This window comes from Canis lupus, chromosome 1, assembly GCF_003254725.2.
Source record: "Canis lupus dingo isolate Sandy chromosome 1, ASM325472v2, whole genome shotgun sequence".
Lineage (NCBI taxonomy): Eukaryota > Metazoa > Chordata > Mammalia > Carnivora > Canidae > Canis > Canis lupus.
In genome coordinates this window covers 72761430-72905608 of record NC_064243.1, presented here as the reverse complement: position 1 = coordinate 72905608, position 144179 = coordinate 72761430, and the positions used below count along the sequence as shown (strand labels likewise).

At 40.6% G+C, this 144179-nt stretch overlaps 1 protein-coding gene and 2 long non-coding RNA genes across 4 annotated transcripts; 2 read left to right on the top strand and 1 right to left on the bottom strand.

Moving 5' to 3' along the window:
- Positions 1-43782: 43782 nt before the first annotated feature.
- LOC112644616 (uncharacterized) lies at positions 43783-114518 on the bottom strand. 2 transcript variants are annotated; one of them, XR_003126578.3, is made up of 5 exons: positions 114082-114518; positions 58918-59000; positions 47778-47865; positions 46948-47003; positions 43783-44673 (listed from the first exon to the last, which is right to left on the bottom strand). It is a non-coding gene; the product is annotated as an uncharacterized LOC112644616 (long non-coding RNA). The 2 variants fall into 2 exon arrangements; XR_003126577.3 differs by lacking the exons at positions 43783-44673; positions 46948-47003 and having other exon boundaries at positions 47012-47865; positions 114082-114516.
- LOC112644615 (uncharacterized) lies at positions 114508-128957 on the top strand. Its single transcript, XR_003126576.3, has 4 exons — positions 114508-114872; positions 124082-124191; positions 127796-127903; positions 128795-128957. It is a non-coding gene; the product is annotated as an uncharacterized LOC112644615 (long non-coding RNA).
- Positions 121152-123092, top strand: LOC112644614 (complement component 1 Q subcomponent-binding protein, mitochondrial-like). Its single transcript, XM_025423150.3, has one exon. It carries the CDS (start codon positions 122469-122471, stop codon positions 122940-122942), a length of 474 nt encoding a protein of 157 aa, XP_025278935.1. The 5' UTR covers positions 121152-122468; the 3' UTR covers positions 122943-123092.
- Positions 128958-144179: the final 15222 nt, after the last annotated feature.

Here is a 144179-nt window from a genome sequence, read left to right as displayed (position 1 = left end):
TTATTTTTAAAATAAAAATTGAGGAGGCGAGTTGGCAATTTAATTTTGATAAATAATGTAACATATACAGTGGAATAATATTCAGTGAGAATGACAATGTAGATATTTATTTACTAACATGACAATTATTGAATGCATATTATATGAAAATAACCTACTTTAAACCAATAATGGATTTATTATTAACATACTCACATATTCATTCATATTGAATATTTTCAAATACCTTTGCCTACTGTTAATACCTAACAGTATTAATTCAGGTGGTGAGACTGTGGACATTGTACATTTTCTTTCTCTTTCGTTTTTAAATTTATGATGTTGAACTTTGCTGTAATTGTTTATGAAGAAAAATATTTGTATTTAAAGGTTAAAAGGAGCACTTACCTGGATTAACTTTGTATTTTGGTATCTAGGAAAATAGGAAAATAATGGTGATGAGGTAGTGAACTCTCTCTGTTCTATCTTTGAATCACAATATGTACAGGAAAAATCTGAAAGACTCACATGCTCAGTATTCATATTACCACCTACATGTTGAGCTGGTCTTGAAGTGCGGTATTGTAGCAGATAACCAAAGATGTGCAGCATAATTTTCTTCCTATGTAGTTGTCTGTTTGGGAATTAATAAATTTATAATCATTTCCTGAGAAGTGAATGGAGATGGTAAAAAAAAAAAATCTAACCCCCAGAGCTGTGATAATGATTAAACATGAGAATATTTTATAATGCGCTCTGTAAACAAATGTTTTTTCCATTGCAAAAGCTTTTTCCATTGCTTACATGCAGGTTGAGAAGGAAGTAATGCATTAAATCAGCCCTCCACACTTACGTCAGAACAAAAAAAAAAAGAAGTGTAAATCAGTGTATTAATTAGTCTTAAGAGAAAAGCAACCCTAAGAAATGGACAAGAGAACAGACAAGTGTACACAGAATTATCAGGCTAGAAGCTAAAGCCTGGGTCAGAGGGAATTAAACATAGACTCCAATGTCTCTGTCTCTCCAAATTCCTATGTTTTTTTTTTTTTCATAATTCCTTTTGCTCTTTTAAGCTGACAAAATATTGAAGTTTAAAGAGAATCATAGTCAAAATTTAAAGGCAAAAACAAAGCAAACAGAAAACCCCTCTAGGCATAAGAATATATATTCATATCCTTCTACCTGTCCCTAAGCAGACGGGTACAGAGACAGAGAAGGGAAGTAGGTAGAGACATAGAGTGAAGTCTGATTCCTTTGGCTTCATCTGCTTTGTGACCTCTAGACTGTGGATGAATTTCCAAGATTTTAAAGAATGTTACTTTGAGCTACTGCTATGAGGATTTTCATCTGAGTAAAGAAATTGCATTCTTTTATATTTCGCTTCTTCATTGAAACTTTTTTAATCCCCTGAAACTTTTACCCATGATGAGAGCGTAAACCTTGATGTGAACCACTTGATGTCTGCTTCCAGTTTCCAGGGATCCCATATGTACACCACTGTTGGAAAGCTACCATAAGCTACAGGAATTCATGAACAAGTACAGTTACATGCAGAAAGATTGGCTGAGCTAATAACCAGAGAAGGTACTCAAGGTATTCTAAAGATGTAAATGGCCAATTCTCTTGATTTAGAGTTTAGGGTAGTAAAATATTACAGTATTTTACATTCAGTCTCTATCTGACAATTGAGCACTTTAGTTCTACCTTTCTCTTTTTCATAAAGCCTATTATTTTTATTTTTAATTTAAATTGAATTAGTCAACATACAGAACATCATTAATTTCAGAGAAACAGCAGCAAGAAATGAGAGAAAAGGTAGAAAGTACATTATAGACTGTCTTTTTCAAAAGTAGACATAAATCCTAAAAATGTTTCATTCTGTTTTGCAATAGGACAATCACAGATATTCTTCCCAGTTGACTTTTTTATTTGAGTGTTTGCAGGTCATTCACAAAGTACAGTGTGTGTGTGTGTGTGTGTGTGTGTGTGTGTGTGTGTCCTTTACAACCTTGATTCAATTAGAAGTAAGTGGGGTCAGCAGTCTCCCCAGGCAGCCTGAGACACTGGAATCAGAGCTGGTGATTAGTGGTAAGAGCTGCTGTCAAAGGAACCTGACCAGGTCATTGTCCTCGAGAATTATAGCCACTTCAGTGAAGATAAAGTGTAAGGCTTTCTGTGGCCTTTGATATTTCTATTGTGTTAGGTTATTATTTTTAATCCAGAGGATATTTAGGATTTACAGTTACTATTGTCAGAAACTTCTCCCCAAATTTCACCTTTTAGAGAATTTGCAAAATGAAACATAAAGTTATACAGCAGCATGTCCCTCCCTTGGGGTTTTGGTCCTTTGCTCTTCCATCCTCTTGGAATCTGCTTTCCACAGATACCTGCAGGGCTTGTGGTTGAGGTCTTCAGTGACTATCTTTCCCCAAGTATTTCCCATCTTCTCTCTTGGTTTATTTTTCTTCAGAGCATTATCACTGCTTAATACACTCGACATTAAATGTGTTTGTTTAATGCTAGCAATTGATCCAGAAAACAACGTTTACAAACTTTGAGGGTATCCAAATGGAAGAGCAGCAGCTTCCTATTTGGGTGGGAAGACACTGCCAGGGGAAAGAGAGACAGAGAAAAACATTGAGGGAGAGAGAGAGAGAGAGAGAGAGGAGGAGAAGTGAGGGGGGAGAGAGAAAGAGAGACAGGGACAGGGACAAAAAACGAAGTTGAGAAGAAACATAAAGGGAGAAAATACTTTCCTGCACAAGCCTTGTTCAGATACTCCTAAATCACATCCTGGAGGCCACGCTGGTCCCAAGATGACATCATGAATATTCTTAGAAGAAGGACAGAAAACATTTCCTTAAAAGCTGCTCTTTGCTTCTCAGGTTCTCAAAAGGTAGCACTTTTCCTGCTCTGGACACCTTAAAATGTAATTAAACCAAAGAGTTTAGCATGGAAGGTGAGTGGCGGTCACTGCAAAAGAATGTGCTCAGGCTGTGTGACTTTGGAGTGGGCATGGCGGATGGAGAGAAGAACACAATTTTCACAGATCCGCTAAGAACAACTGAGGTTAAGAGATTGTTTGAAGAGTTGTATTTGAGAACATACTTACATATAGAAAGGAATGAACATCTGGGTGCACACAGCAACACACCAAAATCTCATGTGCAATATGCTGATGAAAGAAACCAAATACAAAAACTATAGACTGTATGACCCCATTTATCTGAAATTTGGACCAAGTAAAACTGTAAGGGCAAAGACCAGTGGTTACTGGGGGTTGGGGAGGGGTGGGTACAAAGGAGCATGAGGAATTATACACTAGGAAGAGTGTATTTTACTAACTATACATCATATCTCTACAAATCTGACTTTAAAAAAGAATTAATGGCAGAAACAACAGAAAAAAATGTATGCTTGGTACAAGAAACTGATAGAATTGACTGCCTCAGGGGAGGTGGAGGGAACAAAAGGGCAAAGGAGGACTACAGTGTTCATAGCCTTCAGGACTTCTTGGATTTTGTGCCATACATACATTCCTCTCATTCAAAAATACTGAGATAACCAAAAAAAAAAAAAAAAAAACTATGTATGCATGTACTATGGACCATTTTCACATTTTAGTATTTTTGAACCCTGAGTGCATCTGAATGCACGTCATGAGTTTTCACTTATAAGACACATCACAAAATACCAATGTGTCTTAAAAATGGCGTCCTACATTCGACAAAGAATACTTTCCAGAACTGATTGGTAGTTCTCTCTTCAAAGCTGAGTTGTTAGAACTGTAACAAATCAACTAGAAATTCAATTCAAAAACTCCCTAAACAAATAATAGTATAAAATATCCAAATGAACAACAACAAGAAGAAAGTAGAGAGCTGCTATTCTTGCTAGTCTGGGAAAAAAAAAAAAAAAACTTTAAATTTACATGTCCAACAATACTAAGGGAGTCACGTGGTCTAATATACCCAAATTAATGGGAATCAGACTTGTCCTGTCATTGGAGAGCAATACTGAGCCAAAGTCCTTTGTGGGCCAGAAGGAGAACAGAAAGTGAGATAACTGGCATAAACACATCATTCTGATTTATCAATGGGAAAAGATTGGAATAAAGGCAACTCTTCGAGAGACCTGAAGCCAAGATGCATCAAAGTCAGAAGCAAGACCTTCCTGGGGGTTTTCATGCAGCTTTAGTTTTAGAGAAGTTTCTGGATAAGTTTACCTCCACCAGTACTTTGTCATGAAAGACAGACTAGAATATGAATTAATCACCAAACACAGTAAATGACATGAAATGAGTGAGCTTGGGGTATTCAACAAGTGATAGGCAGGATAATGGTGCCTGTTGGAATATTATGGGAGAGAGGTGGGGATGCTGTGGCAGTGGCCTTTGTGTATCCTTTATAATGAAAATCAAGAATTTGGGTAATTAAAAAATTACTGAGGGGGCCAGCAGAATGTGTTTTTCTGACTGTGCCACTGATTTGAGGCTTCATGTAAGAAGCATGGCTACAAATGAGATTATACCAAGAGCTAATCTCTAGACTTGCATTAAATTGCCCTAGACCTAAGTTGAGAGCGTATGTTCTCCAAAGCAGACAAACTGTGGAAACAACGGTACAACAGAGAAGGGTCAATGAGGCCCAATCTCTGATGGTTATTAGAATAATCCTGAAGGACTAGAGAGATGTCATGAAAATAACAGCTTTAGGAATTAACAGTAATGTAGGAAAGATGGACCTTTGCAATTCTATGTTAGTTTCATACGACAATGCTATTTGAGACCCCTTTTGAGGACTGGTGAACTAAAATTAGTTTTTAAAAAAAGTGAAGTATAGTTGATACACAATGCTACATTAGTTTCAGGCGTACAATACAGTGATTTGACAAGTCTATATGTTATGCTGTGTTCATCACAAGTGTAGCTCCCATCTGTCATCATTCAATACTATTACAACACTACTGTCTACATTCCCTATGCTGTATCTTTCACCCCCATGATTTACTTATTCTGTAACTGGAAACCAAACTAAAATTAGTTTTACCCAACATTTTGTTATGACCAGGTTCTTAAAATATTGAGGTTCTTTGATGTCAAGAGAAGATGAGTGCTGGTATTACTCAGGCTAGTTGAAAATTATGGCCTTATTTTATCAGATGATGTGGCCGTGGCTGTGGGATTCAATTCCAAATTAAAGAATTAAGGAATTCCAAATTAAGCAAACTTTAGAATCCCTGGTCCTCATTACCAGAAACTTACAAAACCTATGATAGATATGTGACAAACTAGAGAACAAGAAAGAATATGGTTAACACCTGCCCTAGAGTTGGCACTGGGTGGCAAGGCTTGGAACCAGACAAAGGCTGCCATTTGTGTGAGTGTGTTGGGCCTCACCCTAAGGTTGCTTCTGGATTTAAAATTGTGGCTTTGAATTTGTGAAAGCCCAGCGAGAGAGTGTAACCCTGTGGCTTCTTGATGACCTGGGGTGAATCAGTCAGTATGTGGATTAAGGTGCTGAGGTACCTCTAATTAAAGCGTGTTCTGCTGCTGTCTAGTGAACATGTATCCTCAACTGCAGTCAGTCTGTCCTAGATAATAGGCAGTGGCGATATTTTTGGTCTGAACCATAAAGCAGAATATCTATGCCAGTATCCCATCTGCTCCCAAACCCCAGAGCAGGGGAGAAGAGAATCTGAAGCAATTTCCTCTGCAGTTGGGGAGATCAGAGAAGATCTTACCAAGGTCTAACTTTTGAGCTAAAACTTGAAGAAGATTCTGAGAGGTAGAATATATAGAGAGAAGTATCCCAGGTATAGGAGAAGTTATACTCTAAAACATGAATATAAATAAATAAATAAATAAATAAATAAATAAATAAATAAATAAACAAACCATGAATATGTCAACGGTGTATGTTAAATTGGAAGTACCTTGAGACATCATGTACATGCGTGTGCCTGTTGTGTGTGTGATGTCATTTTTTTAGAAAATAAAAATGGCGGAATGAAGGACAAGGCAATGAGAAGGCCCTGGAGGATTCAATTACCATCCAAAGATTGCAGCTCTTTTCTCCCCTTCTCTGATGTTTCTCTCTTGGCAGCCAAGTAGCATAGTCAAAATTTTGCTGGTGCTGCCTGAGATAAAACATCACCTGACTGCTTGTTCAAGGTGATTTAACTGATAATCTAATGCTGAAAAGTAAAAACTTGTTTGTGTCTATGATTGTAATGGCCAAGACTCAGACACACAAGGTAAAAAATATGTTAAGACAGTGTCATTATTTATGGCCACATTCTAAATTCCTCTGTTTCTCTCTCCCACGTTAATTGAAATTAAGTGACTCACCGACCATCAAAGGGATTCACAGGCTTTAAAAAGTTGAGCCATTTATTAAGGCTTCTCTGTATTAACTTTAAATTGATTTTTTAAGTCTTGGTGGACTCTTAGGCTTTCAAGTACGAAGCATAGCGGATCAACATTTCCCTTAAAAGAGAAGCCTCAAAATCAGAACTGGTTTCATTCCAACATAATTTGACAAATAAGCAGAGCTAGCAACAAAGAATGAATATCAGTTTTAGTGGATGTGGGAAAGAAAAAATTAACAGCTTGGTTTGATTTGAGGCTATTCCAAATTGGCTTATTTAATTTAATTAATTAATTTAAATTTTATTTTTTTTAAGTAATCTACATGCAACATGGAGCTTGAACTCACAACCTTGAGACTAAGAGTCTCATACTATACTGACTGAGCTAGCCAGGTGCCCCCAAATGGCTTACTTTAATCTTGTATCCCAACCAAGGCAACAAGTCCATAGGAAACCAGTTCTTAGTACTAAACTCTTCCATTTGAGGTTGTTCTAGTTTTCTGGGGTTGTCCTGTGATGTCTGGATGAGATGTGTTCTGTATACTGCATGATACAAAATAGCAACTCAATAAAGGCCCATATCATCAAAATTTGAAAAACATACATAATGCTCATCATAAAGATTTAAGGCTCACCATCTGAGCATTACCATAGACCTATAAATAGAATCATTCCTTTTTTACTGGTGAAGAAACTGAGTCTTGGGCTTAAGTTAATTCCCGATTATCATAAGAAGGTTTAGGTGCCAAATTGTATTAACTGCTGCTTTGTTTGCTTGTTTTGACATATATGTCCCCATAGGGTGTTTCCTAAAAAAAAGTCTGTTTACTATCTCTCCCAGTAACCTGAGTGCCCCAGAGGGAAGGGACGGTGTCTGCCTTGTTCATGGCTCCATGCCCAAAGCCTAGGACAGCAGAGGGTTCTCGGTATCTGTCAAATAAGTGAGTCACAAAATATCCTTTTAAGTCAGTGTGTTCTTTCTCCAGATACCCCAGATTTTCCTACTATTTGGAGGTTTAATATTAATCAAATGGGCCTTTCACCCAGGTACCCATTAACAGGGTTTATCTCTAAAGGGAAGCAACAAGACTGAAGGTTTGGATAGCTTTGTTTGTTTCCCACACACCAGAAATGAGCAAATTTTAAAGTCACCATGAGACCTGAGCTTGCATGGAGATGTATTTGTGATTGTAATACTGGGCTTATATTTACAGCTACAGCCAGGCTTGTGGGAGGAGTCAATCCAAAAGGGTCAGTTCCATTCCACTTGTCTGAGGATTGCTGGATGGCCTTTGCCATGCTCTTTAACCCTCTTTGGGGCTGACCCTTGAAGGATGAAAACTAAGCAAGGAGTAAGAGTTTCCTGTAGTTGAATATGAGAAAGATTGCAAGGCAACTGTAGATTTAGAAATTGTAGAAAGAGACTCTATCTCATGCATACATTTGAGAAAACAGAAGCCTGGAATAATTTCCCAAAAAAAAAAAAATATCTGGAGTCCTTTTATTTTCAGTGAAATCTCTGATCACAGTTGGGGATGAATTTAGCAAAAAATAACATAAAGATTTTCTTTTTTGATCTCAGCTGTACTTTCTGAAACGTCTTTCAAAAGGCCAGAAAACAGCTTTTATTTTTCAAAGACACACACCAAAAAGAAACACAGAAGGACTTGTGTTTTGATATCCAGGGGCAAGTCTAGTGTCCTACGGCTGAACCTTATGAAACACAGAGAAGCAACTAATGATGGGCTTAAAAATCACACTGACCCTGTGCCTTTATTCAAGTTGGGTTGATATATTTAACTTATTTTTTAGCCTTACGGCAAGGGAATTTAATCTCTTGATGTTCTCACAGACAGATGTGCCATGACCTATATGTAAGAGGAGTAATTCACCAATTAATCTATGTCTGAATGCATTGCTCACTCTTCCTTCCAGAGGTCACCTGCCTTCACTAGTACAAGATAACCCACATTATACCCTTACCACATGCCATGGACTCCGTACCACCTCACAACGACCTTCTAAGTTTTCTCTTTTTATTATATCAATTTCACATATGAGAAACTGAAGCTAAGAGAGATTAAGTAATTTCCCCTGAAGTCCACCCACCTAAAAAGTGGCAGAACAGGAATTCTAGTATTTAGTTCTGGAACTAAGGTGTATAATCATGATTCTCCATTGCCCTATCTCTCTAAGCACATGCTCCTCAGAAATGGGGCCTTATTTCTAGTGGTTGCCCCAAAAGGACTTTGGAGAGCAAAGTCCGTAGCTAATGATGTCATTTTTTAAAAAATGCCTTTTTGATGACAGCAGTGAAAAGGACCTCCTTAAAGCGTTACTTCTGTTGGCCAGCCATCATTTTTACTTTATGAAACATGATCACCTCACATGTGTTTTGTCTGTCCTGGCTCACCAAAGGGACAAGACATAAGGACAAAATACATTAAGTGAAAACTTACAAGATAACAGCAAGTTTGCCTTGTAAGAAAAGTAGGCTGTCTGCAGAACCAGCCTAGATCAACCTGACAGTGGAATTTTGCTGTGTTCACTTGAGAGGCAAGAAAATCCTACCCTTGGGCTCAGGAAACCTATGTTCTGATTCCAGTCCTATAACTTTGGGCAAGGCACTTAAACCTTGTGAGTTTCAGTTTCCACATATGTACAATGAAGAACAATACTTGTTCTGCTTACTTTCCATAGTTATCATGGGGGGAAAGAAATTGGGGCAAGGGCACACATCAAAACTCTAGATCAATGTATTCTTTCATTCAGTAATTCATTCAACAGACATATGTCGGGCATGTACCTTGTGCTTGTGCCCATGGTAGGTCTTGGGGCTACAAAGTCTTTACTCCAGGGGAAGAAGATTCTGGACTAAAATTCAATTTGGCCTGTTGGTGCTTTATAGCATGAACTTCGTCAGATTACTGTTTAGGACAGAGCAAGTACAAACAGAACTGAATATTTGAAGAGGTTCTGGATCTGTCATCTTACATTTAGCCACAGAATGTGTGGAAACAAAACAAAAACCAAAACAACAAAAAGGGATCAATGGAGCCCAGCCTGGATATAACACATCAAGGGAAATCCTGGTTGTCTGGAGGGTGGCAGTTCCCATGACAGTGGTATCACTTCCTTGTGTGCAGCAGAAGGAAAACACTCCCTGTGTGAGCTATGTCCCACGTGACCCAGCCAACTCTGTCTCCATGCACGACTTATTCAGATCTGCGATGAGCCAACTGGCAGCATGCCTGGTGTTAGCCAAATAGTGGAGGCTTGGAAGGCTCCATGTAGGAGGAGGCTTCTGATACCCTCAGTGCTTCTTGAACTCTTTTATTTCCTCCCATTTGGCTACAGGCCTTTTCATGTGTGAAATGTTTTAAGATTTCTGTGCAGTCCTTAGGAGAGCCCTTCACTTAAGAAAATAACCATTGCCATTGCACACCTATTGGTCACCTTAACTGAGAACGGAGTGGGCCTCAGGGCCCTGTGGCCACCCAGTTGCACAGAGCCCTGCCTTCAGGAGGGGCAGTCTTAGAATTCAGTATTCTGTGCTTGCCATCTTGTCATTCTTAATAATCTGATCTTGACTGTGTGTGGTGTAAATGAAACCCAATGGACAACAAATAGAGCACGTTCTGGGTCTTGGAACCTTGGTTCATACATGGTTTAGCCTCCCACTGCTCCTCTGTGACATGTTCTTGGCTTTCCCCTCTCCATCCTCTGGAGATCTAGGTCCTGCCCAACTCCCTCCTCCTGATCTCAGCCAGCAAGTACCCCCAGGGCCTGGACACAAGCATGGGGTTGGCTGGGTGTTGCAGGATGGCCTGGACAGAGGGCTCAAAAGAAGACTAGCAGAGTCCTGCAGTCTAGGGGCTTAGTGGGCTCAGGTAGCCCAAGTTGCATGGTATTAACTAGGAAATAGGAAACATCATGGCAGTTGGGGAAAGACCATGGAAGGAAGGGAAAGCTGTTTCACTATCTTCCCTGGCATTGTTCTCTGCTTTGTGAACAGGACCTCACAATTTCGTTTTGTATTAGGCCTACACACTATGAAGCGGCCCTGACTGGAAAGCTCAAGATTACCAGATTGTAGAGACTTGACTCACTTTTTAACACTCAGATTAAAAGAGAAAACAAAATAAAACAAAATGCTAAGAAAAAGGACCCATCTCCCCAGTGAAGGAGGGGGGAAAACAGAGGGGAAGTTACATTTACTGAGTGCCCTTTCCCAGCCAGGCAGAGGCTGGGCCATTACCAACACCATCCATCAAATCTCCATCGAGAATCTGTTTTGTTGGGGCAGGGGCTGGGATGGAGGAGTTACCAGCTTTATTTTAAAGGTAAGAGAACAAAGGGTCAGAAAAGTAGAAACTGACATAAGTGCAGGATACAAATTTGGGCTGGTGGTCACTAAAGTTCACGGCCTCCATGTTTCTCCAACTTTGATCCTGAGTCTTTAGAAAAGGAGAAAAATGCTATGGATCAACTAAAACAACTTTACTGTAATGTCACTTAAATATGTAAGAACCTAAACTAAGCATTACCGCTTTAGTTTTGTAGCTCTTATGCAATTGTAAAATCGAAGTAAATTCTCAGGTTAAATACAAATGAAACTACAAAGCCAATTAAATTCAAGTGAACAATAATGCAATAGACGGTGTTTTGCTCAAATTAAATCAAATTAATTCAACTAATTCAAATTTAAGTAATATTGAATTTAATTGTACAAAAACATAGGTCATAGCTTGTTCCATATTTATGGTCTCTGAATTTTGATTTTAATATGTGTAGGTGGGGAGTTCTTGAACACATGAGCACATACTATAAAATGATGCTAATAATTTTGAGATACTTTTATTATTTTTATTTTATATTATTTTATTATTATAATTACTATATTTCCAGTTGAGGGTTATCTGACCTCATGCTTAACACCATTTTTGGTGGTGAGTTGCTGGGTCACTTTATGAAATTGTGATATTTACTTGAAGATTAATTTTAGGGGGGAGGAGCAAGATGGCGGAAGAGTAGGGTCCCCAAGTCACCTGTCTCCACCAAATTACCTAGAAAACCTTCCAATCATCCTGAAAATCTATGAATTCGGCCTGAGAATTAAAGAGAGAACACCTGGAATGCGACAGTGAGAAGAGTTCGCGCTTCTATCAAGGTAGGAAGACGGGGAAAAAGAAGTAAAGAAACAAAGGCCTCCAAGGGGGAGGGGCCCCGCGAGGAGCCGGGCTGAGGCCGGGGCGAGTGTCCCCAGGACAGGAGAGCCCCGTCCCGGAGGAGCAGGAGCTGCACCGACCTTCCCGGGGGAAAGGGGCTCGCAGGGAGGTGGAGCAGGACCCAGGAGGGCGGGGATGCCCTCGGGCTCCCGGGGACAGTAACAGCAACTGCGCACCCAGGAGAGTGCGCCGAGCTCCCCAAGGGCTGCAGCGCGCACGGCGGGACCCGGAGCAGCTCGGAGGGGCTCGGGCGGCGGCTCCGCAAAGGGGGCTGCACGGCCCCGGGAGCAGCTCGGAGGGGCTTGGGCAGAGGAAGAGGCTCCGTGGGGAGGGGGCTGCGCGGTTCCAGGAGCAGCTCGGCGGGGCTCGGGCGGCGGCTCCGCGGAGGGGGCTGCGCGGCCCGGGAGCGCGAATCCACCAGCGCAGGCCCCGGAGCACAGGGCGCCGGGACACAGCCCAGGATCCGGCCTCCCCCGGGACAGGCAGAGGCCGGGAGGGCCCAGGACAGCGAGGACGCTCCTGCCCCAGCTGAGCAGATCAGCGGCCCCGCCCGGGAGCCTCCAGGCCCTGCAGACGGAGTTCCTGCCGGAGCTGAATCCAGGTTTCCAGAGCTGCCCCGCCACTGGGGCTGTTCCTCCTGCGGCCTCACGGGGTAAACAACCCCCACTGAGCCCTGCACCAGGCAGGGGCACAGCAGCTCCCCCAACTGCTAACACCTGAGAATCAGCACAACAGGCCCCTCCCCCAGAACACCAGCTAGACGGACAACTTCCAGGAGAAGCCAAGGGACATAAAGTACACAGAATCAGAAGATACTCCCCTGTGGTTCTTTTTTTTTGTTGTTTTTTTTTGTTTTGTTTTGATTTTTGATTTGTTTCCTTCCCCCACCCCCCTTTTTTTTCTCCTTTCTTTTTCTTTCTCTTTTTCTTCTCTTTTTTTTTTCGTTTTTTTTTCTTCCCTTTTTTTTCTCTTTCTCTTTTCTTTCCTTCTTTCTTTCCTCTCTTTTTCTCTTATTCTCAATACAACTTGCTTTTGGCCACTCTGCACTGAGCAAAATGACTAGAAGGAAAACCTCACCTCAAAAGAAAGAATCAGAAACAGTCCTCTCTCCCACAGAGTTACAAAATCTGGATTACAATTCAGTGTCAGAAAGCCAATTCAGAAGCACTATTATACAGCTACTGGTGGCTCTAGAAAAAAAGTATAAAGGACTCAAGAGACTTCATGACTGCAGAATTTAGAGCTAATCAGGCAGAAATTAAAAATCAATTGAATGAGATGCAATCCAAACTAGAAGTCCTAACGACGAGGGTTAACGAGGTGGAAGAACGAGTGAGTGACATAGAAGACAAGTTGATAGCAAAGAGGGAAACTGAGGAAAAAAGAGACAAACAATTAAAAGACCATGAGGATAGATTAAGGGAAATAAACGACAGCCTGAGAAAGAAAAACCTACGTTTAATTGGGGTTCCCGAGGGCGCCGAAAGGGACAGAGGGCCAGAATATGTATTTGAACAAATTCTAGCTGAAAACTTTCCTAACCTGGGAAGGGAAACAGGCATTCAGATCCAGGAAATAGAGAGATCCCCCCCTAAAATCAATAAAAACCGTTCAACACCTCGACATTTAATAGTGAAGCTTGCAAATTCCAAAGATAAAGAGAAGATCCTTAAAGCAGCAAGAGACAAGAAATCCCTGACTTTTATGGGGAGGAGTATTAGGGTAACAGCAGACCTCTCCACAGAGACCTGGCAGACCAGAAAGGGCTGGCAGGATATATTCAGGGTCCTAAATGAGAAGAACATGCAACCAAGAATACTTTATCCAGCAAGGCTCTCATTCAAAATGGAAGGAGACATAAAGAGCTTCCAAGACAGGCAGCAACTAAAAGAATATGTGACCTCCAAACCAGCTCTGCAAGAAATTTTAAGGGGGACTCTTAAAATTCCCCTTTAAGAAGAAGTTCAGTGGAACAGTCCACAAAAACAAGGACTGAATAGATATCATGATGACACTAAACTCATATCTCTCAATAGTAACTCTGAATGTGAACGGGCTTAATGACCCCATCAAACGGCGCAGGGTTTCAGACTGGATAAAAAAGCAGGACCCATCATTTGCTGTCTACAAGAGACTCATTTTAGACAGAAGGACACCTACAGCCTGAAAATAAAAGGTTGGAGAACCATTTACCATTCGAATGGTCCTCAAAAGAAAGCAGGGGTAGCCATCCTTATATCAGATAAACTAAAATTTACCCCAAAGACTGTAGTGAGAGATGAAGAGGGACAGTATATCCTACTTAAAGGATCTATTCAACAAGAGGACTTAACAATCCTCAATATATATGCCCCGAATGTGGGAGCTGCCAAATATATCAATCAATTATTAACCAAAGTGAAGAAATACTTAGATAATAATACACTTATACTTGGTGACTTCAATCTAGCTCTTTCTATACTCGATAGGTCTTCTAAGCACAACATCTCCAAAGAAACGAGAGCTTTAAATGATACACTGGACCAGATGGATTTCACAGATATCTACAGAACTTTACATCCAAACTCAACTGAATACACATTCTTCTCAAGCGCACATGGAACTTTCTCCAGAATAGACCACATATTGGGTCACAAATCGGGTCTGAACCGATACCAAAAGATTGGGATTGTCCCCTGCATATTCTCAGACCATAATGCCTTGAAATTAGAACTAAATCACAACAAGAAGTTTGGAAGGACCTCAAACACGGGGAGGTTAAGGACCATCCTGCTAAAAGATAAAAGGGTCAACCAGGAAATTAAGGAAGAATTAAAAAGATTCATGGAAACTAATGAGAATGAAGATACAACCATTCAAAATCTTTGGGATGCAGCAAAAGCAGTCCTGAGGGGGAAATACATCGCAATACAAGCATCCATTCAAAAACTGGAAAGAACTCAAATACAAAAGCTAACCTTACACATAAAGGAGCTAGAGAAAAAACAGCAAATAGATCCTACACCCAAGAGAAGAAGGGAGTTAATAAAGATTCGAGCAGAACTCAACGAAATCGAGACCAGAAGAACTGTGGAACAGATCAACAAATCCAGGAGTTGGTTCTTTGAAAGAATTAACAAGATAGATAAACCATTAGCCAGCCTTATTAAAAAGAAGAGAGAGAAGACTCAAATTAATAAAATCATGAATGAGAAAGGAGAGATCACTACCAACACCAAGGAAATACAAACGATTTTAAAAACATATTATGAACAGCTATACGCCAATAAATTAGGCAATCTAGAAGAAATGGACGCATTCCTGGAAAGCCACAAACTACCAAAACTGGAACAGGAAGAAATAGAAAACCTGAACAGGCCAATAACCAGGGAGGAAATTGAAGCAGTCATCAAAAACCTCCCAAGACACAAGAGTCCAGGGCCAGATGGCTTCGCAGGGGAATTCTATCAAATGTTTAAAGAAGAAACCATACCTATTCTACTAAAGCTGTCTGGAAAGATAGAAAGAGATGGAGTACTTCCAAATTCGTTCTATGAGGCCAGCATCACCTTAATTCCAAAACCAGACAAAGACCCCCCCAAAAAGGAGAATTACAGACCAATATCCCTGATGAACATGGATGCAAAAATTCTCAACAAGATACTGGCCAATAGGATCCAACAGTACATTAAAAAAATTATTCACCATGACCAAGTAGGATTTATCCCTGGGACACAAGGCTGGTTCAACACCCGTAAAACAATCAATGTGATTCATCATATCAGCAAGAGAAAAACCAAGAAACATATGATCCTCTCATTGGATGCAGAGAAAGCATTTGACAAAATACAGCCTCCATTCCTGATCAAAACTCTTCAGAGTGTAGGGATAGAGGGAACATTCCTCGACATCTTAAAAGCCATCTATGAAAAGCCCACAGCAAATATCATTCTCAATGGGGAAGCACTGGGAGCCTTTCCCCTAAGATCAAGAACAAGACAGGGATGTCCACTCTCACCACTGCTGTTCAACATAGTACTGGAAGTCCTAGCCTCAGCAATCAGACAACAAAAAGACATTAAAGGCATTCAAATTGGCAAGGAAGAAGTCAAACTCTCCCTCTTCGCCGATGACATGATACTCTACATAGAAAACCCAAAAGTCTCCACCCCAAGATTGCTAGAACTCATACAGCAATTCGGTAGCGTGGCAGGATACAAAATCAATGCCCAGAAGTCAGTGGCATTTCTATACACTAACAATGAGACTGAAGAAAGAGAAATTAAGGAGTCAATCCCATTTACAATTGCACCCAAAAGCATAAGATACCTAGGAATAAACGTAACCAAAGATGTAAAGGATCTATACCCTGAAAACTATAGAACACTTCTGAAAGAAATTGAGGAAGACACAAAGAGATGGAAAAATATTCCATGCTCATGGATTGGCAGAATTAATATTGTGAAAATGTCAATGTTACCCAGGGCAATATACACGTTTAATGCAATCCCTATCAAAATACCATGGACTTTCTTCAGAGAGTTAGAACAAATTATTTTAAGATTTGTGTGGAATCAGAAAAGACCCCGAATAGCCAGGGGAATTTTAAAAAAGAAAACCATATCTGGGGGCATCACAATGCCAGATTTCAGGTTGTACTACAAAGCTGTGGTCATCAAGACAGTGTGGTACTGGCACAAAAACAGGCACATAGATCAGTGGAACAGAATAGAGAATCCAGAAGTGGACCCTGAACTTTATGGTCAACTAATATTCGATAAAGGAGGAAAGACTATCCATTGGAAGAAAGACAGTCTCTTCAATAAATGGTGCTGGGAAATTTGGACATCCACATGCAGAAGAATGAAACTAGACCACTCTCTTGCACCATACACAAAGATAAACTCAAAATGGATGAAAGATCTAAATGTAAGACAAGATTCCATCAAAATCCTAGAGAAGAACACAGGCAACACCCTTTTTGAACTCGGCCATAGTAACTTCTTGCAAGATACATCCACGAAGGCAAAAGAAACAAAAGCAAAAATGAACTATTGGGACTTCATCAAGATAAGAAGCTTTTGCACAGCAAAGGATACAGTCAACAAAACTCAAAGACAACCTACAGAATGGGAGAAGATATTTGCAAATGACATATCAGATAAAGGGCTAGTTTCCAAGATCTATAAAGAACTTCTTAAACTCAACACCAAAGAAACAAACAATCCAATCATGAAATGGGCAAAAGACATGAACAGAAATCTCACAGAGGAAGACATAGACATGGCCAACATGCACATGAGAAAATGCTCTGCATCACTTGCCATCAGGGAAATACAAATCAAAACCACAATGAGATACCACCTCACACCAGTCAGAATGGGGAAAATTAACAAGGCAGGAAACAACAAATGTTGGAGAGGATGTGGAGAAAAGGGAACCCTCCTACACTGTTGGTGGGAATGTGAACTGGTGCAGCCACTCTGGAAAACTGTGTGGAGGTTCCTCAATCGGTTAAAAATATACCTGCCCTACGACTCAGCAATTGCACTGTTGGGGATTTACCCCAAAGATACAAATGCAATGAAACGCCGGGACACCTGCACCCCGATGTTTATAGCAGCAATGGCCACAATAGCCAAACTGTGGAAGGAGCCTCGGTGTCCATCGAAAGATGAATGGATAAAGAAGATGTGGTATATGTATACAATGGAATATTACTCAGCTATTAGAAATGACAAATACCCACCATTTGCTTCAACGTGGATGGATCTGGAGGGTATTATGCTGAGTGAAGTAAGCCAGTTGGAGAAGGACAAACATTATATGTTCTCATTCATTTGGGGAATATAAATAATAGTGAAAGGGAATATAAGGGAAGGGGGAAGAAATGTGTGGGAAATATCAGAAAGGGAGACAGAACGTAAAGACTGCTAACTCTGGGAAACGAACTAGGGGTGGTGGAAGGGGAGGAGGGCGGGGGGTGGGAGTGAATGGGTGACGGGCACTGGGGGTTATTCTGTATGTTAGTAAATTGAACACCAATAAAAAATAAATTAAAAAAAAAAAGAAGATTAATTTTAGCATGGCAACATTAGCAAATCCACTCTTAATGGGTATGTAAGCCGGTTATTTCTGGACTCAGGATTAGAACATGTATTTATTGTACATTTACTACTACTTTCTGTTAATGAAATGTTGTAAATAGTGGGATACGAAGGGCAGTGGCTACTGAGTCACTAGTATGGAGGTATTTCAGTATTTTAACTCCATACCGTGCCAACTCAATATCAACCTGCCTGTTGCAGACACTTATCTTGCCATTGACCATGACCTTTCTTATCATTGCTTACCAATGAAGGCACGTAAATATGTATGTGCTTATATGCCCGTAGTATGTGTGTGTTGAGAGCATATACAGATAGATCTATACCTGCATATATGTGTGTTGGTGTATATGCCCAAGACATTTCTGGGTCTGGAGGAAAAATATTAAGACTCATCTTCTATCTTTGCTAGTTAAAATGTTGTGCACATAATAGGTACTCAAAAATGGTACTAAGTCATCTATCGCCAGATGCTTTCAAGTATTATTATTATTATTAATTGTTATTATCATTTGGTCTTGAATTCCCTACTCTAAGCCAGTAAAGCATACCATCCCCCTACTTGGATTATCTCAGGCTGGTAAGATAACTTACATATTTATCATTTTTCTTTTCTTTTTTAAAGATTTTATTTATTTATTTGAGAGAAAGATAGAGTATGAGAGCATGAGTAGCAGGGTGGGAGTGGGGTGGGCAGAGGGAGAAGCAAACTCCCCCACTGAGCAGGGAACCTGACTGGGGCTTGATCCCAGGACCCTGGGATCATGACCTGAGCCAAAGGAGCCATGACCTGAGCCATACTTAACCAACTGAGCCACCCAGGTGCCCCATATTATTTTCCTCCTTTAACCAATACTTATCTAGTTCTTCCCATGACTGAAAAATAGTTCTAAGCATCTTACAATACGAACACTTAATAGCTGTTTTAGGTTGTGGTTTCCCTGTGATTAGGATTTGGAGGAAGTAATTTGTTCCCCAAATAACAAAGTGATAGTAGATGCACAGTGGTTTAATGAATGAATTGAGCCCAACTACTGTGGGCAGTTGGGCTCAATTCTGCTGGGGTCCTCTGAGATAGGATGCAGGACAGGTACCTCAGGCTATCCCTCTCTCCCCATAGGGGCAAGGAAGAAGGATCATTTATTACCCACTCTTCCTTCATTGGTTAGGGGGACTGCACCCAGGGGTCCTTAACTCCATGGCACTTCTGGCCTGCCTCACACTATATGTATATCGCTTGGTGCCAGAAAACCCCTGCACAGGAGATTGCAATAAGAAGACATTGGCATTCACAAAAAAAGGAGTGCCAAGGGGGCTTATGGGGACAGCCAGTATCTGCTACAATACTTCCAGCAGCAGTGTCACAGCAACACATCTGACAGGTGAGGAAACAGAGGCCCAGTGAGATGACCTTGCCCAAGGTCAGAGGGATAGAGTACAGGAGCTGGATTCCAGCTTTCTGGTCACAGAGTCTGTACATGTAATCACTGTGATGATCATCAAAATGAGTTTTATTCCTCTGTGTATTTTTTTTCCCTAAACTATTCTCTTCAAAATATAAGCAGGTCTTACCTATGCATACTTTCTAATTCAATGAAGGAAAAATTCTTTGGTAATAATAATATGTCCTTTCCTTCTCTAGCACCTCTGAACAAATATTTCTGAATGTGTTCTTTTTCTTGCATGACCCTCTGGGATAAAGTCTGAAACTTTTTATATTAAGATTGAATTGGTACAGCCACTGTGAAAAACATTATGGACTTTCCTCATAAAATTAAAAATAGAATTACTAATTCCACTACTGGGCATCTATGCAAAGACAACAAAAACAATAATTTGAAAAAATATATGCACCCTTATGTTTATTGCAGCATTATTTACAATAGCCAAGATACAGAAGCAACCCAAGTGTCCATTTGACAGATGAATGGATAAAAAAGGTGTGGAATATTACTTAACCATAAAAAATAATGAAATCTTGCCATTTGCAACAACTTGGATGGATCTAGAGGGTATTATACTAAGTGAAATAAGTCTGTCAGAGAAAGACAAAAATCATATGATTTCACTCATATATGGAATTTAAGAAACAAAGCAAATGAGCAAAGGAAAATGAGAGAGAGAGAGGGAGAAAGAGAGACAAACCAAGAAACAGACTCTTAACTATAGAGAACAAACTGGTGGGTACCAGAGAGGAGTTGGGTGGGAGGATGGGGGAATAATGAAAGAGATCAAGACTATAGTTATCATGCTGAGCACTGAGTAACATAGAATTGCTGAATTCTATACACCTGAAACTAACATAACACTGTATGTTAATTATACTTGAATTTAAAAATACAAAAGAAGTAAAAAAAAAAAAAAGATTGAACAAAAATTACTCAAAAAGAAAAATAAGGATAGAAACTGTTATATTTGAAAGAGTTAGGAACTTTGTTATAGTCAGGAGTGGAATTTTGTGTCCCAGATGGTATCTCTCAAAATATGAGTCATGCTACTTATTGACAACATTTGCATGAAAGTAAATGGTAGAAAGTCTCAGAGTCCAATCAATGGGACCTTGTTATTGGATGAAGTAATCCTCTTGGCCTTCCTAATAACTGTTCCTACATGAGCAAGACCCAAGGAAGACATTCCTTTCATGGAATGCCATCTGGAGTGATAAGACAGGAGACTCCCTGTTTATGACTATGAGTTTATGACTCATAGATGATGTCGTGGAGGTAAGCCACGTCCATTTCAACCATTTTGGCCTACTCAAGTGCACACAGAATAGGTTTGCGCATCCAAACGGGTTCTCTGTATTCAGTGCTGTTTGTCAGGTGAATTGTATATCGAAAGGCATAGGACATGGACTCAACTGCAAAGAATAACCTGAAGTTGCAGGAAATGTACTGAGATATTTGTTTGAATTTGTTGGCACTATAGTTACCCTTCCAAGGCCCTCTGTTTCCAGAGGGGGTCCTTCCTACCTTCAGCGCCTTTGCCTCAAGGGAGGCAGGGCAGGAGCTGAAGTTTCTAGAAGTAAGTAGTCCTGCTCTTCTTGCTTCCGTAAAAGCCTGGATTGATGAACACATTTTTCCAGGTGTCTTTGATATAAAGGACTGAAAGCGGTCTATTTTCAGGGCAACAAAAGAGAAGCAGAGCTTTCCCCCACACCAGGAAGTGGGTGGAGGTTCAGAGTTTTTGGAGAAATAGGAACGTAGAGGGCTTGTCTCCTGGATGCACCCTGTTGAGTTCACAGGGCCTCTGAGGGAATGGTGGTGATGGCATTGAACCCCTAGGGAGGCTCATGTGTGGCCCCAAACCAGGGAGCCACCACAATGATGGCTATAAAAGGGACACGAGGGAAACTTCCTTCCCCATCACTTCCAAACTTTCAGATTCTTAAGAAATCTAGAGAGAGAGAGATCAGTAGTGACCAAAAATGACTTTCTAGCCTGCACAGTGGGATGGGGTTTTAGGCAGTTTTAAAGATATTTCTGACCACTCAAATTTGTAGAGTGTTTCATACTCCACATCGAATAAAAAGCTAACACTTACTGTGTGTTTTCCGCATGCCACACCCAGGGCTATTTTGCATGAGTATCTTGCATGAGTATTTTGCATGAGTATCTCATCTAATCCTCAGAGCAACTCTGTGGATTTGGTAGCTCTGTTTTCCCCATTCCACCGATGAGGAAAATGGGGCTGAGAAGTGTAAGTCGTTGCTCAAACTGAGGCCCTGTCAGCTGGGATTTGACTCAGGCCTGACCCCAGACCCTGTGCATTTAACTCAATGCCATGAAGTCCAGCTTGTGAAAAACAGGTCACTGCACATGGAGTACAGGTGCAAGAATTAAAGTCAGTGTCTCAGCCTCTAAATGTTGAAGCACGTGAAATGAAAGAGAGGCTGGTTATGGGCCGCAGGGAGGAAGGTAAGCATCCTAGGGGCTGACAACTTTTGTTGACTTTGTTCACCAGTGCATCTCAAGTGCCTAGGACATTGCCTGGCCCTTAGTCTGAGCTTGATGAATATTTGATGAAGGAATGACTGATGGAATGAATGAATGAATGAATGACAGGAGCCTGGAACTCTGCCATATATGATGAGAGGGCTATTGAGAACCCAAAGGGGAAGGAAAGCCTTTCTAAGTGGGGTAAACACCACTTTTCCAAATCGCCTTGCAAAATGGTTATAAATTTGTATGAATAAACACTACTTGAAACATTTCCAAAATGGGCTCATTTTCCCTGCTTTTCTCCGCTTCCAAGCTCTGATCACTTCAGTGAAGGAGAAAGAATTCTTTCTCTCTGATTCTAGAATGCAGGTAGACTCCATTAACGCAAGTAGTATTTTGGGTAAAATAAAAAAGAGATCAGCCTGGTAAATACTTAGATTAACGACAACACATCCATATGTTTAGCGTAGACTTGATTTTGGTTGTCCCTACGCATACAACTGCTCATTATGTCTTCCTTAAAGAGTTTCAAGGAATCCCCAGATGAATTATCATGATTAAAAATAATGCAAAGCAAAAAGCTTTTGGATGTACCTCTCCTAACAAAAACATTCTTCTTCGGAATGTTGGCTCTCCTCTAAAATTCCCATAAAATGGTCTAAGACAAGGGGAAATTGATTACAGGGAATTTTTATAGGAGAAATATATGTCTTGTGAATTCGTAAGGATTTATCTTTAAATAAAACTGTAAGACAAGGTAGCAATGTGTTTCACAGATCCTGACAAAGAAAGGGCTTTACGTGGGTTTTACTACCAGGCCAGTCAGATACAGATCACTTAAGGAATTTTGTCCTAGGATAGCAGGTTCAAGCCTCCTAATGCCATCCTCAGATTTACATAAAAGTACTCCAGCGACCAAAGGGAAAAAGTTGAAGGAGAAAGTGCCCATTAACGTTTCAGGACAGTTCAAGGTGGAAGGAAAAAATACATAAACTGCTCATCTCCTACATGAACTCGAGTGACCTGCTAGCTTCTCAAAATGAGAAGTCTGACATTTCCCCTGGCGGTATTGCTGGGCAGATAAGATAAATTGGAATTCTTGAGGTGATCTGGGAGACTTATCAGTAGGAGCAGCTTCAAGGGAAATGTCTGCTTTCTGTCTCTTCAAAATTAAGGGATTGCTGACAGGAAGCAATGTTGGTATTTGATCAGAAGAAGGCAGCAGGTATCCTAGTATTCTAGGGATGTTCAGCATAAACACAGACCTATCTGTGTGGTGAGAGTGGTAGATGCCGCGGCCGCCCGCCCTGCTCAGGGCCCCCTGCATGGCCTTCTTGTCTTCCCCACAGTCTCCTGTTAGGTTAAAAGCCTGCTCGTCCTGTTTGTGTGCACTGAGGCTGTCCATACTTTCATTTAAACACTGACACTTTCCTGATCGAAGCTCAAACACCAAGTATTCTTTCCAGCTAGCAAGGAGAAAGAATGCTGAATATCAGTGTCTAGGGAAATAGGTTACAGTGACAGTGGGGTTTTTCCCACTTTCTGGACTTTAGGGGTAACGTCCACCACTGTCCCATGGGCCCACCTATGCCAGTAGCACTAGCAATGCCCCAAGGAGACTATGTAAACTTTGGGGTTCTCTCCCAGCATCAGTTTCATCCCCAAAGGTAAACATTCATTTCACTCAATCTCTTCCCTAAGACCCAGTGCTAAAATCCTAGCACATTTTTCTGCTGCAAGACCTTAAACATTTATTGGTCCTGGAGGGGCCAGAAAAGCTACAGAACAGCCCTGGTTTTCAGTGCCGGCCTCAAAATCTCTGAGCTGAAAGCAAGAAGCTCAGGAACCTCAATGGTAGTCTCATAAAAGCTATTGTGTTTTACACAGATCTTTCACATTTGCATTCAAATGTGAGTTCTGATGGCAAAAGAACACTAATTATGTAGAGAAAAATCTACACAGAGGTGAGATGACTCTGTCTACTTTCAGGGACAATACATGGGATATGCTGCAGAGAGCTTGGGTCCGCACTCTGGCCTCTCTCAAACACAAATCTGTGCCACTCTCCTGCTTTAAGCCTTTCACTAGCTCCCTGTGACAATAATGCCTATTTAGCAGGATTTTGTTGGTAGCAAAGATATATATATATATATATATACACACACACACATATATATGTATTATATATATTATGAGACTAAAAATTCCAAGGCATGGATCTGGTTCCGAATGGATCCAGGAGTTCAAACAATACTGCCAAGAATTTGTCTTTCTCTGAGGCAGACTAGATGCCTTTGGTGTAGGCTTTGAGGCCACAGAGTTGTGGTACTGCTGACTCTGCCCTCCTTGCTAGAACCTATTTGCAGGGCTTTGCCTTCTTGCGTTGAGCCTTAGGCACCTTTCCAGGCCTAGCGTACCCCCATCTCTCTGCTGTCATTTTGTGTTGACTTCTTTCTCAGCTAAGTTCTTCCATTTGAGGACCAGAAGCTCCAGATATAGTTCTACCACTTTAGTAGCCTTTCTCTTCTCCCACAAAGCCTGTTTCCTAGTAATTTTAGGAAAAACAATTTCAGGGCTTGTGCTCATTGGCTCTGATCAGCTCAGCCTGGGTGTGGCAGGATCACTTACTACTACGCACTGGCACTCGCAGAACTATTCTCTTTCCCTCCCAGGCATGCACTTAACTCCATTTCACAGGTCCCTTGCTTCTGGGTCACACCATGTGACCAGTCCCTACCAATGAAATGGAAGTGGGAGTGAAGCTCCTTCCCCCAGGCCTGGATGCTCAACCTTAAGGCTTCACTCCCTGGCTGGCTCATACAGAGGTGTCAGCAAGTGTTCCCAGGGCCTCAGGGGACTCTGAGGTCTCAGGGTATGACACAGCTATTAGATGAAAATAATCTGGATCCTAAGTCACCATCTGGAGGAAGACATCCTCAAGAGCCACTTCGTTAAGAATACATGTGTTGGGCTTTTTCATGCAAGAGAAATTACACACTGAGATTTAGACGTGTTTGTTACAACATTAGGGTTACTTGTCCTGTACAATCTACTGGGTTTGTGCCTGTTCCAGAAATGATGGGATGTGTGCTTGGCTAACCATGGTCATGCACTCGTCTTTGGAGCTCCAAATTTGATAGACCCCTGTCCCAAACCACAAAGATACAGAGCGGGGAAGTAGCAGCTTCCCAAAGGAAAATCAAGGATTTACCAAAATAAGGAGAGGCCCCATTGGACAGACAGACAAATAAGCCGAACCAGATGTCCACTGCAGACCTGCACAACGTGGTGCTTTAAGAACGTGCACCAGTTGGAAGTTTCCTTTCCATGTTACACTGCTCCTCCCATGTTGTTCTACTTACCTGGCTCTCTGTCTTTCCTTCTGCTCATCCTCTCTGCCCCCATGTTCCCATGTTCCTTTCACCTTCATGCGGAAAATGCCTGCTCTTTCTTAGAACTTAGTTCAGATGTCCCTTCCTTCAGGCCAAGGGAACTTCTACGCCCTCTTTCTCTCACGAGGCCCTGTGATTTCTTTCATTGTCTTTTCCCCATTAATTATGAATTATCTCACTGTGAATTCCTCAAGGCAGAGATAGGCCTGGTGATCTTTTTCTTTTTTTTTTTTTTTAAGGAATAATTGCAGGAGCTTTATTCATAATAACCAAATAACAAACAACTCACTTTGTGTATTCACACCATAGACTTGCTGAACAAGAATTAAAAAGACCTATCGCTACACACAACATGAAGGAAGATCACTGACAATAATGAATAAAAGAAGCCAGGGACAAAAGAATACATATTCTGTCACTCTAATTATATGAAGTTTAAGAATAGATAAAACCAATCAAATGTGCCAGAAGTCAAAATAACAGTTATGTGTGGAAAGGAAATGTTAATTAAAGGTACTAGAATCCTTGGCCCTGAAAATATTCTGTATATTGGTTGAGTGGCAGTTTCATATGTAAACATTCAACAAGCTGTATACCTAAAACTTTTTTGCCTTTAACTGCTATATACTTTAGTGGAAAAATAAAAAATGTGAGTAAGACATTTTGAGAGAGGGTGGAGAGATGAGCCGATGAACACCATTTGGTGCTTAGTTTGGAAGCTGCCCAGGCAATCAAGATTTTAGCCCAAGGGTCAAGATTAATGAGTACAAGGCCTTCCACAGGCACTGGATGATTGAATGCAAATCTGCTGAGGATATAAGCTTCAGCTCCAACTCCGATCCCAATGATGCTTTTCAGACTTAAGTGGGTAAGAACAGGAGGCAGCATTTCAGCCAGCTCATTCACTGCAGAGTACTGGGACCCTGTTGGGAAAAAAAGTACACCTTCCTGCTGGCCTAGGGCATCCACATGACAGACAACAAAGTGCTGGGTGATCTCTTGCAGATCCTCAAAGTTAAAGAACACATTGAAACAGGATTTTTTTTTAAAGATTTATTTATTTATTCATGAGAGACACACAGAGAGAGGCAGAGACACAGGCAGAGGGAGAAGCAGGCTCCCCATGAAGAGCCCAGTGTGGTCTCGATCCCGGGACCAAGGGATCACAACCTGAGCCAAAGGCAGACGTTCAACCACTGAGCTAAGGCATCCCAGGAAACAGGATTGTTGATTGGGACAATGTCTTGTTGTCAGAATAACTTGTCTGTTTCCCTTTGGTAGGACTCTTACGGTGGCATGGATCAAACTCTGAGTTGTTTCTGTGTCATGTTCCTGGTAGGCAAAAGTCCTAAAGTTTTGTGTACCAGTGTTACCATTTAGAAGTGGTTTGATCTCTGTGAGTTGAACATCCTGAAGTTCACCCATGAGGATAGATGACAGTAGAGGATTCTCAAGAATAAATCAGTGACTCTGAAGCTTGGGCACACCAGCAAGGGTGGGGAAGCTTTGTTTTTGTTATTGTTTTTGTTTTTAGGAAAACTCCACACTCAACATAGGCTGGAACTCACTACCCCAAGATCAAGAGTCACATGCTCTACCAACTGAGCCAGCCAGGCACCTCCATCATTTTGTCCTCAACACCTAGCATAGGCCTTTCCTGGTGGAAATGCTCAGATGAGTGATGAAAGGAATATAGTTCAATTATCCAACTATGAGATTACACTAGTTTTCAGAGGATAGCCACAAGATGTTTAAATCCACTTTTCCATGAATATCACTAACAAAGTAAGAAATTTACTGATCAAAAATATTCAGTAACATGGATGTTTTTGAAACTATTTATCTACTTTACAAATCTTATTGTATTAATGAACTTGGGGGATAACTTTCATAGGTGCTTATAATTTATTTTAAAAAGAAAGTATTATGATAACTTAGTTATATCAAAAATTTACTTGCATTATTCATGTGCACGTGTGTGTGTATCACAAAAAAACAAGTTAAAGAAAATATTTCAAAGTAGAAACTACTCTGTGGAAGTAGAATTTTATTTTTCACTTTATTTTCCCTCTTCTTTTTTATTGTTTTGTTCTTTTAGAAGATAAGTATGTAACATATGGCTGATATAAGGATAAAACTATAAGTAATGTTTCAGATTTTATTGTGATCTTTTTCTGTCTCTCTCTCTTAAATAATATCCTCATTGTCTGAGACAGAAACTCCCCACTTCCTTATTAAACAACAACAACAACCACCATAACGACAATGAAAGCCAACCCTGACCAGGAGGTTTCTGAAGCCCCTATTGATAACACATAATGGCCTATTCTTACAGGAGATTGCTTGACCCTTAAGTAAATCACTGTTGGCTAAAGTCCCCTGTTGGATGAAATAGTGATAGATGGGTAAAGAGAACCTAAGGGTTCATCAGCCTAACCCAGTCCTGCCAGGGAACTCTGGGTATAAGCAGGAATCCATAAATAGCAGGTAGGGCTAAGAGATGCCAAATTTGTATCTTAATAATGAGGAAAAGATACACCTTCAAAGCAAATGTTTCCTGGAAAATTATAGCTAAGGGGAGAGAGGGGAAGGGAAGGAAAAGGGGAAAACATGAATGAACAGTGTCTGAGCCAAATTCATTCTCGAGGGCTTTCTCATGCCATATCTCACTGCCCCCCCCCCCCCCAACAGATGAGACCATTCTCCCACCTCAGAGAGGTGAAGTGGCCCATGTAGATGTGTGGTGCTGAGCGGTGTTTACCAAAATGTTTACCTAGAAAAGTAAGATTGTGACTTCCTGTTGGCTGGACCTGGTGCTCATCCACCATGAATATCCTTACCCTAGTTCCTAGGGATTATATGACAGGGTTCTCCAGAGAAACAGAGCTCTGAGGGTATATATAGATTTATATATGAAGAGACTTATTATAGGGATTGGTTATGGAAGGTGAGAAGTCTTACAGTCTTCTATCTGCCAGCTAGAGAATTAGGAAAGCCAGAAGTATAATTCAGTCCCAGTCCAAAGGCCTGAGAACCAGGAGTACCAAGTCTGAAGGCAAGAGGAGATGGAACGCCCAACTCAAAAAGAGAGAGGGAAATTGTTTTTCCTCTGCCTCTTTGTTCTATATAAGCCCACAACAAATTATATGTTGGTAAGGGTGGATCTTCCTCACTCAGCCTGATTCAAATGTTAATCTCCTCCCCCACACACCCTCACAGACATGCCTAGAAATAATGTTTTATCAGCTATCTGGGCATCCCTTAGCCCAGCCAATTTGACATGTAAAATTAGCCATCCCACCTGGGAATGTGTTACCTCGCATGGGACAAGGGATGCTGCTGTCAAGCAATAAACCCTGTCCTTAAGCACTAAAGGAAGTGCAGCCCTCCTAGCACCTTGGTTTCAGACTGCTGGTCTCTAGAATTGTGAGAGAGTACACTTCTGTTCTTCCAAGCGGATCAGTTTGTGGTAGTTTGGCAGGGCAGCTCTGGGACACTACCCCTGCAAGGTTATGGACTATGCCACGAAATGTAAGTATTAGCAGAAATGATGGTATATCCACTTATCAGTGTCAGGTTTAATCTGATTGGTAATGAGATGAAATAGAGAGGCCAGGCAAAAGTTGGTCGAAACGGGCTTTTAATGGAAGCGCTCTCAGGCGAGGTACTGGGGACCCGCAAGGGAGTGAAGGGGAAGTCGCAGGGCCCGGGAAGTGGCGCCCAGGGGACGACAAGGGGGCTTTTTTAAGTGGGGAGGGAGTATGGGGTCGTGTGTGTATGGGGGGATAGGTGTCAGGGCATATTACTGGTGGAATCGGCCTGGGGCGATAGCTGCTGATGCCCTTATATGGGGTCTGGGTGAGGTACGGCTCAAGTTTCCTGCATAGGTCCTGTCTCCCTGATGACGTGTCCTTGGGCGGTCCGCTAGGGTCGGGAAAGCCCCGAGGCGAGGGTGACAAGATGGAGGGCCCGCCGCCATTTTGTTGGTGCCTCCTGAAACCCCCTTGATCCCGCAGGCCCAACAATCAGCATTAAGTTGTCCAGAGACATTCCCATATCACAGAACGAGCATGTCATTAGCATGTGAGCCCCTAATCTGATTTTAAATGTATGATTAGGTGGTGAAAGCCTTGCAAATCTTTATCATCTCCTGAGGCACCACCCCCTCCACTGTACTAGGTGCTACATAGGTGCCCAACAAATATTTTCTGATTTATAGAGCACAGCAGGAAGTAATTCAGTCAATGAGGAGCTCCTTATGAATGCAGGCATGTAGGAGTGCCTGGACCAAGAGGTGTGACCCTATGGGACCCTAGCTCACACTTTCTCTTGGTAGCATCTGAATTTTCAGGAAAGACCTAAACCTGGTCCAACAAACATGTGTGATGCACAGCAGACCCTCCACAAATATTTTCCCTGTAGCCGTTATACAAGAGGAGTTTCTGATGTCCTAGAGATGAGCTGGAGGCCAAAGCCAAACCGGCCAGATGAACCCACATGATGCAAAAGGACAGGATCAAGTTTCCAAGGTGATGAGATCTGAAGCTACTCTACCTCAGGAGCATGCCCATCAGTTTGTATTCTCATTGGCCTCCACTCAAACCTGAGTCCTCCTGCACTGTGAACTTGAGGAGACTTCTGGTCCTTGGGGTTCTAGCTCCTTTGTTTCTAGAAATTTCTAGAACGCTACATTTCCTTACAACATTTCTAGAGATAGTTGTTTTGTATGGAAACATCCCAGCATCCTTTTTTTGGCTAGCTCTGGCACGTGCCCTTCCCCTGTCACAACACCTCCCTTCCAATCAGCATGACAACCATCTGCCCTTGAAGCAGAGAGGCCAAAACAAATATGATTAGTGCGCTATCTTCAGAGTGCTGACAGCACCCTTAGTGTTGGACTAACAGGCAGCCTAAGCCACTGTGCCAAGTTCAGTTCAGAAGAGATTGTGCAAAGATTGCAAAAGGAGAGAGATGCATTTGGATGAGAAATACATTTCCATCAGCCCCCTTTTCCCTGCTCCAATTCACCAATACAAGGAGCCATTAAAGAAGAGTGCATTTTCAATGGTGATTTTGGTAGTTGTTCCTTTATCATTGTATTGTCTCATTCCACCCAAATACCCAAGAGTCAAACTCCCAAATCATATGACCCAATGAGATTTTCTATGCTGTGTGGTATGGCCACTGCTGGCCAGGATCTTAACTCAAGAGGATGGCTCTGTTATCTTCTCTTCTTGGTTGGAGCCAAGTTACATTGCTTTCATACAGCAGCAGCCTCCACATTTTCTGAGTTTATAGTTCAGGAAGTCTGTTAATTCTTTTGATGGTACCACATCCTTCCTTCAACTTCAATGCATCTAGTCTGGTAGTGTTGTCAGGATTGCTATGATCACTTCTTGTCATGGTCATTGGGTTATATTCCATTTTATTTTAAATGTGGATGTTCATGTTTCATTGAAGCAGGCAGTAGCAATTCCTGCTTTGAGCCCGGGCACACTATAAAACCAATTTGATTTTCCGTGATTCTATTTTTTGAGCTGAAGTTGGAAGAAACAAGTAATTATCTGGCCCTAACTCACCATTTTCAAGAGGAAATCAAAGACTCTTCCAAAGTCAAAAGTAGTGTGTGACAAAGTAGGGTTTACAGTGAAATCTCAAACTCGATATTCAAAGCTCATGCTGTTGCCTCAGGCCATCCCCCAGGAGATGGCTGCCTAAGAACACAGGGCTATTCTGTATCTCTTTAACAGTAATCCCACACCCCATATTCCTCCCTGAAAATGATTCTGATATCCATTTATTTGGATAGAAGTGTCCTTGACATTATCTAGCATGAGCTGTAGGACAGCTTGCACCCATTTGTGGAGTATACTTCTTGATGTATTGCTGCTTAGACCCCCAGACTCCCAATGTTAGAGAGGGAAATGATGCCATCCTAGGTGCTTGGCTCTTGTTTGCTCATGCCATTCACTCTTACTGCTGAGACACATATGGTAGCGCAGTGGCCCCTGATGAGGTGAGGTGAATGTACTGTTGGCTCTCTCTGCACCGTGTCAGGTGACAGCTGTGTACCCAGTCCACACAGTTCAGCAGACCACAGAAACACATCAGTAGGCAAGATAAACTCTTTTTTGAGATTAGAGCACTATTCAAAGCATCGCTCAGATATGAGTTCCTGGCAAAATGCATAATGCCATTTTACATTCCAACCAGAGTTGTGGTGAGTATGAAATAGTAAGATGACATATGTAAAAGCACATAGAAACTTATTTATCAGTAAAAGTCAGTGTGGACCCTGTTGTAAGTAACTTAATTTTATGCCCCCTCCCTTTATTTTACTTAAAAATGTGGACAAATTGCCATATAGAATGTAATGTAATATAACTAATTTGGGAAGCATTTGCTAATCCTTCTATTTCAGTCAAATGATTCCCCCAGATGGATGTGGAACCAAAGGCAGAGCCAATATTGGCTGTGCCAAATGAAGAAATGGAAATAGATTTGCAAGGTGGGAGCTTTGAATGGAAAATTGTTCCCTTTCCTTGCTTCTCAACCTGGGCTCTGCTCAGAAGTGTTAGACATTCTCAGATTCCACAGTGGGAGAGCTTAGTTTCAAATGGAAAATTTCATTTTAAGTGCCAAAAAGCCTTCTTTCTCTAGGATAACATTTTGTTTCTCTTTCTTGAATTCTCTTCCTTCTCCTTTCCTTTGTTAAATAATTTCCAAACCAGTTTATTCATATTTATATGTTGTAGTGGACACGTCTTGGTTTGTGTTTTTTTGTATGTATCTGTGGTCATGTGAAATAAGGCTAAGTCTTGTATCCTGTAAGATTTTTTCAATACATTCCACAAGAAGAAGGTAAGGAGAGAGAGGGCGGTTGCATGGTTAGTCTTAACCATTCAGGCCATTCTCGTCTTTGGGGCATTAGGCCTTAGTAAATACCAGGTCCATCCTTGGACATTAAACTTTTCAACTAGGTTTGATTTTCAGGTTGTTTTTGTCTCCTGAATTCAGCATTTACCCTTAAATTGTCACAATTGTGTTAAACCCGTTAAACCCTTCACTTCACTTTGGAGTTGTTGGACTTATAGCTATCTCATTTGTGTTGATGGTTCTTTGATGTGCTTTTGGGATAATTAATGCAGTTTATTATTATTATTTTTTCTAATGCAGTTTATTATTATATACACATTTGATTTCAGATTGGCTGGCCCCAAACAAAAGGGCACTGTTGGGTAAATGTGAGAGAAATAGGAAATCTTTAGTCTTAAATTGGCATTCGTGTCCAACCCACAAGGTTCATACGCTGAGAATAAAATCCATGCCATGCTAATCCCTGGATCCCTGGGAGAAGGCCCTCTTCCTCTCTTGGGCTCTGGTAAATGACACGTTGTAGCTTCTTATGGGAAATTACCTGGATATAATCTATCCAAATAGATCACCAGGCAGCTATTTCAGGGCTCAGAAAAAGGAAAGGCTCAAAAATCAAATTAACATATTTGAATCACATAATTTATTAAATCAATTTAAAACATATAGCCAGAGGTGCCTGGGTGGCTCAGTCGGTTAAGTGTCTGCCTTCAGCTCAGATCATGATCCCAGGGTCCTAGGACTGAGCCTTGTACTGGGCTTCCTACTCCGCAGGGAGTCTGCTTTTCTCTCTCTCTCTCTCCCTCTGTCTCTCCCCACCACTCATTCTCTCTCTTTCCCTCCCTCTCTCTTTCTCAAATAAATAAATAAAATCTTCAGAAAAAAAATAAAAAATAAAACATACAGCCAGAAGCAAGGAGAAAAAGACAGGGTAAGAAATTAACATACTTGTAGCTCGGGGTGGAAGGATCACACTCCCAGAATCTTCTGTTATGCAATGTTCCTGCATCCTGTCTCTCTTCCCCTTTGCTGCATCAGCCTTCCCATGACAGCCATGCTACAAAGACCAGCACTTGAGGATTCTACAAGGGGGCCCAAAGAATAAAAGGAGCCTAGACCCAATGATACATGTTCACTCTATTGAAGCTATGGCTTGCCAGTTAGCCTAACAAATAGCTTGGAAGGTGGTTCTGTGGCGCAATGGATAACGCATTGGGCTTCTAGTGACAAATAGCTTTGAATTTTGTCTATCTTTCTTGGGGAAAGGACATGTGGCACCATAATAGATGTCACTAATGGGTGGCTGATGTAAAACCTCATGAATATGTGTACATTAATGCATTGTGAATATTCAGAGCCTCATATATCTCATGAATATTTAGTGTCTATTGGTTTTATCCTCCATTTCTATCTTTGTTTGGTACATATATGCTTTTCTCACTTTGTCTAAATATGTCTCTCAGGTTACTAACTTATCATTTAATACATTTAATCCATCTCATGAATTCCATATATTCCTCATAAGCTACTTGCCCATACATCTATCCCATTGATTTTTTTTTTTACTTCTATTGCATAATTGAATAACCTTTAATACAGAAAACACAAATTATAGCAACATTCATAATAGGCTGGGTGGTATAGTGGGAAAAAACAGAATTAGTATACATTGAACAAAATAATTCTTTATTTTGGGGAAGGTATTAACTAACCTTTCTAATGGCCACAGCAACAGAGGGACTCCAGAAATCTTAGAAATCAAATTTCTCATGTCAATTAACAGCATAATAATTTCACTAGTGGCTTATGTCCCAAACTTAGGCATGTTTATTTCTCTCTTGCCCTCATTACCTCATATTTCATCCATCAATAAATCCATTGATTCTGCTTCCCATACACATTCTTAATCCATCCACTCTTCTCCACCCTTACTAGTACCACTTCTCCTATTTCAAGTGACCATTATCTCTTGCTTTGACAAGACTGTAGCCTCTTTGACATCATCCCTGTTGCCACTCCTGTCTTTCTGGAGCCCATTTTCCATGCAGCATCAGAGTGGTCTTTTCAACATGAAAATTGGTGTGGGTAGCTTCCAACTGCTTCTTGACCAGTGTCTATCAAAGTATAGACAATGGAAATGAGAACAAGCCAAATATCCATAAACAGACAGATTGGTAAGTAAAATGTGGCTTATCCATGCAATGGAATCTTATTTGGCTATCAAAAGGAAAAAAGTTCTGATAGATGCTACAACATGGATGAATCTTGACGATGTAATGTTAAGTGAAAGAAAGCAGTCACAAGAGACCACATATTGTATGATTCCAGTTATATAAATATCCAGAATAGGCAGGTCTATAGAGACAGAAATCACATTGGTGATTGCATAGAGCTGGGAAGAGATGATTGCACATATCTGTTAATATTAACACCAAAAATGAATTCTACACTTTAAATGGTGAATTGTATGGCATGTAAGTTATGTATCAAAACAAAATTTTTTTTTAAATTTGGTGAATGGGGGAGGCAACATTTGAGTCATTTGGGATCTTAAAGAAATACAGGTTCTTTTTTTTTTTTTTTTTTTTTTTTTTAGAAATACAGGTGCTTGAGCCCCAATGCTAGATGCACTAGAGAATTTCTGAAGATGGGTCTTAGCAATCTGTGTTTTAACAAACATTCCAGATGATTCTTATACACATTAAAGTTTGAGAAATACTAAAATAAATTAAAATTCCATTTCAGGGTTATGGACTCTACAAGATATTTTTTCTTCATTGCCAACTCCTTATCCTAGCATGCTGCCCTTCCCTTTGTGTCATTGACAGGTCAATGGGTTCTCCTGTTAGGGCCTTTGAACTATCAATTTCCTCAACCTGGAATACTTTTCTCTGTAAACTTTGTATGTCTGCCTTCTTTTGCCATTCAGTTTTCAGCTTAAATATAGCAGGATCACATCATCCTTTATGTTTGCTTCACCATACTTTATAACTATTTAGTATTTTCTACTTGATTTAGTTGAAGATTGTCTGTCTGCTCTCTGGGAATATAAGCAGGCCCTTCTATCTAGTAGGTAATCAATAAATATTTGTTGAATTGGTGAGGAAAGACATTGAACTCAGGGGTCCTGGGATACATCCCCTACCATTCATTAAGCTCTGTGCTTAGTTTCTGAGCTCTCTGCATCTTGCCAACAGATTATATTGGAAACAGAACCACCAAAATCAGCCACATTTCCTGGTAACACAAAAAGGCACCCTAATAACTGATGTTATAAGCTAAGCTAAGCTAAAAAGGCACCCTAATAACTGATGCTAGGAGGTAAACCAATGGATAAGGCAGCAATTTTTCTTCTTCACCAGACTAAAAGTTCCTGAAGCATGGCCTCAGTGCCTGTTACAAATTAGATGCCCCCCAAAATGTTTGCTTAACTCTTGGGCTAAATGTTTAGGAAATTAAAAGTGATTTATTGTTGCCTTGTAAGAAACCAGGGCCCCAGAAGATTCCTGCACCACTAAACTCCTCCAAACCCTTGGAGAGTTACCTAGACATTATCCTCTGGCCTCCCCTTGTCCTTTCTGTTAAATGAGATATTTGTGTTTTAAATGAAAGCCATTGTTGACCTCTCACTGGTGGAAAAGAATCAATGTGCATGCATTCCTCATGTAATAAGAAATAAATCCCTTAAGCCTCTAATTTGCTCCCACTGGCATAGAATTTTGAAGTCTAAGAATGCATCTGCCATCAGAGAAGTTAATTCTGGGGCTGCTGGCTCTGCAGCTATGTATGTGGCTATTGTTCATGATCCAGGAATGGTCCAGAGGAGATCAGTGCTCTGTTCTCATAATGAACCTTATGTTTCTAAACACAGGTGCATTTGGATTGTAGACATCTGTGTCATTAACTGGAGAGAGAAAGAGCACAAAAGCAGCTCAGAAATGAGCCCCTCAGAAATGCAGGGTGGTATTGTTGCAGTAGCTCTTATCACTATCATCATTATTTCTTTGATGATGTATCATGGCACAGAGATGGTGATGAACGAATTCAGTTGTCTCACCGCCATGTTTTCACCATGCAGCCTTTCACTGGGGAGGAGGGAGACTTGACAGAATTTACCCCATTGTCATTCTATTGAAAAGAGTTGTCAGAGAGCCCCTGGTCCATCCTACAATCATTTCAATCTACTTTTCACTCTAACTTTGTATTTCATCTCTGCTCTTTGATGCAGAAGAATGAAAGAGCTCTTGGGAAATACTTGTTCCTGATGGCTCTGATGAAAAAGATGTCTTAAAAAACTGTCAGAAATTTGCAGGACAAAGAAAGAATGGCTATCAGGTAACTCCTGGACATTCTTCCGCTAACCCCACTGAATAACCATTGATGTGTTCCAGACCCCAGGCCCAGGTTCCTGCAATTCTCACATTAACAGGTATTCAGGATAACCCAAACCTTATGACAATCAATACTCTTGGCCATTTTACAAGCACATATTCACTGGGAATTTTTGTAGTTTGTCACGTGGAACACTATAATTTGCATTTGCTCCATATTAACGAATGTTTTAAAGCATTATAGCAAAAGCATATGCCAATATCAGTAGACAAAATTAATTTTTAAAAGGGATCTTAGATACAGAGCCTGAATTGACTAAAGCAATTGCCTTGCTTTTTACAAATTCTAAAACTCTGAGTGAAAATCACGTCTCAGCAAGTTGTAAATGAGGTGGTGGTATTTTACTAACCGCCTCAGACTTTGAGTTGGAGCGGCCACTGGTATTCATCTTATCTAACGAAACAGAGATTCAGAGAAGCCAAGTGGTATGCCAACACACAACTAGGCAGCGGTAGAGCTGGGGTTAGAATCCAATCTCTTAACTTCACATTCATTCTTTCCATGAGATCTGTGAATCAGCCAGAGTGTAATCAGGGAGGCAGAGCCACTCTGAGTGATATGGAATAAGGGATTTATCATATGGATGGTGGGAGCTGGTGGAGAAGTCTTTAAAAAGATGTTGCTCTGGTTCTGTGGTAGGCCTAAAAGGGATGCAAGTCAGCAGGACCTGAACTTGGGAAGAAAAGCTGAATGTCAAGAAGAACAAACAAGTGCACACTGGAATCCATAGGACAAACTCCACACTGCTTCTCTCTCCCCACCTCCAACCTCAACGATGTGGTTGACTTGCAAGAAGAAGCTGGCAGCCATCTCCACCAAGTCACATGCACACCTGGCCCAGGCCACAGAAAGGTAGAATGAGGGTCAGCCGAAGGCTGGGGCACATGAGGCCCAGCTGCTGCTGCTAGGCATCATGGGAGCCAACCGATCAGCATCCACAGGTGTAGCTGCACTTGCGGCCCTGCACCCATCTTGTGGGTGTAATGTCCGTTGCTTCACTGCCACCTTCCAAATCACACGCAGATTCTCTTGTTGCAGCCCCAACCCAGAACTCAACTGCTGGCGAAGGGGATTCTGGGAAGTCAACTCCAGCTTAGCTAAATAAAAAAACCTCTGCACCATGCTAGAGCTTGTCAACGTATTTGCAGATGTCTTTGATTTTTCTCTTCACACAAAACACAGAATAATTCAAATATGGAAGAGAACATAGAGACCCTCTCTGCAGTTCCCTTTATGGAATTACTGCTTTTCTGTCACCCTGAGAACTCAGTTGCCTTGAATCCTTTTCTTGCTCTGTTGTGCTTCTTGGGATGATTAAAACTACAGCTTATTTGTGTATCACTTATATATAAAATATTGAAATATTTGTGTTTCACTTATATATGAAATACTGCAGTAAAAACAGGTCCTCTAATATTATGTATGTCATGTAAATAAGGATTGTAAAAACTTCAGGATCCATTTGACATAATTACCTATGGAACCATATGCTTATGTATTTATGTAGCTAAGTAAATATGTTTGTATCTTTGTTCATTCTATTATCTATCTATCTATCTATCTATCTATCTATCTATCTATCATCTATCATAGTGTTATAAAGATTTAAGGAAGAACACTTTTCAAGACTAAAAAGTCAGGGGACCCCTGAATGGCTCAGCGGTTGAGCTTCTGTCTTTGGCTCAGGGCGTGATCCCAGAGTTCTGGGATCAAGTCCCACATCGGGCTTCCTGCATGGAGCCTGCTTCTCCCTCTGCCTGTGTCTCTGCACATCCCCTCTCTCTGCGTCTCTCATGAATAAATAAATAAATAAAATATTTGTCTAAAAAAAGAATAAACAGATATCTAGACACGGTGAGCTGACAGACCGAGAAATTGATATTGTAACTTTTCAGTAATTATGTCAACTACTGAACACCTGTCACTAGTCCAAAAGACAAAAGAACTGACAGTTATGTAAACTGTTCCTTCACCTTGGCTTCTTGAGATTATTGAGATAGTTAGAGATAGGAAATGCAGAGTTAAAGAAGAGGGAGTAGGGTACGTTTCTTACCACATAGGAGTATTAGGAATTTGTTTAGCTTCTGCCTCTCTAAGCACATCTTAGGTTCTTTAACCCTGTAGTTTATTTTCCTCCTCAGATCCAAGCCCAGAAATTCTCCTTTCCTTTGGTCTTCCTAGGGGAAAAAAGTTAAGACTGTAGGCAAATAAATCAACAAATAGATACAGCTTTGTGAAGACATCAAGATCCTACACTGAGATTGAATCTACCTTCCAGTTTCAATCACCAACCAGAGGGAAAGGTGAGACAAGTGATTTCCAAAAACTGATAAAACACAGAGGATGTTTAGGGGGTAGAAAAAGCCCTGGACTTGGATGTAGAAATAGGTCCAATCCATTTACCCATTTGTGTCCTTTTTAACATTATTTAATTTGTCAGAATTTATGTTTTCTCTTCTGCAAAATAGCTGTAATCTCACCTGCTTGCTGAGAAGTTCTAGGCTTGAATGAGAGAGCCTGTATGTCTACCTCCTTCCTACCTTCGTTCTAATAACCCCTCCCCTGAAATTATTCCAATTTTATCATCATTTCCTGAAGAAGTCATCGTATGACCAATTATACAAATAGGAATGCAATGAATGGGATCATTTATTTTAACAGGCTAGAAGATTGTTAGCAAGCAAGTGGAAATTTTAAGAGAATTTGTTTCGTAATCTGATAGCCACTGCTTATTTTGTTTAATTGAAATAACTTCTTTTTTCTGTGTCAAAAAAATCATGAAAGATTTTGAAATGGGCAAAAACACTACTGGGTGTCCTGCCTGGACAGGATAACACTTCTGAGTTATCTGTTCTTTTATTGTCTTTGAGCTACTTTAAAACTCTGTAAATCATAGATACCTGATGCTAATAAAACTGATTCTTATCCAAGAACAAATACAGTTAAGTCTTATTATTCACAGTAGTTATTTCTATAAAGTTGCCATGAACACTGAATTAGTGAATAATGAAACATTGCTTTTACGGGAAACACGGTATTAGGTTCCTGTGAGCCTCTGGTTACATTGTTATCAACCAATTAATACATAGCCTTGTTTTATGTGTATTTCTGTTTAGACACACCTTCTTTCATAGGCAGTGTTGATTCATTAGCCTTTAATTAATGGCCAACAGCACTATAACTCACACCCAAATGAAGCTTTTTGAACCCATGTATTTTAGCAAGTAGGTGGATTCGCAAATATTGAATCAGCAAATAATGAGAACTCACTGTATTGTGTCTAATGGATACACCAATGATTTATCCCCCCACTTTCCCGATCATAGAAGAAGCCAGTTTTGCAACTATTAAGCGTATTTATTTTGGCCATTCCTGACCACCTATGAACTGTTAAAAGATATACTGAGGCATGTTAAAATTTACAAGAGTTTATTTGAGCAAACAACCATTCTAACCAAAAGTGGTCGGGGGTGCTCCATTGTCAGGAGCTGGGAAAGACTTTTACAGATCAGGCTCAGAAGCAAAGCAAAGCAGATTATTTGATGGCTACAGCTTAAGTGGTTGCCTTATTTAGGAGAGCCTCATTGGCTGTTTGATTGTTCTTAAATTTTGATTTCTTAACTTTGAGGCATTTCTAGGAATTGACTCCAGCTTAAGTTCTGGTTTGATTATATAGCTGCCAAGACATTAGTGCCCACCTCAGGCTAACATCCGCCCTGGTTAATTACTTAATGCCATATGTGTCCACACTTTAGATTTCCTTTAAAATTGTTGTAATATCTGTCTGGTTCCTAACTAATTAATAGTTATATGGAAATATTTGCTATGTATTCATTTTATACTTAGGTGAAAGCTATGTCTTTACTACCTTTAAAAAGAATTTTATCCTCTACCATTTGAAAAATTGTTCAGGGTGAATTATCATCTTCAACTTGGGCAGTTTTATGCAATTCTATGAGCCCACGTCTGAAAACATTCCAGAACATGACTTTCAATGAGTCATAATTCCTCTTCTTGTCTTTGCCATCCCGTGGATTTACCATCTGAGAAAGTGCTTCTACATTGTAAAGCATCCTGCAAATTAGCGTCAAATTCAATGTTCACAGTCTGTGAGGGGTGGTTGTTTTCTATATTTAAGGCTGAGGAAACTCACACTCAAGGAGATGATGTGACTTTTTAAAGATCACACACATAAGAAAATTTTAGTTTGACTGTTGTTAAGAGTTAGAGACCAAAGTTTAGCAGATAACAGAGCCAGTGCTGTTCATGTGAATGGCACAGAAATCAACTCCTATTATTGTAAGGGATTAAAAGCCTTTCTCACTTTTCTGCACCTAAGACTTGTTATGTAGATCAGGGAAATGGGTGGGTTAGTGGGGGGAATATTGAAAAGTGTCTGTCTTGACTTGTGTGATAATGGTGCAAGGGAAGGAAGTTATTGGAAGATAAGCAAACAAGAGATTCTTAGACCTAGGAAGGGGGATGAGGGAGAGAACCAGACAGCCTAGATTGAGTGCCAATGCTTGATGGGGAGTAGAAGGGAGGGAGGGGTGGGGGGCAATTTGCCATTGTGATGGAGTTCTGAGGAGACAGGAGAGGAGGGGGCTTTATATTCTAGAGTCTGAGAGACTTCTGTGAAGCTCCAAAATACATTTGGGGGGATGTTGCACTTTTTTTAAGTGTAGGATCCCTAGAGGAGACATGAAGGAATTCCTGTGAGATTCAAAGTTAGCATAAGTGACAGTACTGTCTCTGAGCTTTGACTCTATTTGATCAGCTGATTATTAATATTTTTAAGCACTTTATTTGTCAAGAGTCCTAGAATAAAATCAACCAGAAAATAAAGGAGGAAAAGGTAAACTCTATTGGCTGCTAAGGCAGAAGCGTTCATCGGAAAGTGAGCAGCCCTGCTTCGTGGCAGTTACCAGAAACATGTTATAGGCACGTAGATTGGTCTTGAGAAAAAGGAACAAGAAAAAAAGAACTTAACCTGTGGAGTAAAACTTGTGTTCTGTGACCAGTTGTTAAAAGGCTTAGGGAGAAGCAAGTATGGGAAAGTAACTTTCTCAAAGTTTCTGGCAATAAAAATGGCTGCTTTAGTCATGTGACAGTCGCAAAAGATATTAACCTTTGTTCTTTGAAATACATGTATGCCCTTCCCCCTTCCTGCTTTTCAAATATAGAACCTTCTTATCTTTGTGATATGAAAATACATGATAGGTCAGTCAGTTACTATGGACTCACTCATCCATCACAAGTGATGCACACTTTACATAATTTGTTCTAACTCAAAATGTATACATTTACATTTATTTGTTAACATTTAATATAAGACCAAAGATTACTCTTTGAGTTCGACAGCTGCTTTGAGCTTTGCATTGTCTTTCATAGATGAGCCACAGCAATAATACATATCATCTCATTTCCAGTTTTAATTTTTTTTCTTAACGGAAGCAAGTCTTAAATGAAAACCAGTGAAATAATCAGCACACGGACTCCCTCCAGATTGTTACGATTTTTCTTTTCCTTTCTTTTCTTTTCTTTTCTTTTCTTTTCTTTTCTTTTCTCTTCTTTTCTTTTTGCCCCTCCCCTTGTTACGATTTTTCTTTTCCCCTTAATTTTACAGGTCTCCTAAGACAGGTCAAAACATTTGACTTAATTTTGACAGAGAAAATTCTCTTTCCAAATTCATTTTCCACTGATTTATGTTATATTTAATTGAATTAGATAGTTGTAATAACAAAGACAACAACATAAACAGTTCTGGGAACAATTCAACCAACTCTGCTCAAGCATCCAACACACGTGGCAAGAAAATAATTCACAGGATGCTCGAGTAAGATTTAGGAGAGCAAATATGTAGCATGCTGTGGGCAGTGGTTGCTTAGGGAAGGAACTGATAGCAGGTGGATCATGGGAAGTTAGTTCAGCCTAAAAACGCCCCAAATGAGTTGAGCTCCCAGGTAGGATGAAGAGCAGATGTTCTGGCTGGGACTTGTAGGGCAGGCGATCAAAGATGCTCACAGATAGGACCGAGGCCTCCAGAGTGCCCACACTCTCGCCCTGCCCAAACCCCCTTGGAGGGCCTGTGGAGCAACTGGGGAGGATAGAGAGAGTCGAGGGCCCTCACGAAGAACGTGTTTGATCCCAGGCGGTGACGAGGCTCGGAAAAGTTACCCAGCCCCTTGGTAATGTGGCATTTCCAGCTGTGAAAAGTGACGTTTGAACTAAAATAAAACCATGTGGATCAATTTCATCTCAAAGTCAATGATCTCTTTATTTGTTTTTGCGGTTGTTTGTTTTATTTTGCTTTGTAGAATACCTAAAATTAAAACATTGTTTATATATAGCAGCAATAACAGTGTTGAAATCAAGCAGATGCTTTGGAATTCATTTTGTGGCCTCTAGGTTGGCAGTGGGAGTGGAAACCAGTGCCCAAGGCCTCGGACAAGAGCTTTGATCGATTGCTTCTGGATCCTGTGGTGATGGGCTGGCAAAGTCTGACAACAGGGACACGAGGGGACAACTGGCAGCTCTCAGCATCAGCCCTGAGCCCGGCTACTGAGCCTGCGGATGGGAGAAGAAAACCTGCACTGAGAGGCCTACCCCCATGGCTTTGTGTCCTTAGCTCTGAGTGCCTGAGTAGTCATCCTCCCTGAGGAGGCCTCTTTCCAAGGCCAGGGATCATGACACCTTCCTTCTCATGCTCTTCCCTGGGCAAATGCAGCCAGGAGATCAGATTGGTGTTTCAATTCTACGATTCTACAGTTCTAGCTTTTTGTGGAAGTGGCTGCAACTGGAGACCATCAGACATGCTGAGGGAAAGCCAATCCCATCCTGCAGCTATTCCTTCTCACCCAGCAGCACCCTAGTTCCCGACTGGAAAAGCCCATTGTATGCTCTAGGGAGGGAATCTTTGGTCATCCCCGGAGAGTGGCTATACCACAAAGGAGAAATCCAGAGGACACTCGGGTGCGTCCCTTGTATGTAATTTGGGGTAATTCAGCTGAATAACCATGATTAGCATGGATAATCGGCACATGGCCCAAGAAGGTATTTGTGTTCTAGGCATACCTTTCTCTTTCAGGATTCTTAGGAGTATGAGCATGAAATTAATACTCTGAGGGAAGGACGAGTTTCTTCCACCCCAGTGGCCTGCCTCCCTCTCCTGCCATTTTGTGTTCCTACTTCTCCTCGGCCATCACATGAATTGAAGTGGATTTTGAGTCTTTACTCAACAACAACAACAAAAAGACATTTATGATCTCTGTTCTTAATTTTAAAATTGGTTTAGCATGACATTTTAGATACCTTTGTCTTTCAAAAACAAAACATAAAACTGAATTAAGTGTCTTTCATATTCCCACATGGTTGTGATTTTCTTTTAAAACAGGTCAGTTGCTCTGAATAGAAATCTTGCCCAATTCCTGGTTTAAAAAAATAGAGAGAGAGAGGAGAGAGAGAGAGAGAGAGAGAGAGAATAAGCCCTATATCACAACCTGAAGTAGTGCTGAAAACTAGATAATAGTACAAACTACATATATATAACTTTATATTTTCTGGTAGCCACATTTAAAAAAGGAAAAAGACACATGTGAAATTAATGGGTGAAATTTCATTTAATGATATTGATTTAACCCAAGATATCAAAAATACTATCATTTCAACATGTCATAGATATTGAAAATTATTAATGAGGTATTTTTCCTTTTTGTGTGTGTGTGGAGTTGTGTCTGTGAAACCCAGTGTGGTTTTACACTTACCGCACACCTCAGTTTGGGTGAGCCACATTTCAAGTGCTCAATAGTTACACATGGCTATTAGCTACTATATTGGGCCACATTGGCCTGTGTATCTTTTATGCTGACACTTCACTTTTATTTCCATTTTCTTGCCCAGTCTTAAAAGAGAGAAAGCATTTAGACTCCAAGTCTTACTGGAAAATAAGTCCGAGTATTGGAACATGTTCATAGCAGTTCTGTGAGGTATAGGACTTGTCAAGTAGTACTATTTCTATTATAATACTTCTTCCTTCCTCAGCAAAACATCAATTGGTATAGAGTAAGCAGTGAATTGAAGAAGAACTGCTTGATTTTATTAATTCCAACCTAAATCCTCTCCCCCTCCCATCAAATTATTCCAATGAAAGCTATCACCATATATTACCCAATAGTGAAACGTTTTGTGATGTGTTTTATACAGTATTTCTTAATGTGCACAGGGCATTTTATAGCAACTTTGCAAATTGTTAGAAGTCCAGCTATTGGATAGAGTTTTCTAGATGAAGAAAACTGCACATCGCATTAGTTCTTTCCATGTGGATGCTGAAGACAATACTGTCAATAATTTTCCTCACCTTCACTGTGACTAGGGACAAGGCTTCCTCCTTGTATTTCCCAGGGGGCATTCGTCTCTGGAGAAAGAGAATTTCAACTCTTGGTTACAAAGTCTAGTACCTGCATGTCTCCATCTCATTTATTACAACTTTGTGGTATCTCTATTGTAGAATTTGGACAAGTTAAACAACAACACTACAACTCATTATGCTGTCTTTCCACTAGTCTATGAGAATTCAGGACACAGAACATCTCTTATTCTTCAGTAGGTCTAGCTGAACGCAAGCAGCAGTGCCTGGTGTATTACTCATGCTCAGTACCTAGTCACTGAAGCCAGGACATTCTGTCCCATTCATTTGTCTTTTTCCCCTTTGTCATACACTTCCATCAAGATCCAGGACTGCACTGATATGTCCACACTGAATTTTATTCATTCAACAAACGTTCATTGAGGGCCTACTTTACATTAGGCACTTTGCTGGGGGAGTGTGGTGAAAAACCCAGAACCCCTCCTGAAATTTAAGGGTAAGAGAAAGGACATGGAAAAAATAAGTGCAATGGGTACTGTGGTTTTGAAATACCTTCCACTGACTCTTTGTTCCAAGTGGTCTACTTTGTTTTGTTTATTCATTTGCCTCCCCTGCAATCCTTTCTGTCATTCAGCCTAGAGTCTCAGAGCCTCAGGAAAGAGATCCGGGTACTGCTTTTGCAGACTGATCAGAGGGAGGGAGGAGGCAAAAGATGAAAGCAGAAACTCTCTTGGTGGGGTCAGTGTTGAGGGACCACAGAGCTGAGAGAAGGAGATGCAGGAAGAGAGGGAGGGAGAGAACGACAGGGAAAGGGAGAAAGAAGAGGGGGACAGAGAAAGACAGAGACATAGAAGCCTTTTTCTGCCACAAGCTGATTTCAAGTCTTGTTGGTGCTAATTGAAGGAAACTCTGAGTTTCAGAATTTAAACTGGACTGGACTCAGTTTTAAAATATAAATGACTGAATGGTGCCTAGATACCTGTGAGCTATCTATCTTTCTGGCTATCCTGTCGATGGTGACTCAATAAAGGAAAGCGAGTAATAGTAACTGGAAACCTTGAAACTGATTCCAACAGCTCTGAGTTGGGCCTTCTCGTCCAACCGGTGATAGCAAGAAATGAACTACCCAGCCAAGTCCTTCTCGGGTGGCGATATGCTTTTGAAGTTCTGTTTCTTTCAGAAATGACTACTTCTGTTTCAAATACTTTGTCGAAGGTTCAATTCAGAGTTTTTCAGATGCAAGATAATAAACAATCAATTGTTAAGAGAATATGTGTCCAATAAATACTTGTGTAGTGGGTGAATTTATAAGTGGTCCGGAAAAGAAGAGAAAATATATTTTAAACTTTACTTGTTGCAGTAAGTCCTCAAAAACTATTGTAATTCATTACCCAGAAGTTCAAATGCAGAAATGCAAGTGATTTGTGTTTTCATAAACAATCCTTTGAGAATTCCTCTCTTTCTATTTTAGAAAAGCCTCTGCTGAGATGGCCATCTTCTTAAAAGCATTTTCCAGGCATATATATATATATATATATATATATATATATATATATATATAATTTTTTTTTAAAGCTACAAAACTTTATATCTTTCAAGGAGTACAAGAGAGAATGGATTTTGGAATCAGACAAATCTGGGCTCAAATCACAGTTTTGTTGTAGTGTAGCTGTGACCTTGATCAAATAACCTAACTTCTCAGCAGCTTGGTGATCTCTGCTGTAAAGGAAGGAAGGAAGAAAGAAAGGAAGGAAAGAAAAGAAGGAAGGAAGGCATGCAGGCTGACTGGCCGGAGAAGAAGGAGGATGAGGGGGAGGAAAGGAGGAGGAGAATAGGAAGAAGGAGGAAGGAAGGAGAGAGAGAGAGAGGAGGAGGGGAGGGAGGGTAGGAGGGAGGCGAGACTCTTCTTTCAGTGTTGGTGTTGGGAGACACATGGGTTAGAGACAACATAAGAAAATACCTAGTATGGTTCCTGGCACAAAGTGGATATTCAAAAATGGCAACAACTGCTGATTGATTTGCTATCCCTGAAATAACCACATTTTTTTTTTCCTGAAAAGATGCAGTTGCTTTTCGTCTCTGGTCAATGCCTATGGTACCTTCTTGTGGCACTCATTGCAAGGATGACTGGCATCAGCAATTGGGAAATTAGTCTCTGCCTCTCAGGGGTAGGTTTTCTCCTGGCTGCTTCATCCCATCTTTCACTTGGTTTTGAGCAATGGTTCAGGGAGTCTTCAGTGCCCTCAGCAAGAACCTCACCTTCCTAGAGATGGCTTTGGGAGGGGTGGTGAGTGGGTTGCCCATCAAGTGGGCTGTGGGTACCTGCAGCTGGTAACATCAATAACTGCCACCAGGAGTGATGAGAGTTGTTGCAGATCCTGAAACAAGGAATGAAAAACCCCAGAGCAGGGTAAGAACATGTGAGACACTCCGAAGAGGAAGGCAGCACAGCATAAAACAAGAGGCATAGTAATCCACACATTCTCGTGGCAGGTGCAAAGGTGGCTCACTCAGCCTCATGGCTCTTCTCACCAACTCCTTAGTGAAAAGAAATTCTCATTTTGACCTCCCTGCTTCACAAAATCATATTCTTGTCCATGTGTTTATGCTCAAGCTAAATTCTAGTATCTAGATCAGCTTATGCTCAGAAAGCCAGGTTACTGTTATTTGTGAAGATGATGTGGAACTATGTCAGCTGTTGTCAGACAAGAGACCCTGGGCAGCATGGCCCTTACATGCTTGTTCGTACCAACATTTCAGTGCCCAGAATACATGTGTTTTACTCTGAGTCTCTCTGGCAGCTGGTGCTGGGACAAAGGTTCAAGTGCAAGCAATTAGTTTAGGTGGTGAGAGATTACAGTGAAATACATTGACACAGGGAGGAGTGTTATTAAATCATCTTCCAATAGGGAAACTCTGGGAGCTGGTGCAAAAGCCCTGCCTGAGGGACAGGGGAGCTGGGGAAAGAAATAGTTTCTTCCCATCATCTATTTCTTCAACTGTTCTGATTTTTTAAATTTTCCTTGAGATCTTTGGATATTTCAATCATGAGGTATTGCTAGAGGAAACTAATTTCATCCACTCCTTGCTCCTGCAAAAGCATGTACACATGTCTTTCTTTCTGTGTCATAGTCCACTCTGCATTTTCAGACCTGGTGCACACATTCCAAAAGTTCTCAGAGCTCCGCTGAAATGACATTTTTTTCATCACAGGAAATCAGCTTCCATAATAGCAGGAATCTGAAAAATTTTGACACAGCACTGTCAGACATTTCCTTTTAATTTTCTGAATTTAAATCTAAATTATAGCATTTAAGGAGAGTAAAGCATATAAATCCTCAAAAAATATGCTAAGCATGTATGTACTTGTAAACACACCACTCCTTTCTTATCACAGGATGGAGCAAAGATCTCGCCCATAGAAGTCAAATACCTCAAATTCAGACTCTTTCCCAGAAAAGCATTCTTTCTGTTCCTCCCTCACATGCTCTGACCCTGCGTGACTCAGTCTCCCCAGATGCACAGTCATCTAGTTCTCTCAGTTTGTCCTTGCCCCAACTTCCACCCTTGGGAGCTGTCCATCACTTGGAAGCTGTGCCTTTGGCTACTGTCCAGGAAACAATCATTTCCTAAAGAGTACTTGTGGCACCAAAGAGTTCACGGGAGCCTCCCAAAATATGTCCTTCTCCTACCAGGTCCAGCTTTTGTCTGGAAGACCTGAAACACATGCAAATGTAAAATTCCTTTCCCCCTTGAGAAGGGCAAAGGAATGATTTATTGAAATGAGAGGCATTGTCTTGCTGCCTGGCCTGGGAGAACCAGGTAAAACCTCTCTCTAGCACTGGCCTGGGACTGTGGCTTCCCACTGGGTTTGCAATAAGGAAGAATTCCCAGCTCACATAAGGGTTCTTTCTTCTCTGATTTGTACTACCTATCTCTTGTGTGGAGAAATTCAATAGGACCAAGAAGAGGCAAGGACTCAAGTAGACCATTGTCATTGATGGGGAGTTTGGACTAAGCCCAAGGCAGATGGATCCTCTTTGTTCAAGTGATGTGCTGAGCCCCAGTACAGGTCTTACCAAAATGGCAAGATTGCTGTCCAAAATAGTGTCACTTAATCATAAGGAGAGTACCACTGACCCGTCTTTGATGGCAACACACGCACACACACACACACACACACACACTCACACAAACACACTCACGTACACAAGCACACATACACTCATGCACAAAGAGAGGGACAGGGAGACAATGATCTTTTTAAGCCTGGAATTCTTCGGGTTCGGTTTCAAGCTAGAAGAAAAACCTTTGTTAGGGAGAAAGCTTGTAGATAAATCATCAAACTGTTTGGAAATTTCAGCACTTTGAAAAATGAGACTGTGTGGAGGAAATTTTTTTCTTTGCTGTGTTTCAGGGTTTTTTAAAATTCTTTTTCCTCATCCATAACTCAAAAGAGATTGGCCTTTACAAGGTCAAACGTTTTATGCATTTAGTTTTCATGTCAGATTATTAAGGAGAAATATAAAATTCTGGATTTGGTGTATGTCCCATGTTTTAAAGAAACACAGATCAAATCCCATATGCTTTTGAAACTGACCTTGCTTAAAAAAAAAAAAAAAAGAGTTATCATGACTTAGGTCATAAGGCCTCAGGTTGAGAAAAAAGATTTCCCCTGTGAACATGAAGTTCATTACTGACCAAAGATCCCCACATAAGTAGTTTAAAACTTTCCCACTGTTGCTGAAATAGTAAGTCGTGCAAAGATGCACAGAAGACTGGATATTTGTTTTTTATCCTAAAATATCTTCTCTTTGCCACTTTTGACCTTAAATGGGGTTTCTGCCCTCTCTGATTCTTTGTTTCTGTTGTGTTCACTCCAGCAACATGCTGGATGGCTCAGATGTGACTGTCACACTGTTTTAAACATGTGTGCCTGAAGAGTTATTGCATTGAGCTTTCATATACTCCATACCCTTTCTTCCAGTACCCGTGTCTTAAATACACATTTCTTAAAATACATTTTTTTTTATCCAAAGACCAAGAAAGTGATGAGAAATGCATGGAGAGAGGCAAACAGCTAAAAGGTCATTTTGGTTATTCCATTGAAAGGCTACATGGAAAATCTTTTACTTGCTGCTTGGTCTCTTACATTATGGAGTCAACTCTCAATTATTCTAGAGAGTTCTATGAAGAAAGGGGATATTGCAAAAGGGGAGGCAGAAAACAAGACATGATTGGGTTTCAAGGTTGGTAGTGTTGACAAAAATTGGCTGTCTCAATCCCTGAATCCAAATTTGCATTTACCTACAGCATTCTTGGCTTTGTCTAGATTCTGATATTTAAGCTCCGAGGACCAACTGCATTGCCAGGTGGTTCAGACTGCAACAAAATCATTTCTCTAAGATTCTACCTCAGATTCATAGAGAATACGTTGAACCCCATCAGACATCACAACTGTACCTGCAGGTGAGATTATTGTCACTTCTGTCTCTGAGGCCTTAAGCTAAACATGAACAGAGTGGCTCATATCTGTTCATTGATCTAGTTCATCATCTACGTAAGTACTTGACACATATTTAATAAAACACCTGTGGAAGGGTCTCTAGAGGTGCCTCAGCTCACTTCAGAGGGATGCAGCTGTTTGGGGATGGCTGCTTGTGTTCTGTGTACTTTTCCTTCCTCTTGGCCTAACCATCAGAAGGGCCTCTGACAGATCTTCTGTGACCTGGTTTAGGGTCCCCTCTCTACCTGGTTAGTTACGTTCTGGTGACTGCTTCCTCTATTTCTTCTTCTTCTTCTTCTTCTTCTTCTTCTTCTTCTTCTTCTTCTTCTTCTTCTTCACCTCCCCTCCCCTGTCCCTTCCCTTTTTTCCACTTATCTTCTTTGTTCTTCTATTGAAAAAAAAAGAAGTCAATAGATAGATGACAGATAGATTGATAGATCATTCTTCACAATTAGCTTTGCACTGATCTAGTTAATGTGAGCACTAGATGTGATGTGATTTATCAAATATAATCCTGGCTCTTCATCTGCATCACAGAAGGATTGCCCGCTGCAAGGCTTCATGTAGGCTCTGTTTTTGCAAACTAAAGGTGCCTAATGATACAGGATGCCTTTGATCAGAGCAGATTAAACAATCTGAAAAAATAAGGCTAAAAATCTAGCTTGGAACGACATTTCCTCAGATCTGGGGCCACACACTTAATAATTGCCTGAAAGGGCTGGGCAGCTCCCATGGACAAGAGGAGCTGGGTGGGTGAAGGTACAGATGACATGAAGACTCTTGGCCCCTCACCAATGGGACAGCCACCATTCATCAACTGATGTGGGGCAGGAGTATGGGCCCTCCTTCTTGCTAAACCTTCTTGATTTTAAAGAAGAAGAAATCCAAGTGTTTATATGAAGCTCCCCCAGCTCTCTGATGTTGGCAGTTAATGCGGTTAAAACAAAAATAAACCTGATGTGTTTTTGGATTCAGCCTGCAGCCTGATGATTTGCTACCTTTGGCTTAGGTTGCCTGTACTAATAAGTGTCCTGGACATTATACTTCTTTACTTTAGTTGTAAACTTTTATCAAGCATTATATCAGTTAGGATGAAGTTCAGCTACTAGTAATATAAACCTAACGTGACAATGACTTAAAAATGATAAAGGCTTAAAAATTATAAATGTGTGTTTTTTCTCTCACATTAAAAAAATCCAAGGGTAAGGGTGCTTGGGTGGCTCAGTCGGTTAGGCGTCCGACTCTTGGTTTTGCCTCAGGTCATGATCTCAGGGTCCTGGGATTGAACCCCACATCAGGCTCTATGCTCAGTGGAGAGTCTGCTTGAAGATTTCTCTTCCTCTCCCTCTTTCCTTTCCCCAACTCACACATGTATTCTCTCTCTCTTTCAAATAAATATATCTTTTTTTAAAAAAACCATAGATAGACAGCCTGGCAGTATAATAATGTCCATATGATTATCCTTCCTTTCTGTATTTTTGCTCTCTTTCTGCTCGCCACCCTTAGCACATGCCTTATATCTTCAAAGTTGACTCATGGTCACAAGGTGGCTGCTAGAACTTCAACCAGAAAGATAAAAGAAGGGAAGAGGAGAAGAGGGGCACTTTCCTCCCAGTTGAATAAGCCCCTTTTTAAAAAGAATTTTTCTGGATGTCCTATCCAAAAATATTCACTTGCACATTGACCACTATTATATGGAAGGGATGATGGGAAACAATTTTTTAACTAAGCATAATGACATTTCCAACACAAGTCTGTTGTTGAGGATGAAGAAATTAGATAGGCAATCAGCATTCTCTCCCATAAGTCTCTTTTATGATCCAGAAGACTGATACTCAAAAGCAAATAATTGGCAGTTCTTATCCTCAAGAAACAGTATAAGAGAAATCATGCCATGTTATAGTTGTTTATATACAGCTAAGTATTATACTGTTGTCTAGACAGAGCTTTATAGCAACACAAAAAAAGGGAACAATGAACTTGCTTGGAGTTGACATCCAGGAAGTCTAACTCTTAAGCAATGACATTGTAGCTAGGGAGAAGTTATCCCAGTCACTAACTTTGCCATGGACCTCATTTCCTGTTACTCCTTATAAAGATGTCCTAAGGGACTTAGGAAAAAGCATTAAAGCTTTCCTAATGAAAAAGAAGTGAAAGGGTTTCAAAGCAGAGGGAATGAATAAAGAGTTCTGTTAGTATTTGCCTTATTGAGGTAGCTTGATGTTGGGTATAAAAATACTTGTGGTAACCAGAAGCAAAGAATGGTTTTGAAGGAAATGGATGAAGGCGATCAAAAGGAACAAATCTTAAGCTAGAAGATAAATAAATAGTGGGGATGTAAGTACAATATGATGACCATGGCTAATATACTCCATGGTATATTTGAAAGTTACCAAAGAGGGCAGCCCAGGCGGCTCAGCGGTTTAGCACCACCTTCAGCCCAGGGTGTGATCCTGGAGACCTGGGATCGAGTCCCACGTCGGGCTCCCTGCATGGAACCTGCTTCTCCCTCTGCCTGTGTCTCTGCCTCTCTCTCTCTCTCTCTCTCTGCCTCTCATGAATAAATAAATAAAATCTTTTAGAAAAAAAAAAAATGGAAGTTACCAAGAGAGGACATCTTAAGGGTTCTCATCACGAGGAAAACAAGAATATTTTTTAACTATATGAAGTGATGTTTGTTAACTAAATTTGCTGTGGTAATCAGTTTTGCAATATTCATATGTCAAGTCATCATGCTGGACACCTTAAACCTGTGCAGTGCTGTATGTCAATTATATCTCAATAAAACTGGGAAGAAGATGTGAACATCTCATGTTCATGGACAAGGAGACCATGTAAAGTACAATGGGTGCCAGTTCTATACATACCACCATTTGCAGAATATGAGGATTTAAAAAAAAAAAAAAAACTTGATGCAGGAAGAAAAACAAATAATTTGTGGATGTCTAGGGCAATGACTGAGCTTTTCCAGTAGGGACTCATGTCTAAGTCATTTCTGTGTCATGAATCCTTGGCAAAGAATAAAAGCTCTTTTAGTGTTTTATGAAGGAATGTTTTACCAACTTGGAGGCAAAGATAGTCTCTGTTTGGAATGAAGAAGGCTTATGAATTCCAGAAAATGCTATCTTGCAATCAGGAAGGGCATTTTAAGGAGCTACCAAAATCCAGAGTAAGGCAGAACAAAGTCAAAAATGAAACAATTCTTGGCCATATTACTAAGCAGCAGAATTGAGATTATCCTAAAGTCAGATGTATCTGTAGCCAGTAAATTCCCTTTATCATTTTTTTTTTTTTGTCGTTCACTCTAACTTCATTAGAAAAGAGTGAAAAATTATATAGCAAATATCAGGGTATCTGCAACCCAGCATCTTAAAAAAGGCCTATTTCTTTTTTTTTTTTTTAAGTTTTATTTATTTATGATAGTCACAGAGAGAGAAAGAGAGGCAGAGACATAGGCAGAGGGAAAAGCAGGCTCCATGCACCGGGAGCCCGACGTGGGATTCGATCCCGGGTCTCCAGGATCACACCCTGGGCCAAAGGCAGGCGCCAAACCGCTGCGCCACCCGGGGATCCCGGCCTATTTCTTTTTGCATATTTCTTAAGACATCAGACGCTGTTGAAGCTTATTTGCAACACCATTTAGTCCAATGTCCTCAACTGCCACAATGACAGGTATTTGTTATTTCACGGTGTGGGTATGGCAGGGCTGCTGTAACAAAGAGACACAAAGCTTCAGCAGTTTCAAGAATTCACAGCTTTATTTCTTTGTCACTTACCCCTACACCAGCAGCCCAGGCAGGGGTAGCACTGTTCCACAAGGTCCTTCTGCCTACTCCCCTCCTTCCTGTAACTTCTTCATCCCTAGGACTGTCCCCACCTGCATGCTTGAAGCTATATCATGCATGCCACTTCCAACTGCCAGCTAGTGGAGAGGAAAGAGAGTTTGGAACAGATATGCTCATGTCTTCAAATGCAGACCCCTATGTAGTACACATGCCTTCTTCTTACATTCCACTTGTGAGAACCTAGGCATACAGCCACACAGCACTTCACAGGAAGTGAGGAACCACAGGCTGGCTACACTGCCACATGCCTACCTAAGACTCTCCAACTATGGAGAAAGAGGTGCATGGATTTTGTAGAAAACCGGCAGCCTACTCTAGGCCATGCTACTATACTATTACCACCCACATATGCAAACCTAACACTATTTAAAAAATGGCAAATTAGTATAAACCACCAAACCTGAACATGCCAAAAAAAATAAAAATAAAAATAACAGTGAATACAGGCAAACCTTCTTCTTGATCTAGCAGGTAAACTTCAAAAATCTCATTAGTAAATATAATGCTTATTATCAGTGTTTGATGGATACCATTTATCAAGTTAAGGAGGCTTCCTTCCAGTCCTACTTTGCTAAGTGTTTTTAGTTTCTTAATTATGAATTAATTATGAATGTGGAACCTTAGGCTACCTTAGGCTTTCTGTTGAGATGATCATATGATTTTTCTTCTTTAAACTGTTAATGATATGTATTGCATCAAGAGATTTTCTTTTTCTTTCTTTCTTTTTTTCTTAGAGAGAGAGAGAGAGCACATGTGCATGAGCAAGGGGAAGGAGAGTCTCTTAAGCAGGCTCCAGGCCCAGCATGGAGCCCTACATGGGGTTCAATCTCATGACCCTGAGATCACGACCTCAGCTGACATCCAGAGTTGTATGCTTAATCGACTAAGCCATCCAGCCACCCTCAGAGATTTTCTAGTATTGAGCTAACCTTATAATTACTGGAATAAACCTTACTTTGTCCCTATATATTTTTAAATCATTATTGAATTCAGTTTACTGTATTTTTTTTTCTTTATTTTTTTTTTTAGTTTACTGTATTTTAGTTAGGATTTTTGCATTCATTGATTATAAGTAATATTGGTCTATAATTGTACTGTTCTGTCTCAATTCCACATCAGAGTTTTATTAGCCTGATAAAATTATGTGGGTAGCTGACTTTTTGGATTTGGACTCATAAATGGTTTGTATAACATAGGGAATATTTCTCCCTTGAAGTTTGCAAAAACGTGCCAATAAAACTAGGTTGCTTGGGGCGGGGGGGCGGGGGGGCCTACTGTTTTGATTCCTGATTCAATGTCTTGCATTGAATCAAATAGTTTATTTTAAATGTTCTTTTTTTTTAATGTATTTGCATTTCAGGCTACAAATTTACCTCTAGGTATGATTTTTGCTGCATTTTACAAGGCTTGATATATGTGACTTGCATTGCCTTTCAGTTGTCACTGTGATTTCTCTCATTCACTCATGTGGTAGGCTGAGTAATACTCACCCCACCCCTCTTCATAATATACCCATGTATAATGTCTAGAACCTGGGAATATTACTTTATTGCATACTTTGCAAGTATGACTAACTTAAGGATCTTGATATGGAGACATTATTCTGGATATTTGGGTGGGTCCAAAATGCAATCACATGTATCCTTATAGGATAGGGGCAGAGAGAGATTCCATTACAGACAGAGGAGGAGAAGGAGGCATATGACCACAGAGGTAGAAATTAGAGGGATGGAGCCATAAGCCTTACAAATTCTGGAGACACCAGAAACCGGAAGATGTGAGGAATGAATTCTCCCCTAGAGTTTTCAAAAGGAGCATGGCCCTGGAAACACTGATTTCAGCCTGTAATACTGATTTCAGACTTCTGGTCTTCAGAACTGTAAGAAAATGTATTTCTATAGTGTTAAGCTACCAAGTTTGTGGCAATTTGTTATAGCAGTCATAGGAAACTAATATACCATGGATTATTTGGAAGTACATTTCTAGTTTCCCAATGTATGTTTGTTCATTTTTATTCTCTTTTTTTTATGTCTCTTTTAATTCCCTTTCATTGGAAAACCATGGTAGATATGATGATGGTTATTTGAAATCTGGAGATAATATTTTTGTGACCTATACATAGTAAACTTCTATAATCACCCTATGTGTACTTAGAAATAAGATATATTTGCATTTGAGAGTTGTAGAATTGTCTTTATATTTGTTAGAACAAAGCTTTATCTTCTCTTCCTATTTTCTTTATTCTTACTGACTAGGGGTCAGTTCAACCAATCATTTCTGACATATTAGAATATCTCAGGGTTTTAAACAATTAATCAGTTTTTCCTTATAATTCTTTTTTTAAAAGATTTTATTTACTTATTCATAAGAAACACAGAGTGAGAGAGAGAGAGAGGGAGAGAGAGAGGCAGAGACACACAGGCAGAGGGAGGAGGAGGCTCCATGCAGGGAGCCTGATGCGGGACTCGATCCCAGGTCTCCAGGATCATGCCGTGGACTGAAGGTGGTGCTAAACCACTGGGCCACTGGGGCTTCCCAATTTTCCTTATAATTCTATCATCTTTTGCTTTTTGTATTTTGAGGCTACATTGGTAGATGCATACCATTTCACACTTCTGTATTTCCTCTCCCTAGCACCATAGGCCCTAATTCACTGTCATATATTATGGATTTAACCACGAAGTGAGGGTGAATTGATTGAAATCCTGGTCAAGAGGCTGCACTTTCATCCTTTCTCCTCTGTCATAAATATGTGTAGCCTCAAGTCTCACCCAGGTCCAAGTGCCAGGCTATGAACTGATCTCTAGATCCTTTTTTCTATTCTTTTTTTTTTTCTTTTCCATGTAATAACGTTTCCTAGGACAGACTTCTAGCCAAGGCTGCATCCCTCAGGACATGAGACACATTGTATTATTTTTCCATTGTACATTTATTTGTGTTCTGAGCCCCAACTATGTCTTCTTATCCATTATTATGCTACGTATTTGGAGGAGTGCCAGGAGCCATTTTGCCTGGAAATGCCCTGTATTATTTAAATTAAGTTGAGTAGAGTTTTCCGTTATTTGCTATTAAGGGACATAATATTATTCTCTCCATTTTACAGACTAGTAAACTGGGGCTGAGAAGCTAACTATCCCAAGGCCCCCATAGCTCATAAGCCAGGGGGATCCAGAAATTGAGTTTAAGTCACTGGCTACAAAGCCTGTGGTCTTTTTCTTCTACTATGAACTTTAGAAATGAACATTTCTAGATTCTTAAAAAGTAAAAATCTTGTCCTACCCTTCACCAGCCCCTCTACCTCCTCCCCTCTCTACATCTATGGTTCTAACTTGTTTCACTGATGGCAATATGAAAGCCAGATTGAACTAAAACTGTCAGCTCTGAGTTTCCTGATAATTCTTACTTTGTTGGCTTTGTTGGGAGCATATGCTTCCTGCGTGCCTGCCATGGAGAGGATGTGGGCTTGCTGAGATTCATGGTTCCTCCACGCCAATTAAACAGACTTCTGCAAGCAGAGCAGGTATCTTGAAAACCAGCTTCTCTGCAATGTCTGAATCCTTTCTTGAAAATGTGACCATATATCCCTCATCACCAAGAACAATTAATATTCTCTTCTGCCATATTCTCCTTCACTACTCTCCTTTCAACATCAGTCAATTACAATCACTGCAAAGGAATACATTTTCTTTTTTTCTTTTTAAGATGTTACTTATTTATTTTTCAGAGAGAAGGCAGAGGCAGAAGGAGAGGGAGAAAAAGAATCTCAAGCAGACTCCATGTCAAGCATGGAGTCCAATACAGGCTCAATCTCATAACTCTGAGATCATGGCCTGAGCTGAAATCAAGAGTTGGATACTTAACTGACTGAGCCACCCAGGTGTTCCAGGAATACATTTTCATTTACTGATTCTTCTGTTTAATGTAACTGTCCCCAAATTTGGACCAGACAATGCTCTTTCTTTTCCTCTTTTTCTCTCCCACTCAGTAGATAAGAGACTGCTGTGTATTATTGTTCCCTTCTCTGTTGGGAAGATAGTATTTACTGCATCATCCAGATGAACAGGAATAGAAGTATTTCCTACCCTAAGTAACTTTCCCATTTCCATAGCATACAGTCTGAAGATATTAATACAAATGAAGTTAAATCAGCACCAAGAATATAATGTTATTACCAATATGTATAAGTAGTTCTCCCAAGAATGAACTTTCTCCTGAGTTAAAATTTTAAAAGGCCTAGTAACATATGTCAAGTTAGACTAATGAGATTGTCTCTGAAGTATAGAATTGAGTGAGTATACGGTGATACCAGAATGCATAAATTGGATTAATGCAAGTTTGTTAATGAAATAACATTTCATAGTAATTTAATAATGAGTTGGTTTCTCAAAGAGTCTTTCATGGAGCACTTGTTTCATGGGATGTTCCCTGAACTAATGGGCCCAGGCGCATTTCATATACTCCTTGAGCACAGCTTCAGATTCAGAGGGTCTCAGGTGTCTCCTAATCCAGTGACTGTGGTAGGACTACTTTTGGGTGGGTTCTGACCTGCTTCCTGCAGGTGCTCATGCTGTTCTTACTCAAAGGCAGGTAAGGATCTGCTAGGTAGGTGCTTAGACCTAGGTATAGAGACTGCATGTGTGGGGAAAGTGAACTAATTATGGAGGGAACCAGAGGATGACTACTGTCTCCTTCCTTCCCCTAGTAGAGAGCCCCCAGACACATTTCACCCAGCTTTTTGAGCTGCTCTGTGGGATCAGGCTGCTAACAGCCTGGGAAGCAGCCAGACTCTTGGCTGCCTCTCCCTTGGTCTTTGATGTGTCCTACCCATCACTCTTGACTCCCTGAGTAAAGTCCCCAGTAGAAAGCTTGCACTTAAAATTTGTCTTAAATCCTGCTTTCTGGGAAACCCAAACAAAATATAATCATTCCAAACATACTCACCTGGGAAATGCCATGCTCTGAATCCCATTTCTGAAAAGCCATGATGCCCATCAGTTGCTTAAAGGTTCTAAAGAGTCCTTTTCCTAAGCAAACAAGGAAACAAAACAAAATAGAAAAACCTTCTTACTGTTTAAGTTTGTTATACCAAATTAGCAAATTGCCAGAATCATTCCACCATGAGACTCATTTGGAAAATAACTCCTCAAAACTGGGTACAATACACACACCCTGGGAAATGCAAATATGGAGTTTACTATATCTACACTGAGGATATGTGGTGTTTCTGAGAGCTTATTTATATGAATGCTGCAGTGTGTTGAATGGTGGCCCCCAATAAAGATATTTCCAAGGCCTAACCCCTGGAATGTGCAAATATGACCTAATTTGGGGAAAAAATGTAATTAAATTAAACATCCTGAGATGAAAAACTCATCTTGGATTAGCTGGGTCGACCCAAACCTAGTGACAAGCATTCTTGTAAAGACAAAGAAGAGAAATGACACACAGAAGAGAAGACCAGGTGACCACAGAGGCAGAGATTGGATTGATGCAGCCATATGCCAAGGTACACCTGGAACCACCAGAAGAGGGAAGGGGCAAGGAAGGATGCCCTTCCGGAGTCTTTGCGGGTGTGTGTGACTCTGCTTACACCTTGATTTTGGACATCTGACTTTTCAGACAGTGAAAGAATAAATGTTTCGAGCTACCCAGGTTGTGGTAATTTGTTACGACAAATTATATACGCACCTGTACAAAAGTCCTACAGGTGCCATCATGCCTAATGGAAAAGATGCATGGGCGCAGCCCAGGTGGCTCAGCGGTTTGGTGCCACCTTCAGTCCAGGGCGTGATCCTGGAGACCCGGGATCGAGTCCCACATCGGGCTTCCTGCGTGGAGCCTGCTTCTCTCTTTGCCTGTGTCTCTGCCTCTCTCTCTCTCTCTCTTTCTCTCTCTCATGAGTAAATGAATAAAATCTTAAAAAAAAAAAAAAAAAGGAAAAGATACATGGAAGGGAACTTCCTTGTCACCTGGAAGGTCACCTGGACCTTGTCACCTGGACTAAGTACCAGGCTGCTCTCCTTGGGGGCCGGGTCCTATAGACAGGGATTCAGAGGACCTTGTTCTTCCTGAGAGCAGAGCAGGAGAGAGAAGAAGGGGCAGCTCCAAGCACCTCAGTGCCGGGGACTTGGCTCTGACAGCCCTCAAACCTTGCACACATCGGTTCAATGTCCTGACTCTTGGTTTGCCTCATTTGTAAAGGTATAAAGTGGTTGTTGGTTCCCTTCCAGCTCCCAAATCCTGGGATCGCCCACAGGAGTCCTTAAACAACAGGCTATCCCAAAGCCTTTTCAGTGGTTGTTAATAGAGGAAGCAAAGGAAAAAGAGAAGAGGTGAAGAGGAGCAGAGAGAACAAGAGTCTGCTCAAATGATCAGGAACAAGCTTAATACATAAAAGTGGATTCACACTTGGGCTCATCCAAATAAAAATATCTAGACAAAGCTGTCTTTATTTCTTTTCCACCTTAATTAACTTGAACTTGGTCAGGGGTGGGGCACTGGTTGGCATGGAGGGCTGCAGGTGCCTTTTAGAATTTGGGTAACAATGACTCAGTCATCCTCAGTATACACTATTCAGATCATGCCCACTGATTGCCTGCAAAGTTTCACTTTCTTGACCTATTTCAGAAGGAAAACATAGACACCAGTCTCTACTGCAAACCCCTTTGTAAATATAGATTTCTAAGCTTCAGCAAACCTGTGACTCTTGTTGTCTCTTTGGTCTTCTCTGGCTGGGCCTTGAGGATGTGGGACAACTCAAACTGCAATGCCCACTCTCCACTGACCTTCTTTTGGAAGTTCGGTATTTCCTTTCTGTGTTGCCTTTCAAACCCATGACCCATGACTGCTTCAGGAAAGCCAAGTTGAATTTTTTTTCATAAATTGAATTATATTGTAAAAATTTACTTGGGTACTTCACTATTTAAAAGTCCCATGACAAGGCACCTAGGTGGCTTAGTGGTTGATCTTCTGCCAAGATCAGGTCATCATCTGGGGGTCCCGGGATTAAGTCCTGCACTGGACTCCCTGTGGCAAGCCTATGTCTCCCTCTACCTGTGCCCCTGCCTCTCTGTGTGTCTCTCATGAATAAATAAATAAAATTAAAAAAAAAGTCACATAACAAATCAGCAGGTAGTCGTCCACTTTTGAAAAGCAGTCTCTCTGGGGGCCTCTTCTGTCTTAGAGTGAGTTTGCACATAGTGGGGTGCGGCTGCACGCCCCACAAATCTTTCCAATCTTCTTTGAGACTCCCCATTGCCTGTGTTCCTGCCTCGGCCAACCTGCCAGGGGTGCTCTACAGAGTTCTGCAGGATGGCCTCCAGGCTATAGGAAGCAGCAAAGAGATTCTTGAAAGAGCGCCAGATGGAAAACACATGACAGTTTTGGATTCCTTCCAGGGCCCAGACAAGAAACACTACAAAGACGGTCATTTCTTCACAGGGACTTGAGAAAGAAAAAAAAAAAAAAAAAAAAAAAAACGTTACTAATGTCTCTTAAATTTTTCCACAGAGTCAGAAGTAAACAGACTTAGAAAGAGCATATATTTCATATGGACGTTCTCACAGGACATTTGTAAGATGTTAGAATCATAGCCTTGGTGGAGTGAAGAAAGCCCTGGACAAAAAACCGAGGGGCCCAAGTTGTAGTCTTGACACTGCTCTGTGCAAGGGAGAAGGGAGCCCCTTCCGAAACTGAACTGGGAGCTTCAGTTTGTCCTCTATAGAAGGGAAGGGAGTACCTCCTTCTTCTGGTTCTGGGAATGCAGACTGAAATAAATATAGTTTGTAAAGGTGGTATCTGTTGTACATGTGTCAACTATCATCAGGAAGCCCTCAGGGGGCATTTTCCTGAACGGCATATCCAACCATCCTTGGATGGTTAACATAACTCTTGATGGAGCAGGTGGGTGTCTTAAATGCCCAAATTCTTCTTTTTTCCCCCCTTTTTTGAAAAAAACAAATTAACTCTGGGACTCCTCATCTTGCGAGACAGCCAAAGATGTACACGTCCTGCGGTTCACCTGAGTATGTAGTGACTGCAGATTGGCATCAGAGTAACTTGCAGCCAAGGGATGTGTAGTGATCTCATGGGATCATATGCAAAAATTAGAGTGTTCAGCTTGGGGATAGAACAAAAAGAGGCATAACTCCAGAATACTCCCAGTTGCTGGAAAGTTTTAAGCCTCCAGACACTATCACATCCCCCCCCAACCATTATGTGCTTGAAAAAATATGTCCTCAAGTGGATCAAGGACAGTTTTCCCATAGAAATTATGCATAATTATGGGTCTCTGTTACTGTTCAAGAACTTGGCATTAAATGGACCATTGATATGCTGCAAGAATAAAGATACCATGGCTCCAAATCATTGTACTTAGTTAAACTAGAAATGTTATGTTCCATGTGATAGACAATTAGAACTAGACATAATTTGAGAAATAAAAAACAAAAAAATTATTATTGGTATTATTATCTGCACAGGAAACCCAGAAGTCTCTGTATCTATATTAGTACATTTAGCAAACACATATAGCAAGTTTAGTGGATGATAAATCAGCTTATTTTTCAAATTTTTAAAAGATTTCTTTATTTATTTGTGAGAGAGTGCAAGGAGGAGGAGTAGAGGGAGAAAGAGAAAGAGAATCCCAAGCAGACTCTCTGCTGAGCAGGGATCATGACCCTGAGATCATGACCTGAGCTAAAATCAAGAATTGGATGCTTAACCAATTGAGCCACCCATGCCCCCCAACTAATTTTTAAATTTTAAAACCAGCCACTAACTGTTAGAAATACTTTGTGGACTCCACCTCCTTCAGGCTGGTCAGCTATGGAGATCAAGTTTCCCCATATCTGAGTAAGTTTGGTGTTCATAGGTAGAGCTTCAGGCTTGAACAGGAAAGCCACAAAGGATGTAGCTTTGGATGCAATCAGATCCAATTGAAACCCTGGCTTCTCTATTTGGCACTTATGTAAATCTTGGTTTTCACCCATGCACAATGGAGACAGTGATGACACTTCTGACAATTCACAAGATGGCGATTTGGTTTCAACAATGCAAGTGGAGGTGCTCTAGAGCCAGAAACTCTTCAGAGTGGACCACTGCTATTAACGGAGTCCGTGAAAGCATAGACTGAAGCCACTAGGGCTTGGCTCTTCCACTAACACCTGCATAAGCTGAGGCTCTCCGGGCCTCAGCCTCTTCATCTTGGCTCTGTCAAGCAAGGATAGCAGTGTCCAACTCTCCGGGTTGTAGTGAAGACACAACGAATTACAAATTACTATGTGGAAAGCTCTTACAATACTGCCCGGCACATGGCAAGTGTCAGCTCTTACTGTATTTTCATATCTCCCCAGAAGGAAGCTGTTTAAAAAACTGCCTATCACAAATAATAAACTGTATTTAGAGTTTTTGTTTTGCTGTAAGGAATCTTTTTTTTTTTTTAATTTTATTTATTTATGATAGGCACACAGTGAGAGAGAGAGGCAGAGACATAGGCAGAGGGAGAAGCAGGCTTCATGCACCAGGAGCCTGACATGGGATTCGATCCTGGGTCTCCAGGATCGCGCCCTGGGCCAAAGGCAGGCGCTAAACCGCTGAGCCACCCAGGGATCCCTGCTGTAAGGAATCTTAAAGGTGACCCAGGCCAATCCCTTCTTTTAGGGAAAGAAATTGAGACCAGAGTGTTTCCTCCGGGATGGGTCACCCAGGGGCTCCTGACTCCCAATTCAAAATTTTCCTTGCTATTAGTCTCCTTTGTAAATAAAGATCTATATGAAGGCAACACTATCCCTATTAGCTAACCAAAGAGGTCACAAATCCCATAAACTATACCTTTTACAGATGAAGTAACTATGACTCAGCGTTTCAGGAATTTGCTAAAGGTTACACAGCTCTGAACCATCTGAAATTAGTTGAACAGCATTATGGTTACTGGAGTAACCACTAACTGGTTGTAGAGCCTGAAGCTAGTCACTTGATCTATTCCTTGATACTCGAGAGTGGTCTGTGGGTCAGCATCATCCCAGAGCTTGGTAGCAAGGCTGAACCTCAGGTCCCACCCCAGACCTCACTGAATCAGAATCTGCATTTGAAAGTTCCTTCTAGAAGCATTCCTCTTTTCTGCTCATCCATAAAGGAGGCCAGGGATATTTTAGGTGCTCCCTTCCAGCTCTAAAATGCTCTGGATTCTCTCGTTTCCTTTGTATCCCCATGATCTCCTAATTCTAAAGAAATATTTGAAGGGGAAAAGAGTTTACAAAAGCATCCTAAAGGTCAGGGTGAAGAGAGAGTGAGCAGAGGCAGATTTCTTTTCATTAGGGATATGGTTTGGGGGTGGCAGGAATTCTCCTAACCTTTGAGGGTCTGTGTGTGATGTTTGGATCCAATGATTGACAGGAACAGAGCCCTCTCTGCCAGGAGTCCAGGAGACCTGGGTGCTTGTCTCCTCTCCGCCACCAGAACAGCTGGGAAAGCTTACGAGATTGACCCAGTCCCCTGCCCTCTGAAATGAACAAATTGGTTCTCTACAGAGCTTTCATTTACACTATCAGAATCTGTTTTTTGTTTTGTTTTGTTTTGTTTTGTTTTAATAACCTGCTTATGTAACTTACCTGTGATTTCTTCGGGTGGGTTTCTAGCAGAGTGTTCATCTCTAACTCAGAAATTTGGCTTCAAAAAGAGACAAGGGTGTTCTCATTAAGGGCTTACCTTCACAATGACCAGGATTCCCCTGGGAATGGGGACCCGAGTGATTTTTCTACTCAGTTTATTTCCATCCTCCATGTTAAATAATTGTTCGATCACATTCCCTTTGGTCCCGACCTTACTTAAAAGGGCTGCCTTTCCTTGCACTCTGCTTATCCACCTTTTTACTCCTTTCTACAGCTCGGGGAGCACATGCCTGCGCTATCTGGGTGCTGACCACCCTGGCAGCAAAAGCAGTGTCCATGGAAACTAACCCAAGGGTGACCGAAATAGACCAAGTACATTTCATCTTTAAGAGGCTCTGCCTGCTTTTGCCTGGACTTATGCCCATTTCTCTGAGCTCCAGCTGAAGTTCATAGCTACAGAACATAAACCTCCTCTTCTCAATCCTTAGGCTTCACCTTTGCACACAGAGCAGCTTGGAGTTCTTCATATGCATTAGGCTAAAGAATAGTTTTCTGTTCTCATAAACATGGAAGTTTTAGAAGTCCAAAGTTGACTCTGAAAGTGACACAGAGCTACAGAAAGGTTTTGTTTGCCAAACACTTGCAAATCATTTTCCCTCCACAAAAGCTTTTAAAATGTCAGCAGCCTGCACATCTCTGCCTATGGGGCTGTTCCTAACACAGGCCCAGGGCAGTAATTTACTGCCCACAGTCCACCAGCCCCTGGACCCTGGGAAGGCTGTGAATATTTATGGACGGCCAGGCAGGGGTTTCCTGGAACTATCCAGGGGTAGCATCGTCCCTTTCACTCTCTCTATGGCACAGAAACATTTTTGTGAAGGTATTTTCATTTTAAATAAGTGAGCTCAACAAGTAAATACTAAGCAAGAATTAGTGAGAAAATGATGCCAAGGAGAATGAAGAAAGGTCTCTGGCGCAATAAGATTCCGGTTTCTTTTTTCCTCCTCTCTTTTCTTTTTCTGAGGGAGAGTACATGGAATACCCATATCCAACCTCTCTAAGTTCTGTGTGTAAATCAGAGATCTTTTCATGGGCTAAAAACAAATTCATGCATGGGGTTTGCTGGTGTGGGCTTCATCTCCCTGTATAGTTACCAGGTGAAGGAAATAGCTTCCCACTCCTTCCTAAGCAAGAAGTTGGAAAGATCAAACTTTGCTGTAAAGGCAATCATGAATTATCAAGAGAGAATAGAATTTATTTTTATTCACAAATGGGCCAAAGAGGTATCTGGGCAAAATAAGAGGAAGTTAAAACAGACCCATGGGCAAGAGGCACATCCAAGTTTCCCCAAATATATTATTACTCTCTGTTTGACTAACACAGTATTCATAAAGATAGGTGAGGAAAATAGCACATTATTTTCCCTCCAGAAAGGGAAATTTAACCTCTATCTGAAACGCATTACTGTATCATTTTAATTAAGGCATACTTCGAGCATATATTCAGCTGAGTAACCTATTCCCTCCCCCCATTAACCACATTCTCCAGGCACTGAACAGGATGTAAGAAGAACTGCCAAGTCACTACTGGATCATTTCTCGCTCTGAAGTTGCTTTCCCGGCATCGACTACATCTGACTCTACAGACGAAAAAACAGAAAATGATCTTCAAGAATGAAAAACTTGTATGGAGTTTTTTGCAATAGTTGTGAACAATTGAATGAATGCTGTGACCCAACTAATTTTATTTTGCTTTTGTACTGAATGAGTTGACAGATTTGAGAGAAAAGACAGATTATTTTTTTAATCCAGGCAATTTTGCAGATAAGGCTGCTGGAAATGTTAAAGGACTTCCAGCAATAGATGAACATTCATTTCAAATTGAGCTTTTAGCTGCATTTCATTCTGTAAGTTATTGTCTGTGCTCTCTTGTTCCTTGCTGTTTTCACATATAGGGCAAAGGTTTATAAAGAACTCAAGTCCCAGAGGACCCCAAGCAGCTATGAGATGTCAACTAGGCAGTTTCATTACTAGAAATCTAGATAAACTCATTTATTTTAAGACCAGGGAAATGACAATACCATAAAATAACTGGCTAGTTCTTCATAATAAATGAACAAGCATAGATGCTTTTATACACACACACATAAACACACAGACGGTACACGTCTCATTCAGCCAAACAGAACCTAAGGGCTTCTTACTCAGTGACTTGGAAGATCATTAGTTTTATTTGGAAATGGGAAAAAAAGAAAAAATACAATTGGGTCTTAACTGCTGAGGCCAGGAAAAAGAAGAGAGCTGTGCTCGAGTATTTTTATATTCTTCTGTGCATGAGTTCAGAAGGTCAACCATGTCTGTCTCCCACAGTATGACAAAATGACTGTCTTCCCAGCTCCTTGCTGCATCCTGGGGACCATCTACTCTTCCTTCCACCACCCCCCTTCTCATCCCCCATCTGAGCTCCTCCGAAGTCCATGTGGTAAGACTATGCTACAAACTAGTCTCTTTGGGGTGGTCATCTTCAGACCCTCAATCACTCATCTTCACTTCTCATAGAGTTTAGTTGTTCTTTTATCATCCTGTCACTCTCTCCACTGCTACCTTGTCATGATTCTTGAGGATTTCAATATCCACATAGAGAATTCTTCTAATAATTTCATTTCTTAATCCTCCCTCCCCCTCTTTGCCTCCTATGTGCTTGCCCTCTACCCCATTTCAAATAATCCATCCCACTCCAGACTTTATCATTATTAGCTGGTGTGCCCCTACATAATCTCGATTTCAAACATTCCACCTGATGACCACAGCATCCTATTTTTTCAGATGATTACCTCTAGAGTACAAACTTCATTAAACCTTTGGCCCCCTGGGACTTTTAAGCACCCCCTCTCCTATTTTTTTCATGGCTTCCCACCTCCTAGTGTCCTCTTCTCCTTCCAGACCTGCTTTTGATCCCTTGTTCTATAACTGTGATCAGTCCCTTGCACTGTTCTCAACTCCCTTTCCCCTCCTTGCTCCCTCCATTAGCTACAACATAATTAAATCCAACTTTGTGCCTTCTGTCTCATCTGGATCTAAATTATTAACCAAACCTCAGTGAGCCCAGAATGCTGGCCAGAAATTCTACACATTTCCCTGGTCAACTCACACTATGAATCTTTGAATCTACCATTTCATAATTCCTTTTCTATCCCTAACCTACTAAAATTTATTCCCCTTTCCTTTCTCTCAAGTAAAGACTTTCTTACTTCAAGGAAAGAGAGAATTAGTAATAAGAGAAATCCTAAAAGTTCCCACATTGTACCAAATGTACCAATCCACCTGCGTCTGGGCCCATGAACTACACCCTGATCCTGTTCCTTTGTCCCACACCTTCCTAAGGTCACTCCTTCCCTCAGACAGTGAATTTTATCCCTTAGAGGGAAGAGAATTTTCAAGGGCACCTCTCCTGCAGTTGTGCCCTCCTTTCACAAAATTGCCCATTTCTCTCTCAGTTTGATTATTGCAGTGAGCTCCCAGCCACGTTGTAATTGCAACCTTGGCATCTCTTCATCCCTCCACTACTTGCCACATTCTTCTACTCCTTCATAGCATATAAATTCTCCAAAGAATTATCTAAATGTACTGTCCCCCTAGTATCTCTCTAATCCTCTCTTGACCAGTCAGGTTTTGCCACTAAAACTCCTGTCAATCCAATCCAGTATTCATTTCTTGGTCTTCTTTCTTGATCTATCCACAGAATTTCTTTACACCCTAATGATTACCAAATGTCTGTCTGCAGCCTAGGTCATTCGTCTGAACTCCAGACATTTATTTTCCTGCCTTCCAGGAATTTTGATCTCACTCTTGATTACCCACCCAAACTCGCTTTTTCTCCCACCTTCCTCTTCTGGATAAATGACAACTCCATCTTTACAATTGGTGAAGCCAAAATCCTTGAGGTGTTCATTCCTTGACTTCTTTCTCTCAGATCCCTCTTCTAATATATCATGAAATACTCACAACTCTATCTTTGGAATGTATCCAGAATCTGGCCATGTCTCACGCCCTTTGTTCTGCTTCTGTTCTGCCATCATTTCTTAGCAAAATTATTGCAATAACCTTCTAATGTTCTTCCAGATTCTATCCTTTTGCTTCCCTTTCAGTGTGCATGTGTGTGTGTGTTTGTCTTAACACAACAACGAATGCTTTTAAGATCTAAAATCGACCTCTGCTCCAAATCTAACAAGAGCTTCTATCTCTCTCAGGATAAAATCCAAAATTTTCACCATAGCTTATACAACTCTACCTGATGACCCCTTGCTACTTCTCTATCTTCATCTCTTGTGGTTTTCTCTCCCTCACCCACTCACATCCAGCTACTTGGGCTCTTACCACACTTCCTTCTCTCAGATATCTGTCCATCTCACTTCATTCAGAGCTTTGCTCCAATGTCAAATTATCCAAGAATTTTCCCCTCTATTCTATTGAAAGTAGCCCCATGTCCTTCATCTTTTTTCTGTCTACTTACCCTGCTTTATTTTCCCTTCACCCTCACTACCACCTAACATATTTATTTATTATGTTACCTCCACTAGAAAGTGAGCTCCATATAAACAATGGTTTTGTTTCATTGCTGTGTCCCAAGCACTCTGAGATACAGTAGATGAACAGTAAATATGTGTTGAATGAACAAATTAATTTTTAATAAGAACATTTAATAATAATATAACCCCTAAACCAGATTCAACCACTGATTTAGTCTTTAGGCACTTTTTAAGCATCTTCTTTGGGCCAACAAAACCAGCTTCAAAACAAAAACATTACAACAGGAAGAAAATTTGCTCACGAAAGACGACATTGATAATTATTTAAATATATTTCTGTATGTACACTAAAATATCCATATACCAGAACCATATCCTAGTCAAAAGGAGAACACTGAGTATGACACATAGCCATCAGTTAAAGAAAGACACAAATGCCAAGATAGCATTTGCTTAATACATACATGTTGACTAAATGAACTAAAAGGGAACATAGATATTTGAAACTAATGATATACTATATGTTGGCTAATTGAATTTAAATATATATATGTATATATACACATATATGTATATATGAAGAGGAGATACATAATTTTTTCAAGAAAATATACATTTGACATTTTGATGGTCTGTAGAAGACTCTGAGTCATTGTAAATATATTATTTTTTACTACTAATAATTTGTGTCCTTGGTTCTCAAAAGAAAGAAAACAACTCTATATGCAAAAAACCCAAAAAAATTATTTGCAAGTTAATATCTCTGACCATTGTTCTGATACAATCTTGAAAATATTTCTGAAGTAGAAGGAGTTGTTTTTAAACATTTATTTACTTTGATCAGATCAGGAGAGGGACAATATGTATAGTCAGGTACTAATTCTCTATCAGCTATGTGGTTGTAAATATCTTTCCCAAGAATGTGACTTTTTCCTTTTTTTCTGATGGTTTTTACTGTACAGAATTTTAACACATTTAGCAGTTCCTTAATGATAAGCACTTTTTTTATTGTCTAGGAAATCCTTCCTTAACCCCAAGGTCATAATGGCATTCTCTAAAACTTTATAAAGAATGGTGTATTTTTTACATTAAGGCCTTTAATCCTTGATCTTTGTATATGGTTTGAGGCAAAGATAATACTTTATCTTTTATGCTAGAAGATTGATATCTTGTCTTTCATTGAATATGAAAACAAAATTTTATATTTATAACCTTCATCCTAATAGATCTTACAGTTTTTAGGGAAGAGAAGCAATAAATAAGTAAACAAGTATACAAATAGTATAGTGAATATTCATACAGAGCCTTCCTATGTGAGGTGCTGAGCTTTTTACAATGATTTAAGCCATTCAATCATCAGAATTTCTCTGTGAAGTAGGAGTAATTAACATCCTCATTCTACATATAATGAAGCTAAAAAAAAAAACAGTTCAATAACTTTCTCAAAGTTTCACCAATTATGAGAGAGCTGAGATTTTAATTTGGATTTCCATTCACCTCCACTATCTGTGCTTCTAAACCTGACACTAGACTGCCTCTCATCTGTGGTGCCGAAAAAGCGGGAACTGAAAGTCATGTGGGGGCCAGTTACTTCAGCTTATCCCAGTTGGAGCTCAGAGGAGTTTTCCAGAAAGGACATTTAGGCTAACACCTGAAGGATGGCAAGAAAGCAGCTTCTCTCCACCCCAGGAAGGTCCATAGTTACACTTCTCTGGATCTTAAACAGATCAGAGAGCACAGAAGGAATAAAGGCCTTTTTTTCTACCATTTAGGGTCACATATGTGCCATCCATACAGCAGACTGGACCCCAAACACAATGCTGCTTCTTTCTTAGTTAAGAAAGTCGGACACTGGGAAACAGCTTAATGTGCTCTCTGGATGGGTTCTCCTCTTATCCCTGTCTTCCCTCTGTACTGCTGACAAGACAGAGGAGCCTTTGTGAAATCCATGATGGGAGCTCACAAATTACACAGACTCGTCTGACCCAAGTCTGAACATATTAGTCAAGGCACTTGAAAAACATTATCTTCTTTCCCTCAAGATACTTCATTCACAGTTTTACCAGACCCTTATGTTATAAATCAAAGAGTTTGTTGTTTTTAAGTTGCTAAAGAGATGAGAAGTAGTAGAAAAGATTTCCCCATGAACCATGGAGGGACGCTGGAACTTTCTGGAAATATCCCTGAAGTGTTGTGCTGACTTAGGCCCTTGTTAACTTGTTAGCAGGGCTTGAGTACATACTCAGAAACATGAGGGGTTTCTCTCACTTGAGCCATACAAAGGCTACTTGCTTCCTCTTACAAACCCACCTCTGCTCTCTCCCACATTTTTCTTCCTATGTTCCTCTGAGTTCACAAATCATATTTTTTGGCCTGTGAATCAAGAAATATAATCAAATATGGGTAAAGCCCCCTCCTGAAGACCTCTGTAAGGCCATGAAATGCTTGCACTATTCTTGAGTCCTGGAAGGATAAAGATAAAGACAGGAGTCTGACTTCAATTAGAGAGGAGAACACTGCTGAAGAAAGGAACACTTTCAACATAGTTTGGTGTAAGACCTGGTGTGTGTGGCCAGTCAAGGGCATCTGAGGCCTAACCTGGCACAAAACCCACCCAGCTAGCTCTACCTCATTCTCAAATGTCTGATGGTTTTCTATTACTTGGAGAAGATTTATAGTTATGCTTTGAGAAGCCTGTGTCACTGCAGACACTCTGTTTTCTCCTGGGAAGAGGTGGGAAGATGCTATTCAGGCCTTCTAAGGCTCTTGTTATACTGAGTTAGTAATATGAAATAACACAATCCAGACATTTGCTGGGGAGAATGATGTCAAGTTGACATGGGCCCAATACTTATTCAAAAGTCCAATAGAAAAAAGCAATATTCAGAACTGTTTGAAGGATCAATGTCAATTTGTTCTTCTAGGTGTCCACAACTATCCTCTTGGCTTAGGAAGATTAGAAAGAATCCAGGCACACAGATTTCATTTTATTGGATCCCCAAAGAATTGCTTTTTATGAATTATGCTTTGGGGATCCCAAGAGCCCAAATAAGAGTCATTACTAGAAAAATCTTTATAAAACTCCAACATCTAAGGAAAGGATATTGCTGAGGACATCAATCACTATGTCATGTTTGTGAGTGTCCCAGAAAGAATTACCTATCTTTAGTAAGAATATTAATTAGAACTTTTCTCGGTAATGTGTCTTGTTGTTTTCCATCTTAAAAATATTGTTGATTGCTTAATGATCAAGTTCATTGGTTCAACCCAACCAAAACAGGTTTAGATAAATACACATTTTTGAAGCCTTCATTATATTCTTATCCTGACCTATCTTTCTTCTTTTACCTAAATTATAGTTGCCATCATATCTTTTATTATACATGTTATTATAATCAGCTAACTCATTCCTGAAATTAGGAAGAATATAAGTTAATAAATAACTTTGTAAAGTCTAAAAGATCAATGAACTTTAAGTTCTGCATATCCTCAAGGTCAGTGCCTGAAAAATCGGTGAATGATGTAAGATGCATCACTTCTTACAGAGACTATCTTTCCAAATCTTAAGGAAAGTGGTGGGGGCAGTTCAATTTTGCTATGTTGAAAAAATATCCTACCCTATACCTATAGCTCCCATCTCTATTTTTTTGGCCTTTGGAATGTGATTATTTGGAATTTCTGATTGCACCCCTTGTCTTAATCACAAAGGTAACATTTGTGTTATTTTATTTATTTTTTTAAAGATTTTATTTATTTATTCATGAGAGACACAGAGAGAGAGAGAGGCAGAGACACAGGCAGAGGGAGAAGCAGGCTCCATGCAGGGAGCCTGACGTGGGACTCGATCCTGGGACTCTGGGATCATGCCCTGGGCTAAAGGCAGGCACTAAACCGCCGAGCCACCCAGGGATCCCACAAAGGTAACATTTACAACATGCTGTTAGATTCTACATTCAAAGTATTCTGCCTTTAAGATGGCCCTGGACTAATTGAGAATATGAGGTCATTAGGCCTCATTCTTTCCACCATTATGTTCTTACTATACTCCATAGTTCTCCTTGTATCCTTTTTATATCATAAGCTCTCTTATATGTATATGTTGTTAAAAGCTATGAACTCCTTTTTAGAACTAGGTGGAATATAAATTAATAAATACTTTCTCATAGTCTGAAAGCTTGCTAACCTCTAAATTACAAATACCCATGAGGTCACAGACCTTCAAGCAGACAGTATGGTGTTACCACACTTATAGTAGACAGGCTAATGCTTCCTCTAAAGATGTCCACATCCTAATTTTCAAAACCTCTGGATATGTCACTAACATGGCAAAGAAACCTTGCCAATATGATTAAGGCTATAGAACATGAGCTAGGGGAGATTATCTTGAATTATCCAAGAAGGATAATAAAAGGGAGGCAGCAAGGTACGGGTCAGAGGAAGAGATATGATGATGGAACTAGGGATGAATCAGAGATTAGAAGATGGCTACGCTGCTGGCTTTGAAGATGGAGGAGGAGCTATAAAGCCAAGCAACACAAATAGTTTCTAGAAGCTAGAAAAGGCAAGAAATCTAGAGCCTGTAGCAGAAATGCTTTTGCCAACAATACCTTAATTGTAAGCACAGTGGGACTTCCAGCTTCTAGAGCTATAAGAATAAATTTGTGTTGCTTTAATAGAGAAAATTTGTGATAACTTGTCACAGCAGCAGTAATCTAATACAACACTCCTTGAGAATTCTAGGTTACTTCCACATTACAATTGTGTATGGTTTCCCTTTTTCTCTCTTGCCCCACAGACTTTAAAATCACTCATTTTTCAGCCCCAAGTTTGGTCACAGTATATGGTCTAGATTATACCACCCTGCCTAGGATTGTTCAGCTTTGAACTTCATGCCTCCATTTTTGCATTGATACCCCTGTTCTGCCTGGGTAGTTTGCCCATACAGAATATCATGTTTCATCATTTGCCACTTTAACTAAATGGTGTCCACCTTCAGAGGGCTGACAACTTCCCAGATCTCTGGAGTGCCCACTGGGCAATCTATCCATCTTCATGCATTAGGACTCAATGCCATCCAGCATAACTGTTGCAATAAAGGAAATGTCCTATCTGTATGTCCAACATGGTACTCACTCATCATATGTAGCCATTGAGCACCTGAAATGTGACTAATGTGGAGAGAAGATTCAAGCAAAACCACAAATAAAAAGGTGAAATAACAATTGACACCACAGAAATATGAACAATAAGAGAATATTAGGAAAAATTATATGCCAACAAATTGGACAGCCTATAAGACATGGACACATTCCTAGAAATGTATAGCCTACCAAAATTGAAGCAGGAAAAATTGAAAATTTGAACAGACTGATTACCAGCAATGAAATCAAATCAATAATCAAAAAACTCCCAACAAACAAAATCGGGGACCAAGTAGCTTCACAGGTGAATTCTATCAAATTTGTTTTTAAAGACTTATTTATTTATTTTAGAGAGAGAGAGAGAATGGGAGAGAGGGACTGAAGGAGAGAGAGTCTTAAGCAGACTCTCTGCTGAGCACAGAGCCCGATCCAGGCTCGATCTCATGACCCTGAGATCAGGACCTGAGCTGAAACCAAGGGTCAGACACTTAACTGACCGTGTCACTCAGGCTCCTCTCTACAATACATTTGAAGAATAGTTAATATCTATTCTTCTCAAACTGTTAAAAAAAAATAGCAGAGGAAGGAAAACTTCCAAATTCATTCTATGAAGCCCAAATTACCCTGATAGCAAAACCAGATAAAGAAACCACAAAAAAAAAAACTACATGCAATATCTCTGATGAACATAAATATAAAATTCCTTAACAAAGTATTAACAAACTGAATCCAACAGTATATTAAAAAAAATCATTCACTACAATCAAGTGGGATTTATTCCTGGGATGCAACGGTGGTTCAATATTCATAAATCAACCAATGTGATATATCACATTAATAAGAGAAAATATAAAAACCATATGATAATTTCAATAGATGCAGAAAAGCATTTAATAAAGTACAATACCCATTCCTGACAAAAACCTTCAACAAAATAAATTTAGAGGGAACATACTTCAACATAATAAAGGCCATATATGAAAAACCCACAGTGAACATCATTCTCAATGGGGAAAAACTGAGAGCTATTCCCCCAAAGGTCAGAAACAACACAGGAATGTCCATTCTCACTTTTATTCAGAATTGTATTGGAAGTCCTAGCCACAGCAGTCAGACAACAAAAAGAAATAAAAGGCATCCAAATTGGTAAAGAGGAAGTAAAACATTCACTATTTGCAGATGACATGATACTATGTATAGAAAACTCTAAAAAATCCACCAAAAATACTAGAATAGATAAATGAAGTCAGCGAAGTCACAGGAAACAACAACAAAAAAATGTACAGAAATCCTTCATATTTCCTTTTTTAAAAGATTTTTATTTATTTATTCATGAGAGATGAGAGAGAGAGAGGCAGAGACACAGGCAGAGGGAGAAGCAGATTCCATGCAGGGAACCCAATATGGGACTCGATCATGGGACTCGATCCTGGGACTCGATCCTGGGACTCCAGGCCCTGGGCCAAAGGCAGGCGCTAAACCGCTGAGCCACACAGGGATCCTCTATCCTTCATATTTCTGTATAGTAATAGTGAAGCAGTAGAAAGAGAAATTAAGACAGCAATCCCATTTACAAATGCACCAAAAATAATAAAATATCTAGGAATAAACTAAGCCAAAGAGTCAAAAGACCTATACTCTGAAAACTATAAAACATTGACAAAAGGAATTGAAGATGACCCAAAGAAATGAAAACATATTCCATGCTCATGGATTGGAAGAACAAATATTGTGAAAATGCCTATACTACCCAAAGTTATCTATAGATTTAATGCAATTCCTATCAAAATACCAGTAGCAATTTTTACAAAACTAGAACAATCCTAAAGTTTGTATGGAGAAAGACCTCAAATAGTCAAAGTAATCTTGAAAAAGAAAAAAAAAATGGTATCACAACTCCAGACTTCAAGTTATTCAGACTTCAAGTTAAGACTACAGTTATTATATAACTGTAGTAATCAAAGCAGTATGGTACTGGCACAAAAACAGACACATAGATCAATGGGACAGAATAGAGAACCCAGAAATAAACCCACCGTTAGAGGGTCAATTAATCTTCGACTAAGGAGGCAAGAATTCACAACGGGAAAAGGACAGTCTCTTCAACAAATGATATTGGGAAAATTGGACAGCTACATGCAAAATAATGAAGCGGAACCACTTTCTTACACAGTACAAAAAAATAAAATAAAAATGGATTAAAGACCTAAATGTGAGACCTGAAACCACAAAAATCCTAGAAGAGAGCAGAGGCAGTTATTTCTCTGACATTGGTCATAGCAACATCCTTCTAAATACATCTCATGAGGCAAGGGAAACAAAAGCAAAAATAAACATTGGGACTTTGTCATAATAAGAAGCCTCTGCACAGCAGAAGAAACAATCAACAAAACTAAAAGGCAACTTACTGAATAGGAGATGATATTTGCAAATGATATGTCATATGTTATCCAATAAAAGGTTAGTATCCAAAATATATAAAGAATTTATACAACTCAACACCTCCCCCCCCCCAAAAAAAACAATCGAAGTAAAAAAATGGACTAAAGACATGAAGAGATATTTTTGCAGAGAAGACATCCAGATGGCCAACAGACAGAAGTTCAACATTACTCATCATCAGGGAAATGCAAATTTAAACCACAATGAGATACCACCTCCCACTTGTCAGAATGGCTAAACTCAAAAACTCAGGAAACAGCAAGTGTTGTGAGGATGTGAGGAAAAACAAAAACAAAAACCAAATCCTCCTGCATTGTTGGTGGGAATGCAAACTGGTGCAGCCACTGTGGAAAACAGCGTGGAGGTTCTTCAAAAATTAGAAAAATAGAGCTACCCTTCAATCCAGTAATCATGCTCCTGGATATTTACCCAAAGAATATGAAAACACTAATTCAAAGGGGTACATACACCCCTATGTTTATTGCAGCATTATTTGCAATAGGCAAACTATGGAAGCAACCCAAGTGTCCATCAATAGATGAATAGATAAAGAAGATGTGGTATACATACCACATCTGGAATATGTGGAATGTGGAGTATTGCTCAGCATAAAAAAATGAAATCTTGCCATTTGCAACAACATGAATGGAGCTAGAAAGTATAATGCTAAGTGAAATAAGCCAGAGAAAGACAAAGACTATATGATTTTATTCATATGTGAAATTTAAGGAACAAAACAAATGAACAAAGAAAAAAAGAGACAGATTTTTAAAAGACTCTAAACTACAGAGAACAAACAGATGGCTCCCAGAGAGGAGGTGGACGGGGGATGGGTGATTCAAGTGAAGAGGATTAGGAGTACACTTGTCATGATGAGCCCTGAGCAAAGTATAGAACTGTTGAATCATTATATTGTACACTCTATGTTAACTATGCTGGAATTTTTAAAAAGAGAGAGGAGGGTAAAAGAAAAAAATGTGATTAGTGTGCCTGAAAAACCAAATATTTTATTTAATTTAATTAATTTTAAGTTCATTTTAAATAGCCACACATGACTAGTGGTTACCACATCGGAGAGCACAGCTAGGTTTTCACTAAATGCTTATTGATGATGAATAATTGAAGTCATCATGTACCTTCAATCCTTAAATTCAAATCAGTAAATTTTCTTCTTACTTTAGAAAAAGGCAGTCATCATGAAAAATATCTGAAAATTAAAGACATTTATCCATAAAATAGGCTTCAGTTGTGTGACAGAATGATCGGTACTTAAACCAAATCCCCCAAACTATTAAATCCCTGCACATGATGCCATTACCTTCAGGAACTCATAAAAGGAAATGTCCTTAATTAAAAGTGTGATTTTTTTTCTGTGTGTGGCTCTGGGGACTTTTAAATGTCTGCGTATAAATAAACCATATTTGTAGTTGGGTTTGAAGGCATGCCTTTACTTTGTTCAGTTCCCAGGTTATACTGTTGCTCAGTTACCTAAGAATCCAGGTCTGCTGCTGGATTAGAGAGAATGGCAGCCTGTGCATTTTTGCTGATAGCTGTGTCCCAGGCTGTTCTCTGTGATTTATCTCCCATGAAATGCCTATAGCTGTAAAAGCCCATATAAAAAAAGAGTAAAAGTGAGGGTAAAGGAAATTTGTAACTACCAGGCACTTATTGGTCGCATTAACTGGAGAAAATATAGCAGGAGCTGTGGGAAGGGACTGTGGACCTGGGCTTTGGGCTAGACGGGGTTCCAAGTGCCGAGTGGCACTGGATGGAAGCCAATACCCCAATCATTCAGTGGAGAATGGTGCCCCAGCTTCCTGCCACTCTCCTGCCTTCTGCACATAGATTCTATAGGATTTGAACTAAACTCCTCAACAGAAATAGGCATCAAAATGTTAAATTTATAAAGCTTGCAGCTGACACTTCTTACCTTTGTGTAAGCATCTGTATAGTTAGGTTTGCAGGTGTTTTATAATCCTGGAAGAGCGAAGTCATTAAGTACTATAAGCACAGTCTATCGATCAAGGCAGGTGCTGGTTCAACCCAGACACAGGGTCTGGTATCTCAATGAGGTAGGTGTTTGTCTGTTTCTGGAGAAGCAATGAACTCCTTTATTTGGACACTTCCTTAACTCGTTATACGATTCATTAGTGCCAAACTTGCTTCCACTTAAATAATAATAATAACAACACAAGAAATAACTTTAAAACATAAGAAACCTTATCTGAACTATAAATCTCAAGAATGTCTGGTCTACTTGGTCAGACAACAAAACCATCCAACTTCATGATAAAAATGACTCCTATTTATTGCATCCAGAATTTTGCAGCCTCAGAAGTGCTTCTCTGGAGATTTCAAATGTGACATAGCTTTACACACAAATCAGTGAATCAATCACATGCCAAACGTTGAGAGTTTGTAGGGTCTTCTGAATAAGAATTTAATATTGTATGAGAATTACTTCCATGATTTCTCCCTAAAAGGTAGAAAGAGTTGGGAGAAATATCCCTTAATATTTATTTTTTAAAGGTATTTCCTTTCCCTTTATCTTTACTGGCTTCACACTCCAGAACTTGACTATCTTATTTGCAATGGTAGACACTGCCACAAAACAAATTTATGTGTCTCAGATTGAAGTTCCTCCACTTTGAGATTTCAGGGAATTGCTGTTTCGGTTAAAATTAAGTTAAATTAAGACTCTGAGTTCCAAGCCCTGTAACAAAAATACTGTATTTAAAATAGAAACACCTGTATTCCCTAAGTGGATGACACAAAAACCTTTTAACAATTCACATTTCCTTGGTGTGTAATCATTTGTTTTTATCAAACTTGAAACCAGCACCAAATCTTCATATATTATCCTGCCAGCCAAGATCACCTTACTCAAAATCTCCCAGTGTTCACAAAAAAAGGAAAAGTACCTAGTGAAGGCAGGAAAAATCAGAAGCTTCAAATCTGAAAAATTGATGTTTGAGTCTGATGCATGGCTGGTGTGTGCTGTGCAGCACTTGGAAATTCCATTTCTGTGCAGTGAGTGGTGAGTGTATACCACTGGATTTGCTGGGGGCATTCGAAAAGCAATACTGCCTATGCTCGCCCACCCCCACCCCCCTACGTAGTACACATGGTTGTGGCACTTTTACACACATTACAGACAAAGAAATCCAACAGAGAAAGGAGAGAAGCCTAATTGAGAAAGGAGGAGTCTGTCCTAGGCAAGAAGGAAAAAATTCAGACATCCATCTTTTTTTAATATGATTTATTGTTTAAATTATACTCTTTTGCATTTTAAGAGCAGCCAGGAAAATGAAGTTATTGGTACATTAGAATTTTCCTCTCTGCTGTCATTTCAGTTTAATTATTACTCAGACATCTGTAATGGAAAAAACTAGAGGCTTAGAGCGGGTTTCCAGCTTGGGTCTTTCTAAATCTGTTCCTGGACAGATGACAGAGCCTGAAACCAGTGACCAAGGCCTCACAGAGGTTGTTTCTTTATCTGAGACAAGAAAGTCCCAAGTGCTACATTCATTACATGTGGATGAGAAGATTTAAGAGTCATGAACGTGACCCAGAGCGAATGCTTAACGAGTTAGCTAAGTCCAGGTTTAATCATCACATGATTAAGACAGAGTCCTATTACCTGTGTAGTCTGAAGCTTTGAGTTGAACTGTTTCTTTTCCAAATTCAGGATTTTGCACAGGAGGCAAACTGATTTGGGCTTCAGGAGGAAATCACTGACTTATCTGCCCTGGGGACACAATGAGCAGGAATAAGCACGAGTTCGACATTTTTTTAAGAAGCTAGAAAGGTGGAAATGCCTATAAAGCCTTCCCCAAACACTGAATTTATTTAGGCCAACTTGGAATTGAAAAATAGATGCCAGTCAGAAAATTGGGGAGAGGGAAGAGCAGGGGGGTCGGCAAGTCAGATGGGATAGAGTTGTAGGATCTTATGTTTAACAATTAGGTTTGCTTATTTGTCATCTGGATTCTCATATACCATGAAATAAGTAGGAACCAACCAAAGACTCAACACAAATATTGAGTTAATCCGACCGGGCTCAGCAGCAGTCTGTATTCAGAGCCTTTTAATAAAATTAGAGGTTTATTTGTTTGTTTATTGTTGCCTTTAAAAAAAAACAAAACAAAACAAATGGACTCTTTTCCAAGCGGCATCTATACACATGGAGCCATCGAAACCACTGTCCCCCCCACTGTACCCCCCGGTTCTTTATTCTACAACTGTCTAGGTTTCAAGAACTGAGTAGAAGCAGAGAAACTCCTTCCAATGCATATAAAAGCCTGGTTTGGCTTGGAAAGTCTGGTCAAGTTCAAGCAGGCAGTGTGCCAATGACCCCATGCTCAGCCTACAGCTTTGCGGCCTTCATTAGAATCTCTCAGAGTTCTGTTTTTAGAAGAGCAACAGACCCTCTTTAACCGAGGGAAATGAAAGGGACCTCTTTATCCACCACTCATGTATTCTTTCCAGTTCTGATAATAGATTTTGCCAGCAGGAGCCACGCCAGGCTAGAACTCTCACATTGGTCAAACTCTGTGGCTTGTTCTTTCCAAGCCATTTCCCAGTGGACTGGGGTTTCTCATCAATCACGCGTTGCCCATATCGTGTTTCCTGGTTTGGCTGTCCATGTGGCCAGCCCAAGGCTGGGGGCCCTGGGAGTCAGTATTAATCATGACACATGCCACTCTCGGGGCTGGGTTGCTTTGAGGATGGCATCTTGTACTTGCCTCTAGTTGTGTTTTTCCCTGGAGAAATCTCAGGTTAGATGAGGGGCGGGGGGAAGCCAGTTCCTGCTTGATGTTTAATAGCTTGGTCATTAGGAGGGATCCTGTAAAACCCCCACCCCCTGCTGTTACGTGGGTGTGTTTTTAACTGTAAACGCTGCCCACGTTGCCACAGCATATTAACTGGCTCCAAGTTTAGGACAATCTATGAGGATTTTAATTTACTTCTCACCTGTCTCCTTACCTAGTTCCCACACAATTATCCCTGGAGATCACTGAACCCTTGGTTACTATCATTTCAGCCATGAGCAGTGTTTTCAATCGCACTGTGTCGCATAAGGAGAGAAGCCAGCAAAGGTGACACACACGGAATTGCTGGCCGGGGATGTGGGCACTGTGGAGAGTTTCAATCACACTGTTTGCTTTAGTGCTAGACGTTGCCTCAGCTTTGAGGTGTGGGAGCTGTAAATTAGCATCTGAAACAACGCAGCTGTATTCCTGCTGCTGCTTCTCTAGCCAAGGCCCCTGGCCCTGTGACTTCTGAGTCTTCCATCTGGGAGCCGCTATTTGTTGAACTGAATCCTACTTTGGGCAACCGATGTGGGTATTCTGTGAATTAGTCCATGGAAAGAACCTACTGAGATTCCAGCAGTCTTTGGGGGTTTCCCAAGAGGAGGACCCCGTGGCAAGGATTAGAGTGCAAGCCATTTTGTCTGGGAGGTGAGCCCGGGAATCACTAGTAGGGGAGTTGGGAAAGGAAGATAGGCAGTAAAGGGTGAACTATCAGGCCAGTTTCCACTGTGAGCCCTGAAGCTTGACTTTCCTAGGGGACACTAGGAGTCAGGGTGGCACCTGACAGACAAGGGAGCTGTGGTGTTTGTGTTAAGGGATGTTTCCAGGAGCTGTTAATTCTCCAGCACCTCTGGCTTGCAGAGTCTGCAGGCAGAGTGGGCTCCAGGGGCCCGACAAAGCTCCCAGCAGAGAAATGTAGGTGCTGGCAAGTAAAAGTTAGGTCTGTGTGTAAAAATGGTAAGGCTGGTGTGCATGTGTGTGGGAGGGTGCTCATAGGGGTAGAAATAGAGCAGAATACCCACAATATCTGCCCCACTAACCTCAAACCCCAGGGACCAGAGCAAAGAGCTGGGCAAGCTAAAAACCCTGTTCAGTGTCACAGCTAGAAACAAGCAGAGAGAGGGTCCCCACCAGCCCTAATTCCGTGCAGAAGCATCTTCTATAGGGATCATCCAACTTCTACCCTAACATTCCAAGTGGCAGGGGGCTCAGCCATCAAAGCTGCCCAGGCCGTGTGTAGATAGTTGTAGCTATTGTTCTTATCGATACTTTCTAAATTTCCATGTTTGTTCAAATGACCATTCATTCCCCATCTCCTAGGTGGTAGATGCAACGCAAGGAACAGGACCAAAGCTCTCACAGATGCATGCCCACAAGAAGATGGATCATCATGATTTATTCTCATGCAGCTTTTCATAAGGTGCCCCATTGCCCAGCTGCACGCTACAGAAAAGGAAGTCTGTAACGCACCACAGGTAGGGAGAGCAAGGCAGTTAGAGGAGGTTAAGCCTGACTACAAGCGGGACAAGGTAGGGGAGACATACCCAGCACAGGCCCAATGGCCATATCTAATCTCCTCCAAACAGTAGGCATGCCAATAGCCATCCTCAACCAACAGAATGTGTGCTCCACTAGTATTCTAACCAGAGCACATTTAAATCGGATTATGAGGAATGACTTATTATCTACTTTAAAAAGCATGGCATTTCTTAAAGGGAATATCAAATCTTTTCTTCTGTTCAGTTTCCCACTTCTAACCATTCCTTACTTGTCCATTCCATTTCTTGTCCATGTGGCTGCAAATGAGTCCATCCCACAATGTAAATTTCATCTTCCTCTGCAGATATTTTAGGAGGCATTAGTTGCAAACCTGTGGGCACTCAGAAATATCCACCAATCTTACACATACAAATAGATCCTATAAAAGTAGGATCAAATCGACATTAGTCTGGGGGGCCTATGATTGAAGAGTGCTGACCACTATCACATACTGCACATGGTCTCCTAAGGAATGTGAAAAAGAAGAGCAGTCTGCTGCCCAGTCATAAAACTAGCAAACTTCAAAATGAAGGTGAATCTAGAAAATCTGTGAGCCAAATATGGGTGTGACTGCACTTTCTATTTGCATATATGTGCATGTAAATGTGTGAGTGTGATGCCCATTTAATATTTGATCTTGAAAACAAATAAAAATAATTGACATACTGCTCCCTAAAATAAGAAGTTTATATTCAACAATCCTGTGTTATTTTAGAGAGAAAGCAGAAAAAGGGAATCGAGATCCTATAATAGAATAAAGTAGAAAAGTAGAAGTCACAAACTGGCCATCCACGAACCAAACAAATACAGTTTATGGATGTGTTTTGCTTTGGCTCACACAGTGTTCACCCATACGGAGTTTTAAACATGCATTCATTGCTATCCTTTAAAAATAAGAATAGTTTAAATCAAAATCCAGATTCCCAAATTCTCTTGGATTATCAAAATCTCTGGCAATTCCAAAGCAATTCTACATTTCACATGACAACATTTGGCCAGAGCTAGCAGCTGCTTTCTCCTCTGGACAAGGCATACATTTCCTAGCACATCATGCTCCACCCTTCCTCTCATTGCAGAAGGCTAGTTATCATGTATTACTTCATTCCTTCTGGCTTCTTTCATTCACATTGCTTGTCTGGCCCCTGCAAACCTTCAAGATAGAAGGGAACAAACCAAGGTATGAGGAACAAGATTTAGTCATTTAATTTTACTTTATAAGCCAGCATGCCAAAGGTCATTGGAAAACTGGAAGATGCTCCAGAAGAAAATGCATTCCATGGCAAATAAGTTTGAGACACACAGTCTTTTTTAAATTCCCAGTGTGCACTAGAACAGCGAACTGTCCGGGAAGTCACATGACATGTAAACTTTGCCTGGCCTTGGTTAGAAAATTGGTTAAGGGACCACTGGACATTTTAAACAGTAGAGGAACTTGGTCAGAACTATGCATTGGCAACTAAATTTGCTAACAGTGCAGTTTCCCTAAAAACAAGGGTTAACATAAAAGTAGCACCATCCATAATCTCCATGATTTTCCTCTCAGTCTTACACAGATGTCCTGCAACGAGCATCTCATTCCCTTCTCTATAAATGGACAATAGCAATAACTTCCTGTGCAGATACATGGAAGGATTAAGAAGGCACATGCCATAAGTAAATCTTAGCTGTTCTTACTCTTATCTTCTTCTCCATACCCTTATTATCTCTATAGATTCACAAATTTCCATATGCATGTATATGGAAACATGGGGAGTTTCCCACTTCCTGTGGAATTAGATACATTATGTAGGAAGTCCTATTTCATTTTTCTCTGCCAGTTAAAACTCTATGTCCCCTGGAATGCGTTTGTAGAACTTCCTAGGTTGAAATACTAATTTCACTGTTTGGACTTAGGGATTTTTTTTGTCTTCCCCTGGGAAGAAGGTATGGAAAGAGAGAGGAAAGAAAAAGCAAAGAAGGGAAAGATAGGACAAATAAATTGTGCTCTCCCAAAGCACAGCAATGAAAAGAAGGCAATGTGGCAACTTAATGGTAGTCACAAGCAACTGAAGCTTTTTTGAATTGGTTCAGTTGTTTCCCAGAAATGAGAAATGCTATGTCAAGCCACAAAATTAGAAGTTTATAACCAAGATTTCAGCCAAAAGAGCCAGCAGTTTCCCATGAGTCCAAGGGTTGTCTACTATAGTTACATTCAAACTGTTTCTCTGCTTTCACGTGGTTTTCTATCTATGCTACAGCAGAAGAATCTCCAGTGTGTCTGTCCTCCTAGAAGTGTTTGGATCTTCCAGCTAAGAAGTCAACTAAGTCAGTACATAAGAAATGTTACCATAAAAACTACCACTGAGGGCAGCCCAGGTGGCTCAGCGGTTTAGCACTGCTTCAGCCTGGGTTGTAATCCTGGAGACCTGAGATCGAGTCCCATGTCTGGCTCCCTACATGGAGCCTGTTTCTCCCTCTGCCTGTGTCTCTGCCTCTCTCTCTTGTGCTCTCTCTCATGAATAAATAAAATCTTAAAAAAAAAAAAAAACATAAAACTACCACTGAGTTAGGGTACCTGGGTGGCTCAGTTGGTTGAGCATCCAACTCTTGATTTCAGCTCATGTCATGATCTCAGGGTGGTGAGATTGAGCCCTGTATCAGCTCTGAACTCAGCATGGAGTCTGTTTGTCCCTCTTCCTCTGCTCCTCCCCCAACTCTCTCTCTCTTTCTCTCTCTCCCTCTCTCTCTCAAATAAATAAATAAAATCTACAAAAAAAAAAAAAAAAAAAAGAATCACTGAGTGTGGGAGGCTTGGTGTGCAGGCATAGATGACATACTCTGACCTATGATGAGACAACTAGAACAATCTCAGGAGGCAGGCCCCCAAGTAGCTGGAGAGGGACTCATTCAACATAGTTTTCAAAAATATTAAGATCTTATGATATTTCAGCCACCAGACTATGGAGGAGGAAGCAATAATAAACAAAGATGGGGCTTGTGTCCACATCTGTCCTATGGAGGTCATGTTCTAGATGAGGAGGCAAACAACTTCACAGTTAAGTAAAATGCTAACAAAATGGCAATTCTGGCTAGTGCTCAGAAGGAAAGCTGTGTGGTGGTTTGAGAGCATGGGACAGGGACTCTGGGTAGAAAATTGACTAGAAAAGTGTATGAAAAGTGTATGAGGGAAATCTAGGGGGTGATGGGCTTTCAGATATTAATAACAGCAGGATAAAAATAGGCTACAAAACAATATGATTTGTAGGATGGCAATTTTGTGATATTAATAATCAAAAACATTCATAATCAAGGCATCAAGACTTAGTCACTGCTTCATCTGTGTCTGTTTTTAATTCTGTTATTTATACTTTTCTTTAACTGCTAAATTTTCTACAATGAGAACACAAATTATTTTAAGTTAGGGAAAAGATTATTTTTTAAAATAACTATTGTCATTTCTTTTTTGATTTTCAATGTTTTCTACAAAAAAGCATTTTTATTGTATTATCATTAAAATTATATAGTATTAATACACACATATAAACACACATGAAACGACACCTTGTATTTGAAAATCTGTGACTTTAATAATCACCACCTGTAGGTTTGCAGTTTTCACTTTGTTATTCACTTAATCGCCAAATAAAGTGAATCTCCAAGATGGTGCTTGCATTGCTGACTTACATCTACTTTGCAATATTTTCCAAGTGGAAGGGGCAAAGGGAGATGTCAGAACTACGTGCCATACACCACGTCTGCTCACCCAGCCCCACCCCTTGTAGATGGCCCAGTGACAGCAATGAGTGCTGCACTCCCATACTTGGCGGACAGGATGATGGCCCTGTGGCTCAGCAAGGCCACATCTTGCTAGTGTGACAGACTAACTACTCAGAAAAGGACCTTCTTGCGTGTTACCTAATGCATCATCTGTTGATTTAAGAACACACATTAGTGCCGCCTTGTGTCACCCTCTACATCATATCAATTTGCTGCATCTCAGCAGAGGAAAAGGGAAAAAAGAACTCAAACCACTGACGATCCACAAGTAGGCCAAACACTCAAAGCTACATCTGCTAAATCTGGATGGATTAAGTTTGTAAACCACTAACACCTCATTTTCTTCTATTTTATAATGAATCTTTAATTACATAAGAAAGAAGTGAAATCATCCTCCCCTTGAACATTAGAATGTTTACTTAAAAGGAGTTTTCTGCCATCTTCCCCAATTTCAGTCCCTCCCACCCTCTCATAGACAGTGTGGGGTTTGGGGTTTTGGCTTCTGGATCATATACACACACATGTACATATATACATATAAACATAAATATAAATGTGTACATAAATATGCCTAATGCAGGACAGAATGGAGAACATAACATTGCCTTGTGCTTTGTAAGGATTTTTCTTTTTTTTATCTCTCTCTCTCTACATAAATGGTTTCATCCTGTAGTTATCATTCTGCAACTTGCTCATTTGTTTCTTTTTTGAGCTTTATGCCAGGCTGGTTATTTATTTGAACTGCTGCATCCAGTTTCATCATATAAATACACCATATTTTATTTACCCGTTCCTCTGTTGATAGATACTTAGGCTTTTCCAATTTTCACCATTGCAAACAATGCTGCAATGGACGTAATCGTATCTGACAGTCTGTGTACACGTGTTCCACACACACATACACCCCACCCCAATCGTGTCCAAGACCATTGTCTCCACAGTGAAATGTCAGGAAGTTTGACAACCTAGTGACATGGTGCCCAGGTCTTGATTCTCACCTGATTTAGACCTTGGTGAGGCAGGGCTTTTGGTAGGGGGGTCTGGTGGTCCCATTTCCCATCAGATTGTCCTCCTGGGTGGGGCAGAGAAGCTAATGGAGAAACAGAGCCATCTATTATTGGTAGACCCCCCAACCAGCTCATACAGACTTGGGCCCATTTGCAGATTCAAATGAACTTTTCTTTGTTCCCCCTAAAACCTGCAAACCCACCTAACAGCAGTTTGGCATTTAACATTCCCTCCTCATCACCCGGCTGAGAAGGGCCCCACTGACTCTTTACCATCAAAGGGGCTTTTGGAGGAAGAGAGGAGACACTCAGAGAGTTGGTGCTGGAGATAGGAGTGACTTTCACAACCCAAGAGGCAGGAGGGCCAGTCTGCCCGGGCTCCTCCACGCTTATTGCTTGCACCTTGCAAATACAATCCAGCCCTGTTCCCAGCCCCTCTGCCATTTGAGAATCATGAAGTCATCACAGCTGTGACTGCAGCCACCCTGGAGGCCTGGAACTAGCTGGCGGGGGGCCCTCCCCCGCAGGCCAGAAACGTGCTCTCCTGCAACTCCAACACTGCCGGGGGTGGGGGGAGCGAAGCACCCCCCTCCCCGGTCCAGCAGCCAGGAGCCCCATGTTGGCAGGGCGGCCAGTGGGGAAGCAGATTCATACCCAGTGACTGGGACTGGCCGTGATCTGGGAGCCAGCATTGTGCCTCTGGGCCTCCTGGGGCCAGGCCCACAGATTCAAGCCATTTCACACTTGGAATGTGTAATAGGGATGGCCTCCAACCTGCCACCTCCGTGTCAAGCACAGCTCCACTCAATAAACCCTCTGGGGGGCCTGGGGGCAGAACTGGAGAATCGAGGGCCAAAGGACTAGAGCCTCATAAGCATGCTTTGGGCAAGGCGTCCATCTGAGGAGGGAGGCCTGGCCTCCTGCTCCGTCTGCACCAGTGGAAAAAGCTACGTAAGTGCCAAGTCACAGGAGAGCAAGTCATGGCCCAGGGCTTTACAATCTGTTTCATGAGCTCTTCCTCCCAGCGTGCCAGGCAGCAGAAGTTCTCTGTCAGTGCCCCAGCAGACGGGAGCATGTGCGCCCGGGGGCTTCCTGCCTGGAGGAGCACCATGGCCTCTGAAGCAAGCAGGTGGCAGCCCTGAAAATTCTGGGAGGGCTCAAGAATTACAGTAGTGCATTCTGATATTTAAATGGCCTCCCTCTTACCTGGGCTGGGGGTGTCCTCTGCAGGGGTTTGGGGTCAGCTTTAGACCCGGGCCCTCATCCTGATGCTCTAAGCAGGAGCTGCCTCTGCCAGAGGCCCCTCTGCCTTTCCCTGGGACCAGACAGGTGTGAAGAGCAGCAGAAGGCCCTGTGTCCTGGGGAGAGGCTGTCTTCATGGAGGCAGGAGAGAAGACCACAGGAAGGCAGGGGTCACACACAGAGGACAGAGCAGAAAAGTCTCCAGGAAGACTTAGCAGCACAGATGGAGTCTTCCAGAGGCTGGGGGTCAAGGATTTTCTGCCAACAGAAATCCTTGGAGATGCTTCTGGATGGCCCCACCAATCTCCCATCTCTCCTCCTCCAGTATCCGCTTCCTTCCTCTCCCCAGAAGCTCTGCTCACTGCCAACCACAGCTGCCATCCCCCTGCTGTCTCAGACACGCTGGGCAGCTCTGTCTCTCAATCTCTGCCCTGGGTTCTTTGGAAACTAAGGGTTGTTACCAAGAGGGGCATCGAGAATGAGGAGGGGGTTTCCATCCCCATCTCTGCAGGCTTCAGCCCTGCTCTCACCAGCATTCCCTTCTGTCTTCTTGAATCTGGAAATTGTGGCCTCTCCGCCCAACCCCTCCATCACTTTGGTTTTTTTTTTTGTTTTTATTTTTTTTGTTCTGTTTTGTTTTGTTTTTGTATACTTTTCATTGGAGTTCAACCTGCCAACATATAATATGAGGAGAAGAAGGGAGAAGAGAGACAAAAGGAAGATGGTGCTGAGGAGCCCAACATTAGGCCAGTGAGCAGAACTGGAAAAGGTACTGGTGACAAAGGGTCACCATTACCTCTTTCCTCTCTCCTTCCCTGATAGGGTGCTGCTCCCTACACCCAAGCGTTGAGACAGGGGACAGGTTAGACTGCTCACTTGGGCCACATCAAAAAAGAAGAAAATAGAAAATTCTGCATCCTGGCCATGATGGGTGTGAGAAAAAGCACTAGAAAGTATCCACACACATCCCTTCTGGGGCCTAGGATCTTCTTAAATGAAGGCCTGCCTAAACCATTTAAAAAAAAATAATGAAAAACATTTCATTTATGTTCCAAACAAGTGTTCCTGGTGAAGAATTGAGAAAGCACAATAGATTATGTTTTGAGGTAGAAGCAAAGTATTAAGTATTGAGTACCTCACAGTATATATCACTGATGTTTGAAAAATTGTCAGTAGTCATTATAAAAACATTACTCAGCTATACACGAAGCAAGTCAGCTTTCTCACTCTTTTGGCTATAATCTGGGTGTTCACATACTCTATCACCTAAACAGGAAACGACAGGCACCATCTTGGATGCCAGTCCCATGGCTACAGTCTCATGAACTCACCAGAGATTGTGTCCACTTGTGGAGGTTTTACTTTACAATAGCTAGCAGTGAACCCCATGTTACTCAAGAATGAAAGCCATGACTCTCAAGAATGATGATCTTCATAAATTCTGTTTTATGGCCCAGGCATAGTATATCACTTCCTCTCACCCTCCTGACTGACAAATCACCCAGGATAGGAGGGACCCAAAAGCACAACAAGAGGACTTCACATTTGGTCCTTGCTTCCTGTAACCTGGGCCTCCCTTTATAACAGCAGATAAATGTAGACAGTCATCTCTGAATTCCATCTTTGAGATCATGACACCGAGGACTCCTAAAATGTACTTAGAAACTTAAGAATGGACTAGGTCATGTCTGTGCATCACAACCACATGCTCACAATGATCAACAGTCCCAGGCATGGTTAGAACCCTACTCTTGCACCAAAGAGCTCTGCAATAGGCATGGCATCATCTAGCCCTCAGGACAAATCCATAGCACAAGGCAGCACCTGCTACCTTTCCAATGACACCATGATTTCTTGAAGAGATTGTATATTCTAAACTATAGAGCTTGCTTTCCGATGGAAGAATGTTATGTGTCCCATAGTAGCAACTCAAATGCTAATTCTTTTTGCTTCCCTAAAAATGTTGATTTCCCCAGCTTGTATTTGCTCCTGGATTTGATTTGATTTGATTTGATTTGATTTGATTTGATTGATTGATTGATTGATTGATTGATTTTGCTCCTGGATTTTAGGTAAACAAAATGCTTCCAGTGAATTCCCTGGAGCTGTAGTAAATCAATTCGTGGAAGGAGGCTTGTGGATGGGAAGGCAGGAAAGATATGGAGAGTGCATATCAGGCCTCTGAGCCCTGCCCTCGGAGACCTGGACCCCTTCAGGAGGTGGCCTTGGAAATGCCACTTGAGCCAGGCGGGATTCAGAACCTGTAAGTCCTGCACAGTGCCCAGTATTGACGCACACCTTCCAAGATGCACCAAGCAAAATGTATATTTTCTGTCTGCCTAAGATACATACATCCCCCCTAACTTCTTGGACCTGAAGAATATTACCATGTGTTTTTCGGCAAGTAACATTTAGAAATGCAAGAATTTTCAACTCATCTTTTATCGTCAAGACACTGTTCGAAGACTCCTAAGAATCCCATTGGAGCAGAAAGAAAGAAGAGTGGCTATAGCTCTGTCTTTGCTTTTTCTCATAAATTGGTGTTTTGAATAAGATTACATTTGACTACAGTTTCATTTCCAAAAAAATTGCAAATTGTTTCTCTATTCAGTAGAATAAAATCAATGTTTAACGCCTCCTATATGACAGGTGGGAATATAAACTATGTAGTTTTCTTAAGGTGTTTATGGGCTTGAGAGGTAAGAACATGAATAAATTCAGATTATCACAATCTCAGGAAAATATGAAGAAGAACTTACTTTAAATTCTCATAATCTAGAGGCTTCCCCAATAACTGAGGGTGATAAGCAAATATCAGGAGCCTTGTGTTTTGTGGTCTGGGAAGTGACCTTTGGTCTCTGCTACATAATACTGGGTTTCATGAAGTTCCCAAGATGTAGCAGGGGCAGCAGACACAGTGGGATGCTGTGTTCGGTGTCTTGCTTCACCAGACAAGACCCAGTCGTTTTTGCCTTATTTAGAAATAGACTTGTTTTATTATGACACGGACCGTTTGTTAGCACAGAGAGAGACAGAGAGGCTCACAATGTTTGAGTCCCTTATCTCGCATTGTTTATGTTCTTAAAATAATTTAATTAGCTTAATAAACAAAAGCATTTTCAATTCATAAACAAAGAAAACTCAGAAAAATCAAATGTTCCAAATGGCAAAAAGAAAAGTCAAATCATTCCAAGACCCTTTTCTCACTCTCTGGTTTGCATATTCCTGCAAACCTCATTCCTGACAGCCAGTTGGACTTTGAAGACATGTGTTTAATTCCTTATTTTAGTAGGTCCCTTGATTCAATTTTTAAAGCAGGTGGAATTTAATCTAAGGCTAAAGGAGGATTTCTGGAGGAGCAAAAGAAATGAAAGGGTTCTAGAACTCTGAGTTTATATTATCAAAACAAGCTGACTATATCATTTTAATCTTTAATCTTATTAATATTTCTGACTTTTTAATTACTCTAACTTCTTTAGCCCATAATGACTAAGGATGGTTTCAAAATACATGTATGATCTTTAAGAATAGAATGGAGTGTGCATGTACTTCATAAATTTAATTTATGAGTTATGGGTAAAAATGTAAATCAGTGGACTATACATTAAGGACAAAAGTAGCATCTACAAGTAGTTATGTATTTTTCATAATTAATATTAGCTAACTTGGTTTAAGCATTAATACATGCTAGTTACATACTTAAAAATTACATGTGGATTATCTTTATTTTTACTTTTTTATTTAAATTCAATTTGCCAACATATAGAATAACACCCAGTGCTCATCCCATCAAGTGCCCTCCTCAGTGCCTGTCACCCAACATATGGATTATCCCTTAATCCTCCATGAACACATGAGGTGGATATAATTATTCCTTCTATTTTAAACATGAAGAAACTGAGATTAAGAGTTTGCCCAATGAACGTAGCGGGAATATAATGGAGCCAGACATAAAATCCAGTCTCTCTGACTCCAAAGGCTTGTGACTGACTCTGTGGTGTCCTGTGAGGTAATAAAGAGCTATCATGGAGATCTGTTGAGTTGTATTATTATTATTACAGCAATGGCTATCAGCAAAGCCAGATGGTTTTCCATTGTTTCTGATGTGTCTCAACTTTTGCCCAATGAACTCCCCCACCCATGTCAGTCATAGTTCAATCAGATAAGCAGAAGCACCAGGGGGTAATACATGAGTATGTATGTACACGCACACATATGCATAGCTATAGACACAGACAGACATCTCTGTTACCTTACAAAATTGTGGGAGCTAATCAGTCTCCAAAAGGCTTTTGTCCACAGAGCAGGCCGTGGAAAAGCAAGGACAAGCTGGAGCCCCCATAAGGACAAACAGAAACTCGTATCATGTCTCTGAATTTGCTGGTGTTAATGTTTTGTAGGACAAGCTGGTGCCCTTCATCACAGAGTTGGCCCAGGAGTCAGAGAACCCAAAAGAGAATGTGAGAGGAGGAGCAGCTGCAGACCTGGCTGTTGCCCCACACCAGCGAGATGAGCCAGCAGACAGCAACAATGTGCGAGCTACATCATGGCTGCTCCTTCACTTCCACCTTCCACATCTCCCACCGTGTCTCTCTTGTGGCCAACCCTAACCCGACACATACAGGGGAAGGAATTGTGGGAAATGAAGCTCAGTCTAGGCAAGTTGATACATTACAAAGCCACTGTGCACACACACTCTTTTCTCCCTGTTTTCTTGCATTAAAGGAGCTTCAACATTCTATGTAGAAGTATGTAACCACAGACAGTGGAGAAAACCCGGCTCTGCCACCAACAGATGCCTAGAGTGCCTCCTTTGCACAAGGGCTGTGCACCAAAGCTGCAAAAGTGAATGGAACCTGGGTCCCATCTTTAAAACACTAGCTGTTTGGGAGTATGTGGAGAAAGAGAAACAAAACATCAATACAGGTATTATAACAAGTATTATGATAAGCGAATGCACCCAGGGTATAATAGGAGCCCACAAAAGTGGCTCATTCTACCCAGGTGAGCTTTTCTGGAGGATGTGGTGTCTAGACAGTCTTTAAGATTGAAGTAGGAGTTGACTAAGCGAAGAAGGATAAGTAAAAATTTTAAGATGGACTGGGGAGGGAATAACCATTAAGACTTATGGCAGAGATGGGATGGAGAGATTTATAAGCAATAGTTGTGGGAGGTTGGGAGTGGAAGGAAAAAAGGTTGGAGAAGTAGGTGTCACAAACCATGGAAAGTCTATGCACACTGTTCTAAGGAGTTTCTGCTTCACTTTCTAGAAACTGAGAATGAATGAAAGACAAAAACACACAAAAATAATATGGGTATTGAGGTAAATAATCTCCACAAAAATCAACTCAGCACCTCCCTCCTTTGCACATGTGTGGTACTCATCACTTTAAAAGATGGGGTCTAATTTCCCTCCCCATGAACCTTGATCTGGCCTGAGCAACAGCTTGACTAAAAGAAGGTAACAGAAGAAACATTCCAAGGGTACCTCTTAAGTTTTACAGCTTCTTCCTCGTCTCTGGGAACATTTGCTCTGGGGACATGACACCTCTTCTTGGAAGCAAACTTACTCTGTCAGGAGCCCAAACCAAGGGTGATGCCACATGTAGATGTTCCACTCAATCACCCAACTGAGCTCCCAGACAAAAACCATCATGTGGGTTGCCATCATGAATGACCTGGACAGCCAAGGTTAGGCCTGTAGAGGATTCCAGTCCTAGCTACCATCTGAATGAGAGACCCCAGAGGAGGACTGCCCCCAATAACTCACAGAATTTGAGAGATAATCAATTTTGTCTTAGATTTCTAAGTCTTCATTTGTTACATAGCAACAGATAACCAGAATTGTCATTTTTATATTTTAGAGGGGAAAAAAACCCTTGGAGTACAGCTTATTGACTTAGGGAGTCAAGTAACTGACTTAGGAAGTAAGGAGACCTGGCAGGAACCCATTGCCATAGTCAAAAGAAAGATGAGAGCCTGGATCTGAGATTGCCAGTGGGAACAACGAAGAAAAGCAGTATTCTAGAAACAGGAGGCAAATTGATAGACTTCATGTTAAATGATGAGCAAAGAAGAGAGGAAGAGTCTCTGTGTCTCCTGTACAGTGGGTGGAAGTTGGGTATCCCAATTCCAAGGATCTAGAATACTAAAGGATGATCAGGTATGGTAGGGAGAGGAATAGGATGAGGCAAGATAGATATATGGTGAATTAGAGGTTGCTAGGATCACCCAGATTGACAAGTTTGAAGAAAACTTGGTTAGGAGTTAGGAATCTAGTGGGAAAAACACTTCATAGATATCACTCATTAAAGACCATGAAAGTGGACAAGGAGAGGATATTAAGTGAACTCAGAAATTGGTTAAGGATGCACAGCTTGAGAAAACTTATGCCTATTCTCTGTCATGGAATAACTTGCATGAACTTAGGCAAATAGCCTCACAGTTCTCAGTGTCCACATTTCCACAATGGATTTTTATGTGGGTTTTTAATGAGAATAGATGATATTTGATGTAATAATACTATCCAAGTACCTAGCCTAGAGTTTGGTCAAGAGCTCAATAAAAATGTTATTCATATTATCATGATCATAATTTGTGTCAAAGGGATGGGCTGCTGAGACAACCAAGAAGGAGACTAAGAACTGTTAGAGAGGTGGGGTGAAGAATGGAGGAGGTCACAGAAGCACAAGAGTTCACTGTTTTGAGAAAGAGTGAGGGTAGGGAGAGCTAGGGTATTCTCACTGGAAGTGACAATATTCAGGTTGCTGGGGACCTTGATGTGGAATTTTTAAAGATATGGTAGGAGTTTAGCAAAGCTAGGAATTGGGATATGAACACTCAGAGATTGTTCTTTTAAGAAACTTGGAAGGATATAAAAAAACAAAGCCTGCCATTTGCAACCACATGGATAGACCTTGTCGGCATTACACTAAGTGAAATAAGTCAGAGAAAGACAAATATTGTATGATCTCACTTTACATGTGGAATCTAAAAACAACAACAACAAAAACAACAACAAAAACCCACAAGTTCATAGAAAAGGAGATCTTATTTGTGGCTACCAGAGGCAGGGGTCAGGAAGGGAAAATAGGAGGAAGTGGTTACAAGGTCCAAACTTCCAGTTACAAGACAGATAAGCACTAAGGATATAACGCACAGTGTGATGGCTATAGTTAACAACACTGTGTGAGATACAGGGAAGTTGTTAAGGGAATAAATCCTCAGAGTGCTCATTACAAGGGAAAAAAATATTTCTTCCTTTTTCTCTTTTTATTGTATCTATATGAGATGATGGGTGCTACCTAAACCTATAGTGGTGATCGTTTTGCAACACATGTGAGTTAAACCATTGTGCTGTATTCCTTAATTTTATGCAGTGATGTAAGACAATAATATCTTAATAAAACTAGAAAAAAATAAGAATTCTTTTTAATGGGTAAATTAATTTTTAAAAAAGAAATGAACTTGGCTGGAAAGACAAGAAGTGAAGGTAGCTTGAGGAGAAGAGCAAAGTGAAGAAAGTTTTTGCTTGATTGCTCTTCTTGTGGCTGTTGCTGTTTCCATGCTGGGTTTTTTGTTTGTTAAAAAGGAAGAGATGTGAGTAAAAGAACCAGATGGAGGGACAAACAGCAAGGGCTTCAAGTGAAGACTCTTGACAGAACATAATTAAGTCCTGCAGAGGGAGATCTAGAGTACTGACAGGCAAGGAAGCCTCAGGGACTCAGCTGGCTCAGGGAGGGGTCCCTTTCCTTGCCTGGCAGCCTTGTGGGAGCATAATTTAGGTGCAGGATTTTAGAAGAGGCAGAATAATGTGAAATTTGAAGACTTAGTGGGAGAGGATTTTGCATATTATGAGGTGGTTATGCAAGTATTTCCTTCTTACAGGCTTAAGCAGCTGCCTCTGAACATTAATATTTGCCCTCCAGAGATAAACAGGAGGACTAATCCAAGAGTTACTACCTCAATAACCATGGTTCATGGGGAGAGCATGGTTTACGAGGGCTTGAAAGCCTTCAACTTACCCAGGTGGGAGACAAGTGGAGCTGGAGTCAGGATACACTGCAGCTCCTGCTGGACAGAGGTGGGATCAGAAAGTGGCCCTGACCACAACCCAAACTGAGTGACTCAGACTTACGGAAATGGCCTATAAGGGTTTTCAGGGACCAGTGAAGTTGGGCATGTAAAGAGTAGATTCTGGGTTATCGTTTCTTCAAAGGTGAGTAGATCTCTACAACTAGGTAGAATAAGGTTCTAGATTAGGTTCCAGACGAGATAGAACAAACATGTTCCACCCTGTTACTTCCACCAATGACATTAAAAAGCCTTGGACAAAATTTATAAAGTGATTGATAGGAGACTGAGAAGTTACAGAAAAGAAGCTAGACTGGTGAGGGTCCTCCAGGCTCAAGAACCCATCCAGCAGTGAGTCCCTAGGGTTTGTTCACTGTTTGTTTTTTATTAAAATTTTCACTTCCTATATATGACAGCATGAGCTCTGGAGAAGACCACCTAGAAACACCATGGGTGCATGGTACATGGGTACAGATTTTTTAAAGCCCAAGAAAAGTCTTCTTTCTATAGACAAAGGACCAAAATTTCCAGTAGGGCAAAAACATAATGACTGTATCTACATATTGCCCTTAGGCAGTCAAATGTCAAAAAAAAAAAAAAAAGGCTTGCCCCTTCCCCTCCCTCCCAGGTGCTACAGGTAGGAGCCATTCTTCCTCCTGCAACAAGGAGGCAATATCCCTCCCCTCCTAACTAGAACATGGTGGGGAAGGTTATATGGAGGACAGAACTGGAAAGAGTAAATTTCTAAATCGGTGTATGACTCCAGAGCAGAACACTCAGTGACGTGAACATAAAACACACAAAGAACAACACAGCAATGGTTCAAAAAGACAGAAAAGCCCAATACTGATTTGAAACATCACCCTGCTTCCAGATTGGCCTCAGGATTTAACGCACGGTAGGGCGTGCCATCACTGCCAAGGCTTTGAAATTGACTTGAACCACAGCCCACAAAGTGGATCAGGACATGATTCTCAACTAAATAGGTTGACTGCCTGCTAAAATAAAAATGTAAGTAAGAATCAGTCACATAGTACCCAAATGTCTAGGAAACAATCCAAAATCTTATCACACTGAGAACCATAAAAATTTTAACTTAAAAAAGGCAATCGACAGACATCGGCATGACACAGATATTGGTATGATCTGATGAGAATGCTAAAGCAGCCCTTCCACGCATGTTGCAATTTTGAAGTGATTATAAACTCTTGAAACAAATGAAAAGATAGAAAGTCACAGCCAAAAAAGAGAAAATGTAATGAAGAAACAGTGGAAAGTTCTAGAAAAGAAAAATATAGTAAACAACTTTTTTTTTTAAATCACTGGGTGGGTTTGCAACAACATGGATGGAGCTCGACAGTATAATGCTAAGTGAAGTAAGTTTATGGTTTATGAGTATCTAGACTAATTTGGCCACATCTCTAAAATCCACATGCCATTTGGCCTTATGATTCTACTTTTGGAGATCTGTTATATAGAATATTTGCCTACAGGTGACATGACAAAGTTATCCTTTGCTATGCTGTATGATCACTAAAGACTAGAAATAATTTAAGGTTCATCTACAGGCTGCTGGTTGAACTAGTCCACGAATATGTCCATACAATAGGAGACTATAAAACTGGAAAAAAAAAAAAAAAAAGCGGGATGAAAATTCTCTATTTAAAGTCAACGCTAATACGTAAATAAAAGGGGAGCATAGTCTATGTTCATGTGCCATGTGCGTGTATTTGCAGAAAGAGACGCTAGAAGGACCCTTAGCGGGAGGTGACTGCCCGGGGGGAGGGGCAGGGCCCGGAGGATGGAAAAAATCCTCGATGCCTACTAATACGTCTGCCTATTGAGCCGCGGGGGAGCATCGCCCATCTGAATAAAATGAAACTGAAAGGAGTTAACCCCCCCACACACCCACACACCCGCAAAGCAGAAACAGTCCTACCGCCCAATCCCAGGGCTGTGCCTTAGAGGCCCCTGGGCGCCTGGACGCGGGAAGCCAAACCTGAGTTTCCAAGAACGTGGCTTCAGTATGAGCACGGATGCTTCTGCTGGGGTGTGGTCCTGCGCCGTCCCCCGTCTCCCTCCCTTGGTCCCCAGTCCCCCGTCCTCCGTCCACCATCCATGGTCCACTGTCCACCGTCCTCTGCGCCCCCCGTCCCCACCCCCCCGCGCCCGTCCACCGCCCCGCGTCCCCTGTCCCCCCTCCAGGGTCCACCATCCCCCGTCCCCCGGGAAGGTGCAGCCCTGCGACCCCAGACGCACAGCGGGGCATGAATGCATTTTGCTGGCGGGAACCCTTTTTCTCGGTGGCCTGGGCCACTGGCGCCTGGACACTTGCCTCCGCGGCGCTCCCAGCCCCTCGGGCTTTGTGCTCCTCACACGTCGCCCCGTGCGTTTTGAGAAGACGTTCTTTCTGGAAACACCGTGGGGCTGCGGATGATAGCCTGCGCCCCGCTCCCAGCTCTCCAGTCGGGGCTTACTGGGTTCTCAGGGAAACCAGGCAGAGCGAGCAAGCTCTTCCTCCCCTCCCGTCCTCCAGGCACCAAAGCCCGCGACCCCCAGCCGGCCCCGAGCACCCCGACGTGGCAGGATGCCTCCCGGGCTCCCGAGCTGTGTTTGGGTTTTTTGTCAGGGTGGCTGTGCCTGGGGCAGGGCAGAGTCTGCGGATGGGGCCTCTCCCTGGACCCTGCCTACCCCTGAGCACTCGCCCTTGCCTTCAGGGGATCCTGCAATCCCAGGAGTCACTTCTTCTTCCCATTGGCCCCGAGCCGCCCCCCCCACCCCCCAAACCTGGGGACACAGGTGGGCCGCGACCTGGCCGGACGGCGGTGGACACCTGTTGGAGGGCCCCTCTCTGCCTCTTTGTTCCGCGGAGCTCTGGTGCAACGCAGGTGACACCCCCAGAATGAGGTGGCCCAGACTCGCCCGTGCCGGCCGGACTCTAGTCACTTAAAGCAAAATCAATCTCACTTTTCCCAAGTTCCCTCGGTGATCTGAAATAATATTTGAAGTTCTGTTTGGTCTCTTTGGAGACCTGCCAATGACCTGGAGGCATGTAGTGAAGTTATGTATTAAGACAAGATTACACTCAGGACTTCTGAAAAGTGATTCTCACTCAGGAATAATACATGATATGAATTTAATAATCTGCCATGCTGCTTTCTTTTTCTTTTCCTCAAGGAAGTGAGTGGAATACTTACAGTAGTAAAAGAAATCTCTTGCCATGGATGTGATTAATCGGTACTGTGTTTTGTTTTGTTTTTTTTTAAGTTTACAAACTAAGATCAATGACGAGTTTTGAACGGAACAAAAGGCAGGAATACTTGGATGTTCTGCTTGTCATACTGACTACATAAATGTTTTCAAGAAATCCGTCTCCATCACTTGTGAACTTGAAAAATGAAGGAAAAAATTCTTACTATCCTGAAGTTGAGGGATGAAATGTAGTCTTTAAGAAAGATCAAAACCCTACTTATCTGTTTCCCCCATTCTGACCACATTATGTAAGAAATGATCAAGTTCAATGCACTCCCCCTTCTACCACCTAGATGAACGACTCTCACACTTTGTAACATTTATCTTAAGTTATACAATCATTATATTGACACATTATTTTTTTTAAGATTTTATTTATTTATTCATGAGAGACACACAAGGAGAGAGGCAGAGACACAAGCAGAGGGAGAAGCAGGCTCCCTGAGGGGAGCGGGATACAGGACTTGATACCAGGACACGGGATCCGGGCCTGAGCCAAAGGCAGGCTCTCAACCGCTGAGCCACCCAGGTGCCCCATGTTGACACAGTCTTATAAAACACTTATAAACTAGAGAACAGCCCACAGTCCTGTTTAACCCACTCCTCTGTAAACTAAGTGTGGCATATATCCTTCCAGACCGTTTTTTATATCCATATATAAACACACAAATATTTATATATAAATACAAATATTTATATTATATACAACTATAATATAAAGGTACATGATTTAATTTTATGATTATCTTTTACATATATGGAATCATATTATCCCCACTGTTCCATAATTTGATTTTTAACTTAATGTCATGGTGAAGTTTCCACATCAATACGTGTAAATTTACCTCACTCTTTGAAACTACTGTGAAGTATTCCATTGTGTCTATCGACCGTACTTTATGCATGTGCATTTACACACTTTCCATTTTTCCTTATTGCAAGTGATGCTTCCATGGGCATCCTTGCACAAAGCTGCTCTGTGCACATGAGTGTTTCTCCAAAGTCATATCTAGATATTGAGTCATTCGGTCAATATCGGATGCACGTTCTTATTTTATTTTGATGATTTTATTTACTTATTTAAGAGAGGAAGAGAGAGAGCATGGGGGGAGTGGGGGGCGCAGAGAGAAAAGCAGACTTTTCTGAGTCCAACTCCAGGCTCCATCCCAGGACCCTGAGATCATGACCTGCGCTGAAGGCAGACACTTAACTGACTGAGCCACCCAGGTGTCCCTGCAGGTTTTTATTTTCAAAGATACTGCTAATAGTAGTAGTTCTAGCTAAATATTACATTCTTGAATCTATATTATCTCAGTCCTCACAACTATGATATTGGTACTAACATTGCCCTTACTTAGAGTTGAGAAAACTGAGGTGCGCAGAGGTCAAGTAACTTGTCCAAAGTCACACAGCAAGTAATAGGAACCAGAATTCTTATCTGGTCACCTCACCCCAGAATCTATGTTCCTAGCACAATAGTGGGTTGCCTGTCTTGAACGTGTAACAGTGTGGACATAATATATACCTAAACTATAAACAAAAATAGAAGTTAAGGGATCCCTGGGTGGCGCAGCGGTTTAGCGCCTGCCTTTGGCCCAGGGCACGATCCTGGAGACCCAGGATCGAATCCCACGTCGGGCTCCCGGTGCATGGAGCCTGCTTCTCCCTCTGCCTGTGTCTCTGCCTCTCTCTCTCTCTCTCTCTCTCTGTGTATGACTATCATAAATAAATAAAAATTAAAAAAAAATAGAAGTTAAAAGAAATGAAATAAACTAGTTACTATTTTATAATATTATTAGTCAAAAGCTTTTTCTTTTAATAGTAATTTTTTTAAGAATAAACAATAGAATATGCTCCCTTTTTTTTTTAAAGATTTTATTTATTTATTTATTTGACACAGTGAGAAAGAGAGTCACAGGCAAGGGGAAGGGCAGAGGGAGAGGGAAAAGCTGACTCCCCACTAAGCCTGAGGTGGGGCTTGATCCCAGGACTCTGGGACCATGACCTGAGCTGAAGGCAGATGCTTAACCAACAGAGCCACCCGGGCACCCCGAATATGCTCCCTTTTTAAAAAATTTGACTCTATGCTTTATGATACAGAATTCAAAACTCTGTTCTAAGTTCAGTTGATTGTCTGTCACAGCTGAAAATGTTATCCCACAGAGATAAACTTATAGCGAAGAAGTACATGCTTGATTGTACTGACCAAATCTTGATGCTCACTTTTAAATCCCATCCACCAATTAATTAATCATAGCCTTTTCTTAAAGTTTGATGGATAAATGTCCATTTTTCCTGTATGTCAGTATGTTCTCCTTATAAAGTAATAAAGATGTGGCATTTTTTTTCTTGTATTTTTAACAAATTGGATTCAAAAATTTGGCAATTTGTCTTCAAGATGGCCACCATCAATTCCTTCCCTCCTTGTAAATGCAAGTCATTTCCTTACCGAGAGGTGGAGTCTATTCTTCTATTCCCTCGAATCTTGGCTAATGTGTGACTGCTTTAGTCAATAAGATATTGTTAAAGTGAAGCTCTTTACTTCTCAGACTTGATCATAAAGAAACCTTTGGACTTCCATCTGTTCCTCTTTCTTAGAACTTTTGTTCTGGGGAAAGCCAGCCACCATATAAGATGGAGTACCTGGAGGTTCCAGGTCATGAGGAAACCCAGGCAATTCTTGTGGGTAGGGAAGGAAAGAGGCTTGGCCAGCCCCCAACACTCCCAGCGAACCTTGCCCAGACACCAGACCCGTGGATGAAAGAAACTTCAGGTGACTGTAGCCCCAGTGGCCTTGTGACTGTGGCTGTGTGAAAGATCCCCAAGTGAGAATCATCTAGTTGAGCCCGTCTATACCCAGAGCTGTTAGAGATAATAGTAAACTATTTTAATCCTCCTAGTCCTGGAGTGGTTTGTTATGCAGCAATATTATCTGCATAACAAACAGATAATATTGATGCATAACAAACAGTAGAAAAGAATTCTACTGAAATGCTACATTTGGAAGACTTTTCAATGGGTTAATTTCATTTTCATGTTTTCATTCAAGTGGTGTAGACACGGAAATGTTTTATTGGTATACTCAAAATTTTTAAAGTCATGATAACAAGAAATATTTTCAAACATTCATTTGCAAAATGTTCTTTCTGCCACAGTTTCTATTTTAAAAGCATTTTTTTAATGACTTATTGTTTAAAACATCACTTTTCCTAATAGGAGCAGATTACAGGTTTTTTTCCCCAAAATATCTACTAAGTGGCATACTACTCATTATGGCTGTCATCATAGAAAAAGCTCATTTTTTTTACTTCTTATTGTAAAACAGTTATGAGAACAGCACAAAGAATTCTTATATATGTTTCAGACAGATTTCTCAGCTATTATTATTTTACATGTTTGTTTTCTCAGTCTCTGTAAATATGTGTACATGCTCTTTTTTTCTTGTGAACTGTCTGATCCAGTTGCAGATACATCTAAATACTTCAGTGCATACTCCCTATGAACTGGGATATTTTACAAAATCAGAGTGCAATGATCAAACCAGGAGCTTAACAATAGAACACTATTATCTAATCTACAAGCTTTATTCAGATATCACTAATTATTCTAATGTCATTTTGAGAAAAAAAAAATCTTACCCAGGGTCCAACCCAGAATCACACGCAGCAAGCATTTACTCGACATGTTTATTCTGTCTCTTTATCTGGAGCAATTTCTTAGTCTTCATTTCTCCTCAATGGCCTTGATGTTTTTGAAGAAGTCAAGCAACTTGGGCTTGTTTCCTCATGACTAAAATCAGTTTGTGCATTGTTTTCCTGGGTATTTTTGCACAGAAGTGATTCTCTATCCTTTTCAATGTATCTTATCAAGAAGTAGCCGATGTTATTTGTTCTCTGTATTTATGGGTCTGTTTCTGCTTTTTGTTTGTTTGTTCATTTGTTGTTGTTGTTTTTAGATTCCACATATAAATTAAATCATATGGCATTTGTCTTTCTCTAGCATAATACCCTCTAGGTCTATCCATGTTGCTGCATAAAAAGTCTGTTCATCTTCAGGAGACTCAAGAAAGGAGTGATTATGTGGGAAATGACATACAGAATAAGAGATTTGAGTGAACAGATGAGAGACATGAGGGGTGGAGAAGGAAATGGCAGCTTAGAAATGGCTTTAGGTAGGTTTTCAATAAGGACACTGGGGGATTGGTTGATTTTGAACAAGCTATTTTTGTTAATAACAAAATAGCTTAAAGCCTCTTCTTAAAAGTTAAATGTGTATTATGAAACTGTCTTAATGCTTTCCCTACATCATCTCGCTTAATTCATGTAATAACATTTTAGTCCCTATTTACAGATGCAGAAAAATGAGGCTCAGAGAGGAAAGAGATTTGCCCAGAGAGAATAGGTGAGACTACCTCCGAAGCCTTCACTAGTAAACACTCTGCTTCTAGGCTGGGGCCATGCCCATATTATATTGATGGTCAATAAATGAACTAGCAATAGAATGAACTACATCCAACTGAGTCTTTTAAAAGTTAAAAACGATCTTCTCTCCTGTGAAAGTGCACAATGATGACCAAAGGCTCTGAGATATGTTAGTGGATTCTGATATCAAACTAACTAAAAAAAACTCATTCTCCCAGCTTGCAAAATGCATAAAGCGGCCAAAACCCAAAGGTTTTAACTTCATTTAAATAAGCAAGTAAATCCTGTGGCAATATCATCCATGTCATCCATGTGACTGGGTCTTAAATAAATATGAGTTCATTACTGAAGAATAAATAATGAGTTACAAATTATTTTTACAAGTATAAATTGTTCACAACCATCTTTTTTTGTCAGCAGTCTGAAAATCTTGAGCCAAAAGCCTTATGTTACTAAAGATTAAATTCCTTCCCTAGTAGGCCAAGGATCAAAATATATTGTGTTTTATTTGGATAGTCTGGGAGTATTGAATTTGTCCTTTTCTTATCATTACCATTCATCTCTCTGGATCATCCACTTCTCTTTGAACTTGGGAAATAGGAATTTGATAGCATACAGTATTTAAATCAATTAAAACAAGAATCCAGACGGAACCAAGTAATTCTGGGAGTTAACTGTAATAACTCTTTCATCTCAATAAAGTTCAGTTCGGTTGTTTATTTGGACGATGACCAGCATCAACAATAACTTTCCAGGGTGCATAAATGTGTTTTCCTACATTTACTAATACTAAGTTCTACTTTCCAAAGACCAGAATGAACCAAAGGGATACAACCACTTGCTGGCAGAAGAAAAAAAAAAAAGCTTTATTTTAGGAATTAGAAATTTAAACTCACTTTATAAAACGCTCTCTAAATTTTCTCTTTGACCCAGCCCAAGTTGCACATAGTACATGTTCAACTTTTTTGACTTATGATATGGTCATGGCTGTGAGTAATTGCATTTGGGCATAAATAAAACAATTTCTCCAAAGAGGGAATAATGTTGCCAACTGTCAATCATAAAGCCAGAAAGGAGTTCATGAGGGTTCATTTGAGCTGACTTTGGCTTGGTCTGGTCAGATGTGATCTGAGAAGTGCAAAAATGAAAACAACAACAATAATAATAATAATCACTCAATTTCAGCCTGGAACTAATCACTATTAATGTTTAGCATACTTGTTGCTAATTTTTGCTCTATCTAGATATATATAGTTCTAGAGATAGTACAAGGCATATAGTTATAAAATTTTCTTTTAAAGAAATAACTAGATCCTTTCTAATCAAGCTGAGGGTCTTTGGACACCCACCCCTGCCCTGGCCCCTCCCACTTGCACACTTGGTTTGTTTCTCTCCCTTTCTTTAATGCAGATTTTTTTGCCTTCTGCTTTCATTCATTCCTTCCTTTCCTCCTTGCCTTCCTCCACTGCCCATAGTCTTCCAATCCCTCCATCACCTAGTATTGTTACACCATAATGAGCTAGTACAGCTCTGTAATAAAGAAAGGGCCTCTAATGCTCTAATGTACCAGGAGAAACATCTCACTATGTACAGATAGAGAAATAATAAAATGTACCCTTACAGTCCATGGGAAGTAAATTCTCCTTGGCTTGGACTTCACATATTTGGTTTATTGGGTCAAAGCCCCTTTACCATAACTGCCCTTTTGGATGGTTTGAAGTGTACATATTTCAATGATCTAAATTAGCCAAAGCACATACATTCAAAAGGCCAGCATAGCATGAAAAAAAAAAAAAATCAAAGAGAGACTTTATTCCTCAGACCAAAAGGAAATCCGTTTCCTACCCTGAATCTGACTTTGATGGCTCCAAGCCAGTGGTCTATTTTCTATTTTAAAAGTCTTTGATATCGCCAGAGTTCTTATTATGAGAGAAATAAAATAATACATGCAGATGTACCTTATGAAATAAAAAGCCCTGTATATATGTGTGTGGTTATTTTTATGAATCTATGCTGTCAGCATTTCCTCACCAAGAGCAGACATTTTTGTCTTCTTGTTTCTATTGTATGATTAAAACATAATAATAATAACCTGCAAGAAATATTTTCAAGCAGAAGAGAAATGGCAGCTACCAAGACTAAAAATGCTATGAGTTGTCTTCTGAAACGAATAGCAAAGAGAACATCTTCAAAGAAGCACCACTTCACATAAAGCCCTTCTCACTAAACACTGCTTGGCAAATTCAGATAATTCATTGTTGACTTGCGTTAGGTAGTTATGAATTTTTTATTTTTTAAAGACTCACAGCAAACCCTTATGTAGAAGGATAAAAATAGTGAGATTAGTAATAGAATTATGAATTAGGGTAATAACATCTCACTTGCTCCTGTCCCTGTGGGCACAATCCTTGGCGAGGAAGCCAGATCTGATCAATGGTTACTAAATAAATATATTTTATCTTGTAATAAACTGACCTAACATAGGTGCAGATATTTATATATTAGTAAGTCATGGTTTTAATACCTAATCATTTAAAAATATTATAATATCACTTTGCATCTCCTTCCAGCCCAATGCCTGGCACATAATAAATATTTATCAAATATATTTTAATTAAATTAATGTAAGGCACATCAAGGCACTATAATCTGGTTGCCACTCCCAATTAATTTTATCTTTTGCCTCCACAAAATTCTATTATTTTTATACCTGTGATGATGAACAATATGGAAATATCCAGGATTGGAACATAAGCTCCAGAGGACTATTGTTATTTATGGGAAGATTTCAGGAATTACAGTTGTCTCCCGGTTGGCTTGTACTTAGAAGGAAAACCTAACTCAGTGTGTAGGAAGAATTTCAGGCAAGAGTAGTAGGAAGTTAAAACTCACCTATAAAACTGAAATGATTTATTTATGTCTAGGAAGAATTTATACTATTTAAATTCCTTTTCAGATAAAAAAAAATTTTACATGAGAAGAGCCCTTGGGAAATAGAGCCTCACCTTGATGACTTGATGTTCTATCTCATTAGCAGCATTGCTTGAAGAAGAAAATAAAAATTGAACTTCGAGGGAATGTTTTGAAAATGAAACCTAGTGACATGTACCATTTATTTTATTTTTTTAAAGATTTTATTTATTTATTCATGATAGACATAGAGAGAGAGAGAGGCAGAGACACAGGCAGAGGGAGAAGCAGGCTCCAGGCCAGGAGCCTGACACGGGACTCGATTCTGGGACTCCAGGATCCGCTCTGGGCCAAAGGCAGGCACTAAACCATTGAGCCACCCAGGGATCCCTGACATGTACCATTTAATATCAAAGTTAGGACATGGAGTAGGATGTGTGTGGAGCCTGTCAGGATCTGTGCACCCACACATCATTCTAGGTGATTACTTATTAAGGACACCTGTCCATACTCCTGAGGTATAACGAGTTGCTTTTTTTTAAAATAAGATTTATTCATTTATTTAAGGTGGGGGAGGGGAAGAGGGAGAGAGAAACTTAAGCAGACTTTGCACTGAGCTTGGAGCCTGTCACCAGGCTCCATCTCATGACCCTGGGATTAGGACCTGAGCATAAACCAAGAGTCAGATGCTTAATTGACCGTGCCACATAGGTGCACTAGTTGTCTTTTTTTTATTGCCCAACCCAAAGTGGACACACTGAGAACATTGCTGAAAAGATGGGCATGAAGGTATTTTAGAAGTGTATCTACTCAGTAGTTGAAGGTATGTAGGTACGTCAAAAATAGCCGCAATGTTCTTTTCATCCTCCCGCAAATAAACTGCCTTGTGAATTATCTTATACTGAGGATAATTCATGAGTCTATTACCCCAGGGAAGGAGGGGTAGATACTTTCAATAAAGAGATTATTATACCACCTCCATTCACAAAGTTAGTTATTCTGGATTCATAGGAAGACAATATTGTTAAAAGCCAGGCTTTTCTGAGAATAATTTTTTCCTCCGAATTCCTCCTTATATATTTTTTTTTAGTCTTCCCTTCTATAAATATCACCATTATATATTGGTCCTTGTCTACTCAGAAAACAGAGTTTTTATGTGGACATAGGGTTGAATAAGAGGATAGGACAAGTTGGAGGAGATAGAGAAAAGGAAAACATATGACTTAACTGAGAAGTCAACCAAGTGCCAGACAGTCCTAGGCTCAGCCAAAGGAAGAGTGTGAGACAACAGAAACTCTTATGGAAATCTTGGATAGATGAAGGGGAATCTCAGAACATCCAGACTGGCTTTCCACTTTCCCATGGAAACCAATATGGCCAAGCACAGTAGAATAGCAAGGGCAGTATGAGATTTCTAAGCAGATGAGCCTAACATGGCATTCCCTAGTCTCCCTGCACTACATGAGGGATCCAGAAGTTTCTACAAGTGCTGGAGCTGGTGCACAAAAGACAACTAGTAGGGAAATGCTAGCTAGCTCGCCAGGGAGATCTACCATAGTGGGGCAGAGAAACCACTGGGGCTCTCACGTGGTATGCCCACCCCTAGGACTATATGGTAGACTCAGCAAGACTTTGCCAGATCTACAAAACAAGAAAGAAAGTTAGGCCCAACTTGAGGAAAGGGACAAATTCCCCAAAACAATCCACATGACATCTTATGTATGAGGAGAGAGGGACCATAACTCATCCTACCCACACATGCTTTGGCTGCCAGTACCAATGCCCAGAACCAGATGGCACCATTTCCTTATTATTTGGCCCTAGTATATTAGAAACTTATGAAGACCAAGCACACAGTGTTCAAACTTCTGGTCCTTCTGGCTCTTACCGCCAGGACATAGTGGGAACATCCCCCTCTCCCCACGCCTCCCTCCCCTGCCCACACACACACACATATAACCTCCAGTTTGGGAGATTAGAGAGAGGAGGGAAGAAAGGGGCCATCCTGATAGAGACTTAACCTTGAACTGAACTTGAATTTAAACCAAAAGAGATTGGATTACCTTCAATTTGGCAAGTTTACATTAGCTGGAGGACTCCGGAGAAAGATGAGTTCAGTAATAGAAAATAAAGTTTTCACACACAGAAGACTCAATGCATAAACTTCAACACAGTTGCCTTACTTTCAGAGATCAGCTTTCTCCCTTGCTCTGAGAAAGATTCTGGCCATTTTCTTTGCCAGGGCAAGGGGAGTTTTATGTCACAGATTCTCCCTCAAGCTTTCTGGGGATATATCAATCTAACCAGCTTTCATTTTTCCACCTTCTTGTTTTAACTTTTGGTGCTGGGACTCTTCCTAACCCTTCAGGCCTGGTCAGACCTGAGCCCTAGCTCATCTGGTACTTCAAAATATAACCCAAACTTTACCCCACTCCCAGGCATTTCTGTTTTCCCAGGTCTGATAAACACTGTGTCTCTAATTAGATTTTATGTTCATTGAGGGCAAAAATGAAGCTATATTCATCCATATTCTAAAATCTTCATAAATGCATTTGCACATAAATGTTCACATAGCTTTACCCATATAGAAAAGGATTTCTTGCAGGTTGGACATACACACACACACACGCATACACACACATCACTTTACTCTCTATTCACCCTAGGTATTAAAAATGGGCCTATCTCAAATTATATTTCAACAGTAGACACAAGCATTACATACAAACCAAGATCTTTTAAGGGCCTGAGAGTAAGCTACTTTGAGTACCATTATTACTGATAATGTGTGGGTTGTGCTGGTACTTTGGCATAGCTGCATACAATTCTTGTTTTTCTGCTGCAATCATTGCCTATACAGTTACATGACACCAACAATAAGTTTGTAAGTAATTATGACAAAGCTTTCTTTTGTTGTATTTCAATAGAGCAAAGTCCTGGGGCTAATTCCACCATTATGTACATATGATATCACTTCCTGAAAATATGAACATGAGGGTTTTTTGTTGTTGCTTTTGTAGTACAACAAAGTGAGAGATGCTATGGGAGAAATGGCCTCCAGAAACATGGGTGATTTATGTCTCAGGAATGTGTGTGAAGAGCTAGGGGATAGGTTTCCTCAGACAGTTGCTAACCCCAGCAGGCTCCAGCCAGCCTCCTTTTAGCAACTAGATCCCAAAACCTTCTACCTGTGTGCATCTTAAGTTTCCTGATATTTCACCAACTCTGGGTACAGATGAAGTCACATTAACAAAAATAGCCCATATTTCACCCAACCAGCCCTCTCCTTTGCGCTCTAAATTTATTCTCCATAAAAAATTCCCCGAAATATTCCTGACATAATCCAGGGTGGCTCAGATGAGCTTACTAACAAGTCTAGTCAGATGTTTCTTGACATCCCCCAGGCGCTGCTGTCACTTGCAGAATAGAGCATGATTCCTACCAAATCCACTGCCCCTCATAATGCAGTCAGCTTCCTCGTGAGGAGAGTGAGCACACGGACAGACTCCATTCCACTTCTGACCACTTTCTCTGTGTTTCATAATCCAATCGCTCCCACTTTGGAAGATGTTTTCAAAGCCAGACAACTCCCTTTCTCTCTGAGTGTGTTTACTCCTTAGGGAAACACAAAGCAATGTCATAAACAGATTTTTTATTAAAATCACCTTTATTAGTTTTTACTAATGTGAGCCTTTTCTTAGGATCCAAGGGATACAGAAGTCCCAGGGACTGGGCCTGGGGCAGAAATAAGCAATGGCATTGGACAAGAAGAGCCCTAGGCCTTAACTGAGGCTCTGCCATCATAAAGACAGACTTCCAACTGGCATATCACATCAATTCACCTGGCAGCCCTAACGAATAAAATTCTCAGCTTGGCTCAAGCTGAGTCCCTGCTACACACTATTTAGGAAGACATATAGGTTCCTTCTTAAGATAATCTACAGATATAAAACAAACTCCAAACTGCAAACTTAGGCAGTTAACATCAAAAGTGCATTGATCAAAACCACAATGAGATACCATCTTGCATCCATTAGAATGGCTAATATAAAAGAAAAAAGGAAGAAAAAAGGAAATAACAAGTGTTAGGGAAGATGTGTAGACAATGGAACACTTATGCACTGTTGGTGGGATCACAACATGGTGCAGCCTCTATGGAAAACAGGATGGCAGCTATAGTGGTTCCTCAAAAAGTAGGAATTCCATTTTTTCAGTTCTAGAATTTTCATGTTTAAAATATTTTCCATTTTACAAAAAAAAAATTAAATGTAGTAATTGATATTAAATACTTGTCAAATGAATTTATTGTTATATTAGACACTTGATGATAAGTTAGATCAGATACATATATAATGAAGCACAAAGAATGAAGCACAAGAGGCATGGTAGAAAATTTTAATCCATACGTTATTAAAGTCCCAGGAAGGAAAGGAAGATGGAATAAAAGTATTATTTGAAATGATTTTTAGAACCTGAATAAAGATATCAAATTGTGGGTTCAAGGTGCACAATGAATGACAAGCCAAAAATATAGAAAGAAAATCATAAAAATCTACAAAAATTTCTCAACTTGTTAGTCCATTGGGAAATGGAAATTAAAATCATAATAAGATACGACTCACCAAGGAGCCTAGTAATTTTTAAGCTGACAGTATAATTGTTGGCAAACTTGAGGTGCACGGCCACAGTCATATCCAACCTTTGGGACTGTAAATTGGAAAAAAATCACTTTGGAAAAGAACTTGATAATGTCTACTAATGCTGACCATTAAGAACACCTGTGGCATGGTGGTTCCTCCCATAGGTAATTGCCCAAGAGAAATTCAGATTATTCACAGTAGCATTATTCACCCATCAACATAGATACATTGTGATAATTGGCAATTGATGAAAACTGTTGAGGGAAGGGAAAATCTAGACACTAAAGGATACATACTATATTTAGTTTGGAATTGAGAACACTGGTTAGTTAGTTGGAGAGAGTGGAGGGGAGGGTTATTTGGTAGGGCTGCTAGTAATGCTCTGCTTCTCTATCAGAGCACTGATTGTGTAGGTGTGTTCACTTTGCAAAAACTTATCAAGCTAGGCAATTAAGCTTTGGGTACTTTATCATGTGTATATTATGCTTCAATAACAAAATTATTTTTAAAAGTCTTTTTTGAATAAATAAATAAATCTTTTTAAAAAAATAAAAGTCTTTTTTGATTGACAACGGTGTAACACATGAACACATGCGTACACAACACCACAAAGGCAAAGCAGAGAGCTAAAGCAGATTTTCATGGCCAAAGTGAAAGCCCATTCTCAACAGACAAATCCACTCCCAATAGAGGCACAATGTTTGTGACTCTGGAAGCTTCTGGGAACTAACAATGACTAAGTGCTTCCTCTGCCCCAAGCACTACATTGCAGGCTTTTACATATTTTGGTAGAGAATCATAGGTTCTAAAAGTTAGAAGAATTTACTAATGACTAGGTCAGTAATCTAATGATGCACAAATACTTTATACATTTTTTATTTAATGTTTTTAATCTAAGTAATACATGTTTATGGCTTAAAGGCTCAAATATAACTGCCATCCCTCCGAAAGAAAGGAATCCAGCAATCCTTGCCTCATGCTTTCTGTCCTCAATTTCAGCTTTCCAGAGGCAACCACTATCCACATATTCTTAATGTTTCTTGTGGTATTTAGATCCATATTTCAAAATAACCAGCAAATATACTGCTAATTTCTTGATTCCAACCACCTTTAAATATTAATTGTTTTCATATTATGATCATTGAAGATTTAGCTCTCCCTACCTTCCCACATAAATATCCTACCCTTTCACCCAACAGAGTTGTTACTTTTTTTTAATAAATGAGCTTCCATTGCTTACATTATTATGGTAACATGAATATTATTCATACTGAGCCATGTAATATACTGAAAGTACATTCTCTTCTTGAACAAAATTTTGCTTTTTCTGGAGTTAATTTAAAATTTTTTAAACTTTTTTTTTTTTTTTCTATGAACCCATCCCCAGTTTCTTACACAGATATTCTACACATCGGGTACTTTATCACTTGTATCACACATCTGACAGCTTCTTGTGCAAAATTTCAATCAAGTCTCCCATGCCCCCAAACCCTCAATGGGCCTTTTCTAGACATTCCTGTTGCTCCAGTTCCTGAGGCTTCTCAGAGATTCCTGGAGGATAGAAGGGACAGTCCCACAAGAACTCTTGATGTAGAAGGCACACAGCGCAGCCACCCAAGATTTCAAGGGACCTCAGATATGCTTTTTGGGGTGGATCCTTGAAGGGAGATTGGGTGGTCTCTGATGCCTCCTCAACCTGCATTTCCATGATTTTTGCTGAGCTCACTCACCCTTTTGTCTGCCTTTCCCGCTTCCTGAAGCACGGGAGTCTTCTCTTAGGGGGTGTGTGTGTCGAGTGATGTGAATGCAGTCACCCCCCAAGTTATTTCTTTGCCCTGAGACGCTTGGAGTCAGTTGTCTTTTCCCAGTTCATTTTCCTACGACAATCCTTTCCTGGGATGATCACAGCTAACCAGGGCAGCCGATGCTCCACGCTGAGAAGGGGCAGGAATAACGAAAAATTCAGAGTGGGGAGGAATTACACATTTCCTTACACCAAGCCATGCTGACTTCTTTCCCTTCTGCTTGCTCCATTCCAGCTTGACGTTGATCTTTATCATTATTTCTCTTCATTGTTTGTCATTCTCCAGAAGTTCACGTTCAAAGGCGGATTATGAATTCTTTCTCATCTTACACACGTGACTAGATTGGAAAAGAATGGGACTCGTGGGTATCCTTGCAAACGTCATAACAGGATCCAAGCAACATCTCACCATCCATGAACGGCCCCATCTCTGCCATCCAGCCTCCAGCCTCCAGCCTCCAGCCTCTGATTTGGCATTTCCCCTCATTCTGTATTTCTCTTTCTTTCCGCTTTTTATTTCCCAGTCAGCTTGAAAGTTTGTAAAAACCGAAAGAGGGAGGGGCAAGATGCCGGAAGAGTAGGGTCCCCAAGTCACCTGTCCCCACCAAATTACCTAGATAACCTTCAAATCATCCTGAAAATCTACGAATTCAGCCTGAGATTTAAAGAGAGAACAGCTGGAATGCTACAGTGAGAAGAGTTCACGCTTCTATCAAGGTAGGAAGATGGGGAAAAAGAAAGAAAGAAACAAAAGGCCTCCAAGGGGGAGGGGCCCTGCGAGGAGCCGGGCTGAGGCCGGGGCGAGTGTCCCCAGGACAGGAGAGCCCCGTCCCGGAGACGCAGGAGCTGCACCGACCTTCCCGGGCAGAAAGGGGCTCGCAGGGAGGTGGAGCAGGACCCAGGAGGGCGGGGATGCCCTCGGGCTCCCTGGGACACTAACAGGCACCTGCGCCCCGGGAGAGTGCGCCGAGCTCCCTGAGGGCTGCAGCGCGCAAGGCGGACCCGGAGCAGCTCAGGGGGGCTCGGGCGGCGGCTCCGCAGAGGGGGCTGCGGGAGCGCGAATCCAACAGCGCAAACCCGGGCACAGGGCGCCGGGACACAGCCCAGGATCCGGCCTCCCCCGGGACAGGCAGAGACCGGGAGGGCCCGGGACAGCAAGGACGCTCCTGCCCCAGCTGAGCAGATCAGCGGCCCTGCCCCGAGCATCCACGCCCTGCAGACAGAGAGCTCCGGAGTTCCTGCGGGGGCTGACTCCAGGGCTCCAGAGCTGGCCGCTGTCACTGGGGTGGTTCCTCCTGGGGCCTCACGGGGTAAACAACCCCCACTAAGCCCTGCACCAGGCAGGGGCAGAGCAGCTCCCCCAAGTGCTCACACCTGAAAATCAGCACAGCAGGCCCCTCCCCCAGAACCAGCAAGACGGACAAGTTCCAGGGGAAGTCAAGGGACTTAAAGTATACAGAATCCGAAGATACTCCCCCGTGGTTTTTTTGTTTTGTTTTGTTTTTTCTGTTTTTTTGTTTTGTTTTTTGGGTTTTTTTTTTTCTTTTTTCTTTTTGATGTCTGTTTGCTTCCCCCACCCTTTTCTTTTTGCTTTCTTTCTTTCTCTTTTTCTTCTCTTTTTTTTTTACTTTTTTCTTCCTTTTTTCTTTTTTTTCTCTTTTCTTTCCTTCTTTCTCTCCTCTCTTTTTCTCCTTTTCCCAATACAACTTGTTTTTGGCCACTCTGCACTGAGCAAAATGACTAGAAGGAAAACCTCACCTCAAAAGAAAGAATCAGAAACAGTCCTCTCTCCCACAGAGTTTACAAAATCTGGAATTACAATTCAATGTCAGAAGCACTATTATACAGCTACTGGTGGCTCTAGAAAAAAGCATAAAGGACTCAAGAGACTTCATGACTGCAGAATTTAGAGCTAATCAGGCAGAAATTAAAAATCAATTGAATGAGATGCAATCCAAACTAGAAGTCCTAACGACGAGGGTTAACGAGGTGGAAGAACGAGTGAGTGACATAGAAGACAAGCTGATGGAAAAGAGGGAAACAGGAAAAAAGAGACAATTAAAAGACCATGAGGACAGATTAAGGGAAATAAACGACAGCCTGAGGAAGAAAAACCTACGTTAAATTGGGGTTCCTGAGGGCACCGAAAGGGACAGAGGTCCAGAATATGTATTTGAACAAATCATAGCTGAAAACTTTCCTAATCTGGGATGGGAAACAGGCATTCAGATCCAGGAAATAGAGAGATTCTCCCCCTAAAATCAATAAAAACCGTTCAACACCTCGACATTTAATAGTGAAGCTTGCAAATTCCAAAGATAAAGAGAAGATCCTTAAAGCAGCAAGAGACAAGAAATCCCTGACTTTTATGGGGAGGAGTATTAGGGTAACAGCAGACCTCTCCACAGAGACCTGGCAGGCCAGAAAGGGCTGGCAGGATATATTCAGGGTCCTAAATGAGAAGAACATGCAACCAAGAATACTTTATCCAGCAAGGCTCTCATTCAAAATGGAAGGAGAGATAAAGAGCTTCCAAGACAGGCAGGAGCTGAAAGAATATGTGACCTCCAAACCAGCTCTGCAAGAAATTTTAAGGGGGACTCTTAAAACTCCCCTTTAAAAAGAAGTCCAGTGGAACAGTCCACAAAAACAAGGACAAAAAGATATCATGATGACACTAAACTCATATCTTTCAATAGTAACTCTGAACATGGACGGGCTTAATGACCCCATCAAAAGGTGCAGGGTTTCAGACTGGATAAAAAAGCAGGACCCATCTATTTGCTGTCTACAAGAGACTCATTTTAGACAGAAGGACACCTACAGCCTGAAAATAAAAGGTTGGAGAACCATTTACCATTCGAATGGTCCTCAAAAGAAAGCAGGGGTAGCCATCCTTATATCAGATAAACTAAAATTTACCCCGAAGACTGTAGTGAGAGATGAAGAGGGACACTGTATCATACTTAAAGGATCTATCCAACAAGAGGACTTAACAATCATCAATATATATGCCCCGAATGTGGGAGCTGCCAAATATATCAATCAATTATTAACCAAAGTGAAGAAATACTTAGATAATAATACACTTATACTTGGTGACTTCAATCTAGCTCTTTCTATACTCGATAGGTCTTCTAAGCACAACATCTCCAAAGAAACGAGAGCTTTAAATGATACACTGGACCAGATGGATTTCACAGATATCTACAGAACTTTACATCCAAACTCAACTGAATACACATTCTTCTCAAGTGCACATGGAACTTTCTCCAGAATAGACCACATACTGGGTCACAAATTGGATCTGAACTGATACCAAAAGATTGGGATCGTTCCCTGCATATTCTGAGACCATAATGCCTTGAAATTAGAACTAAATCACAACAAGAAGTTTGGAAGGACCTCAAACATGTGGAGGTTAAGGACCATCCTGCTAAAAGATGAAAGGGTCAACCAGGAAATTAAGGAAGAATTAAAAAGATTCATGGAAACTAATGAGAATGAAGATACAACTGTTCAAAATCTTTGGGATGAAGCAAAAGCAGTCCTAAGGGGGAAATACATCGCAATACAAGCATCCATTCAAAAACTGGAAAGAACTCAAATACAAAAGCTAACCTTACACCTGAAGGAGCTAGAGAAAAAACAGCAAATAGATCCTACACCCAGCAGAAGAAGAGAGTTAATAAAGATTCGAGCACAACTCAACGAAATCGAGACCAGAAGAACTGTGGAACAGATCAACAAAACCAGGAGTTGATTCTTTGAGAGAATTAATAAGATAGGTAAACCATTAGCCAGCCTTATTAAAAAGAAGAGAGAGAAGACTCAAATTAATAAAATCATGAATGAGAAAGGAGAGATCGCTGCCAACACCAAGGAAATACAAACGATTTTAAAAACATATTATGAACAGCTATACGCCAATAAATTAGGCAATCTGGAAGAAATGGACGCATTTCTGGAAAGCCACAAACTACCAAAACTGGAACAGGAAGAAATAGAAAACCTGAACAGGCCAATAACCAGGGAGGAAATTGAAGCAGTCATCAAAAACCTCCCAAGACACAAAAGTCCAGGGCCAGATGGCTTCCCAGGGGAATTCTATCAAACGTTTAAAGAAGAAACCATACCTATCCTACTAAAGCTGTTTGGAAAGATAGAAAGAGATGGAGTACTTCCAAATTCATTCTATGAGGCCAGCATCACCTTAATTCCAAAACCAGACAAAGACCCCACCAAAAAGGAGAATTACAGACCAATATCCCTGATGAACATGGATGCAAAAATTCTCAACAAGATACTAGCCAATAGGATCCAACAATACATTAAGAAAATTATTCACCATGACCAAGTAGGATTTATCCCTGGGACACAAGGCTGGTTCAATACTAGTAAAACAATCAATGTGATTCATCATATCAGCAAGAGAAAAACCAAGAACCATATGATCCTCTCATTAGATGCAGAGAAAGCATTTGACAAAATACAGCATCCATTCCTGATCAAAACTCTTCAGAGTGTAGGGATAGAGGGAACTTTCCTCGACATCTTAAAAGCCATCTATGAAAAGCCCACAGCAAATATCATTCTCAATGGGGAAGCACTGGGAGCCTTTCCCCTAACATCAGGAATGAGACAGGGATGTCCACTCTCACCACTGCTATTCAACATAGTACTGGAAGTCCTAGCCTCAGCAATCAGACAACAAAAAGACATTAAAGGCATTCAAATTGGCAAGGAAGAAGTCAAACTCTCCCTCTTCGCCGATGACATGATACTCTACATAGAAAACCCAAAAGCCTCCACCCCAAGATTGCTAGATCTCATACAGCAATTTGGCAGTGTGGCAGGATACAAAATCAATGCCCAGAAGTCAGTGGCATTTCTATACACTAACAATGAGACTGAAGAAAGAGAAATTAAGGAGTCAATCCCATTTACAATTGCACCCAAAAGCATAAGATACCTAGGAATAAACCAAAGAGGTAAAGGATCTATACCCTAAAAACTATAGAACAAAGAGGTAAAGGATCTATACCCTAAAAACTATAGAACACTTCTGAAAGAAATTGTGGAAGACACAAAGAGATGGAAAAATATTCCATGCTCATGGATTGGCAGAATTAATATTGAGAAAATGTCAATGTTACCCAGGGCAATTTACACGTTTCATGCAATCCCTATCAAAATACCATGGACTTTCTTCAGAGAGTTAGAACAAATTATTTTAAGATTTGTGTGGAATCAGAAAAGACCCCAAATAGCCAGGGGAATTTTAAATAAGAAAACCATATCTGGGGGCATCACAATGCCAGATTTCAGGTTGTACTACAAAGCTGTGGTCATCAAGACAGTGTGGTACTGGCACAAAAACAGACACATAGATCAGTGGAACAGAATAGAGAACCCAGAAGTGGACCCTGAACTTTATGGTCAACTAATATTCGATAAAGGAGGAAAGACTATCTATTGGAAGAAAGACAGTCTCTTCAATAAATGGTGCTGGGAAAATTGGACATCCACATGCAGAAGAGTGAAACTAGACCACTCTCTTACACCAGACACAAAGATAGACCCAAAATGGATGAAAGATCTAAATGTGAGACAAGATTCCATCAAAATCCCAGAGGAGAACACAGGCAACACCCTTTTTGAGCTCGGCCACAGTAACTTCTTGCAAGATCCATCCACGAAGGCAAAAGAAACAAAAGCAAAAATGAACTATTGGGACTTCATCAAGATAAGAAGCTTTTGCACAGCAAAGGATACAGTCAACAAAACTAAAAGACAACCTACAGAATGGGAGAAGATATTAGCAAATGACGTATCAGATAAAGGGCTAGTTTCCAAGATCTATAAAGAACTTATTAAACTCAACAGCAAAGAAACAAACAATCCAATCATGAAATGGGCAAAAGACATGAACAGAAATCTCACAGAGGAAGACATAGACATGGCCAACATGCACATGAGAAAATGCTCTGCATCACTTGCCATCAGGGAAATACAAATCAAAACCACAATGAGACACCACCTCACACCAGTGAGAATGGGGAAAATTAACAAGACAGAAAACCACAAATGTTGAAGAGGATGCGGAGAAAAGGGAACCCTCTTACACTGTTGGTGGGAATGTGAACTGGTGCAGCCACTCTGGAAAACTGTGTGGAGGTTCCTCAAAGTGTTAAAAATAGACCTGCCCTACGACCCAGCAATTGCACTGTTGGGGATTTACCCCAAAGATTCAGATGCAATGAAACGCCGGGACACCTGCACCCCGATGTTTCTAGCAGCAATGGCCACAATAGCCACACTGTGGAAGGAGCCTCGGTGTCCATCGAAAGATGAATGGATAAAGAAGATGTGGTTTATGTATACAATGGAATATTCCTCAGCCATTAGAGACGACAAATACCCACCATTTGCTTCAACGTGGATGGAACTGGAGGGTATTATGCTGAGTGAAGTAAGTCAGTCGGAGAAGGACAAACAGTGTATGTTCTCATTCATGTGGGGAATAAAAATAATAGTGAAAGGGAATAGATGGGAAGGGAGAAGAAATGTGTGGGAAATATCAGAAAGGGAGACAGAACATAAAGACTCCTAACTCTGGGAAATGAACTGGGGGTGGTGGAAGGGGAGGAGGGCGGGGGGTGGAGGTGAATGGGTGACGGGCACTGAGGGGGGCACTTAACGGGATGAGCACTGGGTGTTATTCTGTATGTTGGCAAATTGAACACCAATAAAAAAATATTATTAGGGATCCCTGGGTGGCGCAGCGGTTTGGCGCCTGCCTTTGGCCCAGGGCACGATCCTGGAGACCCGGGATCGAATCCCACGTCGGGCTCCCTGCATGGAGCCTGCTTCTCCCTCTGCCTATGTCTCTGCCTCTCTCTCTCTCTCTCTCTCTCTCTCTGTGTGTGTGTGTGTGTGACTATCATAAATAAATAAAAAATTTTAAAAAATATATTATTAAAAAAAGAAAGTTTGTAAAAACCAATTGTTCTTTGCTATATTTTTCACTTCGTAACCTTCAGATGAAACCTCCAGGTGTTTCTTATCACTATCAGGTAGTGTTTTTTTATCATAAGTCAAATGGCCTTAATTTTTTTATTAGTTTCAGGGGTAGAATTTAGTGATTCATCAATTGCTTATAACACCCACTGCTCATTCCATCTCATGCCCTCCACCCAATTATCCCTTCCCCCCACCCACCACCCCTCCAGACTGTCTTAATTTTTTGAAACTCTAATTTCTGTTTTAATCAGCTTTTAAGGCAAGAGTCAAACATTTTCTTGAATCAACACCATTTCTCCCTCCAGCCCGTACCCTTCCCCTATTATTAGCCAGAATATGCTTTATCCCTTAGGTACTGCAAGGAAATCAAGAGGTTGAGCAGCCCAAACAGTTCTTATCATTAATCCGGTCCCAGATATTTTTTTTAAATGTGATGATTATACAATTTTATTAGTAATTTGCTTTTACTTAAATGAGTGTGATGTGTTTTAATGCCTTTTTGTTAATATTTTAGATGCTTGGGGCAGTCCCGGTAGTGCAACGGTTTAGCACCGCCTGCAGCCCAGGGCCTGATTCTGGAGACCAGGGATCGAGTCCCACGTCGGGCTCCCTGAATGGAGCCTGCTTCTCCCACTGCCTGTGTCTCTGCCTCTCATTCTCTCTCTGTGTCTCTCATGAATAAATAAATAAAATATTTAAAAAAATACTTTAGATGCTCTTGCACAATATGACATAAGTAAAGAATCATATAATAAACTTCATGTACTCATTCAAAAATTAACTCAGGGATAATCTCATTTTGTCTATGCCCCCACTTACTCCCTGACCCCAGGATTATATTGTTGTTGTTTTTTTTAAGATTTTTTAAACTTATTTACTCATGAGAGACACAGAGAGAGAGGCAGAGACCAGGCAGAAGGAGAAGCAGGCTCCCTGTGGGGAGCCTGATGTGGGACTCGATCCCAGAACCTCGGGATCATGACCTGAGCCAAAGACAGACCAGACGCTCAACCACTGAGCCACCCAGATGCCCCACCCAGGATTATTTTGAAGGAAATCCCAGATACTATATAATTTCAACTCTATATTGTTGCTCTGAGATTTCTTTCTTCTTTTTCCTTTTTTTTTTTTTTCCTCTGAGATTTCAAGACTAGGGCACCAAGGCACCCACAGGAGTCCACCACTAGTAGGGTACTGGCCTGGCGGCTCTGGGACTCCCAGGTGCTGGGGCCTGCGCTTGCGGCTGTGATGTGCTGCACACTTAAGGGGACAAATTTGTTGAATTCCTAAATGATGGGCTTAAGGAGAAAAGGAAGATACAGAAGCACAAGTCCCTTCCCTAAGATGTCTGGAGGCTGCGAGCTGGAAGTGAATGGGACAGAAGCCAAATTAATGCAGAAAACTGTTGGAGAAAAGATCACTGTCACTTGGAACGTTAACAAGACTATCTCACCAACATATGATAGGAATGAGGAGCCCTCCCAAGGACACATGGTTGAAGAACAGGAGCCTGAATTGACGGCCACTCCCAGGTTTGTGGCTGAAGTTATAAAGAATGGTGGCAAGAAGGCCCTTCTGCTGGACTGTCACAATCCAGAAGATGAGGTTGGGCAAGAAGAGGACAAGAATGACATCTTGTCCATCAGGAAAGTGAGCTTTCAGTCCCCTGGAGAGTCTGAATGGAAGGACATGAATTACACACTCAACATCCATTCCCTGGCCCGGGCCTTATATGACCACCTAATGGATTTTCTGGCAGGCTGAGGGGTGGTGAATAACACTTCTGCGGATGAGTTGGTGGAGCTCAGCACAGCCTTGGAGACCTCAACAGTTTTGTAAAGAGTTGGGAGAGCAGATAAAATGCTAAACACTTTCATTTTATGGCAAAATAAAACTACATATTATATTAATAATGTTATGACATATAATAAGATACGTATTCTCATATATTAACATATAATGATATAATTAATAAGTACAGTATATATTAATATATACTACTATATATGTATGTATTTAATAACAGTATTTTATATAATATGTAATAATTATATTTATAATCCCATTATCACAAGATATATAATTTTTTACTATTATCAAATATATTTCATTTATTCACATTTCCCTAATTATTTCATAAATGCTTTTTGTTTTACAGCTTTTTGTTTGAATCAGGACCATAATGAAGGCATCCATTGCAGCAGGTTGAAAATGGCTCTTAGGAATGCCTGGGTGGCTCAGCTATTGAGCATCTGCCTTTGGCTCAGGGCGTGATCCCAGAGTCCTGGGATCAAGTCCCAAATTGAGCTTCCTGCATGGAGCCTGCTTCTCCCTCCGCCTGTGTCTCTGCTTCTCTCTCTCTCTCTCTCTCTCTCTTTCCCTCTGTGTGTGTGTATGTGTGTGTATTGTCTCCCATGAATAAATAAGTAAAATCTTAAAAAAAAAAAAAAAATGGCCCTAAGTTCTCTTTTACCTTACCTCTCTATTTCTTTTATTCCCCTTTGCAATTTTTTATCACCCTTTGCAATTTATCTTTTGACACAACCACATCATTTACCCTATACATTTTCCCAGTCTAGAGTTAGCTGCCTGTATCCCTGTCCTGTCCTTTAATGTATTTATCTATCCCTGTGTTTCCAATAAACTGGTAGCTAAATCCAGAGGCTTGCATGATTTAGATTTGCATCCTGACAAGGACCATGGGATGACACCACTTCATGGCAATGTTTCCATTATCACTTTCATTTCCAAGAGTCAGAGTTTGAGATGAGTGCATATTTTGGAAAGGATGAATGTATTTTTTCTCTCCTTTCCCACTTAACACATTCTTGATTCTTAGGGACTTGGGTTTTCTCCATAATTGTAGGACTAAACTAAAATTTTGGATATATTTTTCCTCCCAGAGGACATTAACAAGATTAAATTTATGAGTTTATTTCCACGAAGTCAGAATTTCTAAATCCAAGACCCTCCAATCAAGTAGACACTGTCCCAACAATGGGCAGGACACCCAGTAAGTACACAGAGATTGTAACTCTATGGAATACATTCTTAAGGAAGAAGCATTTAGCTGTGTTTTTCTGAAAATGAATGATTCATTTATCCTTCCATTTCCCTCAAAAACGTATGTACTTTAGTCTGTGTGGATGTAGTTGGACTAAAATAAGTGTGAAGGTTCGGTGCAATTCGATTCCCCACTGTTTGTGTATAAGACCCAAAGTATTCCCCAAGAGGCCCGGCAGAGAGGAATAAACCCCGGCCACCAGCCTCAAGGAGCTTCCAGTCTTGGACATAAGCAAACAGCCAACTAGCTACAGTGCAAAATGTGCCAAAATAAAGATCACACAAGAAGGATGAATAAAGTCCATTGGGGGGCGCTTAGGATGGAAGGGAACAAAGTCTTCTTGGAGAAGGGAGGATTTGGGCAGAGTCTTCCAGGAGAGATAGGATTTTGACAGAAGGAAATAGCAGGGACTAGGGAGGAGGCAGAGGGAGGACAAACGGAGGTAGGAAGCAATTGCTGTGTTCAGGCTGACCTCCAGAGAGTGTCTCTCAGGGTTCTGAGTTTGGCTGCTATTAGACTCACCTGGCAGCTTTTTAAAGCTCTGAGGCCTGAGGCCCTCCTGAGACCAATGGACATTGAGTCTCTGGGAGGGGGGTCTAGGAGTCTCCGGTGATTTGATAGCTCCCTCAGGCGACCTTAAGGGGCAAGTTGGGAGCACCACAGGTGAAACAGGATAAGTAGCAAGGTCCTGTGGTGGAGGGTTAGGGCCCCTGGTGGGGAGCACCTGCGGAGCACCTATGGAGCTGAGCCAGCTGCCTCAGGGGGCACCATCACATAGCTGGGAGGATGGCAGAGTGGTCAGAAACTCACAGGGATCATCAGACTCAAGCATTTTCTTGTTAGTGTATATGTTTATTACACAAGTGACAAGAAAGGAGTCTTGAGGCCAATGATCTACAATAAAAATAAATACAGATTAAAACCCAGAAAGGAAAAAATAAATAAATAAAATAAATAAATAAAACCCAGAAAGGTCCCTATTGCCATTCCCCTCTTCCAGCTTACCCCTACTGCTCCGCAAAGGTTACTCTGGAAAACCATTCAGTTCTTCTCTTTTCCTGACCTCTCTTTACATATTTACATTCTTGTGTGTAACAATTTTAGTTCACCCACTAGAGTGAGAGAAATAGCACATTTATTTCTAGCCCTAAACAAATGTAATCTGCTCTAAACTCCATCTCACTGTGCTGGTGGGAAATTCCATTCCAGTAGATTCTGGGGGTTTTCTCTTATAACCTCACACCATCAGGACTAATTTTAGAAGTCTCACACCTTCCAGAGCCTTCTAGGAAGGTTCTGTATTTTCCTTTCACAATGATCTATTCTGACAGGCTCATTGCCTGTCTGTATCTCTCTTGAAGACAGGCAACATCCTGAAGTCTCTGGGGCAAGCGTCCCCAGAGTCCTTGGCTACTGCTCTCAATACCACCAGCCAGGATACATCCTTCACTCAACCCCAAAGCATCCCAGTTCAGTTCCCACCTGCATGCTGCAGAGAAGTGGATGCTAGATGATGTCTCCTCAGACAACTCTAAGAAGCCCATTCTTTCATGTAGACTGGCTGGCTAAATGTCACCTCTTTCTGCAGGTTTAAGCATTTTCTGCTTCTTAAACTCAAAATACTTTGCTCCAACCACACCATTTTTGGTCAATCCAGCAAAATTACCCTCATTGAATCTAAGCTTTCACATAAGAGGCTGGAGGATGTTCTCTTTTGAGTTGGCATTCTAAGCCTCTCATGGTTCCTTCATAGTACAGATGCTGAGTTGGCAGCCAACAGTTCTGACATGGGATCAACTGTGGCATGGTGTACTGGCCCCCCAGAAGAAGCTATGGGAAGCTTTGGGAAGTAGGCAGGAGGCTGGGTAAAGGTGTGGTCAGGAGACAGAAAGAGGGCCAGTGAGCACCGAGATGAGGTACAGCCAGTCCCTGAGTTCAGCTGGCTATGACCAAGTCAGTAAAGATAGTGGACAAGTTCATGGCCTTCATCAGGGTCCCCAACAAAGCAGGTGGACAGGAACACTGGAGTAGAAGGCATTACACAGACATGATATACAGGTTTGGAGCTTCCTCCCCATTATTCTCACACCACAGGTACCCACTAATGTTCTTTTTATATCCAATGTCAGGTTACAGAGAAACAAGGAAAATAGGTAGAATTCTGGGACACAGGCCTCTTTACCTAGGGCCATTGAACAAAACTATTGGCAGACTGTTTAAATGATCACATCATTGCAGACTACAGTTACTAGATTGGGATACATTTCTTAGAATGTGGATTTTCTGAAATCAGGATGCAGATTTTTTTTTTCCTGGTGCACAGTGAGTAAGAGTTAGAGGGAGACCAGATTACATTTTAGAATAAAGAAACATTTCCTCTGGGTATCTGAACAACAACGTGAGTACATTTGTGACCTGCTTCCCAGCATTTCACTAAGGAATAATATCTTTTATATATATTTTAATCATAGTTCCTCTGTTACCAATTTTCTATTTATACAGTTGTCCATTTGTTTCTTGGGCATTGATCTTTTTCTTCTTTATTTGGAGGACCACTTTATTGCATTGAATCTGGCACTTATTTTACATACAGAGGGATGAGACTCAAGGGAGTGTGGTAATTTTTACAGGGTCAGAGCACTGGATAGAAAATCATAGCTTTGGAGCACCATCCACCTTGGCCCTAAAAGCACGTATCACTGCTCAACTTGTCTATTTTGAATATAAAATCAGAAAATATAGGCAAAGTACTTGATACCTAAATAGAGCTATAAAAATATGAGAGATTGTGGTCATTTATTTGTATGATATTGCATTTATTCAGCAAATATTTATTGAAGTCCTAACACATTTGGGCCACTGGGATAGAGAATAAAGATACAGGGATCCCTGGATGGCTCAGTGGTTTCGCGCCTGCCTTCAGCTCAGGGTGTGATCCTGGAGTCCCGGGATCGAGTCCCACATCCGGCTTCCTGCATGGAGCCTGCTTCTCCCTCTACCTGTGTCTCTGCCTCTCTCTCTCTCTGTGTGTGTGTCTCTCATGAATAAATAAATAAAATCTTTAAAAAAAGAGAGAGAGGGAGAGAGAGAATAAAGATACAAAGTTAGGGAAAAAAAGATACAGTCCCTGGGAAGCTTAGAAGACTGGTAGAAGAGCAACATTATTCAGACCACTACACCAATCCATATATAATCACAAACCGTAGAAGTTGTTAAAAGGCAGGGCATGTGATACACGAATAATGATGGTTCTGACCATCAAGGAAGGTTTCTCTGAGAAGTGGTATTTGAGTTGAGGTCAGAAGAATGAATAGGTTTTACTTACGTGGGGAGAGATGAGGAAAGGCAATCTTGGCACTGCTTATGCAAAGGCCCTATTCAGGAGGGCACATTACTCAAGAATTAGAATAAGATTGGGCATGGTGGGAACAGAGACAATAGGCAGGTGATGAAGGGATGCAGGGCAGCCTGAAACCAAGCTGGAGCAGGGTAGCTAGGGGCTAGGTCATGCAGGGCTTTGGGTATATACAACAGCACTTGTCCTTGCGTGCAGTGTGCCTGGATGCTGTGAAGCCCTCCTGGACAGAGACTGTCTCTTTTCTCCCTGATGCCCCAATCTCTCTCAGCCTCCATGGGAGAAACACTGCTGAGAAGGCCTTTTGTAAGTGGACTCCCTTACTCCTCCTTTCTAGAACCTGAAAAGCCTGTTGCATGCTACTCATTTGTTAGACCCATCACAGCTGAAAATACACTTTTTTCTTGGGAGGACCCCAAGCCTACAAGCCTTCAAGCTTTTGGCTTGAAACAAAATACACTTCCTGGGGCACCTGAGTGGCTCAGTGGTTGAGCGTCTGCCTTTGGCTCAGGTCATGACCCCGGGGTCCTGGGATTGAGTTCCACATTGGGCTCCCCACAGGGAGCCTGCTTCTCCCTCTGCCTGTGTCTCTGCCTCTCTCTCTCTCTGTGGTTTTCATGACTAAGTAAATAAAATTGTTAAAAAAAAAAAAAAAAAAACACTCCCTGAGTCCTGCTTGCTTCCTCTTTTCTTTTCTCATCTTGACTCTTACTGAGAAAGAAAAACTTGTGGCTTTGTTGTTGCTATCGTTGTTTTACAACTTACTTTCAGAAAGAGAACTGAAAATCTTCCTCATTAAAGACTGGATGTTGGCCTAATGTGAAATACCTAAAAAAATAAATAAAGTTTCAGTTAAAGAAATGTCCCATTTGCCTCTGTAGTCAATCTGGGCTGGTATATTTTGCAGAAAGAAAGGATGGCCTTCACTTGTGCCCCAGAAATCTCGCACCCCCACACAGGTGTGTGTGTGTGACAGAGAGACAGACTGATTAGTTGATTGATTTCAAAATCAGTCACATTCATTAGGTTATATTAATCATGTGATAGGATTTTGTCACATACCAATATGTACTTTCAGGTACATGGGAGGATAGCTTTTCTCTACCTCTTTGAAGTTACATAAGGCAATATGACTTACTTTGGCCAAGGAAGTATGCATGGGAACAACAGGCAATAATACTATGGTTGACTCTCTAGGCTATTACCTCTCTTCTGCTATAGTTCTGGATGCACATGTTGATGTGGAAGTGTTCTATGATCGAAGAGACCTGGATTGTTCAGCCAACTCACAGAGGACAGCGGTCCGGAAGATTGTCTGTACTCCTTGGGTGTTTTACATAAGGGAGAAATAAACTCTGTGTTAACCCACTGAAATTTGTCCATTACTGCAACATTGCCCTGCCTAGCCTGACTAATACATGTGCTTGATTGCGGATCTCAAAACATTGTGCAGGTATAAATTCTGTGTATGTGTGTGGTATGTGTATGTGTATGTGTTTGAGAAATAGAGTTGGTTAGCTAGCTAGATGATAGAATTGACTATGGTGAGGGTTTGATTATAGAATAAGAGGCAAATTTCTTAATGCTTGAGTTCTGCCAGTCAGAACTTTTAGCTGTAGGTTGCACAAATGAATGTTTAAGTATATTTAAACAAATATGTGGTTTGCATAAGTGTTTATTTATACACAGTATAAAACGTACTCTCTCATCTTTGTGCTTTGGTATATAAATGTATTATGGTCACTCAGAGTTGCTTCTATAATCCACAAATTGCATATATTGTATATATTAAACTTGAACTAAGTAGTCAATTAAAAGCTCAAAGCAATACTGTATCTTTCAGATACATTCCAAATTAACTACTGAATCACAGGTAATGCGTGTTGCACATTCATACCAATAGCATAAGCAAAGTCCAGAGCTAGACTTAGTTTTTCTTATTTCCTGAAGTTTCTTGATTACAGTCTGATCCTTCATGTTGTTCCAACATAGAGTGATTTTAAAGGAGAATTTAATTTAATATAAGTCTGAATAGCCTTCGGAATGTTAGAAACCAGCATTACTGCAGCAACTCTAATGAAAAACACAAGTTCTGTGTACCAATTTGTGGTCAGAGCCAGCATTCCAACCCTGCTCTCTCGTGGCTGCTAGTACTCTACCGTGCTCCTTTTCCCAGCCCTTTGCTATTCTAGTTAAAGATGTCAGAGACTGTGGCCCACATGGCATGCTAAACAGTCCACAGCTTACAGCAGGCTCCTATAGCTCAAGCGCAAAGACTTTGAACTCATAAAACACACCACTATCACCACCACCATCGCCGCCGCTGCTCCCACCACCACCACCACCACCAAATGGAAATCTCAGAGGATTTCTACTAATGTTTCTGCAGGTAGAAATACACTTATTTTAAAACATCCTACAAGTGTACATAGATACATTTCCATATATATTAAAGACAAAGAACACAGCACCTTCCAGGAAAAAACCCACACAATTGGGCCAAGGCTGATTCTCTCCCATGTTTTATCACCGGTGTGGAATGCCAGTAACAAGGGCAATCATTTGTTTGTGAATTCACGGAAGACTGGACTTTCACACTGGAAAGGGACTTCCTAATGAATAGCAATAGGAGACTTGCTGTGTATTAGCATATTTTATCTGCCCTTGTTTTGAAATTAAACAGAGTTGTGGTTAAAAGGGGAAAGCACAGATTGCCACTGGGCTGGCTTTTGAGAGAAGTGGCATTTGGAATGAGATTTAACTATGAGGGTAAATTCTAAAGTTAACTGTTAGGATCCTTGAGCTTACATAAGATGTTTTCCCCCTCCTTGTGTGATAACAAAATTTCCTCATCGTTATTATTCTTTCCTAAAGGCTACTCATTCTTGGATACAGTTCCTCTCTGTCTTGTCTGGAGTGGCTTAAATATAATTTAGGAGAAGTATGAGTTATAGCAAAGGCTAATCTTCAAAGTTCAATTCAATTTTACTCATTGTGTATTTATTGAACATATACCTTGTGCCTAAAGCTATTCTAGGCACCTTGGGGACAGAGTAGGTTGGGAGAATGCATGAATAATTTCAAAATCTTCTTGAAGTAATACTTCATAAGGTTCTCTCTATTCACCTGGAGGGGATAGAAAATACATAGATGGATGGCTACATCTAGATCTAGATAAATGAGTAAGACACTAAGGTAAAATTAAATAGTGTGTCATTAAAAGCAGTAAGTATTCTAGAAGTTCTGAGAAGAAAAAGATGAGCATGAGCTAGGATATTTAGGGAAGATTTCAAGAGGAGAGGTGAGCCTTCATTTAAATTTGAAAGTTTGGCTAGAGAAGGGGCAGGCATTCTGGAACTGGTAGGTACTGAGTTAATAATATTAGCACAATAATTCAGAGTGCAAGCTCTTTGCTGTCAAAGCATAATTTTCAAAAAGCTAAAAGTATGACTTTTGTAAAAATATAGAACATACATCTTTCTAAGATCCACTTAGCCCATTAATGAGGAAATCAGTAGTATAATAACGCTGACTCAACAGAATAAAGAAGAAATCAAAAGACTTGTTGTTAATTAGAGTCAAAATGTCGAAATGAAATTGCAAAGTTAAAAATAAAATTGGTTCTTGTTCTATAGGACAAGAAAACTATAACTTTTGTCTACTGCATAAATATCATTTGCAACTTAACAATCTTCACTAAGTTAACATAACTTTATGGAATCTGGGTCCCGATCAATGGTCAATTGGAAGTCAAACAAAAGTACATTTTCCTGAGGAATCAGGTGCTTTCTTGAAGCCCGTTAGACAAAGCTCCAGTATAACACTGAAAGGACATGATATTGAAAAGATCTTCAGGTTTGGAGGAGGCGGGGTATTTCCTTAACAGTTCTGAGGCAGAAGGGAGTTCTCATCTTGTTCTACCACTTACCAGCTACGTGATGTGCAATGTACCTTAAGTTCTTCATTCCTCACTTTCTTATCTATAAAGTATAGACAATAATTTTTAGCTCGTAGAGCTACAGTAGAGAACAAATGAGCTAATATGCAATGAGAGTATTTTATGTAACACCTACCACTCAGTAAGGGCTCAAAATATGTTCTCCACTATACATAGTGAGCAGAAACCCAGAGATAAGAGTAAGCATGATGTTTAGGGACACTGGATCAACCAGTCTGGCTGGAAAGGAGAATTTGTTTTGGAAAAATAGAGAAAAATAAATTGAATAAAGAGTTTTTAATTAGACCAGAACAGGTTTTTCAAGCAATAAAATTTAAAAAGAAGAAAGACAGGAAAGCACACACATGGTTCTGAGAAATTTGAATTTTATCCTGAAGTCAGTTGAGAACTATTGGTTTTTTTGTTGTTTTTTTGTTTTGTTTTGTTTTGTTTTGTTTTGTGCTACAATAGGGACATGATGTATGCAGAATTTGAGGAAAATTAGCCCAGTCTTCTATTGGGCAAACTAGACAGAGAGATTCTGTGGCTAGAGAAGAGTTAGGAAGTGATAAGGGGTTGAGGAGCCAAAAGAGAAGGACGAGTCACACCTGACTGCTGACTTTTAAAGACAGATGATTGTAGAATGGTGTTACCTTTCATATAAATAGGCAACTTAATAAAAGGGGATATTTTATTTTGTTTTATTGTAAAGATTTTATTTATTTATTCACGAGAGACACAGAGAGAGAGTGAAAGGCAGAGACATAGGCAGAAGGAGAAGCAGGCTCCATGCAGGGAACTTGATGCAAGACTCGATCCCAGGACTCTGGGATCACATCCTGAGTCAAAGGCAGACCGCTGAGCCACCCAGTCATCCCAAAAGGAGATATTTTAAAGTGAAGATCAAGAATTATCCTTTATATACACAGGCTGTACTTGAGAAAAAGGGGCATGTATATAGAAATGTTTGAAACATAAAAAATGGGAGACACGGATTCTGATGAAAAGCCAGTTATGGTGATACAGATTTAGATCAGCTTAAATGCAATCACTAACACCATAAAAACCAACGGACTACTTCCAGCAGGTGGAGAGGAAGAGCAAAGGGACAAGAATCATACACGTGTCCTTCCTTTCTTTTTCCAAAAAGTAGCTGTTTTCCAAAGAATGAACACATAGCAGGTCATTGAAGATAAAAGAGGGACAGAGCTTGGTGATACTTTGGAATGCAAAGCAGAAGAATGATTTAAGTAAAAGAAAGTCAATTCTGTTGAATTCTTCCTAGAGCTCATGAAGGATAAAGGTAAAGCATAATCAGTTTGGTTGACTGTATTAAATGTGAGAAATTTTGAGAATCATGACGCTTTAACTTCAATTCACTTGAAGGTATGAATAATCAATATAAGATTGTTTCCTAATGGAGGAGTTTACGAGAAAGTTGAAAACACTAGAGCAAGGAGGGAGATTTAAGGTAAGGAGATCAGATTGGGCAATATGTTAAGCTTGTTTTGCTCCCGAAGTGGCCCTGAGACAGGAATCTGAGTATAAACAGTTTGTGAGGGTGAAGATCCCACAAAGAACTAGGAGAGGAGTTGGCAGCAGGCCAGAGAAGGGAAGACAGCAAATCAGGGTGCAGGAATGAGTAAGGTCATGCTGTGGGTGAGCAAGACTCCCAAGGCTGAGTCCCACCAGGAAGCCATGCAAGACGGTGAAGAACTGGTATGGGAGTTCTCCCACTGGAGGCTAAATCACTCCAGTGACCAAATCTTGACTGTTGGTGGAGGGATGTTCCTTAGTTTTAACTCCTCAGTGCTTCTGGTCTACTGGAGCCTCCAGTCAGAGATTCATCAGGAGAGAGCCTAGGGAGCAGTAAGGAGCTGTTGGTGCCCAAGAACAGCAGAAACCAAAGAGACACAAGTATGGCACCCACAAATGCTTTAAGAGCAAAGGCTCTGGAGCCAGACTTTCTGAGTGTGATAGATCTGCTTCTTTTGAGGACAACTCTGGATGATATCACTGAAAGATCACTCACAAATTCCAGTTCCACTTGTTTCAAGTGTCTAAGAGAGGCCACAAAAACCTACAAAAGCCCAACTATCTATTGGGAGTCTAATACAATTATTACTGACCATGTTGTGGTCACTGACTGGTTGCCAGACACTTTTAACACATGATTTCTGTATGGGGAGAGACAGGGTGTCCTGTTCCCCAACACACTGCCTGCTCTGTCCTCCTCATCCTCCCTGGGTGGGAATGGAGGCAGATCTTTGCTACTCCCAATTTAGAATAGCACAGGTCTGAGGATCTACAGGTAATTTTTCAGGATAAAGCCCGTAATTGTGGTTGTCGTCACTTTGAGAACACAGCATTACCATCAGGCAATCACAAACACACATCCAGAAGTTGCTGTACATAATGCTTCTTTTCCCACCAAGCAAGTCCAAGAGGGCTCCAATCTCTCTTTGTCCTCTCCCCACTGGCAGCCTCTCAAGCTTCCCTTCATAATTCTGGCTCTGTTCCAGCAGCACTTTGCAAAGGTGGCCATATTTTCTCTCCCGAATGCCCCAACCCCTCTCAGGTAGCCCTCTCCCTATGATCACATTCTCAGGATTCCAGAAAGAGAACAGCTCCCGGCATCATTAGCCAAAGTGGACAACAGCATCCTTCATTAGATTCTTTAAACCTTTCCTGCACCTTTATAGATAGTCCCTTTATTACCCTCTCCTCAAATTGTCCACTTAGGGTTAACTTTTGCTCCCTGAAGGACCCTGACTGATACTGTTCACAAGTTGACTATGGGCAGTTTGGTGATAGAATCCCCTGCCTTATGCTTCTCTCTGAGCCTGTCCCCCCCCCAAGATACAACCACAGATGTTAGTAGAACTTAAAACCCTGAGATTCAGAGTGGACCCATCAGAGGTAAGTGGCTATGTCCGGAGAAAAAGTGTTTTCAGAAAGGATATTGCAACTTCATTCTTCTAGTCAACAAATACTGAGAGCCTACTATGTACCAGTCACTGCTTTGGCACTAAGGAATATAACGTTCCTGCTTCATGGAGTTCCATTCTAACAAAAAGGGTGTCAGAACACACACCTATAAATAAGAAAGACAAGCTCAAATAATGACAAATAACATTCTGTATTTTTTATGTTTCAAGCTATTTAAATTCTAATTAATTAACATACAGTGTAATATTAGTTTCAGGAGTAGAATTCAGTGCTACATATAGCATTCTGAAAGTATCAGAGCTGGAAAGTGCTATTTAGGTTGGATAAATAAGGAATGTACTTAGGAGCTAATTTCTAAGCTGATTGGACATAACCAAGCATCCTCACCTTAAGGGGTCCTAAAATTATTGAAGGTAATTTTGAGGTATGTGTAGCAATGTATGAGCAGGAAGAAACAATGAATCATTGAAATCTGAATATTAATGTTTAAGGGACTTACAACCCAGCGCTCAAAGACTGGGCTGGGTGTCTCTTCATTCTTATCATGTGATGTCTTGGGTTATTCAATAAAAACTAATTCGTTGAATAAAGCTATACTTGTTTCTACTCCTAAGGAGACTATGACTTTTGTCAAATCTGGTGTGAATAAGCTATTATTTGGATTCTGCAAATAGAATGGAAATGAATTTTGGCTGTGGGTGTGTGAGGTTTTTCTTAGAATGGAATGGAGAGGGGGAGCACTAATGTGCTAATAAAGCACTGCTTGCTGGAAAGACTTTTTGTCAATGAGCTCTGAGAAAAGCAGAATACAGTCACAGGAAGTTCCAAGATGGCACCTACTTTACGGGAATTGGAATCAAATCCAAATATTTTGTGGTTCAGCTATTTAAATTTCTGCTTAAACATTTGGACATGTATCCATCTCTGGTCCAGCCTGGAGCCACTTTGACTTTCACATGAAATCCACTGAAAGCTACTAATTATTGTCTTCACAAAAACCGCAGTGCAGGCAAGAGCTGAATTCCTAAAATGGATTTTCTGCTCTCAAGGAATAATACCAAAGGGAAAAATTTTGTAGATAGCCAGTGTTCCTCCCCATGAGTGTTTGTATCCCCAGGCACCAATCCAAGTCCAAGACTATCTTTCCCTTCTCCTAGACCCATAGCCACCAGCTTCTCTCATGTTCAGCCCTTTGGCTTCTGCCCATAAGAGCATGATCATGCATGAGGTTACTTTCTAGAGCAAGCTGGCTCAGGGTGGTCAGAGGTCATCTCCATGGATGATGGAACCATTTGTTATAGCCCTTGTCAAAGTGTTAACACACTTACACATGCCTGGTGTATTTGACTTCTCTTCTAAGGAACATGCCATTGGACTCATATAATAATGGAAGCTTGCTAAGACAAGGACATTTCATGTAAATGATATGTGACAGGCCCTGATTCTCAGACTTTTTGGTTTCAGTGCTTATTCACACTTTTAAAATTATTTAGGCTCCCAGAGTGCTTTTGGTTATGTGGGTAATAGTATCTATAAATGGTAACTATATTAGAAATTAAACTGATGATGTCTTGTCTTAATTTACTTTAAAAATAACAGCAAGGGGCACCTGGACAGCTCAATTGGTTGAGCATCTGACTCTTGCTTTCAGCTCAGGTCATGATCTCAGGGTCCTGAGATAGAGCCCCATATCAGGCTCTGCACTCAACAGAGGGGAGCTTGCTTGAGGGGGTCTGCTTGAGATTCTCTCCCTCTGCCCCTCCCCCAGCTCTCTCTCTCTAAAATAAATAAATAAATCTTTACAAAATAACAGGAAAACATTATGTGTTAATGTAAAATAATACTTTTGTGAATAAGTATATTTTTCAAAACAAAAAAATATGAGTGAGAAGGATGGCACTGCTTTTGCCCTTTTGTATATCACACTCCTATCTGGCTCCATAGAAGATAGCTGGACTCTCATTTCTGTTTCTGTATTTGATCTGCTGGAAAACTCCATTGTATCCTGGTAAGAGAATGACAAGAGGGAAGAAGACAAGTAGTATCTGACCATCTTGAAAAAATAGATTTAACCTAGCAGATTCCCCGAAAGAGGGACTTTCGGAGGTCCTGGAAAGCACTTTGAGAACTGCTGATGTAAAGGAAAGGCACAATTATTCTCACCCAGTAAATGCAAAAACAGTAACTCTGGGGAGTATGGTGGGCAGGGATATCAAGAGGAACTCTGCTAAGCCTAAGAACCTGCAGATTTGGGGAGTGGCAGGAAAAATAGAGCTTAACCCTCTTCCCCCTTTAACCCTTTGGAACTACAAAAACAGATTTCAAACACTGGAGCTAGAGATGGCACAAGAAACCCTTCATTCTGGAAACCATGCTGCCTCAATGACGAGAAAAGTATTAGGGACATCAAGCCAATACCTGGGGAATAGCCTGAGCAAAGAGTGATGGATCCCCAGAAGCAAAAGGAGGAATGAAGTGTCCCTCCTCCTTGACAAAACTCTCTTTTACTTTATTTTTAAATTTACTTTTAATTAATTAATTAATTTTAATTAATTTTTTATTGTTACCTTGTTCTCTAGCAGAACTGTGTTCCATCCAGTGAATATACGTTCTGCTAGCCACTTAACAAACTCAAGCTGTGGTTTAGAGCTGATAAATAATTATGTTAATTAACAGGTTGGAGGAAAAATATGATGTTATTCTTGTGGAATGCTCTGAGAAGCTGGAAACACTTAACTGCAAAAAAACGACATGTGGCGAAATAACCAATAATTTGCTGAAAAAAACTCACATCTGGTTTGCTGGCTCAAAGCAGGGGTTAATAGTTGTTTGAGGGCAGCCAGTGGTGGAGAGGGGTCCCAGGATAAACAGCCAAGGCTTCACGGCAGGAAATATGCTTGTTCATGTAGCACAAGCATTTACGTTGGCTTCTAACCAGGATGAAACGTAAAAGGAATTGTTCAGTGTGCCTCTTTCTTTCTTCTCTTTATAACCTAAAGTTCAAGAATATCTTGCTCTTATTTATACATTTGAAGATGTAAAGAGTTATTATAATTTTTAACAATAATTAAAAATTTATTTCCTCCAAATTTCCAAAAGGATGCAGCAAATGTGGTGAAAAATAGGAAAGTGAGTTTGCATTATACACACATCATTATTTACTATCACAACACAGAGGCTGATTTGATAAATACTGATCAATCATCCTCTTCATGCAAGCCAAAGATATAAGCATTATAACTAATACACAGGTGAGTAATCTGTGGTCCCAGAGCTCAAGGGGGAAAGAGCTCAGTAGAAAGAGTAAGACAAATATACAATATGTGCATAGTTACAAATCCCTGTGCCATATGTGTCATTAGAGAGAAAGAAGTAAAGTGCTATAAGAGGGTCAGAGGAAGGAAATTTCATGTAGAATTGGATGAGTCCACGAATGTCTCCTGTCAACAGTGGTATTTCAACTGAGGCATAAACAAGGATCCGAATTGCAACAGATGTTAATAAAGGCAGAATAGCATTGGAATGGAGCAAACCAGTACATCCATCCGATTCAAAGGTAGAGGCAGGGGACAGTGAGTAAACCCATTTGGCTAGAATGTAGGATCAGTGTAAAGAGTTAGGGGCAGTTACACAGAGAAAAGCCATAATCAGAGATGCCCATTGAAATACTGACCTGGCAGTGGCCCTGTGTATGACAAAGTGGAACCAAGCAAATCTGAGGACCATGACGGGGTTCACAGAGATAATCTCATGATGGTCCAGGAAATTATTACAGAGGCACGGTAGGTTGACTGGATTCACTAGATATCACCATGTAACGTGATGACTGACTGATGGGTCATGAAGGCCAAGGTAGGGGGAAGTTGGAGCTATTTTTCTAGACTCCATCTGTGGAGAGCAGCTTGAATTTCTAGGTCACTAGGAAGATATACCAGCAAGTCATTACAATTAGGATGTATGACTAGGATGTATTGTACAATTAGGATATAAATTGTATATCCTAGAAAGGGGGTACATTTAAGGGTCAAGAGAAGGAAGAGCCGTCATTACAAGGAAAGAATGAGAAGTAGCATCCTTGTATCCATGAGGCCTTCTCATTATGATCTTCATAATGTATCTCTGAAGTAGATTTTATAACCCAACTTTAACAAACAGGAAAACCTTAAAGTGTCATGAACCCCACTCAGTGCCATGCACAAGTTGGTTACAGAGTTGTGGCCCTGACAGTGTCACAGATCACCCTTGGGAGCAGAATCCAGGTCACAGACTCCAAAGAGGACAGCTTCCATAGGAAGCAGAGATGATGACAGGTACCAAATGCCACAGAGGGTTCAAAGAATAGAGGCAGGGACACTCCACTGATTCAGAAACGTACAGATGGCCTTTCAGAAAGCAATACCAGAAGAGCAGTGGAAGCAGAAATCACACTATGAGTTTTTCTAAACAGGTTGGATCAAGGAAAGCTTCTGGGAAGAGAAAGGCAGGATGGTGCAAGATGATTTTTAAAAGTCATGCAGGTTGTCAGAGGTGGGGAGAAGACACTGGAAACTAGAAGGTTATAGGCAACTTGAAGGAAAAATCCTCCCCAGAGGGAATGAAAAGATAAAACAGAACCACACTTCATGAATGAGGAAAGAGGAACTCTATTCCAAGGCAATCCACGAAAACCAAAAATGGCAAAGTTATACACATCAAAAAGAGAAAAATTAGAATTAGAGGTATTATTTTTAATCACCAAACTTGTAACATTTAAAAAAAAATAAAGGTGCTTGATGTTGCATTATTTTTTGTCTTTTGATGTGTGTAAGGGCCAAATAAGCCTTACAGAGCATAAGGGTCACTGTCCAGAGAGCTTGGTGGCCTCCATGGTGGTTAATGGAACACGGTGGGTGTTCCAAAGAAGGAAAAAATATCAACTCTCTCCCTTACTTGGCAGGTTCTTCTGAGGAAGTCAGCATGAAAAACCATCTGCTGTGCAAAATGCTGTTACAGAACATGGAACAAGAAATGGATGACATGCTCTCTGGGTGGCAAAAAGTTCTCTTAGTTTTAAAGGCAAGAGAAACATAAAGGTATGCTGTCTGTACAAATAATAGTCCCAGGTGACAGATACTGCCCTTAAAATAAAATAAACCAATGGAAGCTTCTAATTTTAAATAAAAATTGAAGAGCGTTGTTATGATTCACTGATGGAATCTTCTGATACTCCAATCCAAAGTATCTGTAAAGATGCATCCAATGAAAGAAGAAACTGTCTCACATTGAAACAGATACAGGCCACCAACCTAGAGAAGATTTCTATTACTTCCAGAACTATGGACTAGTGGGTGACTCATGCGTGGCCACCTGAAACAGACTACCCCTGACACTTGAAAAGAGAGCCTGAGACTCCGTGTGTTCCTTATTGTCAGCCCTTTTGTTGAAGGATGAGAACTTCAAGCAACTTGAGAACTCTCCTTCTGTTGCAGGAGTATCATTTTTTAAAAAAAGATTTTATTTATGTATTTGAGAGAGAGAAAGCTTGAGCATGAGTGGTGAGGGAGAGGCAGAAACAGACTCCCTGCTGAGCAGGGCACCCTATGCATGTCTTGATCCCAGGACCTTGGGATCATGACCTGAGCCGAAGGCAGATGCTTAACTGACAGAGCCACCCAGATGCCCAAGAGGTATCTTTTTCTTTTTAGATGCTTCTTTTCTCATCCTATATCTGCCTTTCTCATCAAAACAAGTGCAATTCCTAACCCCAAGACAGCCTGGCATGATGGTGGCTATGGCACAGTGCCTCCCAGGAGCTATGGGCCTATGAAGTAAAACACCAATAAAACAGACTAAGTCACAGGACATTCTGAAGAAGGGAGCTCTGTTGTGTACTTGAGCATTCCCATTTGTCAGAGAGGGGAGAGAACTCAGTTTGGCAGAACCTAACTGGGTGGCATATCGGTTGGGCCAGGAGATGCAGGTGAGAGAACATTCCCCTTAACCTGTGAATGAACAGTAAGTGGGAGCTGTGCAAGTCAACACCTCACCAACAGTGCCTGGGCCAGACCACCTTCCCTTCTTCCTAAGGTAGGAAATGGGCCAAAGGGAAGGATGGCAAATACCACAAAGCAAAGGAATTGGAATGGCTTCTAGTAGACCTCAGAAGAGCAAACATGTCCACATCCAGTGACTACAATAAAATAAGGTATTATTTTGGTTTTAAAAATTGGCAAGGAATTTTAATAAAATATTTAAAGGTGATGAGACTTTTAGAAGAGTCCATGACAAAGACATTCTCATGCACCATCAATGAAACATAAGTTGCTAGCAACTTTCAGGAAATGATCCAGGCTTACTGTCCTTCATCATTGTCACAATCTTGCTTAAACAATCAGAGGGCCTAAAATAGAAGAATGGTTAAATATTTTTATAAACGTAGCTGTAAAATTGTCTACCATAAGAATGTGCTTTGATTTATTTAATGACATGGGGAAATGGTTATGATATAACTACATTTAAAAAGCAGAATACAAACTTTTTTCATTACAATCTGACACAAATTTTTTAAAAACAAACCAAAAGCAAGTATGGCAGTAAAAAAAAATTGGAGAGGTTGTGAAAAAAAAAATGGGAGAACTCCATCTAAATGTTAACAGTGGTTGCAACTGAACATAGATTGGCTTAAGGATTATCAGCAAAGCATGGTCTGATATATTTTTGTAATAAGATACATAGATTGATAAAGAACTATGGTGCATGGTCTTATAGAGGCACCCAGAGAGGGCAGCTAGCAATGGATGTAGAGGGGATGTGTACATCTAACAGTCACACCAGCCCGGTGACAAAATTATTGGAAAATAAAGTATGTCAGAGGTAACTCTTTTCCCCATAACCAAGCCCCTAGAAACATTTAAAAATGCCAACGACCAAGGAGGCAAACTCATGCTTGACCGATATCTAGTGAATCAGTTGTGGAACAGTTTTATTAACAAAAGTCTTATAGGAAAATGATCTCATTCCAAATGATGCTCATGGACCCAAACTCTGCAGTAAGGGAAAACTACCACAACAGACAGACTTTATGGAGCTATAAGTGAACCAGTGGCACCTATGCTAGCAAAGCATATGAGATTTAAAAAAACAAACAAACAAAAACAAAAACTCCAGAGTCTGACTCAGACATCTTCCCATCCCATGCTGAAGGTGTCCTTAGACAAGTCATCAACCTTTCTAGGGTTAGGGTTCTCATCTATGAATCTATGAAATGGAGATAATAAGATTGCACAGCTCCCCTCACAGAATTATTATAAATAACAAAAGTCAAAATGCATATGAACACAGTATTCAGCAAAAAAAGTCACACTGCATTATGCTGGTAGTGACAACCGCTATACTATCTCCCAGCAATTGCACTAGATGTATATGTGTCTCTAAAATGAAGAATTTGAAAGATGATTTTTCCAAGTGAGGTTATTTTCTGAAAAACTTGACTAAAGTATGTTTTATTTATAATGCTGGTGTTGCCATTTTTCGCTTTGTTAGAACACTCAAAATATTTTTCATATTTGGACTTGATATTTGAAACATACTTTCCAAAGATAATAGCCAACTGTGGGAGTATCCACAAAATGTTGAAATCAGCATGTTTGGGAATGTATTTGGTCAGCGTTATGTGGAAGGAGAACTTCAGTTTCCTAAAATGGTTTGTTATGGACGTGCATACTTATATGTGTGCACACATACATACATGTATACCCACTGACGAATGTGCATATCACAATGAGGAACAGGGAGGATAATTCAATAAGCTGTGAAAAAGAATGGTGGCAGTGACACCCAGATTCACATCCCCTCCTGTTGATCTCTACAGGATCAGGCCAACTCTTGTAGATGTAGTTGCCCATGAGTGATTAGTTGAGGGTGCTTAAATTTATTTATAGGAGAAAAAACAAACAAACAAACAAACATGTAAGGCAACAAATAATTGATTCAAGCTGCACAAAATACAAACTGCATGTGGATAAGGAAATAACAAGCTCAAAATATGTTTAATTTTTGTAGCAGAGAAAAATAACAGATCTACCAAGAGGAAACTAGTTAAAGTTCATCCATAAAATCTAGAGAATTCTATTGGGCCATTTCGACATATGATGAGGATCTGTATTTAGATACTGAAAGATATACATGAGCTAATGCAGAGTGAAAAAAAGAAGTTGATATTTATTTAATATATACTATAATACAACTTTTATGACTATAATCTATTACATATTATTCAATATATGTACTGTCTTAGAAAAAAAATCCAAGAGGATGTACCCTAAAATACTAATGCTTGTTATTTCAAAGTGACCCAAATTAAGATGTTTTAACTTTTTAAAGCTTTTTTGGAAGGGTAGATGTTTTAGCTATTTTGCTGTAATTGTTGGAATACTTTTTAACAGTTCATATATTTTTTTAAGATTTTATTTATTTATTCATGAGAGATACACAGAGAGAGGCAGAGACACAGGCAGAGAGAGAAGCAGACTTCCTGCAGGGAGCCCGATGTGGGACTCGATCCCAGGACCCCAGGATCATGACCTGAGCTGAAGGCAGATGTTCAACCACTGACCCACCCAGACATCTATTTGAATATATTATTTTAACAACCATAAGCACATAAAAATTTTTTTTATTTTTACAAAAAGTAGGAAAACATATTGCCACCAAAAATTGCTTAAACCTAAGTGATTAAGAATTAGAAGTGGTTACTGAGAATAGGAAGGGATTAACAATTGGCCTTATCCCTGCCCATCATGAGTTCAAGTAACGTGTTGGTATCCCCATCCCTTACCTTAACCTTTGACTTTAAAAAGTTTCAGAGCTTGGGGCACCTGGGTATACTGATATTATACCAGCTAGTCAGGAAAGCCCAGGGGGAAAAGTGTTGGCCTTGACAACACTTTTTAAAGCCACAAATAAAGGTAAAGCTTGAGTGGAAAGCCAAGTCATTATTTCTACAGAATTAAAATCACTGTGGGTGAGGATATTGAGCCAACTAAAGTTGATTTATAGGAGATTTAAATCAGGACCTCTAATAGAACTAGTTTGACAAACCTATTACACCGCCTACAAGAGGTAAACAAAGATTTCATGTCAGAATAGTATTAACTATGATTTTTGTGAATAGAATGAAACCTTTTCCTTATTGTAATCCTTCCTTTAAGATAGCAACCATAGAGATCTATTACGGAATTAAAATTAATTCATATTTTTTCATTTTTGTACGTAGCCAACGACTCCTTTAAAATCCCCCTGGGCAGTTAGGTATTACTTTCTAATATAAAGTCAGCAAAGTAAGGAAGTGTTATGAATTCCAAGAAGCATTCTCTTTTGTACCACTATTTCTCTATGCCTGAGTTATGGCGATCCATGAAGAGGCTTCATTGGAAACCACAGGTTTGTGTGGTTGGAGCTAGTGTAGGTTTATAGCATAAAAGGTGTGCAGTTAGAACAATGCAAAAGGGGGGGAAAAAGCTTTTTTGCTTTCTGGGGAGAAATGGGAGACGGGAGACTTTAGATCTGGCATTTAATGCTTCTTGGTGAAAAAACACATTATTTCTTTCATCAGACCAACCAAAAAATTAGTACTGTTCAAGTCCTCCTGGGCTCTAAAAAAAATCTGAATACGTTTGCTTTTCTTCTCTGATGACACTGCTTAGTTTTTATGAGAGT

Coding starts and splice junctions, on each gene's coding strand:
- LOC112644614 (XM_025423150.3), top strand. CDS start 122,469: ATGATGGGCTTAAGGAGAAAAGGAAGATACAGAAGCACAAGTCCCTTC.